We start from the raw sequence: 144,179 nt of genomic DNA on the forward strand, positions 1-144,179 counted from the left end.
TCTTTTGATTTGGCAATCCTTGACCGATTGAAACTTTCAGATAATGAACAAAATGCAGAAAACAAATAATTTTTTTTGAAGCTTCATGTCTCCAACACATATACAATATGACCATGATTTCGGGTATCTCAAATCGTTCTACATTGTATCTATGGGAGATGAATCTGGGTATTCTTTTGATTGACTGATATGATTTTGGAGAATAGATTGGTGATGATTGGTGTTCATAGCTCAGTTGGTTGGAGATGCAGCTTTCTGAAGTTGGTTGGAGAAGAAGGATAATATAAGAAACAAGGGTAAAACCCACCACTAGGGTCAAAACTTTCTTGCACCGGATAAAATGATACCCAACTTTCAAAAGTGATCAAAATGATACCTAAAGTTTTAAAAACAAATCAATTTGATACCTCAGTTTATTTTTTTTTAACTTCTTTTGTTAAATCAAATGCAAAATCAAGCTCAATCTTCTGTTTGATTTGTTTGGGGTTGGTTTGTCAAAGAAACAAACTGGTAAAAGAAGATTTCTTTTTGAAAGTTTCTGGGTAAAGGAAGACAAGTGCGGGGACGTTATTAAACAGGCCTGGGAGCGGCAATCTAATGGCAATCTTTTATCTCGGATCAATTCATGTGTTTTGGATCTGCAAAAATGGAATAAGGAAGTGATAGGCCATGTGCCTAGGAAGATTGCAGAGCTTAAATCTTCCCTTCAAAAGTTTACAAGTTGAGTGTGATGATTTAAGTCTGGAAAGACACCTTCTAGATGAAGTTAAACTTTTAGTTGAGTCTTTTGAGTTTTGTAGTAGCCATTTTGTCAAGAGGGAAGGCAACAATGTTTCTCAGCGTTTAGCAAAAGAGGCTTTGAAAGTTAGTCAACCTTTTCTTTGTTTAGAGTCAGGGCCTCCTTGGCTCCTCCAGTGTGTCAGTATAGACTTTGTGTCTGAAGTCTAAGTGGGCAAGATTCAATCATCCTTGTAGGATCTTGTACCCTATCTCATTGTACTGTAGTTCATTATGAATGAAGTTCTTTTTCGATAAAAAAAAAGCTAAAAAATTGAAGTAATTTGTGGTCAGAGGGTCATCAATCATCTATAACCCAATCTTCTTCCTCTATAAAATTAAAAAAAAATCTTCCATTCAATTTCAATTCTACCATCGATCGTAGAAACAAATAAAGTTTGGATGTTTCCCAACTTCTAAAGAAACAAAGAAAAATGGGAAGAGAGAGAAAGAGGTAGAGATAGAAGAAGAAGAAGAAGAAGAAGAGAATTAACAAATAAAATAAAAAATAATTGAAAAATAGTTTTTTGTGTAAAATATTATTATAACCCCATAAAATACTGCACCACACGTGATCAATTTTAACAAAAAGTTACAAAAAATTAAACCGAGGTATCAAATTGATTTGTTTTTAAAACTTTAGGTATCATTTTGGGAAAATTCTACAATGTGTTAACGTATGACAAGCATACAATTGCCTTAAAAGTGGTAAAATGAGTCCTCAAAATAGTAATATTAATCCTCAAAGTAGTAACATTAGTCCTTAAAGTGGTAAATTTTCTTAGTTACCATATGAGTCCTCAAAATAGTAAGGGTTTTTGTCCATTTACACCATTTTTAGAGATTTTTTTCCCACTTACCCCACTAAGTTTTTTTAATTCCCTCTTATCCAAAACACTCTAAGGAGGTCTTCCCTAATACCCCATTAAGATTTTTTTTTTGTTTTTATTATTTTTTTAATACCATTTTACCCTCACCTTTGTTACTTAGAGAGAGAGAGAGAATGGAAGAGAGAGAAACCATAGGGGACTTCGCCGGAATCCGGTCACCGGTCGCCGGATTCCGATCACCGGCTACCACCCATCGGAAAGTTTTTTTGCCCCCAATAGACATCTATTGCCTCTTAATAGACATCTATTGCCCCCCAATAGATGACTATCATCCATGTATTGCCCCCCAATAGACAACTATCAGTCATGTATTGCCCCCAATAGATGACTATTAGCCAAGTATTGGCCCCCAATAGACGTCTATTGCCCCTCAATAGGACTTTCAGTCGCCAAAATGGGAACTAATTTCCCTAAATTTAGACAAATAAAGCTTTGAATACATAAAAAAAAAAAAAGATTACATCAATTCAAAACGTCTATTGCCCCCCAATAGGCGCATATTGGCCCCCAATATACTTTTAACACACTTCTACTGCCCCAATAGAACTTTTTTTTCCTTCATTTTTTCTTCTATTCTAGGCTTTCTGCAGTACTGACCCTATTTTACCACCAAAAAAAGAAAAAAGAAAAAAGAAAAAATTGATTTGGGCACCCAAAGAAAAGCTCTGGGCACCCAGTCATCTTTCTCCTCTGCCACAAGAATTGAATGGGATTGAGAGATTCACGGTGTCGTCTTTGTCCAGGTTGGCGACCCCTACTCCGACCACAACTGTTGGGAGAGGCAGTTGTACGCGCCGAGGACCTGATGCAGCAGACCATGTTCCGGCTGGAGGACGAGTTCAGGACCTTGGTCTAGCGCAGCAATGAGTCGCTCGAGCTCAGCAGAGCGTTTCGGAGCGAGTCAAATGGTAACCTGTCGTTTGACTCGGGGGCTGAAGATGAGGAGGGGGTGATCGGCGATGGCAAGGAGCACCAGATCCCTACGGCGCAGCCGATCAGGGATTACGACATCGTCATCGGATGCGTTGCTTTCTGGGACCATCAACGATCTTCACGAAATCGCGTAGTGGTGGTGGAGTTCTGCATTTGAGGATCTCGTTGCCGTTGTTGTTGGCAACTTCGCCGGTGACAACGTCATCGATAGTAGAGCGACGCGGAGAGAGACAGGAATCCGGCATCTGGAGAGAGAGAGAGAGAGAGAGAGAGAGAGAGAGAGAGAGAGAGAGAGAGAGAGAGAGAGAGAGAGAGAGAGAGAGAGAGAGAGAGAGAGAGAGAGAGAGAGATGCCGGCATCGTGCTGGAGTGAAGAGAGAGAGAGGAGAGAGGACAGTGGCATCATGTAGTTTTTTAATTAGGTGAAGGGTAAAGTTGTCATTTCTCTTTAAATTGGGTTAGTGGGAATAAAAATATGTTGCTGGGGTAAGTGGGATCATTTTGGTTCATTTTGGGGCTTTTGGTCATGGACCCAAATAGTAATATTAGTCCTCAAAGTGGTAACATGAGTCCTTAAAGTGGTAAATTTTCTTAGTTTACCATATGAGTCCTGAAAATAGTAATATTAGTCCTCAAAGTGATAACATGAGTCCTTAGAGGGGTAAAAATAGTTTATGTATGAGAAATGTTAACATACCATAGCTTTACCCATCATTTTGATCACTTTTGAAAGTTGGGTATCAAGTTAATTTGTTTTTAAAAATTTAGGTATCATTTTGATCACTTTTGAAAGTTGGGTATCATTTTGTCCGGTGCAGGAAAGTTTTGACCCTAATGGTGGGTTTTGCTCAAGAAACAAATAGAAGAGGACACCAGAAAATATTAAAAAATTAGAAAGGGAGTGCAAAATGTAAATTGGGGAGTGTAAATTTCACTCTCCATTACAATTTACATATAATAAATAGAACCGGGCATGGGACTGAACCTCCCAGCCAGCTAGGCTGAGTTCCCTACCCCTTTTAAAAAAAAAAAAAAAACAAGCATTACATAAAAGATTATAATTTGTCCCCAAGCATAAATGCCTTGTGTGTAACTGATCTAACCAGACTGACTATGCCCACCCCAAGCTCTTTGAAGCACTTTAATCACGTCTTCAGGCAACAAATTGACACCCTGGTCTTTAGCTGTAGTGACTGCAGAGGCAGACCTCATCATCCTCACAATTCCTTTGGTATTTCAAGATTATTGCCTCACCTTCGTGACCCAAACACACACTCTCAAATGGACTTGCCCTATAACCCTCCCATGCGTGCACTTCGTCTTCAGGTCCAAAAACGGTAGACAATTTTTGTGTAAACGCTTCATTACAATAACAAAGTCAGGGCTTACGACCATGCTGTTGTTGCACCAAACATCAATTATGCCGGCCTCCTGGTTAACGCAGAAGCCGTTTGATAAGCGAGTAGAACCGTGGGAGATCAAACCAGTGAGTAGAACTGTGGGAGATCAAACCAGTGAACAACAGAAGCCTGGGTAACCAAATCAACTGAATTCATGACCGCCACCTATTAAGTTAACCATTTCATCATCTGATATTGATGCTGGAGTATAAAAGTATCGAACTGGAGGGTGTTAGATGGCATGTCACAATTGTGCTTCACTTATGTCACTTTCAACTACTTGGTCGTAATGCTCTAAAAGCTGTATATAGTGAAATGAAGTTTAGCGGTTTGCATACAAAGTGCTAACAGAGTATTTCATTTTGGGAAAGAACATAAAGAAAGTCCCTAGATATAAATAATGAACAAAATTGTATATGATTTTCAAAAATTATAACTGCATAGACCCCCTTTTCACCAAACTACCCTTAATCTACAGATTCCACAACAACAGTATGTTTATTAAAAATTGCCTGTAATAAACTTACACTGACAGTAGCTTGGCAAACTATAGATACCATCAGCACATCCAAAACTTGACAACCATCAGTACAGAGACTTATCAGAAGTGTTCATAGATTCCAAAACTTGACAACTTCATAAAAATATACTTTTGAATATGGGGCTTTCAAATTAAAACTCAAATGAAGCTCCAGTAACCAACACTTCACCAAATCAATAGGTAGAATACGAAAAAAACCAATGTGGCCTGAAATGATAATCTCAACTCCTAACTAGAAGTAAAAACTAGACTTTGAACAAACTAGATTTTGCTTGTGTCACAGGTACAATCATAAACACAGACTTTCTTTGTCATTACTAATTAATATGGGCCTCATGAATTAAACAAAGTAAATAAAACCAAATATTAACAAACAAACATGATATTCATGTAATCCTATCAATGAGGCTATGAAGACTGAAATTGTCTTTTTTACAAATTCTATTGTCATTGCATATGTTATAACAAAAACCAGCCTCATTCCCGGTATTATTAAAATTTTATACAATCACAATACTGAAGAATCATCTCAAACAATTCAAAGAGCAATAACACCCATAATGCAATTACGAGTTGCAGAATTGATTTTGAAAAATCAGATGCTGAGTGAGCCAGATCACAAGAACCATACAAGCAAGTACAGAAATTAAATCATTGGGGAAATAAACCCCCATAATTCAGTGTATTCTGCATAAACATACCTGCCTCTATGTTTCTTTCTTCAATTCCCTAATTTCTCATTCTGTTGTGATCATCAGTCACCCTTTTCCTCTCAACTGCAATGGCAACTGGTTCTGAATCTGCTCAGCTCATCGTGTACTCCACTTTGGTTTCTGCATGTTCTCCTCTCTTTTGTATTCCTGTTTTTATTTCTTGTTTGTGTTTTCCCATACCAACCCTGTTACATATATTCTATGCAAGTTATTTTTGTTCCACTTATGGATATTTTAAAGCATTTCATTTTTGGTGAAGCATGTGACCAAAACAGACTTCCATTTCTAATAGTAGAGGTGATAGGGTGCTTCCAAACCTATGATGAAGTGATTTTCAAAGAACTGAAAATGGAATCGATGAAAGGTTGGATCACAAACATGATTATAATGGATAGTTCTTAACTCACAGAACAATAAAAAAGGGAGACACAGTAGATACAGGCTACATTTCTTTGAATTTTGTGCCAAAATTTCAACTTGCAATTCAAAATCATCACAGTAACCAACAAAGATGTATGAAAGTGACAGTAAAACAGAGCATAAGGGGAGAATCTAACTAACCAAAAACTTTTTCAACAGAAAAGACCAAAATAGCTGGTTGCTAGGACATAGAATCCAGCAATAAGAGGAGCTGCCCAAGAGAACTACATGCTAATATCTAATGCTGCAAGGTAGCACTTTAAATAAGCACTCACCCTCCTATTGTTCCTAAATGCTGAGGTCCCAACATTGCGCACAACAGAGAAGTTAAGAAATTCATTGCTACTCTTCCATTGATATTTAGGCTGTCAAGCACTCAGTTCTGCATGGCTTGCAGAGACTATGAAGATCATGAAGCCACAGAAACTTGTTTCTTTCCTTTTTTACTCCGACTGGCTTTCTCCTCCCCTTCCTTAATCATTCTAGAGAGGACGTCAGCTTGTTTTGTGTTACCCTCTAGAGTCTAGATTGAGGCTCTTGATCAGATCATCAGTGCAATGCCACTCAGTAACCCCTCCATTCTCCATTATTTTACACAAAATTGAGTATGCATTTAGAGTCTTTCCTGATGCTAAGAGACCATCTAACACCTTATCATAGCTTGAAAAATCTACCATGCAATCTCTCTCAAGGCAAAAATCTAATAGCTTAACAGCTGCAATGGTCTTTCCTTTTTCAGCATAGAGTCTTTCCTGATGCTAAGAGACCATCTAACACCTTATCATAGCTTGAAAAATCTACCATGCAATCTCTCTCAAGGCAAAAATCTAATAGCTTAACAGCTGCAATGGTCTTTCCTTTTTCAGCAAGCAGAGATAAGAGGCTATCAAACTCAGGTGCACACCCACTTTGCATAAGTAGATCAACCCGTCCAAGTGCTTCCTCAACATGACCTCTGATAAAGAGGGCTTCCAAAACCTTGGCGACTAAATCCATGTTCTCATTCACTCCCTTCTCTACCATACTCTTCATTACGCGGCTTGCCATTTGAACTCTACCATCTTCAAATAGACTCTCCATTACTCACCTGAATAGTGATGATTCTGGAACATGCCCATTTTCAATCATACTGTCCAAAGCTGTTTTAGCATCAGCTGGTTCACCTTTACTTATGTAGCTCTTAATGAGCAGCTTGTAGGAATCTGCTTCTCTAGGAACCCCTCTTCTACCCATAATCTTTAAAATCTCAAAAGCAGAATCAGAATTTCCTTCCTTAGCATGCCCACGGATCAAATTATTGAAAGCAACTGAATCCTGAACTCCCTTTTTCATCAACTGCCTGAAAAGGACTTCAGCTTTACCTGTCTGCCCATGGTTGCATGGATACTCAATCATTGGGTTGTAAGCACTAGCCTCCAATTCCATAGAACTCTGGGGCCTCATAATAATTTCTTTCTCAATGAGCTTATCAAGCAAGTGAACTGCTCGATCATACACCCCAGCCTTGCAGAAGTTCTCAATAAGGATACCGTAATGACCAGCCTCTGTCGGAATGTGCAGCCTAATCATTGCCTTGAGCACATTGGCAGCCGCATCCAAATCCCCAGACTTACACTGACAATATCACAGTTTCTCGAAGATTGAATTATCCTTGGGAGCAATATGCCTCTCAACCATCTCATTCAATATATTCTGAGCTTCATCCTTTTTCTCCGCATCGCAAAGCCCTGGCAACAAAGTCGAAAATGTGACATCATTAGGCTTAATACCAAAAGACTTCATCTCTTGAAACAGCCTGAATCCATCATCCACTCTCCCAACAGAAACATACCCTTTAATCATGGTAGTATAACTTATAACATTGGGCTGTATATTCTTTCCCTTCAAAGCCACAAACAACCGCTCGGCCTCATCCATCAGCTTAAACCGATTGTACCCATTAATCATCGTGTTATAGGTGACAACATCAGGATTAATTCCTCTACTTTTCATGTCCTCGAAAAAACCGTTTTGCAGTCTCCAACCTCAAGGACAAGAAGAAACCCCTAATCATAATGTTATAAGTATGCCTAGTGGGCTCTATTCCCTCAGCCAACATGTCATATACCGCCCCCTCCGCAAAATGCTCTTAAACAGAGCCTCATACGACTTGAGACTTCGCTCCACACCCAATTCCTTCATCTGATTGAAAAGCTTAACCGACTCCTGAACAATGCCAGCCTTTCCATAACTATCGATAAGATGAATGAAGCTGTCCTCATCCCATTGCACCGGGCATGGTTGAGCTTCGAAGCTCGGCGCAGAATCTCAATAATCTTCAAATGGGTGTGTCCCTATCATGCAGCATGATAGGGACACAACCTAGTGGTTTTGGTTTAACAATAACACACAGAAATTTACCAGCATTGAAATGAAATGAAAACAAAGCATTGTAAAAAAATTGATATGAAAGTAAAGTTGAAGACTTTTGAGGCTATAGGGTACCTGGAACGCTCGACCCACCGGAAGAATTGGAGGGCTTGGTCGGAGGTGTTAGCTGCGTGAAGGACATTCCAGACGAGATTGTGATCGAATTCGGGTACCAAATCGAGGATGGAGTTCTGCAACCGGGTCGTCCAGGCCCGATTGGCCATCATTCTGCAGATGATGTCCTCGGGCTTTTCCGACGCAGCTGCCTGGGTCTTGGGGTTTGCGGGTCGGGTGGGGATCCGGTTGGGGTTTCGGTGGAGCAGAACAGGCGGAGGAGGATGAGGGATTGGGGGTTTGAGGGCCATTGGGAGGGTTAGAGAGAGAAATCATGGTGAACCAGGTCTGGGTTTCTTGGTGAGGGAGAGTGAATAGTTAAGACTGAAGAGTGAGGTCTGGGTTTTCTGGGTTCAGAATTCAGGGGTTTAGGCTAAATTTTGACCCCTAACTTTGGCATAAATGATCATTTTGCACTACGGTCAATTTTGCTAATGGTCGGTTCTTTACTTCTTCTCAGGTATTTGAGATATTCATCATTTCTTCAAGTCTTGGTGTGTTAACTTGATACGTTTTGGTCTCAAAGCACAACATGAGTAAGTTTTATCCTATATATAGAATTAAGGAAATGAGATCCACTTATTTGCATCCTAAATACCTCGTGCATCTTATTGCCTAGTTCTTCAAAGTTCAAACTCCTACTTAAGTTATGCTCATTGATTTGTTTGAATGTTCATTGGTCCTGTATTTTCACACTCTGAGTTGTAAAATCTCATATTGAACTAGCTCATTGATTTGTTTGAATGTTCATTGGTCTGTATTTTCATATTTTTAGTTGTAAAATCTCATATTGAACTAGTAATCTGAAACTGTGAGCAGCAGTTGTTCTTTCAGAGCAGAGTATGGAATCGGAGAAAGGCGGGATTAGCGGTGAACAAGAAAGGATTGACATTGAAAGTACTTCTTCAACAAGCATCTCCCAATTCTAGAGTTTGATGATATGCTCCTTGGTTTGAAAAGTTTAAGAAGTAAAGTTTAAAAAGTTTAACAATACAAAATCCCAAATTTGATATCAAATATCGCACATGAACTTTGTAAACCTAGCCTTCAATCGAACCTTCCCCAACGCACTACAATATCAAGTGTTTTCTTTATTCACTAAACTGAAGGACAAAACCGGCATTCACAAAATCAAGCACTGTTTTTATCAATTCCCTTCGAGGGCAACACCGCCATTTACCTGTTCGGATGAATAGTGTAGGAACTTCAGTATATAAAATAAATAAATAAATAATAATAATTTCTCTAATTAAAAAAAAAAATTAAAAAAAATTCCCAGCTCCCAGCTTTCAAATTCCTCCCTTTGATGAAGAAGATCAGAGGCACCCATCAACACCATGCACGAAGCTATATATTGAAACTTTACTGCCATATCTTTGCCTCTGCAAAAGGAAACAGAAGCTAATTAATTTAATTCCCTTAGTTTCACCGGCCTCCAGGAAACGTACCCAAGCCTATTCGTAGCCTCAAATCAATTTTGACTTAAGGTACGAATAGGCTTGGGTACGTTTAGCCATAAACTCCGGTGCTCAGGTTTAGCCATAAACTCCGGTGCTATTGTATTCAAGGCCTTCAAGACTTTGTTGAAACTTTTGCTAACAGTGAAATGAGATCGCTCAAATATCAGCCGAGCTTCACTGTATCGATTGTTTTGGCCGACAACAAGTAGAAAGGTTGCGAGCATTTCTTCAACACAAATGTGTCTTGTATCTCGCAAAGGTGTTTTCACTTTTAGGATGCTACATAATTTTCGAAAAACGTCAGGATACATTCTATACACCTCTCTAAAGATTTGAGGGTCTCTGTCTAATATTTTGTGCATATATATGTATCCACTTGATGTCACTGGTCGCCGAGTCAGTGGACGTCTAATACGTTCACCACGTATGCTGAATACAAGGTCGTATAACACATAAACCACTGCTTGTATTGCCATTAATAATATCTTAACAGCCTCGTAAAACTGTTCTTCCTCTTCATCAGCTCCATACATGTCCATTTCAGACATTGCTAATAGAGAAAGCACCTAAACATAAAAATGTCACTATTCATATTAACATTCATTCAAAAGCAAATCAAATATCATAAATATTCAAACAAAAAAAATAAGTTGTAATCCATCACACACAAGTTTAAAATCATTCAAAACAAGCTGCAATCGAAACAAAATAAAATCAAACTCCATAACTTAAAATTAATAACAGAACATAGCCTATTGCTTATTAGGTGTCGCTAGTGGAGATTCACCCAAACCTATTGCATTTGTTTATAGGTGATCCAATTAAGTCGCTGTTCAGGAGTCATCTTCAAGAAGAAATCTTGCTTTGCTTTAGTATTAAGCAAATCAAGAGCCATAAAGCAAGCTTCATCAGTTAATCCTGGACTCTCTTTCATAGCATCCAAAAGGTCACTCTCTCTTGATTCTCTCTTCTCCATTAAGCCACAAATTTTATCAAAACTTGTGACAATTTTACCAATGCCACTTGATAAGTTTTCTAGAACCTCAGCCTGACCAGTAGCCCCTTTTGAGCCACTATTATTTTCATAGTCAGTTCTACTCCGTTTTCCTTGAGTCCTGCTATGTGGTGGAGCTGGAGCATCTATACTGGTACCTTGGGAAGGTTGTTGTGATGACTCATTTTCACTTTGTACGAACATGTTAGTATTTCGATCAAAAACTAATCCATCTATGCCACCAATTCCCCAAGATTCATTTTCCTCCGCTCCAAATGTTGTTGCATCTGTATCATCACCTAGACTAATTGAGCCCATTCCAGTTGCAGTTCCATTTCCAACTGCAATTTTCAAGTCCTCATAGTCTGGAAAAGTTTCTGACCGAAAGTGCCCATGCGTTGGATGTGACTAGTAGGAAAAAAAAAAAACACAATTGTCAATATGATGATAAACATTTGAAGTAATTATAAATCCAAATTAGAATAAACGAAAAGGCAATAAGCTCACCTTCAAATAATCTGCCCATACTTCATCATCAGCAGTGAATCTTTTTGTGATGGGATCCCACCCAAATCCAGAACTATGGCGCATAAGCTGAGAATAATTGGTGTATTGTTTCTTAAACCATTTCACTCTGCTTTGGTAATGACTAAAAGTTATTTCATAACCAAGTTTTTCCTTAAGTTTAGGAAGTAGCTTCGCCTCTACTGTTTGTTTGCTTATCACACCATTAATATCACGAAATCCAAGTTTGGCGCCTTCAACCATAAGTTGAAGCAAAACGTTGCTTTCTTCAGTGTTCCAAGTTTTGTAATCCTTTCTTTTACCATTCCCTTGTGAATCTCCCATCTATACGATTGTGTAGAAGTAATCATACATGCAACTTTTATCAATCAAAACATTATAATTCAAAGCAATGTATGTACAACTTTGAAGTACCAGAAGCCATGAGAAAATGAGTCTTCAATAATAATATATATAAAAAAAAGAGAAGTATAGACCGGAAAAAAATTACAAGACCACTTCTGTGTCCTCTGTTTGTATCAATAAATTGTTGTTTCTTATGAATTAAGAAAAATATATGTAGTTATATGTTGCTATAGTCCGATCTAAAAAATAAGAATGAAAACAAACTAGAGATTAGTTTAGAGTGGACACTGCAACTTATTTATCTTAGACTTGTCAAGCAAGGCTAGCATGTTTTATATTGAAATTTACTGCAACCTTGTCTAAGCTTATCTGATTAAGTTTATCTTTATGCCTTAAATTGCATGGTTTAGTTGGATTTGGGTGCAGCCCCAATTATGAGTTACATGATCAATATCAAAAGTCTATCAGTAGCTTTGCCACCTAGTGATGAGCTCTGTCCACCATTTGTGTATGTGGTAATGGGCTTTGGGCCTCAAAGACAATCTTTTTTTCTACTATCAGGATCTGTCAATTGCTTAACTAGGAGATATTAAAAAAAAAAAAAAGCTTGTATGATCTGAATATCGGTTGCAGATTGCTATGTCCATTCTTGACAGAAAAATTATTATTTCTTGATCTAAACTGTGCAGTTTGTAGATCAGAAATTTGATTAAATCCATGGAATCACATGAAACCTTTCAAGGATACCCATGCCAACTATGTGAGTTGAACCAGAAGGAGATTTTGCACATTGACTGCTGTTTCACTTTTTTATAAAGGAATGAGACTAGTCGAGAAAAACCATGAACATATCCTTTTGAACATGGGTTTATGCAATTATGCATAAGATTTCGTTCAGTGAGCCAATAATGCAGAATTTGAATATGTTGACAGATATTTTTGTGCAGACATCCACCTCCAATAAAATGATTGGGAATTGCTTTCTGATAGGAGACAATGCTCAAGTTTGTCTAGTTGACATTAGTAGTGAAGGTGGTACTGATCTAGTTCTATACAATCGGATATATAATGGTACTCGATCATCAGTGAAAAAGTGTACTAACTCCATCATAGAATAGATATTATATAGGACTCTATATTCCTTTCTCCTGTGTTTCCTAGCTTTTAGAAGTTTCCTAGTCTAACATATAAGAGCGTGACTATTCTTCCTGGACAATTCCAAAAGCAGTCTGGAGTTTCCAGGAAAATAATGGAGACAACCACCCTTCGGCTACACAATGACTTTAGCTCCAAACAGCATGACCAAGACTTCTTCTACTTTCTATAATATGGCCCAGGCAAGGATTGGGAGAGCCTGCAAATGTTTAGTTTCTTGTGGACTAAGCTTTATTTTCAATGGACAAGTCTCAAGATACAATTTCAAATCCCTACCCAAACCACACACACACACACAAATACCATTCGGCTTATCTACCCAAACAGTCGTTGCGGGTGAAAAAGGCAATGATGTCATGTTGGGAAAGAGACCTGCTAATGGTTACTTAGAAGAAACATCAGATGGATCCATCTTGTTCAAATCGGAGAATTCATGTTTTCAAAGAATTTTGACAAAGCATTCAAAATATCACATTGGGTTTCCAAAAGAACTCGGTGTAGCTAAAGGTCTTATGAATGAGAAGACCATGAAGCTTGAAAATCCAACTGGGAGATCATGGCCTGTTAGTTTGCGTGCTTCATTCGCCAAAAAAAAATAAATAAAAGAAAAAGACGCAGCTACCAACAGAAGAAAAGGGACTTCTTTCAGAATAGTCTAATAAGGATGACAATTGCAATAACAACAATAGTGCAAGACGCAGGACTATGATCAAACCGTAAAAGCATTAAGCATATACGTATAGACGACAAATTTGGGTTTAGGGTTTTAGGAGTAGATGATAATATTTGGGTTATTAGGGTTCCAAGCATCACAATTGAAAAACAAAAAAATCAAATTCAACAACAACAATGAACATGTTAGGTATTAGAAGTTGATACCACAAAACTAGAGAAAAGACAACAAAAAATTTAAGAAAGAGAGATGATGGAGGACCAACCTTTTTGCGCGCAGAGAGCAGAACTTTGATTGACTTTTCCACGCTCAAAATCTTTGCTCTGATGGCTGGACAAATATTGGAGTTTGGTATTTATACTAAACACTATAAAGTCCATGATTTTCCATGATTTTCTAATTCCGTATGTATGAATGATATTTTGAATACCCCTAAACTTCTATTCATTTTTAAAAGTCCTAATTGAATACCCCTAGACTTTGGTGGAATTCATAAAGATTTTTTAAAATCCTGATTGAATACACCTAGACTTTTATGGATTGTTAAAAGTCAGTATTGAATACACCCGGACTTTTAAATTCCATAGACTTCTTTAAAAATGCCAGTAATTCCATATACAATACACCCCCCTAAGACAGCATCCGCCGTCAAATCCAAGCCTCCTCTACCGGGCAACGAACTCGACGTCGTAAATCGTAACAGTCCCAGCGGGTCGAACCGAATTGGACCGGACGTCGGTTTGAGGTCGGTATTCACAAAAGGTGGCTGAATTTTTGACAATTAACAACCCGTCAACCCGGCCGCCTCTTATTTTGACTAAGATGATGTGTAAGCATTCCATTCCATAAACTTGAGATAGCTTAACAGAGTGTAATTTACTAATTTAGGTATGCATGCACATTGACAAGTCTTGTGGGTAGAAAATTGAAAACATCTTACCGACATCTACGTGACGCTGGGGCTGGTAAGGAGACTTATCACTGGTAGAAAATTAAGCCCGCGTTATATTTCAACAGAAGGTATCAGACTATCAGCAATAGCAATTTCATTTCAACAAATTCAATGACCAGAGTCTTGTTCTTGACCACATATTCGTGGATTTGAACCAGACCATCATTGCAGTTCTTCTGTGAGCTTTCAGATCTTATCAAAAAGATCCATCAACACTTGGTACGTCGTTCTACATCTACTATCATTTCATTATAAATTGCATTATTTCAATATCAGTTTAGTCTTTTGGGAAATATTTACTATCATTACTCGGTTTAGTTTTGGTAATACTTGAACTTTCTCTCTTCATTACAGAGAGATCCAGTATATTAACTCGGGGCTAATATGGCCTTGTCTGTAACGGACCTCTTAATTGGAAAACTTGCGACAATTCTTGAGAACGAAGGAACAACTATAGCAGGTGTTCGTCATGAAGTTGATAAGATTAAGGAGGAGTTTCTAAGCATGAAAGCTTTCCTACTGGATGCGGAGGCCAACAAACCAAAAACTGAAGGACAGAAATTGTGGGTTGCAAGAATCAGAGACTTGGCCTATGATGTTGAAGATATCATTGATGAATTCATGTATCACATGTATGAGAAGCAAAGTGGGGGTCGACTTTCAAGGGGGCTACACAATTCCATTCGCGCTCCATGCAACCTTTGGTTCAGGCATAAAATTGCAAAGAAGTTGCGGAAAATTACTGACATGATCAAAGCCATTCCAGAGAGGAATCAAAGATACGGTGTTGGCCTTGTAGGAGGAGCAACTACATCCGAAGATATTCAGAAATTGGTGCAGAACCAAGCGGAGTCTTCGTTTTACATTATGGAAGACGAACTGGTTGGGATTGAAGGCAAGAAGCAAATACTAATGGGATGGCTAATGGATGATGAGCAACACCAAACTGTTATATCTGTGGTGGGCATGGGAGGTTCTGGAAAGACAACTCTAGTTGCCAAGACCTTCACCAATGAATTGGTAAAGAGACATTTTGATTGTTATGCATGGATTACTGTTTCCCAAACTTATGATGTGGTACACTTGTTTAGAAGCTTGATCAGGGAACTCTACAAATCAAGGAAGGAAAATTTCCCTGCAATTCTGAATGCCATGAGCCGCATAGAATTGCTAGAGTTACTAGTTAACTACTTGGAGTCCAAAAAATACCTAGTTGTTCTAGATGACGTGTGGGATATAAAAGTATGGAGAGAAATAAAGGTATCACTTCAAGATAGACAACTTGGAAGTCGAGTCGTACTTACAACTCGAAATGAAGAAGTAGCATCCAACTCTTTTGGAGTTGAAATCTATATTTACCATATTCAGCCCCTGCAAAAGAAGGAGGCTTGGGAACTCTTCAACAGGAAAGCATTCTCAACTAAGCAACACAAAACTTGTCCAACTGAGCTGAAGTCTTTAGCTTGCCAACTTGTGGAGAGGTGTGAAGGCCTTCCTCTCGGTATTGTGGCTTTAGCTGGTCTTATGTCATCTAAGAAGTCGCTGGATCAATGGCAACAAGTCTGCAACAACTTGAATTGGTATCTACATAACAATTCATCTCTAGACACAATGAGAAACATTTTGTTGTTGAGTTTCACTGATTTGCCATCTCAACTGAAGCATTGCTTCCTCTATTGTTCCCTTTTTCCAGAAGATTATCTATTTAATACAAAAAGGCTGACTAGATTGTGGATAGCAGAAGGATTTGTTGAAAATGTGAAAGGGGTCACTCCTGAAGAAGTTGCAGGTGCCTATCTTCGGGAACTCTGCTTCCGTAGCATGTTACAATTTGCAGATGGCTTTGTTTCCGGATCACCTTTGGGAAGGCTGAGAAAACTTAAGATGCATGATCTGATGCGAGAGCTTGCTTTGTCGACTGCCGAAAAAGAAAAGTTTGGTTATGTATACGACGGGAGAGAAGTAATGGAAGAGATCTCAACCCGTCGCTTATCAATTCATAGAATGAAAGGAGAAATCAAATCATGGAGGGGTATGTCAAAGATTCGTTCTCTTCTTGTATTTGACACTGACATGTTCTCATTGTCTTTCTTAAATACACTGGTTTCTCGATTCAAATTGTTGAGGACTCTAGACTTGGAGGATGTCCAAATTGATAAACTGCCGGCTGCAATTGTTTACATGTTCAACTTGAGATATTTAAATTTGAAGGGCACTTTAATCGAGGAACTTCCGGAGTCCATAAGGCGTCTCCGCAACCTTCAATTTCTGAACATCAGAGATACTAAGATAGAGTCACTTCCACAAGGAATTAAGAGGTTGCTGAACCTGCGGAATCTAATTATGTATCGCTACACTAGGGACCTGTACTTCAAAGCTGCTAGTGGGACAGAAGCGCCATCAAATATTTGTAAGTTGCAGAAATTGCAAAATTTATCAATAATTGAATCAGAAGGGGACACTTGCAGACTTATCGGCAACATGACTCAACTTAAGTACATCGGCATATCCAATGTAAAAGAAAGAGATGAGATTGACCTTTGGGTCTCAATTAAGAAGTTCACTCTGCTTCAATCTCTAGGTTTACTGGCAAGTAATGAAGAGGAAATCCTTCCGGTGAAAGCACAATGTCCACCTCTTCCTCACCTTCGGAAGCTTAATTTGGTTGGCAGACTGCAAAACGTAATACCTTGGTTTTCTTCACTGCATAGCCTCACATCTCTGGTTCTGCATTGGTCAAGACTTGAAGATGATTTACTACCTCAAATTGAAGCACTGTGCAATCTGACAAGGCTTTATCTTTGTAATGCATATGTTGGGGAAGAGTTGTGTTTCCGTAGAGGCTTTGTAAAGCTGATGAGGTTGGAGTTGTTGAATTTTGCCTCGGTGAAAAAGATAACTATAGAAAATGGGGTGATGCCAAATCTCCAGTACTTATGCGTTAACAGTTTCATGGAGTTAAAGACGGTGCCACTGGGCTTTGAATACCTTTCTACTCTACAATATTTGGGCCTGAAAGATGTTCCCATGGAAGTTATTAGGTCCATTCAGAAAGGAGGTGTGGATCACTATAAAGTACAACACATTCCTGAGATCATACATGTTTTTGAACAGTCATCCAAGTGGATCCACGAAAACTTGGCCTAGTATTTATTTCTCCTAAAAGGTACATATATTTAGCCTTTTATCATCTATACAAGATATGGTACGCAGCTATGAAAACTAAATGTGTCCAATTTACTGTTTCAAGCCACATAATATATGCAATAAAAGAAAGATTTACCAAATATTTGTTTTTTTCTCTTGTTTTGCAGAATCAATCAAGTCCAAGAAGTATAATCTATTGAAGAAGATTTGACGCAGTTTGATGAAGAATCCTTTCTGTACATGTGGGAAGATGCAAGGACTGATCTCGGTTTGTCATTTGCCTCTTCAAGACAGTTTCTGATATTGTACTTATTATTGTTGGTTTGCATTGGCATGTAATAATGTTGGATCGAATGCCACTTTAGTAGTATGAGTTGTGAAAAAGATTTGGGATCCATATCGAGCACTTTGCAAATCTTTTTCTGTTAGAATTTATTTTGGAATTATTAGAGCAAACAGCAGGTCTGTGTTCACCTAATTTGCTTCACATAAGTATGACTAATCCCTTCTTTAGCATACTCGTGTGTGTGTGTGTGTGTATTCATTTGATAAGCACAATATCAAGTAACAATACTGATCCAAACTGATGTACTAAAACTTAAGACCCTGGTAGAATTCTTGCTTGAGGCCTTGATCTACAAAGGCAATGGCTGCATAGAAAATGACACCCGAAACGGGCAGCTCTTGAAGGCTCCCCATGGCTGGAAGTGATGAATTTTGGTTAATACAGTAATAATACTTGTGTTTGTTGCGGTTATCAGAGTATCTAATTTGAGACGTTTGCTATATATGCCTGGAAATTGAATAGCGTGTGGGTGTTCGCTATATTGTATGTTACAGTGTGTGCTGTTGAGCTTCTTGTATAGTAGACTGAAGCATGTTGGCCATAAGAAGCATACAATGGTACAGTCTACTATAAAAGCATGTTTGCCAACAAAGGGATTCTGGACTGAAGCATGTTTGCCATGAGGTTTAAAGGGATTCTAGATGTACCAACATTTGGGCCCAGATACTTCTCGCGAAAGTCATCTAATGGTACATCTAGAATCCATTTTACCTTATTCTTCACCTCTTCAGATACATTGGGCCCAAATGACAGTGCAAACTTTTGGAAGTTATACGGTGACCTGCTGCACACTCATAGAGGAGAAGACATTATTTCAGCGCAACACATTCTTGTACCGTTGCATGAACAAACAGAAGACTATTGTCTGCAAACAACAAATGTGAAACTGGGGGTGTTGTAGGAGCCACTTTAACTCCATTAATAGGTGTCATAGAATCAGCATGATGAAGAAGCCCAAACAACCCTTCAGAAACACAAAAGGAAGAGATATGGGGATATTGGGTCACCTTGTCGTATCCCTCGAGTTGGCTTGAAACACCCTACCGGTTGTCCTCTTCACAACACTGAAAAAGATACAGAATTTACACATTTCATTATCAAATTCACCCAATCCTCCTCAAACCAGTTTCGGCATTACATCCTTCAGAAAACCCCATTCCACATGATCATATGCTTTACTGATGTCCAATTTAAGGACCATTTTGGGAGTCACCATATTCTTCTGTAGTCAAATAGTATGAACTGTTTCAAATGCGGCAATCACATTGTCTTAGATGTTTCTTCCTAGAACAAATGCACTTTGAGTACAAGAAATGATCTCAGGTAAAAACTTTTTGAGCCGGTGAGCAAGTGTCTTCGATATCAACTTGTAGACAATGGAACAAAGGCTAATCGGTCTGAACTTCATCACATGCTTGGGACTTGAGCACTTTGGGATTAGGGAAATCAAAGTATGATTGAAATCACCAAACTCCTTCCCATCATTTAACACCCCTAAACAAAAATCACAAACCGAGTCTCCCATGCACTATAGGCCAGTAGGTCTTGAAGAATAAAGCGAGCATTCCGTCAAAACCCGGAGATTTCTGTGCTGCCGTATGCCTTCAAGAGACTTCAATCTCCCATCTTTCAAACCTTCTCATTAGCTTAACATTAACCTCATCCAATACCCTTCGCTGGATCTTGTCTAGAACTAGCTCAAGATTAGCGCAACCCTTTGTAGAATATAACTTTGTGAAATAAGAGATAAAAGCATTTTACACATCATGTAACTCCTCACACCAGTTACCGTTTTCATCTGAAATCCCTTCCACTTTGTTTTGCTACCCACGACCTTTTGCATATGCATGGAAGAGCTTGGTATTTTTATCTCCCTTATAAGAATTTAATAAAATAAGTTTGTTGTCTTTCCCTTAAAAAAAAATAAAATAAACTAAAAATTAAAAAAAAAAATTGAAGGAAATAAAAATAAAGGCTCGTAAATAAGTAATTATGTGAGTCCGTATGTGTGTGTGGGGTTTGATGGATACGTGGGTGGTAAGAAAAAAATTTTCTACAAAAATTACGTATATTTAACCAAGAAATATAGAAATGTTGAAGGAAAATCAAGTTTAGTGTGCCTTATCAAACTAGGAATAGGAATAGGAGAGAAGGTTCTAGATTTCCCAATCCTACACGGATTGGTATTCCTTGTAACATTAGATTATGCACTTTGTAATCCCTATATATAGGGCTCCTATTCTCTATAATGAAACACACTTCTCTCATCAATCTCTCTCAATACCAATATACTTAAACACGTTATCAGCACGAGCCCTAAACCACAAAAGCTAAAACCCAAAAACCCGAAAAGAATTTCTTCTCCTCAAAAATCTGCGCAAGCTCCTAGCCCTCGATAGCCGCGCTGCGCACCTGCCCCTGCAGCGCACCTCCGCAGCCCCTGCTGCCCCGCAGCCTCGCTGCGCACCTGCCCCTGCAGCGCACCTCCGCAGCCCCTGCTGCCCCGCAGCCCCTGCAGCGCATCTGCTCCTACCGCGCACACCTGCGCACGCTGCTGCCCCTGCAGCGCTACTGCCTCTGCAGCTCCTCTTTTTCTTCTGCTGCAACTCGCTGCAACTGCAGCATCTCTGCAGCCCCTGCTACCCCACGTCGCTGCAAACTTCTACACAACTTGCTTCGCTCCATCACGCCTGCATCGACACGCGCGTGATCCAAATACAAGTAGGTATTCAAAGAGTAAGTTTTAAAGTTCCTATAATTCGAAGTTAAATATTTCTTCTTTTTCTCGGGGACTTAAAAACCTCCCTTCTTCTTCATCCCACCTTTCATAGAACGTGGGTTCGATTCAATGCGGAATCGTGGGGATTCACGCAATTAACGAACTAAGAGCGTTCGTAAGACTTCGGACTAAGAGCGTCCGCAAGCATCGATTTATGACCTTATAAACATCATTGTTTCGGTCTAATCCAATTTTCTTGGAAATCGATTTCTTGGTAGCATAGCTCGGAAATCTTAAATATTTAGTTGTCGTGGAAGTTTTAACTCCGAAACTAATATATTTCTTCTTCTTATTTCAGGATGTCGAAACTTGACTTCCCTGCACTTACCTCAACTGGCTCGGAATATCATAGTTGGGCCACGGATGTTGAGCACCATCTCACTTCAAAAGGGATCCTACCCTTAATTCAAGCTCCTAATCCTACTCTCATATTTGAGCGTACGGCTACGAACAATGCCACCGCCCTCATCTTGATGAGGCGCCACATGGATAAATCACTCCGACTGGAGTACATGGCAATCAAGGATGCTAGAGAATTATGGGTCGCGCTAGAAGAGCGATTTGGTAATATCAAGGATACCCTCCTCCCTGACTTGAAAGTTCAATGGGGCAATCTACGATTCGCCGACTTCAAGTCTGTAGCTGAATATAATTCAGAAGTTCTACGCCTCAAAACCATGTTGGGGTTCTGTGGACAACCTGTCACAGAGCAAGAACTAATTGAGAAAACTCTCTCCACCTTCCCCGTCTCAGCAATTTTGCTCTCAAAACAATATCGAACGGAATTCGATACTAGACGGATCACGAGATTTCATCAGCTCATTACTATTATGTCTGTAGCTGAAAAGCATGATAATATCCTCGTGAAGAATTATAATTCAAGGCCTATCGGAACTAAGAGCGTTCAGGAGGCGAATTATAATCATGCACCCAAAGGAGGGCGCAAGGAGCGGAACCCTAACAATAAGGGACATAACGGACGTTTTGGTCCATATAACCGCCCTACAAAGGAAGGAAACCGCCACAATGGAGCGGGAACACGTGGCAACAAAAGCCAACGTGGGAGAGGGGGACACAAGGCCGCCGGCCATAGGGGTGGCGCCAATGTCCAACACGGACGCCAATCTCGTCCTCATGCACAAGATGCATCTCAATTCAAGGGAGGAAATCGTAATGATGCATGCCATAGATGTGGATCTATTGAACATTGGTTCAAGCAATGCAATGCAAGCAAACAATTAGCTGCACATTACAAGGCATATAGGGAATTTCGAGAACATGAGACCTATCTTGCCGAAGATGTAGAAGAAGAAGGTGATGATGCACACGCCAATCTCACCATAGCGGACTTTAAATCTGACAAAGAATTGCACAAGGATGCTGCAGATTTTGATTAGTATAGTCCTTTATTTTTTCCAAGAATCATGTAATGGCAATTATGCCTTAAATCAATAACATGACTTATTGTATTAACTTTTTCCCTCTAGGCGTACTCAAGAGTACTTGTGATGTCTAGGCAAGGTTTGATCTGAGAGAACGGTTTTAAAAGTGAGCAACGCTCCACCAAAATCTCACCTTACCTTACCTGGTCACAACAAAATTGAAATTACCGAACGGATTAAGTGACTACGATTTGTCTACTATTTGATTTTATATTGGATTAGATTTTAGTCAAGAAACTTTGATGTAATCATTGGCTATCATTAATAAAGTATCGACTTATTTTATTCAAATGTCTTGGACATATTCTAAATTCGAACTTTATTATTTTTCAGTATGTTTCCCTGAGAGCTCGAATGCCTCGTGGATAGTGCCACTACACATACCATCCTTCGAAACAGGCAGCTATTCCTATGGATGGCGCCTACTCGATCTTCTGTGACTACGATGGCTGGACCATCTCAATTGATTCATGGTCGAGGACCAGCTCAATTTATGTTGCCTAATGGCACTACTTTGAATGTCACCGAAGCTCTTTATGCTCCTAGGGCAGGAAGAACCCTATTGAGCTTCAAAGATATAAGAGCCAATGGTTTTCATGTGGAAACACATTGTGAGAATGGACAAGAGTTCCTTTGCATCACCTCTAATGACTACGGACATAAACGAGTCTTAGAGAAACTTATGTGTCGCTCTAGTGGGTTGTATGCAACCACTATTCGAGTCATTGAATCCAACCATGTCATGAGAGATGATTTATGGGATTCCGACACATATAGGCTTTGGCACGACCGTTTGGGACACCCAGGTCGTGACATGATGATCCGTATATTAAAGACTTCACACGGACATCCCTTTTTCAGAACGAAAGGAAGTAAAACTCGAAATTTGGATCAAGGAGGAGCACCTACGCCTCACGGCGCCTTCCCCCTTCAAGTCCGGCCACCACTAGCCGGCGCCGCCATCCCCCTGCGGCTCCAGGGTGGCTTTGACGCCACCCCTGCTCCCCTGACTCCAATTTCTGCTTCTAAAGTCAAAAGTGACTTCATGGCTCAACCAAAATCCTCATTGGTTATTTCTAAAGCCCATTATTCGTTCTGCAAAGCCTGCTCTTTAGCAAAGTTAGGATCGAGACCATCCTATGCAAAGGACACCAAAGAAAATATACCATTCTTGCAAAGAATCCAAGGTGATATTTGTGGACCTATTCAACCACCATGCGGACCATTTAGATATTTTATGGTGTTGGTTGATGCATCGACACGCTGGTCACATGTCATGCTATTGTCCACAAGGAACGCTGCATTTGCTAAACTCCTAGCACAAATAATTAAGTTACGGGCTCACCACCCTGATCATCCCATTAAGTCTATAAGATTAGACAATGCTGGGGAGTTTACATCAAAGACTTTTGATGATTATTGCATGTCCATTGGGATTGATGTTGAACATCCTGTTCCTCATGTTCATACCCAAAATGGTCTCGCAGAAGCCACCATTAAACGACTACAAATGGTTGCTCGAGCATTGGTGATGCGCACCAATCTCCCTATTTCTGCTTGGGGCTATGCAATATTGCATGCAGCTGTGCTTATTCGTCTGAGGCCCACTGCCACCCAACCCTTCTCTGCGTCCCAGATGGTTACTGGGTATGAGCCTGATGTCTCACACTTACGCATATTTGGGTGTGCAGTCTATGTGCCTATTGCGCCGCCACAGCGCACCAAAATGGGTCCTCAAAGACGATTAGGCCTTTATGTTGGATATGATTCTCCAACGATTATCCGCTACATAGAACCCTTGACAGGCGATCTCTTTACCGCTAGATTTGCGGATTGTCACTTCGATGAGACAGTCTTCCCATCGTTAGGGGGAGATAAGAACATCAATGTTCAACAGGAACGACCGGAATTGTCGTGGTCTGTCCCCACTCTGTCTCATCTTGATCCCCGAACCGCACAGTCTGAAATTGAAGTGCGGAGAATTCTCGATCTTCAGAACGTAGCAGAATCGATGCCTGATGCGTTTTCTGATATCGCTAAAGTGACGAGATCACACATACCTGCTGCAAACGTGCCTGCAAGGATTGATGTCCCTAAAACTAGAGGACATGACGCTAACTCAAGAGGATTTGAGCATGGCGCCAACGTCCCCTCTCACAGTGATGGTGACGTTGTGGCTAGGCCCATGGCTCCTGCCAGGAAGCGCGGGAGGCCTATAGGTTCGATGGATTCTCGCCCAAGAAAGAAAGCGAGTTTGGCACAGAATAATCCATTAATCATCGATATAAATAATCCATCTCATGAGAATATTCCGGATTATGGTTATGTCCAAGAGACATCATTGGGGGACGCTCCAATGTCAGAACCAACTCCAGAGAATAGAGAGATCTCCATAAATTACACTAGTGTACATGAGATGATGGATAGAAATTCTATGGCGATTGATGATGCATTTGCATATCATATTGCAAAAGGAATTATAGAATATGATGATATCGAACCTCGCTCTGTTGAAGAATGTCAACGAAGAGCAGATTGGCCTAAATGGAAAGATGCGATCCAGGTTGAATTGGATTCACTAACAAAGAGACAGGTATTTGGGCCTGTAACGCAGACACCCCCAAGTGTAAAGCCTGTTGGCCATAAATGGGTCTTTGTTAGAAAGCGTAATGAGAAAAATGAGGTGGTAAGATATAAAGCCCGCCTTGTGGCGCAAGGTTTCTCACAACGTCCTGGAATCGACTACGAGGAGACATATTCTCCCGTAATGGACGTTATAACGTTCCGCTACCTTGTCAGTTTGGTAGTTTCCGAAAAACTTGACATGCAGCTTATGGATGTGGTTACAGCATATCTCTATGGGGATCTAGATTCAGAGATATATATGAAGGTTCCAGATGGACTTCAATTACCCAAATCAAGTGGCTCTAAACCACGGAGCGCGTTTTCAATAAGATTAAAACGCTCACTATATGGATTAAAACAATCCGGACGGATGTGGTATAATCGTCTAAGTGACTACTTGATTGGGAAGGGATATATTAACAATGAAATATGCCCATGCGTGTTCATTAAAAGGACAAGTTCCGGATTTGCAATCGTAGCAGTTTATGTCGATGACATGAACCTAATTGGAACTCTAGATGAGTTGAAGGAAACTGCTAAATACTTGAAATCCGAATTCGAGATGAAAGATCTTGGGAAAACACGGTTTTGTCTCGGTTTAGAACTCGAGCACCGTAGTGATGGAATCTTGATCCATCAGTCTGCATATACTCAGAAAATCCTAAGGCGCTTTAATGAAGATAAAGCAAAGCCTGCAAGTACTCCCATGATCGGCCGTAGTCTTGAGCCCGGAAAAGATCCGTTTCGTCCAAGGGATGAGGACGAAGAACCCCTAGAGGCCGAAGTGCCCTATTTAAGTGCAATAGGCGCATTATTGTACTTAGCTCAATGCACAAGACCGGATATCTCATTCGCAGTGAACTTGTTAGCTCGACACAGCTCTGCGCCAACACGCCGCCATTGGATTGGTGTAAAGACCATCTTTCGATACCTAAGAGGTACGATTGATATGGGCCTATTCTATCCCTACAGAGAGAAAAGGAATGACGGAAAATTGGGATCGGACCCAAAAAGGCAAAACGCCCCCGTCCATGGAATGGCCGCCGGCCATGTTGCCGGCGCCGGCGCCGGCGCCGCTCATGGTGGCCGGCGTCCTCCTATCTCCCTCCATCAAAACGACAATGATGTCTTGATGGGCTTTGCTGATGCAGGGTACCTCTCTGACCCTCACAAAGGTCGCTCCCAAACAGGTTATGTCTTTACCATGGGAAGCACTGCGATATCTTGGAGGTCTACGAAACAGACCCTTGTTGCTACTTCCTCAAATCATGCAGAGATTATTGCTCTACATGAAGCTGTACGTGAATGTGTATGGTTAAGGTCTGTAATTCGACACATTCAAGGAAGTTGTGGTTTGAAGTCTACCACAGATGACCCTACATGCATTTATGAGGATAATGCAGCTTGTATTGAACAAATGAAGTTAGGTTTCATCAAGGGCGACAACACCAAGCATATATCGCCTAAGTTCTTTTATAATCAGCAACAACAATCACTTCTAAAGATTGAAGTGAATCAAATCCGATCAGAGGATAATGTAGCGGACTTATTCACTAAGTCGTTACCTAAATCCACCTTCGAGAAACATGTGAAGAGCATCGGATTGAGAAAGTTATCCGAACTCCCACGATTGTAGCAATCAGGGGGAGATATCGACATCAGGGGGAGTTATGATGTCTACATGTTCGATCTCGAAGAGTGAAGGACGTGTTGTGCTCTTTTTGTCCTTCGACCAGGATTATTTTTGTCCCACAGGGTTTTTGTTACCTGGCAAGGTTTTTAACGAGGCAACGGATGAAGCGTCACTACCAAGTTTGAGCGGCACAAGGGGGAGTGTTGAAGGAAAATCAAGTTTAGTGTGCCTTATCAAACTAGGAATAGGAATAGGAGAGAAGGTTCTAGATTTCCCAATCCTACACGGATTGGTATTCCTTGTAACATTAGATTATGCACTTTGTAATCCCTATATATAGGGCTCCTATTCTCTATAATGAAACACACTTCTCTCATCAATCTCTCTCAATACCAATATACTTAAACAAGAAATGCGTAATGGTGGCTTAATTTGCACATTGACATTTGACGTGTTCTTATTCAGACTCAATAAAACAAGTTCATGCTTAATTATCTAGGAAGTCTTATTTTGATTAATGTTATAAAAAAATGAGTCAAATTTGATTATAGTCAAGCCACTTTCCAATTAGCCAAGTGGTGAGGAAGTGAATATATAATTAATACTTTGATAAAATATTAGGTTCTGATTTAGTTTATGGAAGATGTGGAAAAAGAAACTCATTCATTTCCTGTATTTAGTAAGCACAAGAAAAGAAAAAAGTTTCACAATGAAAGGGAAAAAAAATGAAAGAGTGAATCCTCCAGTACCTTTAGGCCTTGTTTGATTCGCGGAATCAGGACCTTGGGAAAAGAAAATCATTCATTTCCCATTTTCGGATGACAAAAGAAAGGAAAATGATTCCCCCGACCTACTCTAGGATTCACTTTCCCTCCCAATTTCTTGCATTTATTACGAAAATATATGACCATATTCCTAACCTTTAAACACTGGAAATGAAAATTAATGGGAATCGCAATTTCCCATGCCCATAAAAAGAGCAAAGAATTGATTTTCTCTCTTTTCCTTTCCGCAAATCAAACGAGGCCTTAAGATATTCATTTTCCCTCATCATTTTTTGCATTAGTCACTCATTTTGTATTATTTTCTTGTATTAATTACAGACTATCCAGGCAACTATTCCAAATTACCAAATACCGGAATAGAAACTTCTTAAGAACATTGAAAATTTCATACGTTTTCTACACAGTTCCTACTCCTGCCAGAGTATTAAATAAGTAAAATGGCAAAAGTCACGAGACTCGAGGAGTATCATCTAACAATGTAAATGCAAATTTCATTCTTGTCCAAGCAATGAAGGACCTTAAGCACCTGCTTAAGCAGACCTACTTTGCCGCAGTAACTCTTCATCCGCGTTCCTGAAAAACTGGTCCCAGCCACACCCAGAGCTAGTGTCCACATAATCGTAGGGCACTGCTGTCTTCAAACCTGGCCTAACACCACACTAGCTCTCCACAATTCTGAAGTCCACACCATCCCCCTGTTCATTATCACTCTGTTCCAGTTTCTCCCATGTAAACATCAGAGGCAGTGTAAATGCACCCCAAGGGTTGAAATCCATAACCTTAACTCGCTCGTCCTTCATCACGTATACATCAAAGGCGTAGCTACCTACAGGCTCCGGTGGGCTATAGCCCACCCCAAATTTTGAAATAAAACATTAATTTGTAGCTTAATTTTAGTTTAACAAATTAAATATTAAAAATCAGCCCAACCCAAATTTTTTAAACTTAGCCCATATGTGGTTTTTTTTTTTTGTCAGATATATGCTATTTCTTTTGAGAAGCAAGTTGATTATTTATGAGTCTCATGTACCTCATCATGATGTGCAAATACTACTCTTTCTGAGTTATGTTGAGAATTTTTTGAAACAAAAAAATCACAGAGATATCAAATGATTGATCAGTTGATCCATTTTGTTTTGACTTTGCTGGTTTCTACAACAACTATAGAAAAAACATTTTCAATTATGAAACATATCAAAATAACATTGCGCAATAAGATGGAGAATGACTTTTTGGCAAGTAACATGATTGTCCACATTGAAAAAGAGTTGGCTGAAAATTATGATACAGATTTAATAATTAAAGATTTCGCTTCTATTCAAGAGCGCAATGTACAATTTGAGTATATGTTCTTTTGTCTTAGGCTTATGTAATCGAATTTTTATCTTATCAGTTAGCTATATGATTATTTGATATGTGTTCAATTTATGATGTAGTTTAACAAGTTACTTGTAAAACTGAAAAAAAAAAAAAAAAAAAAAGATTAGTGAACTTTTGAAAAAAATATTTTTAGCCCACCCCAATCTAAAATCCTAGCTCCGCCATTGGTATACATCAAAGGTATAATTTTCCGACTCGAATCTTTACCTTAAATTTTCCATAAAGAACTCTTCAATCAACTCTCCCAGATGCTCTTTGCTTTCAAGCAGAGAAGGGTAGAAGGTTGTGGCCTCGCGCTGGGAAATTCCAACTAAATTCTGATTCCTCACAAAGCAGCAGAATTCCATCTCTGGCTGAAGGGATTGGGTCCATTTACGGAGTGCAAGGAAGAAGCTCTTGGGCCGTGAGGAGGTCTTGTCATTGCAGGAATCATAAGCATGACACAAATCATGCACCAGTGAGTCAGATGATCGTAGCAACAGTACAATCTCACTGATGGAAGAGCATCTAAGAGTCCCAGTTGTGCTAATCCAAGCAGAATCTTTTGGTGCACTCCAGTTTAGCTTCGGGAACACAGCACCTCCAAGCGATGCAATGGATTCCTTAATCTCCAACTCAAGTTTAGGAAAAGAAGGGGGCAAAGAAGGCTGCTCTGACTCATCATTAGATCCTTCTACTACTTGATAGTCATCTTCCTCCTCTGGATTATGAATTCTGTTGGGTAAGGCATCTTCATTTGAGATGGAAACTGGAAGAAGGAAGGGCCTGGAATCATCAAGAAGATATTGGACAAAGGATTCTGGAAGTTCATGAATCCGTGTTTTGATAGACACGGATTTAAACTTACGGTACCATTCCTGTATCTGGCATCGATTCACTTCGTCTTCCTTCATTTCTTGGCTCAGTGTATGGATCAAAGGCTGTTTACTATATGTTATTGTTTGCTATCTGCTAAACCAAAAGATACGATCAGTACAGTGTATCAAAAATTGATATAAATGAAACCATCAGAAATGTGCCCGCGCTTTGCTGTGGGCTTCATTTTTATTAACGAATTCGAAGCATGTAATGTGGAAAACTAATGATTACAGATTTGATTTGATTTGAACTCTTTGATTTTGATGGAGGAATTGGGGGTTAGGGGGAAGTTGGTCAGTTGTACTTGACCAAAGAATGTTGAATGCCTTATTCAAATGACCGTAGTCTATATGCATGGCATAAAGAAATTTAGTGCAGCTTTTGTAGTGGTGCTGAAATCAATCATAAATGAGGCAAACCATAAAAAGTCTCAATCTTTCAGTTATGATTTAGAAAGCATTAACCCAATAAGTTAAACAGAAATAAGGGAAAGCATCAATTGGGGATGCAACAGTGATAAGTAAACATGAAATTCTTTGGACAATAAATTCAAGCATTAACCCAGTTAAATATCCAATTGGGGGACATATCCCCAAAATCGAAACATAAACCCAATCAAATGACATACCCACTAAATTGTGAGATCACACATTTGCATAACAAAATTTCAGTGATTAAATCCTTTCCACAGCAATCAAACACAAATATTGTTCCAATTAACAACATAAACAGACCCAATCACACTAAAAATAAAAAAAATAAAAAAGCCAGCCCTATAAACCTACCTCAGAGAAAAGCCGATTCTCTGGAAGTACACTTCCGGAGGAAGAACCACACGCCTGTATTACAAACACAGTTCATGCTCTTAGCAAAAAAAAAAAAAAAAAAAAAATAGTTCACTGCACCAATGACTAATGATAAATGGATAGCCTTTATTTTTGGATATGATAATAAAGTGCAACAGGGGTCTGAATTGTCTGGTTTCCTTCCTAAAGTTCCCAAATTTAAAGGGATATCTTTTATTCTCACAACGGAAAAACCACATCAAATCAATTATTAGCATTCTCACAAAATATATATCAAAAATAAATAAATAAGTACCAGCATACATGGTAAGAGCTCATGTTAACAACCACACAGCCTCTCTCTAATTCTAGTTTCACCTATTGCTTTCCCAACTCTTCAAACCCTAACCTGCAGGTTTTCTCTTATATCTGGAAGTTAGTTGTCAGTTCTCACAAACCGAAAAACCAGAGGAAATTTGGATAAAATCACAGGCCGAAAGTTGGGCAATTTCTTGCTCCACATCCATTTAACTCCCCCATCAACTTAACTTATCAACTTGCAGCTGTGGGTTCCCACTCAATCCTTCTCTTTATACCCAATCGTAATGCCATACTCCTTCATACCCTTTACCAACCTTCAATAATTTCAAAGCAGAAATAGTAGTACTCCCTCTTCTTCATACTTCATTACACCTTTATTGCAATTACTGCTCTGATTTTCTAGCAAGTGCCAACGGCAAGAAGAATAGAAGATGCTATATAGTGATTTAGATATTCTATTGCTAACACAGTTCTATTTTCGTTGTTGGTCTGTAGGAAGTTCCTAAGAATAGCCCCCAACTATCGCCGATACATCTAATTCAAAAGCACCAACAGCAGCAGTCAATCCTTAGTCTTCTGAATCAAAGGGTGCAAGCAAAGCAGCCATTGATAAGGTAAAGGATTCTAAAGAAAGTGATGATGAATCTATGAGATCAATTTAGGACATGTTAGAATATCAATTCTTGATCAAAATTCAAAACCCAGTATTGGAAACTAAGCAATTAGCACCATTTTGATTCATAACCAATAAGCAAGCATAAGGATACAAAAATTGAACCTTGATCGATTCCGTGAAGAGGAGCAGAAGGCCAGCTGAATTTTAAACAAAACTCAAATAAAAAAAAAACCCACACCTAGTTGATCTAGCACGATTATTTTCAAAACCCAAGCACGATTGGTTTAGTTGCAGCAGATCACCTACCCAAACACAATTATTATCCTGAAACCAAAGATAAACCAAACTGCTAAAAACTCATTCTCAATAATGTGCACATAATCTTTATAATAAAGAAGGAATGGAAACGAATAAACGAAGATGGTTCAGAGCACACTTACAGTCACAGTCTGTCTGTCTTCTCCTACCCTGAGTCGCTTAGAGCTGCTTCTTCCTCTGTCACAATTGGGACTGGACAATACTTATTTCTGTCACTGGAATTTGTATTAATCACAAATTCCTCACTCTGACCAGTTTCATTAAACACACCCCAAAACAAACCCAGACCAATTCCTCTAAATCACACTACGCAAATTTATACAAATCCAAGTCTCAAATATCTTCCTAAATGATAACATCAGTGAATTAAAAAAATAAGCAAACCTAGAAAAAATAAAAATCAAACCCAAATTTGCTTAGCAACCAATTCAATTCAAAACTACAAACCAAAATTCATCGACATAAACAACAAAACGAAACCAAACAAAAACCTTCATAATTAGGTTACAGAACTCCGCCTATGCTTATTAAAACCAGAAAGACGATGACCCATTTGGGTGTTTTTTACTTGGGCATTTTCACAAACACATGTAGTGCAGGTTGTAAGAGCGAGCAAAGAAACAGAGGTAAAAGGTGAAAAGCTACTGTGAAAGAACATGGGTAATTTTTTTTTTTTTGAGATGAAAAGAACATGGGTAATTAGGAAATGGAAGAAATGAAGGAAACCCAGTAAACACCTTACGTCTGGAGCTTGACGGCGGCGATTGCTGTGGGAAACGTCTGCGTCTCCACTGTCTCAATCGTGATCATACAACTGCAGGGGAGAAAAAAAAACACATGTCAGTGGCAGAGCCGTAAAAGAAAAATTCAAATGAGGGGAAACTCGTCTTTTCATATCACATGAACATCAACAACTCAACTCAACTCAACTCAACTCCTATATATAGTATAATTCATAGTTTCCCTGCTCCCAGCTTTCAACTTCCTCTCCTGTGATCTTCATCACAGGCATCCACCAACACCATGCACAAAGCTATTGAAACTTCACTACCATATCTTTGCCTCTGCAAAAGGAAAACTCAAGCTAATAATTAATTTTCTCACTTTTCACCTCCAGGAAACTCAAGCCTTGTCAACTACGTCCGTCTTAATTCGTTGCCTCAAATCAATTTTGACCAAGACACCATCGTCACACGGCCGCCATCAAGTCGAAGCCTCTACCGGGCAACGAAGTCGACGTCGTAACACTCTCTTATTTTTAGCCCTTTTCCCACCGTTGATGACTTAGATGATGTGTAATTCTTGTGTAATTGAAAATATCTTACCGACATCTACTTGATGCTGGGACCAGGTAAGCAGGCTGATCACTGACGCAAATTACGCCTGCAAAAGGTATCAGACTATCAGCAATAGCAATTTCATTTCAACAAAGACAGTGATCGACCAGAGTCTTGTTCTTGACCAGATCTTCATCGATTCGAACCAGACCACCATTGCAGTTCTTCTGTGAGCTTTCAGATGTTATCAAAAAGATCCATCAACACTTGGTACGTCGTTCTACATCTACTATCATTTCTTTGAAAATTGCATTATTTCAATATCAGTTTAGTCTTTTGGGAAATACTTATTATCATTACTACTCATGAGTTTAGTTTTGCAAAATACTTGAACCGTCTCTCTTCATTACAGAGAGATCGAGTATACTAACTCGAGGCTAATATGGCCTTGTCTGTAACGGACCTCTTAATTGGAAAACTTGCGACCATTCTTGAGTACGAAGGAACAACCATAGCAGGTGTTCGTCATGAAGTTGATAAGATTAAGGAGGAGTTTTTAAGCATGAAAGCTTTCCTAGCGGATGCGGAGGCCAACAAACCAAAAACTGAAGGACAGAAATTGTGGGTTGCAAGAATCAGAGACTTAGCCTATGATGTTGAAGATATCATTGATGAATTCATGTATCACATGTATGCGAAGCAGACTGGGGGTCGACTTTCAAGGGGGCTACACAAAACCATTCGCGCTCCATGTAATCTTTGGTTCAGCCATAAAATTGCAAAGAAGTTGCAGAAAATTACTGACGTGATCAAAGCCATTCCAGAGAGGAATCAAAGATACGGTGTTGGCCTTGTAGGAGGAGGAGGAGGAGCAACTACATCCGACGATATTCAGAAATTGGTGCAGAACCAAGCGGAGTCTTCGTTTTTCATTATGGAAGACGAACTGGTTGGGATTGAAGGCAAGAAGCAAATACTAATGGGATGGCTAATGGATGATGAGCAACACCAAACTGTTATATCTGTGGTGGGCATGGGAGGTTCTGGAAAGACAACTCTAGTTGCCAAGACCTTCACCAATGAACTGGTAAAGAGACATTTTGATTGTTATGCATGGATTACTGTTTCCCAAACTTATGATGCGGTACACTTGTTTCGAAGCTTGATCAGGGAACTCTACAAATCAAGGAAGGAAAATTTCCCTACAATTTTGAATGCCATGAGCCGCATAGAATTGCTAGAGTTACTAGTTAACTACTTGGAGTCCAGAAAATACCTAGTTGTTCTAGATGACGTGTGGGATATAAAAGTATGGAGAGAAATAAAGGTACCACTTCAAGATAGACACCTTGGAAGTCGGGTCGTACTCACAACTCGAAATGAAGAAGTAGCATCCAACTCTTTTGGAGTTGAAAGCTATGTTTACCGTATTCAGCCCCTGCAAAAGAATGAGGCGTGGGAACTATTCAGTAGGAAAGCATTCTCAACTAAGCAACACAAAACTTGTCCAACTGAGCTGAAGTCATTAGCCTGCCAACTTGTGGAGAAGTGTGAAGGCCTTCCTCTCGGTATTGTGGCTTTAGGTGGTTTTATGTCTTCTAAGAAGTCGCTGGATCAATGGCAACAAGTCTGCAACAACTTGAATTGGTATCTGCATAACAATTCATCGCTAGATCCTGTGAGAAACATTTTGTTGCTCAGTTTCAATGATTTGCCATCTCAACTGAAGCATTGCTTCCTCTATTGTTCCCTTTTCCCTGAAGATTATCTATTTAAAAGCAAAAGGCTGACTAGATTGTGGATAGCGGAAGGATTTGTTGAAAATATGAAAGGGGTCACGCCCGAAGAAGTTGCAGATGGCTATCTTCGGGAACTCTGCTTCCTTAGCATGTTACAGGTTGCAGATGACTTTGTTTCTGTAACATCTTCAGGAACATCTTCGGGAAGGCCGAAAAAATTTAAGATGCATGATCTGATGCGAGAGTTTTCTTTGTCGACAGCCGAAAAAGAAAAGTTTGGTTATGTATACAACGGGAGAGAAGTAATGGAAGAGATCTCAACCCGTCGCTTGTCAATTCACAGAATGGAAGGAGAAATTAAATCATGGCGGGGTATGTCCAAAATTCGTTCTCTTCTTGTATTTGACACTGACATGTCCTCATTATCTTTCTTAAATACACTGGTTTCTCGATTCAAATTGTTGAGGACTCTAGACTTGGAGGATGTCCAAATTGATAATCTGCCGGGTGCAGTTGTTTACTTGTTCAACTTGAGATATTTAAATTTGAAGGGCACTTTAATTGAGGAACTTCCAGAGTCCATAAGGTGTCTCCGCAACCTTCAATTTTTGAACATCAGGGATACTAAGATAGAGTCACTTCCACAAGGAATTATGAGGTTGCTGAACCTGCGCAATCTAAGTATGTTTCGCTACACTTGGAACCTGTACTTCAATGTTGTGCGTGGGACAAAAGCGCCATCAAATATTTGTAAGTTGCAGAAATTGCAAAGTTTATCAATAATTGAATCAGAAGGGGACACTTGTAGACTTATCGCCAACATGACTCAACTTAAGAGCATCTGCATTTCGAATGTGAAAGAAAGAGATGAGATTGACCTTTGGGTCTCAATTAAGAAGTTCACTCTGCTTCAATCTCTAGGTTTAATGGCAAGTAATGAAGAGGAAATCCTTCCGGTGAAAGCACAATGTCCTCCTCTTCCGCACCTTCGAAAGCTTACTTTGTTTGGCAGACTGCAAAACGTAACACCTTGGTTTTCTTCACTGCATAGCCTCACAGCTCTGTTTCTGCATTGGTCAAGACTTGAAGAGGATTTACTACCTCAAATTGAAGCACTGCTCAATCTGACAAGGCTTTGTCTTTGTAATGCGTATGTTGGGGATGAGTTGTGTTTCCATAGAGGCTTTGTAAAGCTTATGAGGTTGGAGTTGTTGAATTTTGCTTCGGTGAAAAAGATAACTATAGAAAATGGGGTGATGCCAAATCTCCGGTACTTATGCGTTGACAGCTTCATGGAGTTGAAGACAGTGCCATTGGGCCTTGAGTATCTTTCTACTCTACAATATTTGGGCCTAAAAGATGTTCCCATAGAAGTTATAAGGCCCATTCAGAAAGGAGGTGTGGATCGCTCTAAGGTACAACACATTCCTGAGATCATACATGTTTTTGAACAGTCATCCAACTGGATCCACGAAAACTTGGCCTAGTGTTTCTTTCTCTTGAAAGGTACATATATTTGGCCTTTTATCATACTATACAAGAAATTGTTGAAAACTAAATGTGTCCAAATTAGTGTTTCAAGCCACATAATATATGCAATAAAAGAGAGATTTACCAAATATTTGTTTTCTCTTGTTTTGCAGAATCAATCAAGTCCGACAAGTATATATTGTAGAGGATTTGATGCAGCTTGATGAAGAATCGTTTATGTTCATGTGGGAAATGCAAGGACTGATCTCGGTTTGTCATTTGCCCCTTCAAGACTGTTTCTGATGTTGTACTTATTATCGTTTGTTTGCATTGGCATGTAATAATGTTGGATCGAATACCACTTTGGCAGTATGAATTGTGATAAAGATTGGGGATCCATATTGAGCACTTTGCAAATCTTTTTATGTTACTTGCAATATATTTTGGAATTATTGGAGTAAGCAGCAGGTCTGGGTTCACTTAATTTGCTTCAAATAGGTATGACTGTGTGTGTGTGTAAGCAGAGGTGGGAAATGCTTACATGATTGCATCAATATCAGATAACAATGGTGATCCAAATTGATGTACTATAACTTAAAGCCCTGGTAGAGTTCTAGCTTGGGGCCTTGATCTACATAGGCAATGGCTGCATAGAAAATGACACCCGAAACGGGCAGCTCCGAAGGGCTCCCTGTGGCAGGAAGTGATGAATTTTGTGTCTATTTCATGCAATTGGTGGATTTTGGTTAATTAACATAGTAATAATACTTGTATTTTTGTTGTGGTTATCTGAACACCTGATTTAAGACATGCTATATATGCCTGGAAATTGAATGTTTACCATATTGTATGTTAATATGACAGGCCTGGACTTGAAATTTTAAAGGCCTGAGACGAATTAAAAGTATGAGCCCCATGGGTTGTGGTTAGAAAGCAAAAAAAAAAAAAAAAAAAACTTTAGTTACTGAAAATTATATTCTTTTTGTTTTCTCTTTCTCTTTTTTTTTTCTTACTTTGGAGTTTTTCCATATCTGAAAATTGTTTTAGGAATCAGAAATTGAGAAAAAATCGTTGTGTATTCTCATTGATAATAAAAGCCTCTTTATATAGAGGATTACAATACATAGAGTCTGAATCATACAAGGAAAGATAATCTATAGATTCTTCTAATTAAACCCTATTACCACTAAGTCAAGTAATTAGAGATTTACTTGAACACTCCCACTTGTGTTGCCCAAACGCGGTGCTTTTCTCGTTGCCTCGCTGAAAATCTTGCCGAGTAACAAAAACCCAGTGGGACAAAAATAAGCTCGGTCGAACGGGAAAAAGAGCACAACACACCCTTCACACTTCTAAACCAACATGTAGACATCTCCCCCTAATGTCTGCGCCTCCCCCTGATGACTACGATCATGTTAGTTCAGATAATTTCCGCAAGCCAATTCTTGCCACATGTTTCTCGAACGTGGATTTGGGCAATGACTTAGTAAACAAGTCTGCCACATTGTCCTCACGTCAAACCTGGTTTACTTTGATCTTGAGGAGCTTTTGTTGTTGCTGATTGTAAAAGAATTTGGGCGATATATGCTTGGTGTTGTCGCCTTTGATGTAGCCTTGCTTCATTTGTTCAATGCAAGCAGCATTATCCTCATAAATGATCGTTGGCTCATTTTTGGTAGACTTCAGACCACAATTGCTTCGAAAATGCGTAACTGTGGATCGAAGCCATATACATTCACGAACTGTTTCGTGAAGAGCAATAATCTCTGCATGATTCGAAAAGGTTGCTACTAAGGTCTGCTTTGTAGACCTCCAAGATATCGCGGTCTTTCCCATGGTGAAAACATAGCCAATTTAGGAGCGACCTTTGTGTGGGTCAGAGAGGTACCCAACATCAGCAAAACCTTCCAAAACACTTATATCGTCTTGGGATGGGGAGAGGGAATGCAGTCCACCATGTGTGGCGTCCCTGGCACTTGATGGGTCCGAATCCATCTTCTCTCTGTAGGGATAGAACAAGCCCATATCAATTGTACCACCTAGGTATCGAAAGATATCTTTAACACCAGTCCAATGGCGTTGTGTTGGCGTAGAGCTATATCTAGCTAGCAAGTTCACAGCAAATGAGATGTCCGGTCTTGTGCATTGTGCTAAGTACTATAATGCGCCTATTGCACTTAGGTAGGACACTTCTGCCTCTAACACTTCTTCATCATCATCTTTTGGATGAAATGGATCCTTCTTTGGATCAAGACTACAGACGACCATTGGGATGCTTGAAGGCTTAATCTTGTCAGTGTTGAAACGCCTAAGCATCTTTTGGGTATAAGCTGATTGATGAATCAGGATACGATCTGTATGGTGCTCAAGTTCCAAACCGAAGCAAAACCGTGTTTTCCAAAGATCTTTCATCCCAATTTCGGATTTCAAGCGTTCAGCGGTTTCCCTTAACTCTTTTAGGGTGCCAATTATATTCATATTATCGACATAAACCGCTACTATTGCAAATCCGGAACTTGTCCTTTTTATGAACACACATGGGCATAGTTCATTATTGACATATCACTTACCAATCAAGTAGTCACTTAGACAGTTATACCACATCCGTCCGATTGTTTTAATCTATATAGTGATCATTTCAACCTTATAGCAAACGCGCTTCGTGGTTTAGAGCCACTTGATTTGGGTAACTGAAGTCCATCTGGAACCTTCATGTATATTTCTGTATCTAGATCCCCATATAGATACGCAGTAACCACATCCATAAGCTGCATGTTTAGTTTTTCGGAAACTACCAAACTGACAAGGTGGCGGAACGTTATAACATCCATTACGGGAGAATAGGTCTCCTCGTAGTCGATTCCAGGGCATTGTGAGAAGCCTTGAGCCACAAGGCGAGCTTTGTATCTTACAATCTCGTTTTTCTCATTACGCTTTCTAACGAATACCCATTTGTGTCCAATTAGTTTGGTGTTGGGTGGTATTGGTACAACTTTGCCAAATACCTTTCTTTTCGCTAGAGAATCAAGTTCTGCCTGGATCGCATCTTTTCATTTTGGCCAATCAGCTCAACGTTGGCATTCATCAACAGAGCGTGATTCGATGTCATCGGTCTCGATAATCTCACGCGTCACTGAATACGCGAATACATCATCAATGATGATGGAGCTTCTTTCCCAATTCCCATGTACACTAGTGTAATTTACAGAGATCTCAACGTTCTCAGGGATAGGTTCTAGCATTGAGGCGTCCCCCAATGATGTATCTTGGACATAATCATAATCCGGAACATTCTCATGGGACGGATTTTGAGTATCGATGATCAAAAGATTTGTTTGTGCCTCATTCGCTCTCTTTCTAGGGCGAGTATCCTTCGAACCAGTCGGTTTACCGTGCTTCTTTGCGGGACCTGCAGCCATAGACGCCACATCATTGCCATTCTGGGCAATGGCGCTATCTCCTGGTGTCACATGAGTGGCGTTATGTCTAGTATTTGGGACATCGATCCTTGCAACCACGTTTGCAGCAAGTATGTGTGATCTCGTCACTTTGGCAACATCCGAAAATGCTTCAGGCAGGGTGTCTGCTATGTTCTGGAGCTCGATTATTCTTCGCATTTCAAGTTCGGACTGTGCGGTACGGGGATCGAGATGAGACATGGTGATGATAGACCACGACAATTCATGTCATTCCTGTTGAACATCTGTGTTCTTATCTCCCCCTTACAATGGGAAGACTGTCTCATCAAAGTGACAATCCGCAAATCTAGCAGTAAAGAGATCGCCTATCAAGGGTTCAAGGTAGTGGACGATAGTTGGAGATTCATATCCAACATAAATGCCCATTCATCGTTGTGGACCTATCTTAGTACGCTGTGGCGGAGTAATAGGCACATAAATGGCACACCCAAAATGCTTAAGTGCAAGATATCAAGCTCGTACCCAGTCACTAGCTGTAACGCAGAGTGAGATTGGGTTACAGTGAGTCGTAAACGAATTAGCATCGCTGCATGCAAGATTGCATATCCCCAAGCAGAAACAGGGAGATTGGTGCACATAACCAATGTCCGTGCTATCATCTGTAGTCGTTTGATAGCGGCTTCTGCGAGACCATTTTGGGTATGAACATGGAGAACTGGATGCTCTACATCAATCCCCAGTGACATGCAATAGTCATCGAATGTTTTCGATGTAAACTCCCCAGCATTATCAAGTCGAATTGACTTAATAGGATGGTCAAGGTAGTGAGCCCGTAGACTGATAATCTAGGCGAGGAGTTTAGCATAAGCAGCATTTCGAGTGGACAACAGCGCGACATGTTACCTGAGTGTCGACGCATCAACTAATACCATAAAATATTTAAAAGGTCCGCATGATGGTTGAATTGGTCCACAGATATCCCCTTGGATTCTCTGTAAGAACGGAATGAGTATTTTGGGATCCTTTGCATAGGACTGTCTCGGTCCTAATTTCCCGAAGGAACATGCTTTGGAAAATGAGCAAGGGGTCTTAGAAGCAACCAATGAGGATTTTGGTTAGGCTTGAGCGTCTATAGCCTATTAGAAGCAAAATGTGTGACTACATCACTCATCATGGCGTTGGAACCATGGAAAGTGGCATCCATGGCGTCTTGGCCATGGGAAGGGACATCCATGGGGTCATGGCCATGGGTAGAGCCATTTATGGCATTGTCACAATGGACTTGGGCGGCCCTATGGGGTCCCAAGACAGCTACAGCGCCAGATGCTGCGGCGGCTACTGTTTTACTAAGTCCTGGAATCAATTTTCGATTCTTGCTTCTTCTCACTCGGAAGAATGGATGTCTTTGTGAAGTCTTTAGTATACGGAACATCATATCATGACTAGGGTGTCCTACTCGGTCATGCCAAAGCCAGTATGTGTTGGAATCCAAAAGATCTTCTCTTATGACATTATTGGATTCAATTGGTCGAATTGTAGTGACATAAAGTCCACTAGACTAACACATATGCTTCTCTAAGATATGCTTCCGTCCGCAATCATTAGAGGTAATGCAAAGGAACTCCTTTCCGTTCTCAGTATGCGTTTCTGCATGGAATCCGTTGGCTCTTATATCTTTAAAGCTTAATAAGGTTTGATTTGCCTTAGGAGCATAGAGAGCTTCTGCGACTTTAATCAAGGTACCATTTGGCAATAGGAATTGGGTCATCCCATGTCCTTGAACTAAACCTGATGGCCCAGCCATCGTAGTCACAGAGGAATATGTAGGCAACATCTCTAAGAATAATTGCCTATGGCGTAGAATGGTGTGCGTAGTCACACTATCCGTACGACATAGTAGTTCTCCAAAATCCATTCCTAAAAGAAAAGCTCGTAATTAAAAATGAGTCATAAAGAAAATAACTCAACTTTTGTTAATAAGCCAACGGGATTACATCATTGTCTCTTTTACCAGAGAAAATCTAATCCAAAAACTAGCTAATGCAAAACAATGGGAGTCGTCTAACTTCTTTTGGTAATTCCAACGCAAATGTGACCAGGTGAGTAGAGAGATGTCGGTGGAGCAAGGCTCGCTTAAGTACCATTTATCTCAAAACCTTCCTAGACATCACATTTACATTGAGTACGCCTACTTTGAAGAAAGACTAATACCATTGGCATCTACTACAAAATAATATGGCAATTGCCTACATCTCTTGGAAAATAAAAAGACTTAATCAAAATCGCCAGTTTCTGGGTCTTGATCAGTGTAGTCTTCCACCCTTAGATCAAGATCGCCATCTTGATCTTCTTGTTCCATGTAATTTGCCTCCCTTGCTTCATGATACATCTTGTGCGTTTGCAACATTCTGGGATGCTTTACACGCCCTTGCCCAATGTCCTAGTAGTCCACACCTAAGACAAGCATTATTATGGTCAGGTTCCCTTGATTGAGGTGCTTTAGAAGGGCTTTGGGGACGGTTCTTTCCTTTGGTGGCGTCACCACCATAACCGAAGACTTGGTCTCTCTCTCTCTCTCTCGCTTCACACGTTTACCACCACGGTTCTGTGCACGCCTATCTTGGCGGTTTCCTTCCTCTTTAGGGCGAGAATATGGACCAGAACATCTAGAATTATCCTTTTCCTTAGGGTTTCGCTCCTTGCGCCCTCTCTTAGGGGCACGACTATAATTAGACTCTGGAATTTGCTTGGCTCCCACGGGTCTAGAATTATAGTTCTTCACAAGTATGTTGTCGTGCTTTTCAGCTATGTTCATGGCACCAATAAGCTCATGAATTCTTGTGATGCATCCTACATTGACATTAATCCTATATTTCTTGGCTACCATTAATGCAGAGACGGGAAGGTCGAGAGAGTCTTCTCGATCAACATCGTATCAGTGATTTTCTGTCCACAGAATTCTATCAAAGACTTGATACGAAGTGCTTCTGAATTATAGTCAAGTACAGACTTGAAATCACAGAAGCGGAGGCTATGCCATCTTACTTCTAAGTCTAGAAGCAGGGAGTCACGAACATTGCCAAAACGCTGCTCGAGTTCTACCCACAGTTTTCTTGGGTCTTCCTCATTGAGGTGCTTATTTTGGAGCACATCATTCATGTGCCTAGGATCATGTGCGACAACTGAAATTTTCTCGTATTTGTCAAGTTTTTGTGATGAATTTTGGGTTGACACAATGAAATTCCTCGCTTTTGCTATTTTTTCTTGTAATGATACGTCAAATGGGCAAGAGTTTCAAAAGATCATAAGACCATCTAATAGGATCTGCCCCAGATTTCACTGTGAAACCCGAGTTGGCCATGCATTGTCCACATTATGAAAAACTGTACCAAAAATTCGGCAGCGGCACCCCTAAAAATGGACGACCCAAAACCTGAAGAAAAAACATTTATACTTCTAAACAATACATCCTTATTCTCTTGGACAATGGCGGAGCTAGGATTTTAGAATGGGGTGGGCTAAAAAAAAAAAATTTAATAAAAGTTTACTAATTCTTTTAGTTTTTTTTTTTTTTTTTTTTAAGTTTTTCTTTTAATAGAGGCTACGGCTTCTTCCTGGGGTAGGAATTTCGTGAGCTATGATGAGGGGATAGTATGGAGGTGAGGTTTCTGATTTAGGGAAGAAGATGGAGTGTATGTGGTGTAGAAAAACGTGGAAGGAGGCCATTTATATAGGAGTTACAAGTTCAAGGCTTCCTCTTGAAGTTAGGTTAAGTTTTTCCTTCTCCAATTGGAATTCCTCTTCTTGGGCCGAATCCTTGGACTTCTAGATCCTTCACAGCTCATATAGGATGTGTACAACTCAGCAAAGAATCCCCAAGAGGCCTCAAAACAATCTGCCAAGAGATACGAAAGGTAACTGCACGAAACTTCCTTTTCCTGCCTCAATTAGGATAGCCGCTTTAGCCCATCTTTTGAATAGGTTCCACCACAACTTTGAAAGTGATTTTTAGGCAGGTAAAAGTATTGATTTTGATATTCAAAACCGTGCAAAAACCTTCTAGAAAGCTTCTCAAATCGTTGCCCATAAATAGCCTTGAAAAGTCTTCGAAATAAAGTATGTCAGAAATTTCCAGATTTTCCTTATTTTCTTGTCAATCTGACTGGCTTTTAAAATGACATTGCAGTAATCTTTCTGAAAATTTATTGATCCTACAATTCCCTATGAAATCATATATTTAATTCCAAGCTATAAAATTCCAGAAGACTCTCCAATAACATCTCCAACAGATGCCTAAAAAATGCTTCGCAGATAAGACTGTTGGAGAGAACTGCTCGAGATGCCTCCTTTGTCCAACGTTTCTGACTTCATCCTTGATTCTTCTGACCACTGCTTTCTCTCCAGTTGTAGTACAACATATGACATTCAAATGTAGCCAAGAATTCCTGCCACAAGATATCTTCAAAATGGCTCCCAAATACAGAAGAAAATAAGGCAGATTCCAGTTTCCAGATTTTGCTTTTCGGCAACTGTATTGCACCAATTTTTCCAAGCGCTTTCCTTCTTTTTTCTGACCATGTAAATGGTGTTCTTCATGTTTTACATCACTACTATACATCAGAACCTTAACTTGCCCCAATTGAGCTCCTATTTCTCCACGGTTGCTCCACAAAACTGCTATGAGAATAACAAAGTTAGTTTGATCTTTTTAACGAAATAAGTAAGCAAGTGGAAAGGGTTAAACTATAAATTCGTCACATTTTACGCTCCTATCAAATTCCCCCACACTTAGCTTTTGCTAGTCCCTTAGCAAAAATCAAAACTAACAAGATTCAATAAAAACAAAACAAAAGACTCTAGACTCAAAACAAACTAGCCCTTCAACATTGTTGTCTCAGAAATCTCTTACTTTTATGGCACCAAGTTAAACACAAAATCAAGAATCAATCCAAGATCATTCTAGGGCTAATAAAGATCGATGATTAAACATATACACAAGTAGGACTTGGGGGCTACAATAGTGAGGTCAATGGCGCTATGCATGCTTCAGACATGTTATGATTCACATCCTCACAAGGCATCCACTCTTTCTTCTCTCAGATTCAAAGGTCATGCTTAAAAGCTTTCATTCGCTCAAGTTTATGTGAGAGATGATATATCAAAACAAACAAATAGCTCACATATAGAAAAGAAGGCTTCAAAAAACATGAATATATTTTTAAAGATCTCATGAAGGATATCAATGCATGCACAAATGAACCCAAACCATATGCTCAACTCTTGTAACATCTCCACATATCAAAGGCTGACCATCTTAAGGATCAAAGAGGTCTTAATTCAAGGTTGTAATGAGGGCCAAGGGTTAGAGGTTTAAAGAAACAAAAGGGTAAGGAAAATTATAAAGTGTTCTAAAGACCTAGTGGAGCTTTCATTGAAGCATTGAGACGTCTTCTCTTAGTCACCAAGGCATCTTGCAATGTTGACCTTCATATGTTTCTTTATTGAGGGCTGGATGTCATTGTGTTTGGCCCTTGCTTCATTCTAATCTTCCTTTGAACACTTGTGAAATAGGACAAAGACCAAATTCATCGTATTTAGGTCTTCACTTCAAAACAAACTCCTTGTCCACAATGAGGGGACTAAAATCCATAAATACCATTTTTTTTTCATTGGCGCACACATTTTTTCATTCTTTTTTTTTTTTGGCATATATATATATATATATATATATTTTTTTTTTTTCATGGACAAGTCTTACCCCCACACTTATTCTTTCTCATCATCTCTTTTGTTGTGCCTTCAAAATCTTGTATGTCTCGTAAATTAGCTCCACTAAATCCTTAGAACAAAGGGTTGGGCAAACTATACTAAGGTTTAAAGGTTAGGATTTTGAGGGTGATGAAAGAAAAGGTTCAAATGCAGGTTCAAGGGGTTGAACTAAGGGGGTGCACATCTTGTGTACACAAATGGGGCCACAGGCTATTTTTGGCTATGGTGGAAGTTCCTATGTTCCTTTATCCTTTCCGAAATCAGGGACATGTATTGACTATAAGCTTTAACTAGTACACGAGCAAGTTCTAGTAAATTCTCTAGTCCATTAAAATATATGGCATGCAATTGATCCAAATGAAGGAATAATGAGATCAACAAAATAAGAGTTATGTATGCACATATATGCATGTATTAACACTCGAAAAAGAGGGGACGTAGGCTCAAAATTCTCACATAGGTTTCATGAATCAATGACTCATCTAGCATGCTAAAATCTGTACTATGTAAGCGAGGCCATATCCACTACAGATGCATATGATCAATCATAAATTCTTATTAACAATAGAATAACATCGAATTTTCATCTTTAATCTCATGCTAAACTCTTAGCCATAATTTTGGAGATATAAGCTCATCCTAAACAGTTGAAAGGCATCCTAATACTCAAAGAAAACAAACGACTCAAAAACAATTTTTTTTTTTTCAAATATATGACTCAAAGACAATTGACAAACTTGTATTTCCATCCCCCACACTTAAATTACACATTGTCCTCAATGTATGGGAATATAACTCACAATGCACAAGAAAAGCAGAGAGAGAAAATCCAAAAGAAGGCAAGTAGAAAGATAAGAAAGGTTAGAGAAAAGCTCCCCCTTGAAGACCTCCCAATGCTCACGACCTTTGGAGGAGACCGAAGTTAGACACCAACTTCAAGGAACAAGGCCTTGACTTCCCAAAACATAAGCTCCATGCTATATGGACTCCAAATGAAGTGATGATGGGGTGAAAACGAGAGAAAGACAGAAAATTGCACTTTCTAACTTCACAATTTTGGGTCATGAGGCCAACTTCCAGCCCTTAAAAATTCCGCGGGGACAGCCTTATGGATGATCTGCTACTGGGAGCTAAAAACTGGTGTTACAAGCTATCCGTGCATATGTGGCACGTATCCAAACAGATTGAATATGGTACCCCTGCAAAGTTAGAAGAAAAACAGAATTTTGCACAGAGAAGATGAGAAAAGGACCTTTACCCATTCAAACCTCAATTCCGAAGGGTTACGGTGCTCCAATGGAGATGATGCTCTACATCACTTTTGAAGTACACATCTCAAGATTTCAGTGCATATAAGGTTTGACCTCATTGGACCCCTAGAAGTATTCCCTGTTTTGCCTTTATATGCCCCAACTGCATAGGACTCTGTATTCCTAGGCTGACCTTGCTGTACTCAAAGTTGAACTGGGAATGCAAATGAACTCCGAATCAAGTTCTGTAAAAACTTAAAAACACTAGACTCAGAGACCTTTCTATCCATATATGGTAAGTGTGCTGGTTCCATATGAGCTCAAAACTACAGCCAGCCAAAATTGACTGACTGCATGACTGTCACCTGTTTCCGAGCAAAAAAGTGTAGATTTCCTTGCCCTTCTTAATGTTTGCACCTGGACATTCACAAAACACATTAAAACAAACTAACAAGAATAAGATTAAAAACGAAAAAGTTTGGGTTGCCTCTCAACGAGTGCTTGTTTTAACGTTTGTTCAGTCTAACGAGTACCGCCAATTAAACCTCAAAAGGTAGTGCATCTTGGAGGGGTACTTCCTCCACCTTTTTGCCCACCAAAGCTTCATAATAGGGTTTGAACCTATGTCCATTCACCTTGAACTCATTCTTTGTTACTTCACTCTTTATTTGAACTGCACCATGGGGAAAAACGTGAGTAACAACCAAGGTTTAAAAAATCGCTAAGCGCTAGTCGAGCGGGGGGCTAGGGAGGAGCGCCTAGGCGGGTGTCGCTAGGCAGCGCCTAGGGGGTTTTGTATTTTTTTAATTTTAATTTTAATTTTATAACTTTTATTTATATAATTAAAAATATATAAACTTATAAAGACTTAAAGAGTAATAAACTAAATATTTATCTTCCTCAAAAGAAAAAATAAACTAAATATTTATGTAATTAACTATTTATTTAATTAAATAGAGGTAAGAGAGAGAGGTAGAACTAAAGTTGAATTGTCCAACAAAATTCAACCGACTAAAAACATCCACAATTATATTCTCACTGACACAGTTAACCACCCCACTCACTTCACTCCCTTCTCTCTCTCACTTCCACTCCCTTCTCTTTCTCTCTCCTTTGCGAAACCAGTACCCACTATCACCACCTTCTCTCTTCTTCGATTTTTCAGTAACAGAATACATTTCATAGTGGCAGAATGCATTAATCATTACCAAGAATAAAGGCGCGGAGGAGGTGTGGAGCTGTGGTGGCTAGGAGGGGGGAGAGAGCTACGGTGGCTCTGGGGAGCTCCGGTGGACGTGTGGAGCAGAGGCGTGGTGGCTTGGTGGGCAGAGCAAATAAAAACTGCGGTCTATTTTTCCAGTTTTGGGGTTGAATGGGTTTTATGTTTCTCTGACGTTGAGTTTAGGTTTTGGGGAAAAAAAAAAAAAAAAAAGGGAGGAAACCGCCTAGCCGCCCAGAGCGCCCAAGCGGATGCCCAGGCCACCTAGGCGGCCGCCCAAATTCTATCCGCCTAAGGCTTCCGATTTGCAGTTGCTCTCCTCGGTCTGCTGCCTGGGCGACCGAGTTTTAGAACACTGGTAACAACAAAAGGTCCAACCCATCTAGATCGTAACTTACCTGGGAAGAGTTTGAGGCGAAAGTGGAACAACAAGACTTTTTGACCAACCACAGGATTTCCCTCGAATCATCTTATCATGAAAAGCTTTCGTCTTCTCTTTGTAGATGAGTGCACTCTCATAAGCATCATTCAGTATCTCTTCTAACTCATTGATTTGCAACTTTCTATGCAAACCAGCATCATCCAAGTCCATATTGAAGGCCTTGACCTCCCACCATGCCCTATGCTCTAATTCCATGGGTAGATGGCATGCTTTCCCGTACACCAACCTAAAGGGAGACATCCCTATAGGTATCTTATATGCTGTCCTATACGCCCACAATGCATCATCAAGTCTTTGGCTCCAATCCTTCCTAGATGGTCCAACAGTTTTGTGATGACCTGGATTTTCGTTATGTAATTTTGGTAATTAATAATGGACCAGTTGTACGGATATTTGGTATTGTGCTTTATTTTTAAGTTGTATGTGAGATGGAATGATTGTCGTACGTATAATTATTCGAATTTCACAGTTTAGGGGGTTGTGTGAAGTTTGACTTTTTATACTTTGGGATTCTCAGAAAACTTCCTTCATGAAAGTTGTAGAGCGCGTTATTACGAGTTCGTGGACATGTGGAACGCTAGAATCGGAGTTCGTATGTGAAAGTTATGAGCAATTGAAGTTTTGGGAAAGTTCTATAAATAGGAGTTTCCATTTTCGGAAACTTACTATTTACATTTCACACTTACCATTTCCAAAAATATCATAAACGCTCCATTCTCTCTCCTCGCCCGTGACTGACCCGACCCGAACCCGGCGATCCGACACGGCTTTTCCGGCGAACTGCGGCAGTCTCCGGAGACGAAACTTTCCAGATAGGATCGTCTCCTCCGTCTGGTCGTCCCTCTGGTGTCCTCTAGGGCCAATTCTCCTCCACGGAGGTGCTGCAATGCGGCGTAGTTAAGTGTTTTCGGACCCGACCGGTTCTCCGATCTCCGACGTCGGTGGGGCTTCAAGTTGAGCTTGGGGAGCTCAGAGCAGCCTCCTTGATCGATCCTTGGTGGTTGTTTGGATCGATTCACGTAAAACTTGGTTCAACTCAGTTTGGATTACTGTTCACGGCTTGTGAGGTAGTTTTCGACCCTTTATGCTTGTTTTCTGACTTCGAGCTAGTTATGAAAATTCACAAGCATGCTTAGATGAAGCTTTTTTATGTTGGAAGTTTTGTGAAATATTGAATTTTGGCCGGCGGCAGTGCGCCACCGCCTGTGGTGGCGTTCCGGCAGTGGTCCGGCCATGTAAGGGACTGTTTTTGGTATTATATATGTTCTAGTCGTTGATACGAGTGATTCGATCGTATGAAATTGTTATGATTTTTACAGTTTCATACCGATCGATTTATTCGATCCTTGAGGATTCGAGCGTCCGATCGACTTGTGGTTTGGTCACATCGATCGTGGATGTATTCCAGAGACTTTGGGAGGTTTCGGATGTGGTTTTGCCTCAATTGGGACCACTTTGGGGATTTTAGTTCAAAACAAGGGTTTCGAACTTAAATCAAATGTGAATCGTCACTAAGTTGGTACCGTATGTGATTAGGTACTTGATGAAGTATTCTGGACGGTTATTTTGTGGATTGGCTACTTTGTTCTTTGTTGAAGACGCAGCGGGAGTTTCGAGGTGAGTAATCTCACAAGGTTCAATATGAACGGAATTACCATTATCGTTTTGGCGTTAATTAATTAACTGCAAACTATAGTTGGTATTAGTAGGCATTCCTGAGCGAATGACTACGTATATATATATTTACGTGAAATATATATATTCTTGTGGATGATGTGTGATGAATAATATGCATGATGATGTTCATATTATTGTGAATGCGACTTTTTATAGAAACAATATTGTGGAAAAAGATGTTTTCTATTGTTTGAAAAGTATTGAATTTGATGTTACATTTTTGAGTCAAGCGTGACTCATTTTAAATGTATTGGTCCTTGTACCAAGGGTCACAGATGGTGAGCGGGGATGGAGAAAGTCGAACTAGATGGTTGTAACGTTTTTAGGTCAAGTGTGACTTACGTAACGTTTGACTTGAGACCAGATGGGGTCTGAAAAGTATAGGTCTCAGATGGTGACCAACGGTTTGTTCTAAGACCAGATGGGGTCTGAAGAACAAGAGTCACAGATGGTGACCAAAGGTTGATTCCGAGACCAGACGGGGTCTGAATGTTTATAGGTCACAGATGGTGACAGGTCGCAGATAGTGACCAATACATGAAATAGGGAATCACGCAATTAGCTGGGCAAGTAGGTATGATCAGCTAGAGCGCTAGTCGGTCTGCTACTATAATTATGGGGGTAACGGTCGAGGTTGATGGAGACTCATAAGTATGTAGTTAAAGGAGAGTTCCGAGAGTATTCTTCTTTTATTGTCTAGATGAGACTTGATTTGCTTCTTGATGGTTAAGTTAGCAAATAGAACATTATCACAGCGGTGATTTATGTTGTCATTTCTGTGGGAAGGATATGGAATGTTAGAAGGAATCATGTCTGCATGTTTTCCTTATACTGATTTGTGTGAGTTGTTGATTGATATTCATGAGTTACTCATACGGGCTTGCAAAAGCTTACCGGGTTTGTTGTGTGGCAACCTGGTGCACCATTCAAACAGTGTAGGGGTTAATCCTGCAGGTCAGGGTAATCGTGGCTGAAGCTGAGGTAGCTTGTTGGCAGCAGAACGGGTAGGAAGCAAATTTTGTTGGCTTTTCCAGTGTATGACTTCCACTATGTAGTAGGCTCTGAGGAGCATTTACGTTTTATTTTGTGATGACAATTTAATCCGTAAGTTTTGTAATATATGACTCTGTGGAGCGGGTCAATATTTGACATTGTGGGTTCAGGGCATCAATATGTACTTGCTGTAAAGGGAAGATGTCTCCATGTACCTTGTATTGATGGCTGAATGTTCGCGCATATATAATTATGGGATTATATATCGATTTTCATGTGTGTAAAATCAGGGGCGTGACAAGTTATCTCCAAAATCTGCTTGATCTGTCTGTTGGATACTTCAGCTTGCCCACTCTTCTGAGGGTGGTAAGGTGTGGAAACCTTTTGAGTAACATTATACTTCTTGAGCAAAGCATCAGTTGTCTTATTGCAAATGTGAGATCCTCCATCACTTATAATTGCTCTTGGCATGCCAAACCTAGCAAAGATATTAGGCCGAAGAAATTATGCAATAACTCGAGAATCATTAGTCCGGGTTGCTTTTGCTTCCACCCATTTTGAGACATAATCCACAGCAAGTAGGATATAAAGGAAACCATTAGAGCTTGGGAAGGGCCCCATAAAATCAATGCCCCAAATATCAAAAATTTCAACAATGAGTATTCCAGTTAAAGGCATTTGATTTCTAGGTCCTAGATTTCCGATTCTTTGGCATATGTCACAATTCATACAAAAAGCATAGGCATCTTTAAATAATGAAGGCCAATAAAAACCAGATTCCAACACTTTAGCAGCAGTTTTTTTGAACCAAAATGTCCGCCATAACGTTCAGAATGGCAAAATGGTAATATGTCATTAAACTCATATTCATTCACACAACGTCATATCAAACCATCAGAACAATGTTTCCACAAGTAAGGATCATCCCACACATATTGCTTAGCACTACTTTTGAGTTTTTCTTGATGAGCAAGAGTTAAAGTGTTTGGGATTTGCCGAGTTACTAGATAATTCACAATATCAGCATATCAAGGCATACTTACCTCAATTCCAAAGAATTGTTCATCCGGAAACTTCTCCTTTAATGGCAAAATGTCTTCCTCATGCACAAGCCTACTCAAATGGTTAGCTACTACGTTTTCACTCCCTTTCTTGTCCTTGATTTCAATATCAAACTCTTAAAGCAAGAGAATCCATCTAATCAACCTAGGTTTCGCCTCATTCTTTGACAACAAAAACTTCAAAGCAGCATGGTCAGTGTAAACAATAATTTTAGTTTGAAGTAAGTATGAACGAAACTTATCTAGGGCAAAAACCATGGCAAGGAGTTCTTTCTCAATTGTTGAGTAGTTGAGTTGAGCATCATTCAGTGTCCTTGAGGCATAGTATATGGCATAAGGCTTCTTTCCTTCCTTTGTCCAAGAACAGCTCCAACCGTGTAGTCTGACGCATCACACATGATTTGAAAGGGAAGAGTCCAGTCTGGAGGCATTATGATGGGAGCAGATGTCAAGGCTGCTTTCAATGTATCAAAGGCCTCTTGACACTCCTTTGTCCACTTGAACGCCACATCCTTTTACAAAAGTGTGCACAAGGGTCTTGAGATCTTTGAGAAATCCTTGATAAAACGCCTGTAGAACCCTGCATGTCCTAGAAAAGAACAAACCTCTCTCACAAAAGTGGGAGAGGGTAAGTAGCGCACAAGATCCACTTTTGCTTTATCAACCTCTATTCCCCTAGCAGAGACAATGTGACCTAACACTATACCTTGCGTCACCATGAAGTGACACTTTTCCCAATTCAAAACAAGGTTTGTCTCAATGCATCGTTTCAAAATCAAATCCAATTTATGCAAGCAATCATCAAAGCTTTTTCCAAAAACATTAAAATCATCCACAAAAACTTCAATGATTTTTTCGATGTAATCAGAGAAAATAGCAAGCATGCAACGTTGGAAAGTACCAGGGGCATTACAAAGACCAAAGGGCATTCTACGATATGCAAAGGTGCCAAAAGGGCAAGTAAAAGTTGTTTTCTCTTGATCTTCATGAGCAATTCCAATTTGATTATAACCAGAATAACCATCAAGAAAACAATAGAATGAATGACCGGCTAACCTCTTAAGCATTTGGTTTTTGAATGGCAAGGGGAAGTGATCTTTCCTTGTGGTGGCGTTGAGCTTCCTTTAATCGATGCAGACTCTATGGCCAGTCACGGTTCTTTGGGGCACAAGTTCATTGTCTTCATTCTTCACAACCGTGATTCCACTCTTCTTAGGCACCACTTGGACGGTGACACCTATTTGGAGTCTGAGATGGGATATATGACGCCACAGTCTAGCAATTTGATGACTTCTTTTTTTACAACTTCCATCATGGGAGGGTTGAGACGACGTTGAGCCTCTCTAGTTGGTTTGGTCCCCTCCTCAAGGAGAATTCTATGAACACAAGTTGAGGGGCTTATTCCCTTGATGTCAGCCAATGTCCAACCAATAGCAGTCTTATGCTTCTTCAAAACATCCACAAGTCTCTTCTCTTGCTCCTTTGATAACGTAGAGGACACAATCACAGGCAAGGTCTCGTCATCTCCTAAATAAACGTACTTCAGGTGATCCGGAAGCGGCTTAAGCTTAAGTATAGGGGCCTGAATCACAGAAGGCGAGGGTTTATTAGTAGATAACTGAATGGACTCAAAGTTAGAATACCTTAAGCGTGGCATAGCCTCAACTAACATTTTCAAGCTCCTTTGGTGCAACTTTCTTTAGTTCACCTCTCTTTCCATCCCAATTGCCGCTCCATCCTATTCCTTGTTCAATGGTAGTTTGCAACACATCTTCATTCAATGCATCAAGGAATTTCTGCGCAAGTGAATCTAACACATCAATAGAAAAAAATGAATGAGAAGTATCTAAAGGGTACCTCATAGCTTCAAAAATATTGAAGCCTATAACATCACCATCAAACTCCATTGTTAATGATCCGGCGTAGACATCAATCTTTGTCCTAGCAGTTCTCATAAATGGACGTCCAAGCAATAATGGAGTAGAATTTAAAGAAGGCTCATCCATGTCAAGCACATAAAAGTCAGTAGGGAATATAAGATGATTTACTTAAACAAGAACATCCTCTACTAAACCTTTAGGGTATGCTTTAGACCTATCTGCTAGCTGAATGATAACATTATCAGTTTTGAGCTCTCCTAGATCTAATGATGCATAAACATAATAAGGTATGACATTTATCGCTGCACCTAAATCTAGCATAGCATTCTCAAACCTGTTGTTACCAATTACGCATGGAATGGTGAAGCTTCCGGGGTCCTTGCACTTTGGAGGGAGTTTTCTTTGGATCACAGATGAGACATTCTCACTGACCTTCACTACCTCTTTCTCACGCTGCCTCCTTCTTGTAGTACATAGCTCTTTCAAGAACTTAGCGTACTTTGAAACTTGCTTGATGGCCTTAAGAAGAGGTATGTTTACTTGGACCTTCTTGAATGTCTCCAAGATTACTTTCTCACTTTCATCCTTCTTAGATTGAGCAAATCTATTTGGAAAAGGCATGGGAGTAGAGTAGTTAGCAATAACTAAATTTGACAAGTTAGAATCATTACCTTTTGGTTTCAGTTGTTGCTCAGAATTAGGTGACGCCTTCAACTCCTTTTTGGATTTGGCTGGGTCCTTTTCTTCTTCCTCAACGTCCATGTGGACATTCTTTTGGGCTTTTGGGGCATCTCCAAGGGTCTTTCCACTTCTAGTGGTGATAGCTTGGGCAGTTTTGAATCCTCCCTTTGGATTTGGAATAGTCTGACTTGGGAGCTTTCCTTGCTCATGGAATTTGTTCATGGTACCTATCATTTGACTCATCTGCTTCTTTAACTCCTCCACATCCTTGCTTATGGTGTTCACCTGGATCAAAGTATTCTGTTGAGTTTGCAATAAGGATTGAGTAGAAGTAGTCAAAGTTTTAACAATCTCATCATAATTAGTAGCATTATTGGAACTTTGAGAATTATTAAAAGGAGCAGAGTTAGGAAAAGCCTGAGGCTTTTCATTAAAGCCTGGTGGTCCACGGTTGAAGTTCTGACTTGAGGAAGTCCTTGCACATTGTCATTATTCCTCCACCTAAACTTAGGATGATCCCTAAGTCTAGCATTATAGGTGTTGGAAAATGGATCGTATTTTTGACCTCCTTGAAAGCCTATGGCGTTGGCTTGCTCCCATTCTTCACCTCCCATGAGTTGTGGGCATTTATCAGTTGGATGTCCTTGCATGGAGCATACTCCACATGTCATGGCCATTCCTTGTCCCTTTGTTGTCAAGACCTGAGACACAAGTGAAGTAAACTTATTAATTTTATCTTCAAGATGACTATTAGCACTTACCTCATTGACTCTTGCACGTGTGGTGGATCTTGTTCCTCTATATTGTTGTTGGTTTGAGGCTCTACTTTGAATTAGAGCCATCCCAGCAGCTGGAAACTTGTCCATAAAGGAACCTCCAAAAGCATCATCAAGCATATCTATCTCCAAGTTGGTAAGTCCCTCATAAAAACAAGTAAGCAAAGTCTCATCCTTTATTCCATGTTGAGGGCATTGAGCAAGAAGAGACTTAAACCTCTCATGGTAATCAGCATATGACTCATCAACTCCTTGTTGAATTCCACTGATCTTCTTCCTAAGCATGATGATACGAGATGTGGGGAAATACTTAACCAAAAATGCCTTCATCATGTCATCCCAAGATGTAATGTGTCCACTTGGCAACTCATAAAGCCATTGCTTTGCTTTGTCAGCCAATGAGAAAGGAAATGCCTTCAGCTTCAAAATGTTCTCATCTGCTAAATGTGGCTTCATTCTTGAGCAAATGAACTGAAACTCCATTAGATGCTGGTTGGGATCTTCCACAGAAAGTCCATGGAAAGTAGGAAGACGATGGAGCAATCCAGACTTCAATTCAAAATCAGATGTTAGTCATTCAGCTGGATCAGGGTAAGTGATGCAAGTGGGAATGCCACCTGGAACAACAGAGGACGAAAGTTGTCTAATGGTGAGAGCCATTGGTTGAGGTGGTGGCGTTGAAGGTTGCTCTTGGAAGAGTGGTGAGATGTCGTACACCTCTTCTTCTTCTTTTAGTGAAGACAAGGTTGCTTCCTTAAGTTTTTTGTTGTTTCAAATTTTTTTGTGTAGCCCAGGATCAAAATGAACAAGCTTGCATTGTGGGTTTCTCCTTGTGTGCATATACGAGTTCCTGAAATAGAAAAACATAAGATGAAGTTAGTAAGACGTAATGGAATGAAACACAATTGTAATAAGACAATGAATTTTGAGAAAAGCACTATCTTAAGTTAAATTACACGTTAGTTTTAATGAAGAGAAATAGTTCAAAATTAAGTTTGAATCAAGGTTTGCACGTGCAGCCCAAGATGTTTCAAATGTTAATAATTGTCGCCCTCAACCCAAAGCATTCGATAACTCTTTTGGGATTTAGATATAGAATATAGATAAAGGTTCATGGTGAACTTTACCCAAGTCAAGTTGCTCTAGACGACGGAGCGCGTTTGCAATGAGTTTGAAACGCTAGTGACTACTTGATTAGGAAGGGATATGTGAATGTCCCTGCATCACTAAGACAAGTTCTGGATTTTATCGTGGTTTATGTTAGACATGATTTTCATTGAAAACCCTTAAATAGTTAACAAAAACCGTTGAACACTAGAAATCTGAGTTTGAAATGAAGGTTCTTGGAAGAATACGATTATGTCTCGGTTTGAAACTTGAGTATCGTGTTGATAGATGTTTAGGTGTTTTGACAATGTCAAGCCTTCAAGCATCCCCATGATTGTCTGTAGTCTTGATCCTCAAAAGGATCCTCTTCGTCTAAAGGATCATGATGATGAAGATGTGCTAGAGGTAAAGCTGCCCTACTTGAGTACAATAGGAGCATTGTTGTACTTAGCTCAATGCACAAGACTGAACATCTCATTTGTAGTGAACTTGTTAGCTAGATATAGCTTTGCGGCAACATGACGCCATTGGGCTGCTGTAAAAAGATACTGATTGATATGGGCATGTTCTATCCCTACAGAGAGATGATGGATTCGGACCCATCACATACTAGAAATGCCTCCAACACTGGCCTGCATCCTCTATTCCCATCCCAAACCAACATTAGTGTTTTGGAAGGTTTTTGCTGATTCTGGGTATCTCTTTGACCCACACAAACGTGGTTCCCAAACTGATTATGTGTTCACCATATGCAAGACCGCGATATCTTGGATGGAGGTCTACTGAACAGACCCTAGTCACTATATCTTTGAACCCTGCAGAGATTATTACTCGTCACGAAGTAGTTCGTGAATGTATGTGGATTGGATCCATAATTATGCATGTTCGAAGTAACTGTGGTTTGAAGTCTACTATAGATGAGCCTACGAGCATTTATGAGGATAATGCTGCTTGTATTGAACAAATGAAGCAAGACTACATCAAAGGCGACAACACCAAGCATCATCAGCAATAACAGACTCTCCTCAAAATCAAAGTGAAATAGGTTCAATCTGAAGACAATGTGGCAGACTTGTTCATTAAGTCATTGCCTAAATTTCATTTTCGAGAAACATGTTGATAACATCATTTACGGAAGTTCCGAACTCCCATGACCCTTGTCATAAGGGGGAGATGCAGACATCAGGGGGAGATGTCTACATGTATGATGTCGAAACGTGAAGGGTGTGTTGTACTCTTTTTCTTCTTCGACCGAGGTTATTTTTGTTCCACTGGGTTTTTGTTACTCGTCAAGGTTTTTGACGAGGCAACGAGAGGAGCACCACGTTCTGGTGGCACAAGGGGGAGTGTTCAAGTAAATTCAGAATATGTGTCTGGCCCAAACTCTAGGTTACTTGTGCAAGTTGTAATAGGGTTACTCTTACAGATAATCTCGAAGAATCTTAGTAGATATTCAATCAATGTACAATCATATTTCCATGTACAACTCTGATTTTATGTTTGTAATCCTCTATATAAAGAGGCCCATATTATCATTGAAAGCACGACTCAATTCTCTCCCATTTCAATTTTCCTAAAATAGAATTAAAGTAATAAAAAAGTAAATAGGGTGTGTGAATAGAGAAAAATAGTGTATGAATATTACCACTCTTATAATAATGTACGCAATGGGAAGAGCTTGTGAGAATTTTTGAGAAATTTTTCAGACACTCATATATTTATTACCATTTATAGAAGTCGCAGAATTTATAGAATTATTAATTAGAAAATATTTTGGAAGTGATGCGATCAAGACCGTCAATTTCTCCACCTCTTTATCTGAAGCGTTGGTCGAAATTATACATGGCCCTATGTATACCCATTCGGATCCCAATTTCAACCCATTTCGTCGACCCGGCGACCCGCGATCGCGACCAGACCTTAACTCCGGCGTCCGGAGACTTCACGCCGGCGCACTGGTGCTGTTCAACTCGCCTTTCAATGGCGGACCTTCCTATTGTCCAGTATCCGAGCGAGGAAGGAGAATCGAAGCTCAAAAGCTTCGGGCTTTCCAGCGATTCTCAAGAATTTTCCGGCGACAGTTAGCGATGCATGAGACATGGAACTTGGTCTTCTCATGGAGCTCTACATCGCGGTATAGTAAGTTTTCAATTTCAGTTATTTTTGAAGATTTGGGTGTTTGGGAATTTTCGGCCACCGCCGAGACCGGCGGTTTTGCTTGTTGTTAAAACCACAAAAGACGATCAAGTATGCCATTGAATCAATAACGTAATTGCCCATTGTTTGGAATGGTTTCAAGTTCGATCTGGTTTCAAATTCTAATGGAGAAAGTTTTGGTCTTATGATATATGGGTACAATGGTTGGTTTAGCAGAGTTGGTCTGAAGGTTGGTTGAAGGATGAAGGAGGAAAGAAGACGAGGACAGATTTGGTCGAACGTTTGCTAACCAAGGCTGCTGACCATTCTGGTTGGCGTGTTGCTCACGCGCCATATTTGACTCCGGTCAATGTTTTACCGCAGCCGCTCTTGGAATTTTCGTTTATTTTCATAGTTTCCTTTCTCTAATTAAAAATCGATCCCATCTCCCAGCTTTCAACTTGCTCTCTCTGATGAAGATCACAGGCACCCATCAACACCATGCATGAAGCTATTGAATTTCACTACCATCAACACCATATGTTATCAAAAAGATCCATCAACACTTGGTACGTACGTCGTTCTATACATCTACTATCATTTCTTTGAAAATTGCATTATTTCAATATCAGTTTAGTCTTTTGGGAAATACTTATTATCATTACTACTCATGAGTTTAGTTTTGCAAAATACTTGAACCTTCTCTCTTCATTACAGAGAGATTGAGTGTACTAACTGGAGGCTTATATGGCCTTGTCTGTAACGGACCTCTTAATTGGAAAACTTGCGACCATTCTTGAGTATGAAGGAACAACCATAGCAGGTGTTCGTCATGAAGTTGATAAGATTAAGGAGGAGTTTCTAAGCATGAAAGCTTTCCTAGTGGATGCGGAGGCCAACAAACCAAAAACTGAAGGACAGAAATTGTGGGTTGCAAGAATCAGAGACTTAGCCTATGATGTTGAAGATATCATTGATGAATTCATGTATCACATGTATGAGAAGCAAACTGGGGGTCGACTTTCAAGGAGGCTACACAAAACCATTCGCACTCCATGTAATCTTTGGTTCAGGCATAAAATTGCAAAGAAGTTGCGGAAAATTACTGACATGATCAAAGCCATTTCAGAGAGGAATAAAAGATACGGTGTTGGCCTTGTAGGAGGAGCAACTACATCCGAAGATATTCTGAAATTGGTGCAGAGCCAAGCGGAGTCTTCGTTTTTCATTATGGAAGACGAACTGGTTGGGATTGAAGGCAAGAAGCAAATACTAATGGGATGGCTAATGGATGACGAGCAACACCAAACTGTTATATCTGTGGTGGGAATGGGAGGTGCTGGAAAGACAACTCTAGTTGCCAAGACCTTCACCAATGAACTGGTAAAGAGACATTTTGATTGTTATGCATGGATTACTGTTTCCCAAACTTATGATGTGGTACACTTGTTTCGAAGCTTGATCAGGGAACTCTACAAATCAAGGAAGGAAGATTTCCCTGCAAATTTGAATGCCATGAGCCGCATAGAATTGCTAGAATTACTAGTTAACTACTTGGAGTCCAAAAAATACCTAGTGGTTCTAGATGACGTGTGGGATATAAAAATATGGAGAGAAATAAAGGTATCACTTCAAGATAGACAACTTGGAAGTCGAGTCGTACTTACAACTCGAAATGAAGAAGTAGCATCCAACTCTTTTGGAGTTGAAAGCTATGTTCACCGTATTCAGCCCCTGCAAAAGAATGAGGTTTGGGAACTCTTCAGCAGGAAAGCATTCTCAACTAAGCAACACAAAACTTGTCCAACTGAGCTGAAGTCATTAGCTTGCCAACTTGTAGAGAAGTGTGAAGGCCTTCCTCTCGGTATTGTGGCTTTAGGTGGTCTTATGTCTTCTAAGAAGTCGCTGGATCAATGGCAACAAGTCTGCAACAACTTGAATTGGTATCTACATAACAATTCATCGCTAGACCCCGTGAGAAACATTTTGTTGCTGAGTTATAATGATTTGCCATCTCAACTGAAGCATTGCTTCCTCTATTGTTCCCTTTTTCCTGAAGATTATCTATTTAAAAGAAAAAAGCTGACTAGATTGTGGATAGCAGAAGGATTTGTTGAAAATGTGAAAGGGGTCATGCCCGAAGAAGTTGCAGATGGCTATGTTCAGGAACTCTGCTTCCTTAGCATGTTACAGGTTGCAGATGACTTTGTTTCTGCAACATCTTCGGGAAGGCTGAAAAAATTTAAGATGCATGATCTGATGCGAGAGCTTGCTTTGTCAACAGCTGAAAAAGAAAAGTTTGGTTATGTATACGACGGGAGAGAAGTAATGGAGGAGATCTCAACCCGTCGCTTATCAATTCACAGAATGGAAGGAGAAATTAAATCATGGCGGGGTATGTCAAAGATTCGTTCTCTTCTTGTATTTGCCACTGACATGTCCTCATTGTCTTTCTTAAATACACTGGTTTCTCGATTCAAATTGTTGAGGACTCTAGACTTGGAGGATGTCCAAATTGATAATCTGCCGGGTGCAGTTGTTTACTTGTTCAACTTGAGATATTTAAATTTGAAGGGCACTTTAATTAAGGAACTTCCAGAGTCCATAAGGTGTCTCCGCAACCTTCAATTTCTGAACATCAGGGATACTGAGATACAGTCACTTCCCGAAGGAGTTACGAGGTTGCTGAGCTTGCGCAATCTAATTATGTATCGCTACACTGGGAAGCTGTACTTCAAAGTTGTGAGTGGGACAAAAGCGCCATCAAATATTTGTAAGTTGCAGAAATTGCAAAGTTTATCACTAATTGAATCAGAAGGGGACACTTGTAGACTTATCGGCAACATGACTCAACTTAAGAGCATCGGCATATCAAATGTGAAAGAAAGAGATGAGATTGACCTTTGGCTCTCAATTAAGAAGTTCACTCTGCTTCAACGTCTAGCTTTAACGGCAAGTAATGAAGAGGAAATCCTTCCGGTGAAAGCACAATGTCCGCCTCTTCCGCACCTTCGAAAGCTTATTTTGGTTGGCAGACTGCAAAACGTAATATCTTGGTTTTCTTCACTGCATAGCCTCACAACTCTGTTTCTGCATTGGTCAAGACTTGAAGAGGATTTACTACCTCAAATTGAAGCACTGCTCAATTTGAAAAGGCTTTATCTTTGTAATGCATATGTTGGGGAAGAGTTGTGTTTCCGTAGAGGCTTTGTAAAGCTGGTGAGGTTGGAGTTGTTGAATTTTGCCTCGGTGAAAAAGATAACTATAGAAAATGGGGTGATGCCAAATCTTCGGTACTTATTCGTTGACAGCTTCATGGAGTTGAAGAAAGTGCCATTAGGACTTGAATATCTTTCTACTCTACAATATTTGGGCCTAAAAGATGTTCCCATGGAAGTTGTAAGGCCCATTCAGAAAGGAGGTGTGGATCGCTCTAAGGTACAACACATTTTTGAGATCATACATGTTTTCGAACAGTCATCCAAGTGGGTCCACGAAAACTTGGCCTAGTATTTATTTCTCCTGAAAGGTATGATATTTAGCTTTTTATCATCTATACAAGAAATGGTACACAACTATGAAAACTAAATGTGTCCAATTTAGTGTTTCAAGCCACATAATATATTCAATAAAAGAAAGATTTACCAAATATTTGTTTTTTCTCTTGTTTCGCAGAATCAATCAAGTTTGACAAGTATAATATATTGAAGAAGATTTGACGCAGTTTGATGAAGAATCCTTTCTGTACATGTGGGAAGATGCAAGGACCAATCTCGGTTTGTCATTTGCCTCTTCAAGACAGTTTCTGATGTTGTACTTATTATTGTTTGTTTGCATTGGCATGTAATAATGCTGGATTGAATGCTACTTTAGCAGTATGAGTTGTGATAAAGATTGGGGATCCAAATCGAGCACTTTGCAAATCTTCTTCTGTTACTTACAATTTATTTTTGGAATTATTAGAGTAAGCAGCAGGTCTGTGTTCACCTAATTTGCTTCACGTAAGTATTGACTAATCGCTTATTTAGCATGCACGAGCGCGCGTATTCATTTGATAAACATAGAAGCAGAGGTGAGAAATGTTTGCATCAATATCAGATAACAATAGTGATCCAAACTGATGTACTATAACTTAAAGCCCTGGTAGAGTTCTAGCTTGAGGCCTTGATCTACATGGGCAATGGCTGCATAGAAAATGACACCCGAAACGGGCAGCTCTGGAAGGCTCCCCATGGTGGGAAGTGATGAATTTTGGTTAATACAGTAATAATACTTGTGTTTGCTGTGGTTATCAGAGTATCTAATTTGAGATATAGCTATGCCTGGAAATTGAATGACGTGTGGATGTTTGCTATATTGTATGTTACAGTGTGCTATTGAGCTTCTTGTATGGTAGACTGAAGCATGTTTGCCATAAGAATTTAACGGCTTATATGAATTTCAGTGAAAGCAAGCCATCATCGAATTAAGTTTCCCATCATAATATGACTATTTTGGAACTATGCATTCAAAGCTTATGGCCTTGTAGGATTCTAGATTTCGAGCGCTTGAGCTTCGTGTATGCCAAATTGAAACTTTCGTTCCCAACGCATATTGCTTTTGCTCTGCTCTGCTAGAAGAATCTACCCGCGTATTGCTCACTTGCATATATGTGTCTTCCTTGGTGGTAGGAAAAATTGGAAAAAAAAAAAAAAAATCCATTTATGAGTTCTTCGTGACATTGGGTCTCCAATGCCAATCATATCTGATCAATCATATGAGCAAATTATCATGATATCAAATATTGTGGGTTAGGATAAACTCTTAACAGAGGAATCAGTTTCTCAAACAGTTTTTATAATTCTAGTTTAACTCATGGGTAAAATAGAGTTAATATGGGAAAATATTCCTATAAATTAAACAGAAGGGTGTATGTAGCTTCACCCTATATCCAATTGATTCGCCATTGGTGCTGATGTGCCCTGCGGTTTTAGGCCAAACTCTCAGTCAAAACACCGAATACGTCCGTATTGGAAAGGGATTGCCACTGGGTGCGATTGGTTTCTGAAATTGGCAGCAATTTAGTATTGACGAAAGAAGAGAAGATGTGAGGTTGGATTGTTTTCCTGGAATTTGGATGAAGCTTGGATTGTTCTCCGGGTTCTTTGCTTAACTTCTCCTTGTTCTAGTTTTTGAGAAGAACCACGACAAGCAATAAATAGTCTTTTTTTTATTTACAATAATTAGGTTTTTTTTTTTTTTTTCCAGAAGATAATCAAGTGTTGTATTAATTAATTCTCTGTCAGTGAGAATCTTTCTCAATATTCTGTTGCAAGATACAAAAGAAGTTAATTAGTTGAAAGAAAAAAGAAATAAACTTTTTTTTTGGTCTGAGAAAAAAGAAACAAACTGAAATATGAATTGTAGCTAAAAAAAAAATTCTGAATAAACTTATTTATTTATTTATTGGTATTTCAGCATGATGTCCCTTTTGGTAATTACAAATAGCTTTTTGCTCTCACAACACTTGCAAAAAGAGTTTACCAAACACTTGCAAAAAGAGTTTACCAAACACTTGACTGCTTTCTGTCACAGCAACACATCAGAAGTGCTTCCTCTCACAGCAACATTAGAAGTGCTTCCCCTCACAGCACAGTAATCCCAAACTAAGCCTTAATTGCAGATGACGTGATCTTAAAGAAAGGAAATATGGGATGAAGTACTCTAAAAGGAGGATGATTCTATCGCCCTGCCCACAAAAATATCCCCATTCTATCCTCCTCATTCCTTCCCCCCACGGCCCCCCCCCCCCCCCCCCCCCCTCTCTCTCTCTCTCTCTCTCTCTCTCAGGTTTTCTATTTTACTCAACACAGCTATTGGGATATAGACAAGCCAAAAATATCAGCCTCAAGGCAAGGGAGAATAGAGGGAGGGGGAATAACAAGTTAACAACAATGAACTTGCAGCAAAAGGATCAATATCGTAATCAGACTCAGTAATCCAATATTTTATTCAGGACGAAAACAGTACATAGTAAATTTTTACCACGACTGACTTTATTTCAAGGGTTTTTGTCCATTTACCCCATTTCTAGGGATTTTTTCCCTACTAACCCCATTAAGTTTTTTAAATTCCCTTTTACCCAATACACTCTAAGTACCCCATTAAGATTTTTTTTTGTTTTTAATTTTTTTTAATACAATTTTACCCATCACCCTTTTATTACTTAGAGAGAGAGAGAGAGAGAGAGAGAGAGAGAGAATGGATGAGAGAGAAACCATAGGAGACTTCGCCGGAGCCCGGTCACTGGTCGCCGGATTCCGGCCAACTTTCGCCGGATTCCGGTCACCAGTCGCAGGATTCCAGTCATCGGAATTTGTTGAAAATCTCACCGGAAAAGTTTTTTTTGCCCCCAATAGACATCTATTGCCCCCCAATAGACGTCTATTGCCCCGATAGTCTATTGCCCCCTAATAGACGTCTATTGCCCCCAATAGATGACTATCAGCCATGTATTGCCCCCCAATAGACGTCTATTGCCCCCCAATAGAACTTTCAGTAGCCGAAATAGGAACTAATCTTCCTAAAATTAGACAGATAAAACTTTGATTAAAGAAAAAAACGAATAAATTATATCAATTTTAAAATGTCTATTGCCCACCAATAGACGTCTATTGCCCCCCAATAGACGTTTCGATTACCGAAATGAGAACTAATTTTTCTAAAATTACACAAATATAACTTTGATTAAAGAAAAAAAAGGAGATTACATTAATTCAAAACGTCTATTGCCCTCCAATAGACGTCTATTGTCCCCCAATAGACCTGTATTGCCCTTGACATAACACATTTTGTATCTTGTTACTCCAAATAACACATTTTGAGAAACCCTCCCAGGCACAAACCTCAAGGAGCTCGCGAACTTCAAGCCGTCCCTCACAACCGTCCTGAAGACCAAAGTCATGGAACACCGCCGGAAGTTTAGAAAGACTTGGAATTCGTCGATGCTATACGCAAGGTAAAGAATCGAGACCCTATCTTGAAAAACAAAGAGGTCGAGTTATTTAAATCTGATGAAACTAAGGTTGAAGATGCTGGTAATGAAACTGAAGATACTAGTCTAGTGAAAGAGGAGGATAGCAAAACTAAGAAGAAGAAGAAGGTCTACTTGAAGGATGACGCAGTCTGATTGCAGAAACACCGCCGGAAGTTTAGAAACTTCGGGCCTCCGATTCTCTCTAGAGCAATTCATAGACGATTCGAGGAAGAAAAGCGGATCGAGATTTTCCGGGAACGGGCTGAGAGAGAGAGAGAGAGAGAGAGGCGTTTCGAGGAAGGAATGCCGAAAATTTCACCGGCGAGATCCCGGCGACTCGACTCCAAGCCCAGCCACGACTCCTGCTCTCTTGTCTGCAAGTAGTGGCTGAGACTCGAGCGGCTAGGCTGCACCACCTCCGAATCGGCGCCTCCGGTCCGTCTGTGAGAGAGAGAGAATTGATCTGGGCACCCATGTCTCTTCCCACACGGCCACGATCTCTTCCTTCATCTCCCTTCCGTTGCCAATGCTCTCCTCCATCTCCGGCCACGCCTCCGCCGCCGGTTGGCAGAGTTCGATCATCTCATGTCTCGCCGGAAAATTTATCTGAAAGGGGAGGAGAGAGAAAGGAAGGAAAACGTTTTCTGATGTAGATAGATTTGTAATTCTATAATTTTTCGAAGGTTAAAATTGACATTTTACTATTAAATGGGTTGGTGGGAATCTTAATTAGTTGGTGGGGTAAGTGAGAATGTTTTATGTAGAATCTGTGCTATGGGTAAATGACCCTTATTTCAAAGACCTAAACTGCATGTAGACAAGACTCAGAAGCTGACAAAACTCTTTTCCTTTAAGCTTTCAATTGTTTCCTTGAGGCTAATGTCTAATGGAATAAACTCAATACCCAAGCTCTTTGCCTTTTCTTTGGACACCTGATATGTTGGCACAAAAGGTTTGTCATCCGAACATCTGTCAATGCCATTTGAAAGGGAGAATGTTAGGATAGAGGAAACTAACATAAAGCACCATATTTATACAACAGTGGCAGCGATCAGGATCCAACCCCCTCAGTGAAAAGATATTAGCACAAAAGTCCTGCTAGATTTTTTTTAATTAATCTGAAGGAAAATCAAATAAGTCCACCAACAAAGAATATTCTAGAATTCTACATTATTTTGTTGTATTGTAAGTTTTACGTCTTCTAAACCCTTAAAATGGTGCAACTCAGCTACAAATGCACTTGCCAATAATAGAGATCATCAATGACATAAGCTATCCTGCACTTAACAAAGTACATCCATACGCAGACAAAGTATAGCAAGACCAACTTGACCATGACACTAAATTCTGAGCAAGTCAAACCATTTACATGGAATGATACTATAACAAATCCTACTCAATAATACAAGATTTGATAGATAATGCTTTTTTTATAAACCCTTTTAAACTCTGGTCTGTGTCCGCAGGTTAAAAAATACATGAAATGCGAAACTGCTTAAATATGTTTTGACAACAGATGTAGTTCCAGAAGCAACAGATAAAGATCAAGAAAAGACTAGCTCTAACGAATTTTTGCATTAACTGATAAACCATATTCACAACAATATATATATATATATATATATATATATATATTATAAGGGAGGATCAAGAGATGATGTTCTTAAACTCTTAAAGTGAGGATGTTTTTGTTTAAGGAAAAGGGTCCTTGACCCAAAGCACCAAAATCAGCTAAAATTGTCTCACTTACTCCAACAACAAATTTTTATTCACACTAGCCCAATTTAAGGCAAAATAACAATTTTACCCTTAACCTAAATAAATAACTATTATCATGCCACTCTCTCTCATCCCTCCAATCTGCACTCTCTCTCTCTCTCTCACTCTCCCTCTCCCTCTCCCTCTCTCTCTCCCTCTCTCTCTCTCTCTCTCTCTCTCATTCTCTGATCTGCACTCTCTCTCTCTGCCATGGCAGCACCGGAACTGGAGGACGACGCCCACATCTCCTTCCTCCCCTTCCCTTCAGATCTGCCCCTCCTATCTTTCTCTCCCTCTGAAACTGTTCGATCTTTAGTATAGAAGAAGCCATGGCGGAGCCAGAAGAGATACCAGGGGCGTTGCTTATGGAGAAGATCTACTCCCAACACCGCTCATCGTCGTCATCTTCCCACGATGACAAGCTGTAACATCCCGAACCTAAATTTACCAGTTTACAAGTCTTTCGATGGGTAAACGACATTTACTTTTACTTTTTGGCTCCGTTTCGACATTTTAGGGGGCCCTAAAAGTTGACTTTTTGTTCGGGTCAAAATTTGAGAAAATTTCCTTCATGAAAGTTGTAGTGGACGTTAAACCGAGCGCGTGCATATGTGGTACGTAAAAATCGGAGCTCATATGAGAAAGTTATACTCGAAAATGTGAAAGTTACTGTTGACGGTAAGTAGTATATATTTGAAATTTTTACTGTTAGGCCGGGTAACTTTCTTTTCTCCTTCTCTCTCCTCCTGCACGCTCTCTCTTTCTCCTCTGTGCGTTTTCTCTCTCTCCTCTGCAACTCCGGTTGCTTTCTCTTTCCGACCACCAAAAAGCGTGAAACCGGTGGCTACGGACTCGTCTTGACCTCCTCTTGGCCCCTACTGTGGTGGCTCACGGCGGCTTGGCCGGAAAACGACGTATCGGGTCCTTGAAGTTTACTGTAGCAAGTGACCGTTGACCTGAATTCCGGCCACCTCTGGCGACAAAGCCAGGCTTTTTAGAAGCGCCTTGAGGCGTACTTGAAGCTTCCCAAATACCTTGAAGTGATTTGCAGCGTGGAGGAAGAAAGCATAATTAGAAAATTTTACTCTTCTTCGGTTTACTTAATTGTTCGGCCACTTAGAGGTATTTTCTGACTTGGCCACAGTTATGAAAGACGCTTGGAATGTTGAGTTGTTGATGCTGGTAAAATTTGGTAGCCAGATATGGTGGTTGACCGGTGGCTCGTGGGGTCCAGGCGCAGCTGCCTGTGGCGGCGCGTGTGGGCGCGTCCGGCCGTTCCTGGTGAGTTGTTTTGGTTTATTGGGTAGTATATATTGTTACGAATTTATGGATAGGTGTTTGGTGGAAATTGGAGGAGGTTTGGATATTAATCGGAATTTCCGAAGTTCAATAGTTTGGTTATTGATTTATGAGAATTCCACTATCGGATTTCTCTCAGCTTTGCCCTAGAAACCTTCAATTAAAGAATAGGTGCAAATGATAAAGTTTTGGTTTAATCAGAGAAGAAATAGGAATGTTGATTTATGAGAATAGGATATTGGAATCGTATTTAATTCCGGATTGTTATTCACGAATTATAATTGTGTACAGGGCGATATACCGAGCTATTGCTCGATGAAGGAACTCATATGCGTGATCGCCTAAATAGTATTGTGAGTGGACATTTATTTAAATTAATTGTGCATGCAGTATATTAGCATTTTCCGATTGAGATTTAATTTATAATTTGAATTATTGAGTTTTATGGTTTTATGAGATTTAATTTATTGAGCTTTATTTATGAATTACGAGGTTAGTATTGAAATTCCTTCTCGAGGGCTTTTAGTAGATTTTCGAAATAGTTATCTATGAGTTATTGAGTTGGGAAATGATTTTCGGAAAGTGACTGATTCAGAAAATATTATGAGAATTATTGATTTCGAATATCAGTTTTTATGAAGATATACAAGTACAAAGGATTTAGCAAATATTTGAGCATGATTGATTTATCGAGATTTATTGAGTTTTGAGCTCCGCACTTATCAGACTTAAGTTAGATTGAGATTTCTTTCCGAAAACATTTATTGATTTACAGAGTATTTGATTTATGCTTTCGAGGATTTATTGAGATATTGAGGTTTAGTTAGCGAGATAATTCTGAGTTATGCTTTCGGTGAATTATTGATGATTTATTGAAGTAATATCGAGTTTCTTTCCGAAAGCAAGTAATTGAAAGAGGTTGTTTCCAGTTTATTGAGGAGGCTATCAGTCAGCGCATGCATGCATTACCTAGGGACTATGTAATAGTCAGGTTGGCAGTCCCTTCCAGACTACAACCCAGTTGGCAGTCCCATCCGATGTGTCATTTACCTGGCAGTCTCTTCCAGATGACATGAGGTAGTTAGTTGGCAGTCCCTTCTATCCCCCGCCTCCTGTTCCGGTTGGCAGTCCCTTCTGATGTGTCTACTGGGTGGCAGTCCCTCCCAGATGGCATGAGATGACTAGACAGCAGTCCTTTCTAGTCATCAAATGAACCTCTTGAAAATGATGTTTTAAATAGGATTGAGGATGAGATTTTAAGAGATTGCAGTAACGATGATGATTAAAAGTATTTTCAAGATTGTTACTGTATGCGAGTTTTTAGAGAATAACTTGGGAAAGCATTAAGTTTTACTTATTCATTCGAAATTACTTATTTTTTGTCCACTCACTCTAACGGTTTTTAAATGTTTTCCCCTGGGCCCTTCGGTTTTAAATGCCCAGTTTGCAGGCCAGTTTAGCTTGAGGTCGAGCGTACTTGGGGTTGAGGCATAGCTGTCATAGCTTCCGCATTATAAAAGTATTAGTCATTTATCTTGTATTCTACCTTCTTGTACGCCTAAGAAATAGATTACTCTGATAACTCTTGAGGTTAATATTCTTAAGTTCAGAATTGTTTGTGAAATGGGAGATGTTGTGATATAAGGAGCAGGGTGGCTCCAGGAGAATAAGGATGGATAATTTAGAAGTGTAAATGTTTTTCTACAGGTTTTGGGTTGTCCAGTTTTAGGAGAAGTTCTGTCAAATTTTTGGTAGAATTTCTTCTAAGGTGGGCCCCGCAGGGCCTCTTCGGTCTTCGGATTTCAGGGTGAAATCCGGGGCGGGTCCTGTCATAAGCCGTCGAAGAAGGCCGATGATGTCAAGCACAAGGCTGACATGTAGAATCTGGAGGTTTTCTTTTCACGATCTAATTAAGGAGAATATGCATGAGAATTTTGAATATATTGTATCAGAAAGATCTCATATTGTTTTAATTTTGATGTATTAGCCTTGTTTTGATTATTTTGTTGGCTATTATGAGCTTGTTAGGTTGTATTGATCCGGGGATTGGATTAGCACATTCTATGGATTTTCAAGGTTTCAGTAAGCCATTGCAGTGTTTTTTTTTTTAGAATGGTAGGCCACTAAAGGTCGAGCACGTCTTGGCCCTCTCTATCTTCCTTTTTTTTTTCTTTTTTTTGGGTAAAATGTGGGTACAAGGCCTAGAAGGAAAGGGGGATTGGGAGGGTAATAAAGGTCTATTGGGAGGCAATACAGGTTTATTGAAGGTCTATTGGGGGGCAATAGACGTCTATCTATTGGGGGGCAATACATCAACAGTCGTTTGTGAATTGATGTAATTTCCTTGTTTATTTTTCTGTAATCAAAGTTTTATTTGTTTAAATTTAGGGAGATTAGTTCCCATTCTGGCGATTGAAAGTCCTACTGGGGGGCAGTAGACATCTATTGGAGGACAATACATGGCTTATAGTCGTCTATTCAGGGGCAATAGAAGTCTATTGGAGGGCAGTACATGGCTGATAATCGTCTATTGGGGGGCAATAGAGATCTACTGCCCCTCTATTGGGGGGCAATAGATGTCTATTGAGGGCAATAAACATTTTCGGTGAGTTTTTCAGAAAATTCCGGTGGGCGGCAGCCGGTGACAGGAATCTGGCGAAACTTGACCGGATTCCGGAATCCGGCGAAAGTTGGTCGGATTCCGGCTGCCTGTGACAGGAATCCGGCTTCCTGACTCCGGCAAAGTCTCCTATGGTTTCTCTCTCTTCCATTTTCTCTCTCTGACGCAGTCAAAAGTAACCTGGGTTTACAAGCAATAAACCCTAAAAAGATAAATCTGGAGTCCACCAGAGAATTTGAGAAAAATCTCTCATTTTATTAAATTTGATATCATAAACTGATTCTAATACAAAACATGATGGTGCTTATATAGGCATCCAAGACCTAAAATCATAATCTAACAAGAAATCCTAAAAAATCCAAATTTAAAAGGAAACTAAAAACCTAAAATAACATAATTCTAAAAACATATTAAATCCCGAATCGGATGATTAAAACGACATATTTTGGCTTAAATCCGTTAGGGCTCACTAAAGTGAGTTTTGAAAATCTTGTCGTTCCCATTCTGAAAAGGTATCATGCGTCTCAAACGGACATTCTGGCCAAAAGTTGATCAAATCTGATTCTCAATCAAAACCTGACTTTTTGTACGAGTAACTCGAAATGTCTAAAACCAAATCTTCTTGAATATTCCAGCAGCTAATAATCTCATTACGCGTGAGTTACCTATTTTCTTGATTCTACGCCGCTTCTTTGTTTTTATGATTTTATGGCGAAACCAGGCCCATTCTCGTCCTACATCATTTTGGCTTAAATCCGTTAGGGCTCACTAAAGTGAGTCTTGAAGTGTGATGCCCTGGAAATTCGTATTTATTGTCCGAAACTTAATTTAGTGATTATCGGACGATTTCGGGGCTCGTGGATGGAGCAGAAGTGTTTCGGGCGAATAATTATTCAAGAAGCGTCATTTTAGGGGGGGGGGGGGCACAGGGGTTGACTTTTTATTCGTTGAGTATATCTGAAAACTTTCTTCACCAAAGTCGTAGAGCGTGTCGATACGAGGTCGTGGACATGTGGAACGCGAAAATCGGAGTTCGTATGAGAAAGTTATGAGTGATTGAAGTTTGGGGAAATTTCTATAAATATAAGAAAATAAGAGATTTTTTCATAAATCCCAAAACTTCAGAAATTTCCATTTTCTTCCCCAGATTCTCTCTGTTCTCTCTCCTCACTCCGTGCGACCCGACAGTGACCCGACCTGAACCCATCTCCGTTTTCCGGTCACTAGCAGCGGTGGACCCGGCTTGGACAGACGCGCCTCAGCCTCCGTCGTCGACCCCTGGTGTTGTTTTCACCGTAGAACACCTAAGAGGGAGATCGAAGGCCCTCAGTTGTACGATCGGGACCCGACCGGTTTCCGATCTCCGGCGACTTCCCGACCGATTTTTTCACGATTCTAGGATCGTCTCTTCCTCCTGATCATCCTCATACTTACCTTGTTGGACAATTTTGCGTGAGAAGTGAAGGATCAAGGTTTCAAAATCAGCAGTTCTGGTTGGATCTGGAATCTGATCAGACGGTCGAGATTAATCCAACTTCCAAGTTTGATATAGGATGATCTAGACCAAATCTCACTTAGCTCCAGGTATGGAAGTTGCTCATCCCTTAAATTTGAACAAGTTTGTAGTTGACGACTTTTGCAACGGAGGTGGTTGACCTGGCGTTGACGGCCACCGTTGACCACACGCTGACCCTCCGCTTGTGGTGGCGCGTGGCGGAGAGTCCAGCGTCCTTTTTGTGTTCTGTTTTCAGTTTATTCATCTACGCATCGATACAGTCGTTTTGATATATTATAAGGTTATTTTGGAGAAAGTTGATGCATGCTAGGGTTTCAGTTTTACTCATTTTCTTCGGTTTGCAATCCGCGAAGATCTGACTGTTGGATCTTCGTATAATTTTGATAGGATGATCCCAAGGGCGATCCGTGAGAATCCGATCATTGGATCGTTGTTTAAGTGTGTTATGAATCAATTGCTAAGTTAGAATCGTATTTTGAGTAGGTGATTGACGGTTTTGGTTGGGTTGATGGTTGTGATTGTGATTTTGGGCTGTATTGAAGACGCAGCTGGATTTGAGGTGAGTAAATCTCATGTGGTTCATTTACGAATGGATTATTTATTACTCGGAATTACTTGTTTAATTGTTAAATCATTTTCGAAACTAATTATTTGTTTTAAAATACATGAACTTGATCGACAACGGTTCATGGGTAGGTTAAAACAACGTTTTGTTATAAAATGATTTTCAAGTAGTTAATTTGTAAAACTATAGTTGGTATTAGTGGCATCCCTAAGTGGGTGACTACGTATATATATATATATATTTACATGATATATATATCTGGATGGTGTGGCATTGTGATATGTAGACTTTTGATGATTTATATTGATAAAAGAGTGATTTGGAGTTGTGGTGTGACAATTGTGAGTCGGAAGGTTTCAGTGGTAAACCTGGGTTTGTTCTGAGGGCCGAATGGTCTGAAGTCTGAAGGTTGCAGTGGTAAACCTGGGTTATGTTCTGAGGGCCGAAAGGTCTGAAGTCCGAAGGTTACAGTGGTAAACTTGGGTGTAATGATATCGTAAGGCTGAACCTCGGCCGAGGTGAGGGGCTGCGATTCAGTTAGAGCTCTAGTCTGTCTGCAGTTGTACTTCTTGGGGGATAACTTTGTGTGATGGCACTCAAGAGTACATGTTTTTAAAAGAGAGTTTCGAGTGTTTGAAGTTGATGGGTGATCATTAATTTTAGTGTGAGTTGTTTGACTTCCTTATTGATTTTCCTTCTCATTCTATATGTTGATTTAATTGTAATCTCCTGAACTAAAATACACGCAGGGATTACTATGATGTTGAGTTGTGTGATTTTAAGTGATCTCTTATGAACTAATTTTCTATGCAGGGATTACTAAATTTTACCTAGTGTGATTGTATGTTTGGTTGTGTTTTGTGGAGTTAAATGTTTTTACTTTAATTTATCTCACGAATCGAGAAATTATAAGCATGAATGACGTGAGTCATTTTAATTGAGTTTACTCATACGAGCTTAAAAAGCTTACCGGGTTTGTTGTTTGCAATCCCGGTGCACTATTCTATGGTGTAGCGGTTATTCCTGCAGGTGAGAACCACCAGGGCTGAGTACGAGGGCGTGGAGTGCAGCAGTGTTAGGCTCATAACCTATTTTGTTAGCGTACTGCTGTTTTTGGTATGCTCCTTGTGAGCGTGTACATTTGTATATTAGATCTCTCGAGTTTTGTTTACACTTGTTGATGTGATATTCGACTTAAGTGATCGAGTCTTTATTAACTTGTAGTTATTACTCTGAATTATCTGAAAATTTTCTTGTAATTTTAAGAGTTGGTTTAATTATTGAGTTTCGGATTCGAATATCTTTATTCGAAATTCGGGGCATGACATGAAGATCTCGTCGTTCCCATTCTGAAAAGGTAACATGCGTCTCAAACGGACATTCTGGCCAAAAGTTGATCAAATCTGGTTCTCAATCAAAACCTGACTATTTGTACGAGTAGCTCGAAATGTCCAAAACCAAATCTTCTTGAATATTCCAGCAGCTAATAATCTCATTACGAGTGAGTTACCTATTTTCCAATCACTCTTCTTGATTCTACGCCGCTTCTTTTGTTTTATGGTTTTCTGGCCAAACTAGGCGCATTCTCATCCTACATCACTCTCTCTCTCTAAGTAACAAAGGGGTGAGGGTAAAATGGTATTAAAAGAATTAAAAAAAAAAAAAAAAAATCTTAATAGGGTATTAGGGAATACTTCCTTAGAGTGTTTTGGGTAAGAGGGAATTAAAAAAACTTAATGGGGTAAGTGGAAAAAAAATCTCTAACAATTGTGTAAATGGACAAAATCCCTAAGGAAAATATGATTTGTAGAGAGATTGATGAGAGAATTGTGTGTGTTCTATTATTGATAATAGGAGCCCTTTATATAGGGATTTAAAAAGTACATAATCTTGTCATACAAGGAAATAGAATCCGAATATAATTAGGAAATTCAGAACCTTCTCTTCTATTACAGCTCTAGAACTAAATCCTAGTTTGAAGAGGCACACTCAATGTCGATATCCTTAAACACTCCCCCTTGCGCCGCTCAAACTTGGTGATGACGCATTGATCGTTGCCTCACTAAAAACTTTGCCAGGTAACAAAAACCATGTGGGACAAAAATAACCCTGGTCGAAGGACAAAGAGAGCACAACATGTCCTTCACTCTTCGAGATCGAACATGTAGACATCATACCTCCCCCTGATTGCTACAATCATGGGAGTTCGGATAACTTTCTCAATCTGATGCTCTTCACATGTTTCTCGAAGATCGATTTAGGTAACGACTTAGTAAATAAGTCCGCTACATTATCCTCAGATCGGATTTGATTCACTTCAATATTTAGAAGTGCTTGTTGTTGCTGATTGTAAAAGAACTTAGGTGATATATGCTTGGTGTTGTCGCCCTTGATGAAACCTAACTTCATTTGCTCAATACAAGCTGCATTATCCTCATAAATGCATGTAGGTTCATCTATGGTAGACTTCAAACCACATGTTTCCTGAATATGTCTAATTACAAACCTTAGCCATATGCATTCACGCTCAGCTTCATGTAGAGCAATAGTCTCTGCATGATTCGAGGAAGTAGCAACATTGTAGACCTCCAAGATATCGCGGTGCTTCTCATAGTAAAGATATAACCCATTTGAGAGTGACCTTTGTGAAGGTCAGAGAGATACCCTGCATCAGCAAACATCACCATTGTTTTGGTGTAAGGGAGGAGGATGACGCCGCCGCGTAAGGGAAGAGGATGACGCCGGCCACCCTTGGCGGTGGCAGCTTTGCTGATCATAGCGTCTTGGATGGCGCCTCTTGGGCTAATGAGATCCGTTCTCATTCTTCCGTCATTCTTTTCTCTCTGTAGGGATAGAACAAGCCCATATCTATCATACATTTTAAGTAATGAAAGATTGTCTTTATAGCAGTCCAATGTCGTTGCGTTAGCGTGGGGCTATAGCCAACAAGTTCGTAACAATTGAGATGTCCGGTCTTGTATTGTGATAAGTACAAAAATTCACATATTGTACTCGGGTAAGCACTTTTGCTATTAACACGTTTTCGTCATCATCCCTGGGACGAAACGGATCCCTCTTAGGGCCAAGACTATGGACGACCATGGAAGTGCATCTTTGACTTTATAAAAATTCCTAAGCATTTATTAACACAGTATGCAAGTTCTGAATCTAGACAAAACCGTGTTCTCCCAAGGTCCTTCCTCTCAAACTCAGATTTCAGGCGTTCAGCGGTTTCCCTTAACTCTCATAGGTTCCAATTATGGTTATCAACATAAACCGCGACAATTGCAAATCTGGAACTTGTCATGGAAACATGTGGGCATAGTTCATCATATCCCTTCCCAATCAAGCAGTCACTCGTTTCAACCTCGTTGCAAACGTGCTCCATGGTCTAGAGCCACTTGACTTGGGTAAATGAAGTTCACAAGAACCTTCATTATATTCCTTATCTAGATCCTTATAAAGATACGTAGTGACCACATTCGTAAGCTACATGTTCAGTTATTCAGAAACTACCAAACTGACAAGGTAGTGGAGTGCAATGACATCCATGACGAGAGAATATGTCTTCTCGTAGTCGATTCCAGGGCATTTTGTGAGAAGCTTTGCACCATAAGGCGAGATTACCGTATCTTTTCTCATCACTCTATCTAACGAAGACCTATTAATGTCAACAGGTTTTATGTTAGGAGGTGTTGGCATCTCAGGCTCGAAATCCTTCATCTTCGTTAGTGAATCCAATTCAACCTGGATCGCTTTTTTCCATTTAGGCCAATTTTCTCTACGTTGGCATTCTTCAACGGAGTAAGGTTCGATGTCATTGGTCTCAATAATTCCACTTCTTCATGTACACTAGTGTAATTCGTAGAGATCTCTATATTCTCAAGAATTGGTTCTAACATTGAGGCGTCCCCCAACGATGTCTCTTAGACATAACCACAATCCAGAATATTCTCATAAGATGGATTTTGAGTATCAATGATCAATGGATCAAGTTGTGCCAAACTCGCTATCTTCTTAGGGCGAGAATCCATCGAACCTATGGGTCTCCTATGCTCTCTAGCAGAACCCATGGCCTATGACGCCATTATGCCACCTTTGTGGCGTCGCCATACCACCATCCATGGTAGTGGTGCCGTACCCATCTCCTCTAGGTGGCACCATGTCCTCTTGTGGGGACATCAATCCTTGCAGACATGTTTGCAACAAGTATATGTGATCTCGTCACTTTTAGGAGATCAAGATGAGATATAGTGGGGATAGACCACGACAATTCCTATCTTTCCTGTTGAACATTGACATTCTAATCTGCCCCTAACGACGGGAAGACTGTCTCATCAAAGTGACAATTTGCAAATCCAGCGAAAAAGAGATCGCCTGTCAATGGTTCTACATAGCGGACTTATGGTTGAGACTTATGTCCAACACAAATATATATATATATATGCATTCGTTGCAATGACTCATGTTGATGCACTATGGCGGCGCAACTGGCACATAAACCGCACACTCAAATATGCATAAGTACTAGATATTAGACTCGAACCCAGTCACTAGCTGTAACGCAAATAAACGTTGAGTGGCTGCTATGAGTCGTAGACGAATTAGCATAGCTGCATGTGATATTGCATACGCCAAGCGGAAATATTGGTGTGCATTACCAAAGTCTAGGCTACCATTGTAGTCTTTTAATGGTGGCTTTTTCGCTAGACCAATTGGGTGTGTACATGGGAATATGATACTTGATATCAATACCCAATGACATGCAATAGTCATCAAAAATTTTTGATGTAAACTCTCTAGCATTATCAAGTCAAATTGACTTAATGAGATGATCTGGGTAGTGAGCCCGTAGCCATATGTTCTGGGCTAGGAGTTCATCATAAGCAGCATTACGAGTGGATGATAGCACGACACGTGACCAGTGTGTCCCCACATTAACCAACACCATAAAACATCTAAGCAGTCCGCAAGTTGGTTGAATCGATCCACAAAATCCCCTGGGATTCTATGTTAGAATGGAATTATTTCTATAGTGTCCTTTGCATAGGATGGTCTTGATCCTAAAAAAAAAACAGGCTTTACAGAACGAAAGATTGGCCTTATAATCAACCAATGAAGGTTCTGGTTGAGCCACAATGTCACAATTTACTTTGAGAAGTAGAGACAGGAGCCAAGTCTCCATACATGGCGTCAAAGCCATGATTTTTCCGCAGGGGGATCACGGCGCCGGCGTTGGCTGGCCGGTGGTGTCCGCCGGTGGCTCCCCAAGGCGCGGCGGAGGTGCAAGCTCTCTCTGAATCGACTTTTGATTCTCACTTCTCTTTGTTGTGAAGAAGAGATGTCCATGTGAAGTCTTTAGTATCACAGATCATCATATCATGACCTGGGTGTCCCAAACGGTCGTGCCAAAACCTATATGTGTCAGAATCCCATAAGTCATCTCTCATGACATGGTTGGATTCAATGACTCTAATAGTGGTTGCATACAACCCACTAGAGCAACACATAAGATTCTCTAATACTGGTTTATGTCCGTAATCATTAGAGATGATGCAAAAGAACTCTTGTCCATTCTCACAATGTGTTTCCACATGAAAACCATTGGCTTTTATATCTTTCAAATAAAGTTTGAATTAAGGTATGTCCAAGACATTAAGTAAAAGAATCGACACTTTATTAATAGCCAATGATTACATCAAAGTTTCTTAACCAAAGTCTAATCCAAAATAAAAATCAAACTTAGACAAATCGTAGTCACTCAATCCATTTGGTAACTCGAATCAAATATGACCAGGGAAGTAGAGAGAGATGTCGGTGGAGCGAGGCTCTCTTAAGTACCACTAATCTCAATCACTTTCTTAGACATCATACTTCATTGGATGCACCACTTGAGAAAGAGTTAATACAAAATTGTCATTTATTGATTAAGGCATAATTGCCATTACATAATTCTAGGGAAAAAAAAAAAGAAAAAAAAAAGACTATTCGAAATAAAAATCTACCGCATTGTGTCTTCATTGCCAGATTTAAAGTCTTTTTGAACTCGATGTCTTGATCACCATTGATCAAGTACTCCATAAAACATAATGTAGAGGATGCTCTCTTGATTGAGGCATATTGACGCAATATAAACGGTCCCTAGGACCATTGGCATTGGAATAGTGTTACCATGACCAAAAGTTGCGCCATGGTGTCCAACCCCTAATCCTCAACATCATGACTCCTTTGGTCATGTATTTGCCAACTTTGGCGATTACCTTCATGAACATGTTGATCATATCATCCATGGCGACTTCTTCTAGCCATTGAACGGTGCTCATGGTAGCCATCTTGAGGCCTACCATATTTTCCATTCACAAAGTTCGTGGCTGTGCCTTTCAACACATGCCATAGCTCCAATTAGCTTATGGAAATTTGTGATCCGTCTTGCGTTTACATGAATTCGGAATAAATCAGAAGACCTCATAGCATAGACAGGGAACGTATTGAGGGTTTTATCAATCAATTGTTCTTCTGTGATAGTTTTTCACAGGCATGCATCAATGTCTGATGCGGAGAGCTTCCGAACAATATTCCATAACTTTGTCAAAGTTAGAGAGAAGCAGAGATAATTCCATCATGCTTCTAAGTTCGGAAAATTGTGAATAGAGGTGGCAAACGGGCCGTCCCGGCCCAGCCCATTTTTAGCGAGCCTAGTCGTGCTTCGTGCCGTGCTTGGGCCGGCCCATTTATTATCTTGCCGGGCTCGTGTCGGCCCATTTACTTAAACATCAAGCCTGGTCCGGCCTTAGCCCATATCGTGCTAGGTCAATAAACGGGCAATGCTCGTGCCTATCCACTATATAGCACGATTTTAATATCTTAATTTGAATAAATAAAAATTAATTTTATTTAACTATTTAGAAAATTAAAATAAATTAAGTTCTACAATGTTTTTCTTAATCTTAGCTTTTTAAGATTAGTTTTCTAATAATTTTTTATATTCCTACAAGAAAGAAAGAAGAAAAAAATAACTCAAAATATATTGCTTTTAGTATATTATTGTGAGATTAATCTTTATTAATATAATGAAGATTTAGTATCATATTATTCTTTCCTTCATTCTATAGTTGTATTATTATGAGATTAGTCTTTATTAATAAACATATATTTAATATTTAGAAAAAATACTTTATGTCAAAACAAGGATATAATGTTTTTATTCACTATTTTGACAACATAAAAGAAATAAAATTGTTGGAATTGTGATGAAATTTTAAATATAAAGGTCTAATATTCAAATCTCATCATTGTGGTTTTTTTATATTTTTAAAAACAAAATGAAAATTTTTATTTGTAATGGGCTGGCCCACAATATGTGGTGCTCAGGCCGGGCGGGGCCAGTGGGTCAATATTCCTAGGCCCAACCCGACCCGTTATTCTAACATGCTCGGATCGTGCCGGGCTACTAACTGGCTTGGGTCGTGCCAGACCTCTTTTAAGCATGCCGGGCCCATGCTGTGCTCGTGCTTAGCAACCCGTTTGCCACCTCTAATTGTGAATGTTGTTAAAACATTCACGAAGTGCTACCCAAAAGTTTCTAGCACTAGCCTCATTCATGTACTCAAACTGGAGTGCCATTTCCATGTGGCAGTACTTCATCAGGGTAAGTGCCCTGGAATTATCTATCTCAGTTTGTGAGTCTTGAGCGGTTCCTTTAGAACAGGGCTCTTAGATTGTAGGCAATAAATATCCCGTGCCCGTAGAATCCAATGGAGTAAAATCGAGCTCGTTCAAGTTTGATATCCAAAAAGGAGAAACAAGAATGGATTAGTTTTGGAGTCAATGCTTCCACGAAAACTAATATTAAGATTTCCGAGCCTTAATGCTTCCAAGAAATCGATTTCTAAGAAATTTGGTTAGACAGAAACAATGATGTTTTAATATGGTCACAATTTGATGCTTGCGGACGCTCTTAGTCTGAATATTATGAACACTCTTAGTTCATTGATTACGAACGCTCTTAGTTCGTTTAGCCTGAATCCCCACAATTCCGCTTATTAAATAATCGAACTCATATTCGTATTATACAAATCTTGTAGAAAATAAAGGAATTTAAAAGACAAAAAGCAGGAACTTTAATTACAAAAGCTTACTTAATGATTCAGGGCTTGTGAACACGCTCGTGTTGGAGCAGGCGTGTTAGGGCAGCAGCAGCAGGCTCAGCGTAGGCAGCAGCGGGACTTGCGGAAGTGGGCTGCAGTGCTTGCGGTAGGAGGCTGCGGGGCTTGAAACCTTGAAAGGATTGCAGTGGTTGTTCGATCCTAAGCTAGGATTGCAGTGGCTGTTCGATTCTAATATAGGATTGAAGTGACTGTTCGATCCTAATCTGGGATTGTAACTTGTTTACAGTCCTGGTTGTGGCTAATGGCTCGGTGATGATGCAGGAAGCAGTTTGCGGCTGCTGCCGGTTAGTGGCTTTGCTAGTTGGAACGCAGGAGATTGTGGCAGGAGGCTGCAAGTGCGCGCGGGGTGTAGGCTGCAGGGCTACAGGTCGCAGGAGGCTCGGCAGCAGGCGAGCGGGGCAGACTGCAAGGTGAGGGACGCTGGCGGGCTGGTGCAGGGACTTGCGACTAGGGTTGAAAGCTGCGGCAATTTAGGGTTTTGTTTCTCTTTTCTTTTTCTTTTTCTTTTAGGCTAGGGTTTGGGCTCGTGCTGATAATGTGCTTAAGGAAAATATGATTTGCAGAGAGATTGATGAGAGAATTGTGTGTGTTCTATTATTGATAATAGGAGCCCTTTATATAGGGATTTAGAATGTACATAATCTTGTCATACAAGGAAATAGAATCCAAATATAATTAGGAAATCTAGAACCTTCTCTTCTATTACAACTCTAGAACTAAATCCTAGTTTGAAGAGGCACACTTAATGTCGATATCCTTCAACAGTTTTTATTTTTAGCATGTATTTTATTTTAATAATCACACCATTCATTCTCTAGTAACCTACACACATATGAATCCTACAAAAAATTAGCCAAATCGGAAAATGTTTAACCATTTGATTAGCACAATGTTCAGTTTATCTAACGGACTACATTTGTTAAACACTTGCGTCACCTCCCTTCCCCCACCAGAACTTACTCACCTTAGATTGAAATTTCTCGCACACTCAAATGGGCAAATGAAAAACACTCATTGAATAAGTGGGAATAGCTTGGGTAACAACTTTATTTAACACAAGCTTACCCACTTTTGAGATGAACTTTCCTTGCCAACCTTAGAGATGAATATCTAACCTTTCATTCAACTTCTTGAAGACATCCTTTTTGTTTCTTCCAATTGTCATTGGTAAACCCAGGTACTTCTCGTGAAAGTCAACTAATGGTACATCTAGAATCCCTTTGACCTCATTCTTCACCTCTTCAAATACATTGGGCCCAAATGACAGTGCAGACTTTTGGAAGTTTATATGCTCACCTGCTGCACACTCATAGAGGAGAAAACATTGTTTCAGCGCAACACATTCTTGTATCGCTGCATTACCAAATAGAAGACTATTGTCCGCAAACAACAAGTGTGAAACTGAGTAAAAAAAAAAATTCTATTTGAAAGGTCATGTATTCGAGTAAAAAAAAAAATACAAATATTTGACCAAGAAATATAGAAATGCATAATGGTAGCTTTGTTGCATCAGTGCATTGACATTTGACGTGTTCTTATTCTTATTCAGACCCAATAAAACAAGTTCATGTTTTTTTTTCTTTTTAAAAAGATGATCAAAAGATTTCACTCCTATCCCTAAACCCTAAACCCTATCCCCATGGTGACTCGAACCCATGACCTCAATCTTAGGTAGTGAGTGCTCCAACCACTGAGCTAACACCCTCTAGAAAGACTTATATTGATTAATGTTATAAAAAAAATGAGTCAAATTTGATTATAGTAAAGCACTTTTCAATTAGCCAAATGGTGAGGAAGTGCGTATATAATTACTACTTTGATAAAAATATCAGGTTCTGATTTGGTTTGCGGAAGATGTGGAAAAAGAAACTCATTTGTTTCCTATAGTTAGTAAGCACAAGAAAAGAAAAAAGTTTCACAATGAAAGGGGCAAAAAAATGAAAGAGTGAATCCTCCAATACCTTTAGACCTTGTTGGGTTCGCAGAATCAGAAATTCGGTGAAAAATCATTCATTTCCTCTGTTTCGGATGACAAAAGAAAGGAAAATGATTCCCCCGACCTATCCTAGGATTCACTTTCCCTTCCAATTTCCTACATTTATTACAAAAATATATGACCATGTTCCTGGCCTTTAAACAATGGAAAGGAAAATTGATGGGACTCGCAATTTCCCATGCTCGTGGATAGAGGAAAGAATTGATTTTCTCTGATTTCCTTTCCGCTAACCAAATGAGGCCTTAAGAGATTCATTTTCTCTCACCCTTTTTTGAATTAGTCATCATTTTGTATTATTTTCTTCTATTAATTACAGACTATCCAAGTAACTTTTCCAAAATTACCAAATACCGGAATGAAAATTTCATTCGTTGCTTTCTACACCTATGGGTTGAACTGTCCTACTCCTGCCAGAGTATTAAATAAGCAAGATGGCGACAGTCACAAGACTCAAGGAGTGTCATCTAACAATGTAAATGCAAATTTCATTCTTTTCCAAGCAATGAAGGACCTTAAGCACCTGCTTAAGGAGACCTACTTTGCCGCTGTAACTCTTTATCGGCGTTCCTGAAAAACTGGTCCCAGCCACTCCCAGAGCTAAGAACTCATGTTAACGACCAAACAGCCTCTCTCTAATTCTAGTTTCACCTCTTGCTTTCCCAACCCATCAAACCCTAAGCTGCAGGTTTCATCTTATATCTGGAAGTTAGTTTTCAGTTCTCACAAACCGAAAAACCAGAGGAAATTTGGATAAAATCACAGGCCGATAGTTGGGCAATTTCTTGCTCCACATCCATTCCCTCACAGTAAACTTTTGTCTCTATGCTTAACTCCCCCATCAAAACTTATCAACTTGCAGCTGTGGGTTCCCACTCAATCCTTCTCTTTATACCCAACCGTAATGCCATACTCCTTCATACCCTTCCAACCTTCAATAATTTCATAGCAGAAATAGTAGTACTCCCTCTTCTTCATACTTCATTACACTTTCATTGCAATTACTGCTCTGTTTTTCTAGCAAATGCCAACTGCAAGACGAATAGAATCTGCTATATACTGATTTAGATATTCTATTGCTAACACACAGTTCTATTTTCATTGTTGGTCTGTAGGAAGTTCCTAAGAATAGCCCCCCAATTATCGCTAATACATCTAATTCAAATGCACCAACAGCAGCAGTCACTCCTGAATCTTCTAAATCAAAGGGTGCAAGCAAAGCAGCCATCGATAAGGTAAAGGATTCTAAAGAAAGTGATGATGAATCTAAGAGATCAATTTAGGACATGTTAGAATATCAATTCTTGATCAAAATTCAAAACCCAGTACTGGAAACTAAGCAATTAGCACCATTTTGATACATAACCAATAAGCATAAGGATACAGAAATTGAACCTTGATCAATTATGTGAAGAGGAGCAGAAGGCCAGCTGAATTTTAAACAAAACTCAAATAAAAAAAATCGCTCACCTAGTTGATCTAGCACGATTATTTTCAAAACCCAAGCACAATTGGTTTAGTTACAGCAGATCACCTACCCAAACACAATTATTATCCTGAAACCAAAGATAAACCAAACTGCTAAAAACTCATTCTCAATCATGTGCACATAATCATTAAAATAAAGAAGGAATGGAAACGAATAAATGAAGATGGTTCAGAGCCCACTTACAGTCACAGTCTGTCTTCTTCTCCTACCCTGAGTCGCTTAGTACTGCTTCTTCCTCTGTCACAATTGGGACTGGACAATACTTATTTCTGTCGCTGGAATTGATATTAATCACAAATTCAGAAGCAGAAAGACCTAACAACTCAGAAATTATAAGGCAAATCGGGTCAAAAAGAACTCGTGCTCGTATTTGTTTAAAATAGTAATGCAACTCCAAAACTCACCAAATTTTGTATGCTGGAGCCCTTATGTGTTTAGTGCATCACTGTAAATTTTCGTATTTTTCTGGGTTGGTTTGATTGGATTTTTGGTTTGTTTTTCAACTGCTATTCAATAGAAGCTGCAATCATGTTTTTGTGATTTTTGTTGAAGCATTATGGACTTAATTTTTTGGTTACACAAATTTGAATTATGCCATTATAATTCCTTATGCTAGAAGCATTATGGGCTTAATTATTATGCGATTATTACATAAAACGTTATGCCAGAAGCATTTGCCCAATTTATTACCTATACGAAATGTCAGAAGCATTAATGGGATTTGAACCCAATTCCTTAGGTACATAACCCCTGCATTAATTTGTTTCCGTTATGATGTAATAAATTATATTGAAATTTTTTTTTTTTTTTGAAAGGATTTGATTTTATTAGATATCAAAGCCATAAGAAACAGGCCAGAGTCTAACAGAACTTACATAAGAAAACCCGAGACAAACCAGATAATCTATCTAAGCCACTCTAAACTCATTAAGATCTAAAAGGACGCTCGCTGAACAACAAGCCTAAACTAAGCAAGAGTAGTCTCGCTCTCTAAGGAAAAAAATATTCATCTAGTCTAATTTGCCAGTCACGCAATTGTGGTACAAATATCAACTAGAAACGTCTTAGAAAAACCTATAGAAATTACCCCTACTTCAAAAGACTTGAGTCCAGAATGTCTAGAAGCTTGTGGGACTTAAGCAAGCGCAGGTCCCTTCCCCGCAGGGTTGGAACCAATACCCTCTACAGCCTCCTTTGTTGCCAACAACCTCGGCATCAGGTTGCTCCTCGGGCCGTTATGGAGATTCTGCAATATAAAGCCCAAATGGAGTCCCCTATACACAGGCCCAATCAGTGGCCCATGCAGATCAGACCCAAATCCAGCCACAACCTCAGGTCCAATCAAAGTCAGCGGCCCAGTATCCAGCCCGGTCAAACCAGTGGTCAACCCTAGGTCAAACCTAAAGTTCCCCTCCAGTTCTTCCAATCTCTCTTCTTGCTCACAGTCCTCCATTGCAGTCACCTCCAGGACCGGTAAAACAATCCTAGCCAACTCTAGATCTTGTCCAATCACCGCCGGCGTCACGGCAAACCCTCCTGCAGCCTTCATCCGCCCAGATCTGACATCGACCAACCAACGCCGACACCACGACACAGGGTAGGATCGCCAACACCAAAGCCGCAGTTCTGATTCGATCCGCCGACCCACGGCCAAAAAAAACCCTCAGTTGAGAAACACATCAACAGGAGCCTTCGAGAATCTTGGTCGAGATCCCGACGTCGTTTCAGAAGAGACCACAGACTCTTCAAACCCACGCCGCTGTCATCTCGCCTCTGCCTGGACTGGAGAGCACGAGGCTCGCCGCCGCCATCAAGAAAACTAATTTTCGCTATACCGGGTCGCTCCGCAGGTTTCAGAGACCCCTTTGCCATCTTTTTATAACATATATTGAATTTGGTTATGCTATAATTGTGAATATTAAATGTGGTTGAGTCAGAAGCTCAAATCAAGCCCAAAGTCACAACAACAAACCCGAGCCTGAAGCTCAGGACCAAGCTACAAGGCTAGAAAAGAAGCTCGCCATGTGTTGCCATGACAATGGTTATGAATCTTCTCAAACTAAGCCCATCCAGTTAGATGCGATGTCTAGGTAAGGTTCAGATGAGGCTGTGTACTTAAGTGAGCCTCGCTCCACCTAAACCTCATCCTTCCTTACCTGGTAGTATTCAATTGGAGTTACCAAAAGGGTCGACTAATAACATTTCATTCCTTGGCAGACCAGTTCGAGCCCAGCAAGGATCCATTGAATTAAATAAATGAATAGGCATATTATGTGGGGAAGTTTGTTGTCTGGCTAACAGTGCTGTTATGCACAACATACTCCCATATCGGAGATATTTTCAAACTTATTACCTATTCATATCCCTGTGACAACTGCATCAGGCCAATCCAACCTGATAGAGGGCCATGGCAAAACCCAATTTATGTTGTCCGACTCCAATGGTACTGAATTTACCATTAATAAAGCCTTATATTCTCCACGTTCCAGAAGAACGTTATTGAGTTTTAAGGATATTCGAGCCAACAGTTATCATGTTGAAACCACTGAGAAAAATGAGTGTAATATCTTTGCATAACCTCTGAATATGCGGCCAGAAGCATATATTCGAGAAATTGAAATCTATTAGCTAGAAGCTAACTTATTCGAGCAACTACTTGCTATGACATGACCATTTGGGACACCCAAGTCAAAGTATGATGCACCGTATCCTCAACTTATCACACGGGCATCCCCTTCTGAATAAGGGTCTGGTGTTTAGTAACACATCATGCCAACTTGCTCGATCGTTAGGAATGTTAAACTCTAGACCATCATGTGCGAAGACTAGTATATATACACACCATTTTTCTGCACAGAATGGAAGGAAAATTTGTGGACCTATCTAACCACCATGCAGACCATTTAAATATTTCATGGTTTTGGTTGATGTATCGACAAAATGATCACATGTTACATTATTTTCCACGAGAAAATGCTGCTTTTGCTAAACTGGCGCAGATCATGAAATTGTGCCTCACCACTCAGATTACTCCATAAAGTGGATAAGACTTGATAATGCCGGAGAGTTTACATCAAAGTCTTTTGATGATTATTGCATATCCCTTGGGATTGATGTTGAACATACAGTTCCCTATGTTCACACCCAAGATGGTCTCGTAAATAGAATCTTGGTAATGCGCACCAAGCTTCTAGTTTTTGCGTGGGGCTATGCAATCTTGCATGCAGCCATGTTGGTCCTGTTGAGGCCCACTACTACCAAACCTTACTTAGCATTATAGCTGGTGATTAGGTACGAACCTGACGTTTCGCATTTACGCGCATTTGGGTATGTAGTCCTTGTGCCAATTGTGCCGCCACAAGGTACAAAATTGGGTCCTCAACAAAGGATGGGTATGTATGTCGATCATGAATCCCATTCATTATATGCTCTTTAGAGCCCTTCACAGGCAACCTTTTTTCTACTAGACTTGTAAATTGTCACTTTGATGAGACAGTCTTCCGACCGTTAAGGGGAGATAAGAACGTTACCGTTCTTGATGAACGACGTGAATTGACGTGGAATGTCCCCGCTATGTTTCATCTCGATCCCCAAACCTCACAATGCGATAATGAAGTGTGGAGAATTCTAGATCTATAGAGTATAGCCCAAAATATGCCAAACTCTTTCTCTGATCTAGCTAAAGTGATGAGATCACATATACCTGTTGCAAATGTGCCTGTAAGGATAGACGTCCCTGTAGGACATGTCGTCCCAGATGGACGAGGTACGACCATGGCGACTAACTAGTCATATTTCCCTGCCCAGAAGCGAGGTAGACCATTAGGTTCGAAAGATTCTTATCCCTAGAAGAGGGTAAACTCTGCACAAATTAATCTTCTTGACATCGCAATCTCAAACTGATTCATCTCACGAGATAAATCCAGATTATGGGGTTGTTCTAGAAGAGACGACGTTGGGGGACGCTCCAACATTTAAACCCACTCCCGAGAATAAAGAAATCTCGGTAAATTTTGTGAGATTTGGAATCAGAATGAGAATATCATTGATGATGCATGTGTTTGTATTTACGGTGGCCACCGAAACTAAAACAAGTGATGAAATCGAACCTTGCTCCATTGATAAATGTCAACAAAGCAACGACTGGCCAAAAAGGAAATAAGGAATCCAGGTCAAATTAGATTCCTAAACAAAGAGAAAGGTGTTTTGGGCCTGTTGTTCCTACACCTCTCCATGTTAAACCTGTAGAATTTAAATAGGTATTTATAAGGAAGCGTAATGAGAAAAACGAGATTGTGATACACAAGGCTAGTCTAGTGGCACAAGAATTTTCTCAACGCCCTGTGATTGATTACGAGGAGGCATATTCTCCCATAATGGACGTCATAACGTTCCACTACCTTATCAGTTTGGTAGTTTCCAAAAAATTGAATATGCAGCTTATGAATGTGGTCATAACTTATCTCTATGGGGATAATAATACAGAGATATACACGAAAGTTCTTGAAGGACATAAGGTACTCGATGCAAATTGTTCTAGACCACGGAACGTGTTCTCCATTAGTTTTGAGGTGTTCACTTTATGGATTTAAACAATCTAGACGGAAGTGGTATAACTGTCTAAGTGAATATTTGATCGGGAGGGGATATGTGAATAATAAACTATGCCCATGCATGTTTATTAAGGAAACAAGTTTCGGGTTTGCAATTATGGCGGTCTTGTCAAAGACATGAATTTGATTGATATTCATGAAGAGATCAAGGAAACCACAAAGCACCTGAAGTCGGAATTTGAGATGAAAGACCTTGGGAGAACAAATTATTGTCTCAACCTGGAGTCCGAGCACAGTGCAGATGAAAATTTGGTCCATCAACCAAATTACATCCAGAAGATGTTAAGACGCTTTAATGAGGATAAAAGTAAGTACACCAATGGTCGTCTGAAGTCTAGAGAGAACCGTATCGCCCTGCAGATGATAACGAAGAGATATTGGTGCCAGGAGTCCCATATCTAAGTGCAATAGAAGCATTATTGTACTTGGCTCAATGCCCTAGACAGGACATCTCATTCGATGTGAACCTGTTAGTTAGATATAGCTCTACGCCAACATGTTGCCACTGGAATGGCATAAAAGACATTTTTCGCTACCGTAGAGGTACAACGGATATGGGCTTATTCTATCCCTATGCATCAAGGAATGGATCAAACCCACTTGATCCTCAGAATGATGCTCGCCTTGTTGGATATGCTGATACAGACTATCTATCAGACCCGCACAAGGCTCGTTCCCAAACTGGTTGTCTTTACCATTGGGAATACTACAATTTCTTGGAGGTCTAGGAAACAGACTCTTGTTGCTACCTCTTTGAATCATGCTAAGATTCTAGCCCTTCACAAAGCAGTACGTGAATGCATATGGTTAAGAGCCATCACAAAGCATGTTCAAAGCACATGTGGGCTGCATTCCACCATTGATGAACCAACCACTATCCACGAGGATAATGCTGGTGTATCGAGCAAATAAAGACAGGTTTCATCAAAGGAGACAACACCAAACGTATTGCACCAAAATTCTTCTTCAATCAGCAACAACAGGAGCATCAGAAGATTGAGGTCAAGCATATTCGATCTGAAGACAATCGTGCAGACCTCTTCACCAAGTCACTACCAAGGTCTACATTCCAGAAGCATGTACAAAATATTGGTCTACGTAAATTATCTTAATTACATAACATGTAATTTTCAGGGGGAGTTGAAATCAGGGGGAGTATCCCGAAGCATACCCACTTGACCATCGTGTACTCTTTTTGTCCTTCGTGTAGGGTTATTTTGTCCCACTGGGTTTTGTTACCTAGCAAGATTTTAACAAGGCACATCTTTAGCATGGTCGTCCCACTTATATTACATCCTGAAGATGATTTGATTCGACATATATGCATTTCCTCATCTTTTCTCATCAACCCGGGTTTTTCCATTGGGTTTACTGGGCAAGGTTTTGGTGTAGCAACTCTAATGCATCCCTTCCGTAGACATACTACCAACTTATGATGCTGATAAGAAGACTCCGGATCGACTTATCACCGAAGCTGTGATATTACTACTCCACACTCACGCGCGTTGTGCTCTTTTTCTCCTTCGACTAAGATTATTTTTTCCCACAGGGTTTTTATTACTTGGCAAGGTTTTTGACGAGGCAACTTAGAAGCGCACAGCCTAGGCAACACTATTGACATGAAATATCCAAGGGGGAGTGTTGTAAACTATTGTGGCTATATCAAGTAAATAGATATAGGGTAATATATATTGACTTGTGTGTCATGAAGCCATGTGAAGTAGCAACAAGTAGAGCAGCAGAAACCATGTGAAGTTGCAGCAAGATCTTGACATTCTTGCTGCATAATCCTTTGTAATTAATGCAGCCATAACAATGGACTTATTGTTATGGCTTTCACACAAGTTTGTACTCCTACATTGTCACACCCCTGATTTTATCACAAATAAAAATCGATATATAATCCCATAATTATACATGCGCGATCGTTCAGCCATCAGTACAAAATACATGGAGACATCTTCCCTTTACAGCAATTAAGTACATATTGATGCCCTGAACCACAATTTCAAATATTGACCCGCTCCACAGAGTCATATATTACAAAACTTACAAATTAAATTGTCATAAAAAAATAAAACGTAAATGCTCCTCAGAGCTTACTACATAGCGGAAGTCATAACAATGGCAAAGCCAACAAAATTTGCTTCCTACCCATTCAGTTGCCAACAAGCTACCTCAGCTTCAGCCACGATTACCCTGACCTGCAGGATTAACCCCTACACCAAAAGAATGGTGCACCGGGTTTCCACACAACAAAACCCGATAAGCTTATGCAAGCTCGTATAAGTAACTCATGAACATTAATCAACAACTCACACACATCAGCTAAAGGAAACCATGCAACCATGATTCCTTCTAACACTCCATAACCTTTCCATCTAAAGGACAACATAAATCACCGCTGTGACAATGTTCTATTTGCTAACTTAACCATCAAGAAGCAATTCAAGTCTCATCTCGACAATAAAAGAAGAAAACTCAAGGAATTCTCCTTTAACTACATACTTATGAGTCTCCAGCAACCTCGACCGTTACCCCCATAATCTATAATGGCAGATAGACTATAGCTCTATTGAAATCGTAACCACTCGTCTGGCTACGGACGTGATTACCTATTTCCTGCCTTGGTCACCATCTGCTACTTGTCACCATCTGTGACATGTGGTTTTCATACCCCGTCTGGTCTCATAATCAATATTAAGGTCACCATCTGCAACCTGTCACCCTCTGTGCCCTGTCACCATCTGTAACACATGATCTTCAGACCCCATCTGGTCATGAAATCAAACATCAAGGTCACCGTCTGCAACCTGTCACCATCTGTGACATGTAATCTTCTTAGACCCTATCTGGTCTTAAAGTCAAACGTTAAGGAAGTTGCACCTGACCTAAAAACGTTACAAACATCTAGTTTCGGCTTTCCTAATCCCTGCTCACCATCTGTGACTCTTGGTACAAAGACCAATACATCTAAAATGAGTCACGCTTGACTCAAAAATGTAATATCAAGCTCAATACTTTTGAAACAACAGAAAACATCTTTTTCCACAATATTGTTTCCTGAAAAGTCACATTCAACAATAATATGAACATCATCATGCATATTATTCATCACAATCATCCGCAAGGATATATGTATATATATATATATATTCCATGTAAATATATATATATATGTAGCCATTCGCTCAGGAATGCCTACTAATACCAGCTATAGTTTGTAGTTAAATGATTAACGCCAAAACAATAATGGTAATTATGTTCATAAAGAACCTTGTGAGATTACTCACCTCGAACTCCCGCTGCGTCTTCAATAAAGCACAAAGCCGCCAATCCACAAAATAATCATCCAATGTACTTCATCAAGTACCTAACATACGGTTCCAACTTAGTAACGATTCACATTTGATTTTAGTCCGAAAACCCTGTTTTGAACTAAAATCCCCAAAGTGGAGCCAATCGAGGCAAAACTACATCCGAGACCTCCCAAAGTCTCTGGAATACGTCCACGATCGATATGACCAAACCACAAGTCGATCGGACGCTCGAATCCTCACGGATCGAATAAATCAACCGGTATGAAATGGTAAAAATCATAACAATTCCATACGAACTCCAAAATTTGCATATTATATATCGAAACGCTCGTATCAACGACTAGAACATATATAATACCAAAAACAGTTCCCTACATGACCGGAAAGCCACCAGAAAGCCGCCACAGATGGTGGTGCACCGCCGCCAGTCAAAACTCAATATTTCACAAAACTCCCAACATCAAAGTTCTTCATCTAAGCATGCTTGTGAACTTTCATAACTAGCTCGAAGTCAGAAAATAAGCATAAAGGGTCGAAAACTACCTCACAAGCCGTGAACAGTAATCCAATCTGAGTTGAACCAAGTTTTACGTGAATCGATCCAAACAACCACCAAGGATCGATCAAGGAGGCTGCTCTGAGCTCCCTAAGCTCAACTTGAAGCCCCGCCGACGTCGGAGATCGGAGAACCGATCGGGTCCTAAAACACTCAACTGCGCCGCCTTGCAGCGTCGCCGTGGAGGAGAATTGGGCCCTATAGGACACCAGAGGGACGACCAGACGGAGGAGACGATCCTATCTGGAAAGTTTCGTCGCCGGAGACCGCAGCAGTTCGCCGGAAAAGTCGGGTCGGGTCAGTCACGGGCGAGGAGAGAGAACGGAGCGTTTCTGATTTTTCCGGAAATGGTAAATGTGAAATGTAAATAGTAAGTTTCCGAAAATGGAAACTCCTATTTATAGAACTTTCCCAAAACTTCAAATGCTCATAACTTTCACATACGAACTCCGATTGACGTGTTCCGCATGTCCACGAACTCGTATCGACGGGCTCTACAACTTTCAAGAAGGAAGTTTTCTGAGAATCCCAACGTATAAAAAGTCAAACATCACACAACCCCCTAAACTGTGAAATTCGAATAATTATACGTACGAAAACCATTCCACTTCACAAACAACCAACGAATAAAGCAAAATAACAATTATTTGTACAACTGGTCCATTATTAATTACCAAAATTACATAACAGAAATCCAGGTCATCACAGTCTACCCTCCTTAAAGGAGTTGCATCCCGAAATTCACGCTTGTTCATCAACAAACAACTGTGGGTACTTCGCTCTCATATCCGACTCCAACTCCCAAGAAGCATCACCCTCGTCATGGTGACTCCACAATACCTTGACCAAGTCAACTTCCTTCCTTCGAAGTTGCTTTGTTGACCTATCCAAAATACGAACAGGTTCAATAACAAAGGTCGTATCCGCATGCACCTTAATCGCACCATAATCGATCACATGTGACTCATCCTGGACATACTTCCTCAACATAGACACAGGGAACACATCATGCACACCAGACATACTAGGAGGTAAGGCAAGCCTATAAGCCAAATCTCCTACCCTTTATAGAATTTCAAAAGGTCCGACAAACCTTGGTGATAACTTCCCTTTCTTGCCAAATCTCACCACACCCTTCATGGGTGAGACCTTCAAGAACACATGATCACCCTCTTTAAACTCAACCTGCCTCCTTTTCAAATCTGCATAACTCTTCTGTCTACTCTGGCTGTTCGAATTCTGTCCCTGATAATTGAAATCTTGTCAGTGGTCTCCTGCACAATCTCAGGACCCAATAACATCTTATCTCCCGCTTCTGCCCAACAGATCGGAGATCTACATGGCCTACCATACAGGGCCTCATATGGTGTCATGCCAATACTGGAGTGATAACTGTTGTTGTAGGAGAATTCAATCAACGGCAGATGATCCTCCCAACTTCCCTTGAAGTCCAACACACAGGCTCTCAACATATCCTCCAACACCTGATTCACCCGCTCAGTCTGCCCATCAGTTTGAGGGTGAAATGTTGTACTCATATCTAAATTAGTTCCCATGGCCTTTTGGAAACCGCTCCAAAATTTTGAAGTAAACCGAGCATCAAGATCAGAAACAATTAACACAGGCACTCCATGAAGTTTCACAATCACCTCAATATAAAGCTCGCACAACATGTCAACCGAATACGTCATTGACACCGGAAGAAAGTGCACCGATTTCGTCGAACGATCCACGATCACCCACACTGCATCGTGACTTCGTTTAGACCTAGGCAGTCCGGTGACAAAATCCATTGAGATCTGCTCCCACTTCCATACGGGAATAGGTAATGGCTTCAACATATCTGCAGGCCTCTGATGCTCAGCCTTCACTCTCTGGCAAGTAAGACACTTGGAAATATACTCTGCCACATCCCTTTTCATTCTATTCCACCAGAACTGCCTTCGCAAATCTTGATACATCTTAGTGCTTCCAGGGTGCACAGTATACCGCGATCGATGTCCCTCACGAAGAATTTCTCCCTTGAGGTCAACACGATCTGGAACATACAACCTATGGTTCATCCGCAAACCACCATCCTTTGCCACCGACCACTTCGATGGAACGCCAATGGATGAATCCGCAGCCAACTCTGCCAACTTCGCACGTGAGAACTCATCCTCTGTTTAACCTTGAATGATCTTGGAAATCAGGGTAGGCTGTACCGTGATACTTCCAAGGAAACTCCCATTCTCAACTCTTGCTTGTACAAGGTTAAACTCAGATGCAGTCTCCAACATAAGCCACTCCTGAACCATAACAAAAGCAACAATACCTCTGGGCTTCCTACTCAAAGCATCCGCCACCACATTGGCCTTTCCTGGATGATACTCCAAGGTGAAATCATAGTCCTTAATGAGCTCCATCCACCTTCTTTGTCTCATGTTCAACTCCTTCTGAGAGAATAGATACTTCAAACTCTTATGATCCGAAAAGAGTTCGAACTTCTCCCCATACAAGTAATGCCTCCAAATTTTCAAGGCAAACACAACTACAGCCAACTCCAAATCATGAATAGTCAACACTGGGGCTGTGGTGAATCTAGCCTTCAACTCATTGAATGCTCGCTCACATTCCTCAGTCCACACAAACTGGACATCCTTCCTGGTCAACTTGGTCAGAGCCGAAGCAATGCTAGCAAATCCCTCAATGAATCTCCTATAATAACCTGCCAAACCCAGAAAACTACGTACCTCCGTAACAGTAGTGGGTTGGCCCCAGTTCATCACTGCTTCCACCTTAGAAGGATCCACAGAGACCCCATCCTTCGAAACTACATGACCGAGGAACTTGACCTTCCTTTGACAAAATTCACACTTCTCGAATTTTGCAAACAACTTCTTTTCTCTCAAAATCTGTAGCACCATCCGCAGATGCTTAACATGATCCTCCAACGTCTTGGAATAAATAGAGATATCATCCACGAACACCACCCCGAACTTATCCAAGTACGGACTGAACATACGGTTCATCAAGTCCATAAAGGCAGCAGGTGCATTGGTTAGACCAAAAGGCATGACAACAAACTCAAAGTGTCCGTACCTAGTCCTAAAAGCAGTTTTAGGAACATCATCATCCTTCACCCTCAAATGGTGATATCCAGATCTCAAATCAATCTTCGAGAATACAATAGCTTCCTTAAGTTGGTCAAACAAGTCATCAATCCTAGGTAAAGGGTACCTATTCTTGATCGTCACCTTGTTCAATTGCCGATAATCCACACACAATCGTAGTGAACCATCCTTCTTCTTCGCAAACACCACAGGTGCACCCCAAGGAGAAGTACTAGGTCTAATGAACCCTTGTTCAAGTAAACCATCAGTTTGCTCCTTCAACTCTTTAAGTTCAGTTGGTGCCATCCGAAATGGTGCCATTGATACAGGTGCAGTACCTGGTATCACATCGATAGCAAAATCCACTACCCTCCTTGGAGGTAACCCCGGTATTTCCTGAAATACATCACTATACTTGGAAACCACAGCAATCTCTGTCATAACCACAGCACAACTCACTGACTCCACATGAGCTAAGAATCCTGCCCTCAAAGCAGTATCTGACCTAAGACACCGACAACGAAACACCGGCTGTCCAGGTATATGAAATGACACTACCATTTCAAAGCAATCAATCATAGCATGATTTGGCCTCAGCCAATCAATACCCAAAATAACATCATACGTATGATCTGCTAACACAATCAAAGTTGCAGAAAGCTCCCTACCACCGATCACAATCGGACATGCATCACAAAACATATCAAGCTCAAGGGAAACACCAAGTGGGGAAATAACACACAAAGGTCTAGCAAGAGGCCTAGGAGTCAAACCTAACATATCAACCACAGAGCTAGATATGAAAGAGTGGGACACTCCCGTATCAAACAACACTCTAGCAAAGAAATCAAATAAGGATAAGGTACCTTCCACTCCAGTATTCTGCTGACCAATAGCAAACACCCTAGCCTGCCCCTGAGGCTGTTGCCTCTGCTGGTTCCCTTGTCCCCTACCCTGTTGGGTACAATCCCTTGAGAAGTGCCCTGTCTGGCCACATGTGAAGCACGCCAAGTTCTTCGGTTTTGTGCAAGCTCGAGCAACATGGCCCATCTCATTGTAATTGAAACACTTCGGGTTCGCCACCGGCCTATTAGGTGCAACCCTAGTAGGTGCGGCTGCAGCCCTAGCTGCCGCCTGCTAATTAGTTCTCTGTCTCTTCCAGAATCCACCTCGATTCCCAAATGTTTTACTGCTCCCCGCAGTTGCCTTTCCCTTTCTTTGGAAATCCCTCTCAGCCGATTCTTGCTCCTGGAAAGTCAAGTTCTCCTGCTCAATGGCCATTGCCTTAACGAAAATGAGCTCCAGCGTCTTCAGTTCCAGAACAGCGACATCACGCTGGATCGAAGCATTCAGTCCCCACTGAAACTTCATAGCTAAGCTCTCAACATCCATCTGCCTCACAAAGCGATACAACCTTGAGAACTCAGCCTCATACTCCCTCACACTCTTAGTCCCTTAGACTAACGAGACAAATTCCCTTTCCAATTGCTCCCTCACAGAAGGCGGAAAGTACTTCTTCCTGAACAGTTCCACAAAACTGTCCCAGGTCATGGTGGACACATCCATCACTCTCTATGTGCCGCTCCACCACACCCGTGCATCGCCTTGGAGCATAAATGTGGCAATCTTCCTCTTCTCAATGTCGTCGCAAACGACCATCTCGAAGTAGGTCTTCATGTTCTCGATCCACTGATCTGCCAACATGTGATCCGTACCTCCCTGAAATGGGACTCCTCCCAATCTCGAAATTTCCTTTGCCAACTTTGACAAACGAGTGAGATCTACAACATTTGCAACCTCCACAACAGGTGGAACAGGTAGCTCTTTGATGCCTCCACATCATTCTCGAACATCTCCTCAACAGGAGGAGGAATCCTGCCCCTACCTCGGGCTCTACCCCTACCTCTGGGCCTACCTCGACCCCTAGCTCTGCCTCCTTAAGAATCCATCACCTAAGGAGCATAACAACATGTGTTTAATACATGTATAACTTTCAAACACAAGTATAAGTCAACGCTATGACTCGATCAACCACAACACTACGTCAGAGGATACAATTCCATCCCCTACTTCAATCTTGAGTTAAAACTAAAGGACATCATTCCTCAAAAGTCTTTAACTCATAGAAGCTACATCTAGCCTACACTTCATCTCCTGAGCCGACACTACCCCGACGACTCACATCCGAACGCTCACTACACACTCAATGACTATATTCATACCGAAGAGCATCTGATGGGGATCCTCTGCAGACATGCCATCACTCGAGGAGTATTGATTGTCACCAAATATGTACCTTACGCTCTAATACTAATCTCTCACGCCCCTGATTTTATCACAAATAAAAATCGATATATAATCCCATAATTATACATGAGCGATCGTTCAGCCATCAGTACAAAATACATGGAGACATCTTCCCTTTACAGCAAGTACATATTGATGCCCTGAATCACAATTTCAAATATTGACCTGCTCCACAGAGTCATATATTACAAAACTTACGAATTAAATTGTCATCACATAATAAAACGTAAATGCTCCTTAGAGCTTACTATATAGCAAAAGTCATAATAATGGCAAAGCCAACAAAATTTGCTTCCTACCCATTCAGTTGCCAACAAGCAACCTCAGCTTCAGCCACGATTACCTGACCTGCAGGATTAACCCCTACACCAAAAGAATGGTGCACCGGGTTTCCACACAACAAAACCCGGTAAGCTTATGAAAGCTCGTATGAGTAACTCATGAACATCAATCAACAACTCACACACATCAGCTAAAGGAAACCATGCAACCATGATTCCTTCTAACACTCCATAACCTTTCCATCTAAAGGACAACATAAATCACCGCTGTGACAATGTTCTATTTGCTAACTTAACCATCAAGAAGCAATTCAAGTCTCATCTAGACAATAAAAGAAGAATACTCAAGGAATTGTCCTTTAACTACATACTTATGAGTCTCCAGCAACCTCGACCGTTACCCCCATAATCTATAATGGCAGACAGACTATAGCTCTATTGAAATCGTAACCACTCGTCCGGCTACGGACGTGATTACCTATTTCCTGCCATGGTCACCATCTGCGACCTGTCACCATCTGTGACATGTGGTTTTCAGACCCCGTCTGGTCTCATAATCAACATTAAGGTCACCATCTGCAACCTGTCACCATCTGTGACACATGATCTTCAGACCCCATCTAGTCATGAAATCAAACATCAAGGCCACCATCTACAACCTGTCACCATCTGTGACATGTAATCTTCTTAGACCCTATCTGGTCTTAAAGTCAAACGTTAAGTAAGTCGCACCCGACCTAAAAACGTTACAAACATCTAGTTTCGGCTTTCCTAATCTCTGCTCACCATCTGTGACTCTTGGTACAAAGACCAATACATCTAAAATGAGTCACGCTTGACTAAAAAATGTAACATCAAGCTCAATACTTTTCAAACAATAGAAAACATCTTTTTCCACAATATTGTTTCTTGAAAAGTCACATTCAACAATAATATGAACATCATCATGCATATTATTCATCACAATCATCCACAAGGATAGATATATATATATATATATATATATTCCATGTAAATATATATATATATATATATATATGTAGCCATTCGCTCAGGAATGCCTACTAATACCAACTATAGTTTGCAGTTAAATGATTAACGCCAAAACAATAATGGTAATCCTGTTCATAAAGAACCTTGTGAGATTACTCACCTCGAACTCCCGTTGCGTCTTCAATAAAGCACAAAGCCGCCAATCTGCAAAATAATCGTCTAATGTACTTCGTCAAGTACCTAATCACATACGGTTCTAACTTAGTAACGATTCACATTTGATTTAAGTCCGAAACCCCTGTTTTAAACTAAAATCCCCAAAGTGGAGCCAATCGAGGCAAAACCACATCCGAGCCCTCCCAAAGTCTCCGGAATACGTCCACGATCGATATGACCAAACCACAAGTCGATCGGACGCTCAAATCCTCAAGGATAGAATAAATCAACCGGTATGAAATCGTAAAAATCATAACAATTCCATACGAACTCCAAAATTTGCATACTATATATCGAAACGCTCGTATCAACGATTAGAACATTTATAATACCAAAAACAGTTCCCTACATGACCGGAAGACCACCAAAAAGCCGCCACAGACGGTGGTGCACCGCCACCGGCCAAAACTCAATATTTCACAAAACTCCCAACATCAAAGTTCTTCATCTAAGCATGCTTGTGAACTTTCATAACTAGCTCGAAGTCAGAAAACAAGCATAAAGGGTCGAAAACTACCTTACAAGTCATGAACAGTAATCCAATCTGAGTTGAACCAAGTTTTACGTGAATCGATCCAAACAACCACCAAGGATCGATCAAGGAGGCTGCTCTGAGCTCCCCAAGCTCAACTTGAAGCCCCGCCGACGTCGGAGATCGGAGAACCGATCGGGTCCGAAAACACTCAACTGCGCCGCCTTGCAGCCCCGCCGTGGAGGAGAATCGGCGCTAGAGGACCCCAGAGGGACGACCAGACAGAGGAGATGAGCCTATCTGGAAAGTTTCGTCGCTGGAGACCGCCGCAGTTCGCTGGAAAAGTCGGGTCGAGTCAGTCGCGGGCGAGGAGAGAGAACAGAGAGTTTCTGATTTTTCCGGAAAAGGTAAATGTGAAATGTAAATAGTAAGTTTCTGAAAATGGAAACTCCTATTTATAGAACTTTCCCAAAACTTCAAATGCTCATAACTTTCACATACGAACTCCGATTGATGCATTCCACATGTCCACGAACTCGTATCGACGCGCTCGACAACTTTCAAGAAGGAAGTTGTCTGAGAATCCCAACGTATAAAAAGTCAAACATCACACAACCCCCTAAACTATGAAATTCGAATAATTATACGTACGAAAACCATTCCACTTCACAAACAACCTACGAATAAAGCATAATAACAATTATTCGTACAACTGGTCCATTACTAATTACCAAAATTACATAACAGAAATCCAGGTCATCACATATATAAACCCTTCTATTGCACTACTAGAATTTTGGTCTTTAACATCGGCCAGAAACCGATGTTAAAAAAAAAAAATCATCCGATGTCTTAGTGGGGGATGTTAAAGATCAAGAAATCCCAGACATCGGTTGTTAGCCGATGTTAAAAATGACTCTGGACATCAGTTTCTTGTAAGGTCCTGATGTATAAAATGACTATGGACATCGTTTGATTTATAAAAAACTGATTTGGAAATCCTACTATGACATCGTTTTACATAAGAAATTGATTTATATATCAGTATTAGACATATGTTCTATAGATAGAACTGATGTCCTGAGTCATTTATAACATCAGTTTGTTATTTCAAATTGTTGTGTCTTCATTCTTTTTGCTTCAATTTCTAGTTTAGAAGTGATTACTATAAATCAGTTTCTTCACTAGAAAAGTATCACAATGAGAATACCGGTGGTAAGCAAAAGAAAATTCTCATTAATATTATTGATAAAAACAGTACAAAGAGTATGGAGAAGGGGACATATGGCCTAAACTTCTCCATATACAATAGCAAAGAAAAGAACAAGATTGAAGTCTCCTAAATAAATCATATGAAGACAAAAACGGTTTGTAGATACAGTAAAAAGAAAAAGAGAAAAAAGTAGCAGTTTGTTATGAGATAAAAATACTTGTAACTTGAATTTCCAGTCCTTGGTGTAGCTGTGAATGAACCTAGCAAAAACATGTGCCAATGAGTTGAGAACTAGTTTCACAGATATCCACTTAAATTGCAACTTCAAATCACAAAAAGTAGTTAAAGTAGAGGGCAATGACTTAACAGTATCATTGATCTATAGCAAAAATATAAAGTACACAGGGGTGACATAGGCCAAAGTCCACACCTGCATTGTTTGAATGTGAATACATAGGCTGCGTAAAAGCCTAATCTTAGTGGCTTTGAATGATAATATTTGAAGTTCTGCATTACCATCCATGGAAACCATGGAATTATATCTTTCCTGAAGACAAAATCTAACTGTTAGTCATGAATAGCATAAATAATAATTATGATGATGGTTACTAATGATTGGTGAAGCATTAGTAAACTGAGAGTTTTATCTGATAAGAACCAGAACTAGAAATTTGTTTTACCAATAGGGGAACTTTGGTGAGATCTCTTACTGATGATATCAAAGGGACAATGAAATAAATGCATTGAGAAAGAGAAGAGTGAGCACATGAACACTCTCGAGGAAAACAAATAAACTTTTGCATGTCCATGTGTTATTCCTCAATCCTTTCTTTGCTTCAAGATTGATCATGAACCAGAACTAGTGACTTGTCTTTTAATTAAGGGAACTTTGGTGAGATCTCTCATTGATGATAATGAAATAACCTCACCAATGCTCAAAAACAACAATCTAGAATATGACAGTGCAATCAAAGTAGAAAAAGGGTAGAAGAAGCATAAACTGCAAATAAACAAACTTTGGAAAAAAATGTGTCAATTGGAAGAGCATAAATGATACCTTGAAAGTGTTGTAGGAGAATAGAATTGTGTGTTTATTATTGATAATAGGAACCCTTATATAGGGAGTTACAAGGTATACAAAAGGTAAGAGAATCCGAATACAATTGAATACCTATAACACTTTCCTATTACAATCCTAAACCCTAGTTTGTAGAGGCACACTATGTCGACATCCTTCAACACTCCCCCTTGTGCCGCTCAAACTTGGTGATGACGCTTTGATCGTTGCCTCGTTAAAAACCTTGTCAGGTAACAAAAACCCTGTGGGACAAAAATAACCATGGTCGAAGGACAAAAAGAGCACAACACGTCCTTCACTCTTTGAGATCGAACATGTAGACATCATGCCTCCCCCTGATGTCAATATCTCCCCCTGATCGCTACAATCATGGGGGTTCTGATAACTTTCTCAATCCGATGCGCTTCACATGTTTCTTGAAGGTGGATTTTGGTAATGACTTAGTAAATAAGTCCGCTACATTATCCTTTGATTGGATTTGGTCCACTTCAATATTTTGAAGTGCTTGTTGTCATTTTGATGGAGGAGAGGAGGAGCACGGAAGGTGGCATTTTGCCTTGTGGGGTCCGATCCCACACTTCCGTCATTTCTTTTCTCTCTGTTGGGATAAAACAAGCCCATATCAATCGTACCTCTCAAATATCGAAAGATTGTCTTTATACCAATCTAATGGAGTTGCGTTGGCGCGGGGCTATATCTAGCCAACAAGTTCATAATAATTGAGGTGTCCGGTCTTGTATTGTGCTAAGTACAATAATGCGCCTATTGTACATAAGTAAGCACTTCTGCTATTAACACGTCTTCGTCATCATCCCTGGGACAAAACGGATCCCTTTTAGGGCCAAGACTACGGACGACCATGGTGCATCTTTGACTTTATCAAAAATGTCTCTTGACACGGTATACAAGTTCTGAATTTAGACAAAACCGTGTTCTCCCAAGGTCTTTCCTCTCAAACTCGGATTTCAAGTGTTCAGCCGTTTCCCTTAACTCTCAAGGGTTCCAATTATGTTTATCAACATAAACCGCGACAATTGCAAATCCAGAACTTGTCATAGAAACGCGTGGGCATAGTTCATCATATCCCTTCCCAATCAAGTAGTCATTTCAGTGAGCATTTCAACCTCGTTGCAAATGCGCTCCGTAGTCTAGAGCCACTTGACTTGGGTAAATAAAGTCCACAAGAACCTTCATTATATTCCGTATCTAGATCCCCATAGAGATACGTAGTGACCACATTAATAAGCTCCATGTTCAGTTATTTGGAAACTACCAAACTGACAAGGTAGTGGAGTGCAATGACATCCATTACGAGAGAATATGTCTTCTCGTAGTCGATTCCAGGGCGTTGTGAGAAACCTTGCGCCATAAGGCAAGATTATCATCTCTTTTTCTCATCACGCTATCTAACGAAGACCTATTAATGTCAATAGGTTTTATGTTAGGAGGTGTTGGCATCTCAGGCCCAAAATCCTCCTCTTCATTAGTGAATCCAATTCAACCTGGATCGCATCTTTCCATTTAAGCCAATTTTCTCTATGTTGGCATTTTCAACAGAGTAAGGTTCGATGTCATTGGTTTCAATAATCCCACATCCTCATGTACACTAGTGTAGTTTGTAGAGATCTCTATATTATCGAGAATTGGTTCTAACATTGAGGCGTCCCCCAATGTTGTCTCTTGGACATAACCACAATCCAAAATATTCTCATGAGACAGATTTTGAGTATCAATGATCAATGGATCAAGTTGTGCCAAACTCGCTCTCTTCTTAGGGCGAGAATCCATCGAACCTATGGGTCTCCTACTCTCTCTAGCGGAACCCATAGCCTATGACGCCATTATGCCACATTTGTGGCGTCACCATACCACCATCCATGGTAGTGGTGCAGTACCCATCTTCTCTGGGTGGCACCATGTCCTCTTGTGGGGACATCAATCCTTGCAGGCTTGTTTGCAGCAGGTATATGTGATCTCGTCACTTTTAGGGGATCAAGTTGAGACATAGTGGGGATAGACCACGACAATTCCTGTCGTTCCTGTTGAACATTGACTTTCTAATCTCCCCCTAACGACGGGAAGACTGTCTCATCAAAGTGACAATTCGCAAATCCAGCGAAATAGAGATCGCCTGTCAAGGGTTATACATAGCGGACTTATAGTTGGAGACTCATGTCCAATAAATATATATATGTATTCGTTGCAATGACTCATGTTGATGCGCTGTGGCGGAGCAATTGGCACATGAACCGCACACTCAAATATGCATAAATACAAGATATTAGACTCGAACCCAGTCACTAGCTGTAACGCAAATAAAAGTTGAGTGGCTGCTATGAGTCGTAGACGAATTAGCATAGCTGCATGCGATATTGCATAACCCAAGTGGAAATATTGGTGCGCATTACCAATGTCCGGCCTACTATCGTAGTCGTTTAATGGTGGCTTTTCCGCAAGACCAATTGGGTGTGTACATGGGAATATGATACTTGATATCAATACCCAATGATATGCAATAGTCATCGAAAATTGTCGATGTAAACTCTCTAGCATTATCAAGTCAAAATGACTGAATGAGATGATCTGGGTAGTGAGCCTGTAGCCATATGTTATGTGCTAGGAGTGTAGTATAAGCAGCATTACGAGTGGATAATGGCACAACACGTGACCAGCGTGTTTGCGTATCAACCAACACCATAAAACATCTATATGGTTCGCAAGTTGGTTGATCAAATCCATAGAATTCCCTTAGATTCTTTGTAAGAATGGAATTATTTCCTCAATGTCCTTTGCATAGGATGGTCTCAATCCTAAATAACAGGCTTTACAGAACGAAACATGGGCTTTATAATCAACCAATGAAGGTTTTGGTTAAGCCATAATGTCACAATAGACTTGAGAAGTAGAGAGAGGAGTTTATGGCGTCAATGCCATGTATTTGCTGTAGGGGGTAGGCGGCGCCGGCCATGTATGGCCTGTCTTTGCACAATCATGGCGCCATGAGGCGCATGTGCAGCTCCTCGAACCAATTCTTGGTTCTTACTTTTCTTCGTTCTGAAAATGGATGTTCGTGTAAAGTCTTTAATACACCGATCATCATGTCAAAGCCTATATGTGCCAAAATCCCATAAGTCGTCTCTCATGACATAGTTGGATTCAATAACTCAAATAGTGGTTGCATACAACCCACTAGAGCGACACATAAGTTTCTCTAATACTCGTTTATGTCCATAGTCATTAGAGGTGATGCAAAGGAACTCTGTCCATTCTCATAATGTGTTTCCACATGAAAACCATTGGTTCTTATATAATAAAGTTCAAATTAAGGTATGTCCAAGACATTAAGTAAAAGAATTGACACTTTATTAATAGCCAATGATTACATCAAAGTTTCCAAAATCTAATCCAAAATAAAATCAAAGTAAGACACATTGTAGTCACTCTATCCGTTTGGTAACTCCAATCAAATATGACCAGGAAAGTAGAGAGAGATGTTGGTGGAGCGAGGCTCTCTTAAGTACCAATAATCTCAATGACTTTCCTAGACATCACATTTTATTGGGTTCGTCGCATAAGAAAGAGTTAATACAATTGTCATTTATTGACTAAGGCAAATTGCCATTACAAAAGTTCTTGGAAAAATAAAAGGACTAATCTAATCAAAGTCTGCTGCATCCTTGTGCACTTCATCTTCAGCTTTGAAGTCCTCTATGGTGAGATTGACATCTCCACCATCTTCTTCTTCTTCTGCAAGGTACACTTCTTGCTCTCTCAGGTCCCTATATGCCCTGTATCTTGCAGCTAGTTCCTCGCTTGCCTTGCATTGCTTGAACCAATGCTCAATTGATCCACATCGATGACACTCATCATTGTGGTTGCCTCCCTTTAATTGAGGTGCACATTGTACACGTTGCGGGCGTTCCTTAGGAGGGTTGGTGCCACCACCACGACCCATTGAGCCACTATTACGGCTAGGGATACCACGACCCCCTCTCCCACGTGTGGCATTACCACCACGTGTATCCACACCAAACTTGCGGTTTCCTTCCTGGTTAGGGCGGTTATATGGGCTCATACATCCCTCATGTCCCCCATTCTTAGGGTACCGCTCCTTGCGCCCTCCTTTGGGTGCATTATAATTCGCCTCATGAACGCTCTTAGTTCCAATGGGCCTTGAATTATAATTCCTCACGAGTATGTTATCATGTTTCTCAGCTACAGATATAACATTGATAAGCTAATGAAACTTCGTGATCCGTCCAGCATTGACTTCAGTACGATATTGTTTTGATACCACAATGGCTGAAACAGGGAAGGTGGAGAGAGTTTTCTCAATTAGCTCTTGCTCTGTGACAGGTTGTCCACAAAACCTCAACATGGACTGTATGCGAAGAGTTTCTGAATTATATTCAGCTACAGACTTGAAATCAGCAAAGCGCAGGTTGCTCCATTGAACCTTCAAGTCAGGGAGGAGGGAATCTTGGACATTGCCAAAGCGCTCTTCTAGCGCTACCCATAGCTCTCTTGCATTCTTGATTGACATATACTCCAATCTGAGTGCCTTGTCCATATGGCGTCGCATCAAGATAACTGCTTGAGCATGCTTTGTACGTGTTCTCACAAACACAAGATCCGGGTTAGGTGCCTGGATTATGGGTAATATTCCCTTTGAAGTGAGATGGTTCTCAACATCGGTTACCCAACTGTGGTAATCCGAGCCTGTTGAGTCAAGCATGGAAAAGTCGAGTCTAGTTCATTCGACATCCTGAAAATAAGAAGAGAAGATATATTAGTTTCGGAGTTAAACTTCCATGAAAACTAAAACAATTAGATTTCCGAGCTATGCTACCAAGAAATCAATTTCCAAGAATCTCTTTTGGATTATACCAAACAATAATGTTTTAATATGGTCACAATTTGATGCTTACGGACGCTCTTAGTCCAAGCATTGTGAACGCTCTTAGTTCACACGAACACTCTTAGTTCGTTTAATTATGAACACTCTTAGTTCATACGAACACTCTTAGTTCGTTAAGCGTGAATCCCCACAATTCCGCTTTGTTAAATATCAAAATCATTTGGCAACATATATTCCAATATTTGCATAAAATAAAAGAATGTAAAATACATGAAAACAACAACTTTAATTCACAAAAACTTACGTGATGGTTCTTGAGGACACGCGCGTGTTGGAGCAGGCGTGTTTTTTTTGTCCCTTTCTAGGCTGTCTGTTCTTTGGGCTTTCCTCTTTCTTTCTTTTTCTTTCTTTCTTTTTCTTTCTTTCTCCTTTTTCTGGGCCGGCCGGGTCCCTTCTCTTTCTTCTTTTCTTTCTTTTTTTCTTCTGGGGCCCACTTTTCCTTTTCTTATTCTCTTTCTTCTTCTTCCACGTTTTCTTCTCTTTCTTCTTCTGGGGCCCACTTCTCCTTTTCTTCTTCTCTTCCTTTTTCTTCCACGTTTTCTTTTCTTTCTTCTTCTGGGTTTTTTTTCTTTCGACAGCAGGAGTTGCTGCTGCAGGGGCAAACTGCGGGGGCATGGGCTGCAAGTACTTGGCGGGGGGCTGCTGTGCAAAGGCAGCAGTAGTGGCTAGCTGCTGCGGGGGCGTCGTGCTAGGATGGCAGGCGCACTAGCGCGCTGGGCAAGGCTGCAGGACTGTGGGCTGCAGCGCGGGGGGCAGCAACCAGGCTGGGCAGGGTGGTGAGGCTTGCGGCAGAAGTCGAGCAGCAGCAGGGACTTGGCGCTGTGGTGTGGCTGCGGTGAAGTTGTAGGACTGCAGCAGGTTGTAGGTGGATGCATGCGGAGGCTGCAGCAGAGGCAGGCAGCAGCAGGGCGTAGGGCTTGAGCTTTCGGCAGGGAGCAGTAGAGCGTGCGGCTAGGAACTGCAGGGCTTGTGTCAGGAGGGCTACAGGCTTGCGGCTGTTTTGGTGATTGGGTTTTTTTCCTTTTTTTTCCGGCTAGGGTTAGGGCTCGTGCTGATAACGTGTTGTAGGAGAATAGAATTGTGTGTTTATTATTGATAATAGGAACCCTTATATAGGGAGTTACAAGGTATACAAAAGGTAAGAGAATCCGAATACAATTGAATACCTATAACACTTTCCTATTACAATCCTAAACCCTAGTTTGTAGAGGCACACTATGTCGACATCCTTCAACAGAAAGTAAATACTTTGAAGTAAATGTGTCAACTGGAAGTAAATACTTTTGCATACATCGGGACAACGGAGGAGTAATCCGAACAATGTTGTTATTAACAGAATCCACAACAAAGAGCTCGCCATCCTCTGAAATGCGGATCTTGAAAGGAACAACTCCAATGTCAGTTCCTTCCACAACAATCTCGACTAAGTACCCACTCTCAAACTGAACAACATTCCCATCTACAATTCCACAAAACCATATAACACACACCACTGAGTATACTTACACTTAACAAACCACTAATCTAAGAACAAAATTACCAAAATACACCGAAAACAGTAGTCACTTCATATTTACCTAATTGTGGTGCTTTGGCAGATGCCGCCCTCATCCACTTGACAAGGGAAGAGAAGTGCTTTATCAATGGCCCTGAGCAAACACAATCCAATCCAAATAACACTATTATCCAGCCAATAATAAGAAACAAAAACACCCAATATGTAAAAACAGATCGGTACGACCCAACTTAGAACAATTTACAGAAAAGATTACCAATTTAAGTACAATAAAGAGAAAGCAAAATTGGGTATCTGATTATCTACATAAAGCTGCACAGTAATACTAGACTAAACTCTTTACAAAAGTGAAGCATGCAATTGAAAAAAACAAAGCAAACCCAGTAACCAAACAGATCAAAACACAAAACCCAAATCAAAGCTACCTGCAGGAGCAGCATGAGCTTCAAATAGGGTGGATACACACCTTTAGCAGAAGTAGATCTGATGTTTTTTTTTTCATTGAAATAACCAATCGCATTATTGAAGAACTGGTACTACCATGAAGGAAAATAATATGAAAAACTTGCAACAATAGTTACTGACAATGCCTCTTAGGTGCATTAAAAATAATACCTTTGAAAATAGCACATCAAGGGTTCAACTTTTCAGTTTTCACAAGCGAAAGCAATATTGCTCCATGGGCAGATGGATACCTTCACATATGTAAGTGTAACTAACGAACAAAGTAAAATAATTGTCAAAGGAAGTGCATCTGTGATTGTGCAGAGTCATCAAGGAAGGGATTAAGCTCCTCTGCAGTCAATATATCTCTAAAGTTATGAATTTCATAAAATCAACAGCAGTACTTTTCTGGGTATACCATTTTTGGCGATAGTTCAATTTTCTGTTCCATCCTCAATCAAAAAAAAGCCTAGAGGATCTATCTTCATATGACTATCATGCCAATAATCCAATCCATTCAATAAATTAAAGAAGGAATCGCACAAAAGTGAAGAAACTTAAGAAACCCACTCACAGATACTTCAAAGACACAAAACCAAATCCATAAACTAAAAAGATTTAAATTACCCAGACTTCTTTCGGAGTTGCTCCAATTCGTCTATGAAACGGAGGCCTTGAACTCTGGAACATCCACCATCTTTGAGCCCTAACCCCTCGCACCCGACCTCTCTCTCCTCTTCGTTCTTAGACGGGTTCTGGTCCGAGGCGGAGAAGGAAGAAGAGGACGGTTCAGTGCCGTTCGGAGATGGAGGAGGAGGTTGGGTGCTGAACAGAAAGTAAACAAGAACTCCACGAGACAAAGTGGGTCTGGAGGACACTCTCTCCTCCGTCACGATCTCCAACGACCGGAGTGGGCTCACTGTAGCCACCATCTTCTTCGCCATCCTCCGACGAGTCAACGCCTAATGGGGAAAAGGTATTGAACACAGGCCTCCAACAGTCACTCAACATACACCAGAAATAAGGAGTAGCAAACTCTTAAAGAAGGGCAAATCCATGCCGCAAATAAACTGATATTATTCATAAACTATAAGCTATCTAACAACAATTATATTACCCATATTTATAGGGTTTACAATACTTGGAGAATAAGTAGACTTGGGCTAAAATGGAAAGCTAATTAAATGTAAATCCTAAATTAAGTGTAAAAAGATACCCTAAAAATATCTAAACAATGAAATATCAAATATTACAAATCTATAATAAAACAACAAAATAATGCATTTGATGTTGCCCCATATGCACCCGCATCAACGCCAGGCTGCACCTCTAAGATGAGCCACAAAGAAATCTCTTCGAATTCGTTTTCTAGGAGGGGGATAGGTTTAGGGGAAGGGCGAGAGAGAGTGAGTGAAGTAAAGTGGGAAAATTTTGTTCCCCGCGTGTACGAAATTGTTTAACTTAGTCTTTCTGCGTTTTCAAAAATTTTGGAATCAAAATATAGACATTAGTCAACAGTAAAAAAAGATGTCAGTTATATACATATAAATCAGAATTTGAGGAATCGATGTTAATAATAATTTTTTACATCGCGTGAATTTCTCACCGAAGTAATTGTCGTGATGTCTAAGAGCAAAATTCTAATAGTGTTGGGAGAAGAAAAAACACAACATCACCCCATCTATATGAATCAAAGCTCTCTCTATTTTCTGAAACACTTTCACTTTCATTTTACAACATTTCTCTCACTTTTCACCTCCAGGAAACTCAAGCCTCGTCAACGACGTCCGTCTTAATTCGTTGCCACAAATCAATTTTGACCAAGACAGCACCGTCACTTGAAGCCTCTACCGGGCAACGAAGTCGACGTCGTAACAGTTGCAGCGGGTCGAACCGAATTGAACCGGACGGTGACCTCACGTCCATGTAAAACGGGTGGGACCCAAGATGCTGTCTAAACGTTGACCCCTTCAAGATTCGCAAAAGGTAGTTGGATTTTTTGACAATTAACAACCCCCTCTTAATTGGTTTCTCTTTTATGAGACTTAGATGTGTAAGCATTCCATAAATTAAAGATAGCTTAACAGTGTAATTTACGGATGCATGCACATTGAGAAGTACTGTGGGTAGAAAATTGAAAATATCTTATCAACATCTACTTGATGCTGGGACCGGGCAAGGAAACTCATCACTGATAGCAAATTACGGCTGCATTATATTTCAACAAAGGTATCAGACTATCAGTAATAGCAATTTCATTTCAACAAAGAGAGTGATCGACCAGAGTCTTGTTCTTGACCAGATCTTCATGGATTTGAACCAGACCGTCATTGCATTTCTTCTCTGAGCTTTCAGATCTTATCAAAAAGATCCATCAACACTTGGTACGTCGTTCTACATCTACTATCATTTCTTTATAAATTGCATTATTTCAATATCAGTTTAGTCTTTTTGGGAAATACATACTATCATTAGTTCATTACTCGGTTTACTTTTGGGAATACTTGAACCTTCTCTTTTCATTACAGAGAGATCGAGTATACTAACTCGGGGCTAATATGGCCTTGTCTGTTACGGACCTCTTAATTGGAAAACTTGCGACAATTCTTGAGAACGAAGGAACAACCATAGCAGGTGTTCGTCATGAAGTTGATAAGATTAAGGAGGAGTTTTTAAGCATGAAAGCTTTCCTAGTGGATGCGGAGGCCAACAAACCAAAAACTGAAGGACAGAAATTGTGGGTCGCAAGAATCAGAGACTTAGCCTATGATGTTGAAGATATCATTGATGAATTCATGTTTCACATGTATGCGAAGCAAACTGGGGGTCGACTTTCAAGGGGGCTACACAAAACCATTCGCGCTCCATGTAATCTTTGGTTCAGGCATAAAATTGCAAAGAAGTTGCAGAAAATTACTGACATGATCAAAGCCATTCCAGAGAGGAATCAAAGATACGTTGTTGGCCTTGTAGGAGGAGCAACTACATCCGAAGATATTCAGAATTTGGTGCAGAACCAAGCGGAGTCTTCGTTTTTCATTATGGAAGACGAACTGGTTGGGATTGAAGGCAAGAAGCAGATACTAATGGGATGGCTAATGGATGACGAGCAACACCAAACTGTTATATCTGTGGTGGGCATGGGAGGTTCTGGAAAGACAACTCTAGTTGCCAAGACCTTCACCAATGAACTGCTAAAGAGAAATTTTGATTGTTATGCATGGATTACTGTTTCCCAAACTTATGATGTGGTACACTTGTTTCGAAGCTTGATAAGGGAACTCTACAAATCAAGGAAGGAAAATTTCCCTGCAATTTTGAATGCCATGAGCCGCATAGAATTGCTAGAGTTACTAGTTAACTACTTGGAGTCCAAAAAATACCTAGTTGTTCTAGATGACGTGTGGGATGTAAAAGTATGGAGAGAAACAAAGGTATCACTTCAAGATAGACAACTTGGAAGTCGAGTCGTACTTACAACTCGAAATGAAGAAGTAGCATCCAACTCTTTTGGAGTTGAAAGCTATGTTTACCGTATTCAGCCCCTGCAACAGAATGAGGCTTGGGAACTCTTCAGCAGGAAAGCATTCTCAACTAAGCCACAAAAAACTTGTCCAACTGAGCTGAAGTCATTAGCTTGCCAACTTGTGGAGAAGTGTGAAGGCCTTCCTCTCGGCATTGTGGCTTTAGGTGGACTTATGTCTTCTAAGAAGTCGCTGGATCAATGGCAGCAAGTCTGCAACAACTTGAATTGGTATCTACATAACAATTCATCCCTAGACCCTGTGAGAAACATTTTGTTGCTGAGTTTCAATGATTTTCCATCTCAACTGAAGCATTGCTTCCTCTATTGTTCCCTTTTTCCAGAAGATTATCTATTTAAAAGAAAAAGGATGACTAGATTGTGGATAGCGGAAGGATTTGTTGAAAATGTGAAAGGGGTCATGCCCGAAGAAGTTGCAGATGGCTATCTTCGAGAACTCTGTTCCCGTAGCATGTTACAAGTTGCAGACGGCTTTGTTTCAGGAGAACCTTTGGGAAGGCCGAAAAAATTTAAGATGCATGATCTGATGCGTGAGCTTGCTTTGTCGATAGCCGAAAAAGAAAAGTTTGGTTATGTATACGACGGGAGAGAAGTAATGGAAGAGATCTCAACCCGTCGCTTGTCAATTCACAGAATGAAAGGAGAAATTAAATCATGGCGGGGTATGTCAAAGATTCGTTCTCTTCTTGTATTTGACACCGTCATGTCCTCATTGTCCTTCTTAAATACACTGGTTTCTCAATTCAAATTGTTGAGGACTCTAGACTTGGAGGATGTCCAAATTGATAAACTGCCGGGTGCAGTTGTTTACTTGTTCAACTTGAGATATTTAAATTTGAAGGGCACTTTAATCAAGGAACTTCCAGAGTCCATAAGGCGTCTCTGCAACCTTCAATTTCTAAACATCAGGGATACTAAGATAGAGTCACTTCCACAAGGAATTACGAGGTTGCTGAACCTGCGGAATCTAATTATGTTTCGCTACACTAGGAACCTGTACTTCAAAGTTGCGAGTGGGACAAAAGCGCCATCAAATATTTGTAAGTTGCAGAAATTGCAAAGTTTATTAGTAATTGAATCGGAAGGGGACACTTGTAGACTTATCGGCAACATGACCCAACTTAAGAGGATCGGCTTATCGAATGTGAAAGAAAGAGATGAGATTGACCTTTGGGTCTCAATTCAAAAGTTGACTCTGCTTCAAAGTCTGGGATTAATGGCAAGTAATGAAGAGGAAATTCTTCCGGTGAAAGTAGAATGTCCACCTCTTCCACACCTTCGAAAGCTTGGATTGCTTGGCAGACTGCAAAACGTAATACCTTGGTTTTCTTCACTGCATAGCCTCACAACTCTGGTTCTGCATTGGTCAAGACTTGAAGAGGATTTACTACCTCAAATTGAAGCACTGCTCAATCTGACAAGGCTTAGTCTTTGTAATGCATATGTTGGAGAAGAGTTGCGTTTCTGCAGAGGCTTTGTAAAGCTTATGAGGTTGGAGTTGTTGAATTTTGCCTCAGTGAAAAAGATAACTATAGAAAATGGGGTGATGCCAAATCTCCAGTACTTATGCGTTGACAGCTTCATGGAGTTGAAGACAGTGCCACTAGGCCTTGAATACCTTTCTACTCTACAATATTTGGCCCTGAAAGATGTTCCCATGGAAGTTATAAGGTCCATTCGGAAAAGAGGTGTGGATCGCTCTAAAGTACAACACATTCCTGAGATCATACATGTTTTCAAACAGTCATCCAAGTTGGTCCACGAAAACTTGGCCTAGTATTTCTTTCTACTGAAAGGTACATATATTTAGCATTTTATCATGCTATACAAGAAATGGTACACAGCTATGAAAACTAAATGTGTCCAATTTAGTCTTTCAAGCCACATAATATATGCAATAAAAGAAAGATTTACCAAGTATTTGGTTTTCTCTTGTTTCGCAGAATCAATCAAGTCCGGCAAGTATATATTGAAGTAGATTTGACTCAGTTTGATGAAGAATCCTTTCTGTACATGTGGGAAGATGCAAGGACCAATCTCGGTTTGTCTTTTGCCTCTTCAAGAAAGTTTCTGTTGTTGTACTTATTATTGTTTGTTTGCATTGGCATGTAATAATGTTGGATCGAATGCCACTTTAGCAGTATGAGTTGTGAACTTGTGATAAAGATTTGGGATCCATATCGAGCACTTTGCAAATCTTTTTCTGTTACAGTTTATTTTGGAATTATTAGAGTAAGTAGCAGGTCTGTGTTCACCCAATTTGCTTCACATAAGTATCACTAATCCCTTCTTTAGCATGCGCGCGTGTATAAGTGTATCCATTTGATAAACATAGAAGCAGAGGTGAGAAATGTTTGCATCAATATCAGATAACAATGGTGATCCAAACTGATGTACTAAAACTTAAAGCCCTGGTAGAGTTCTAGCTTGAGGCCTTGATCTACATAGGCAATGGCTGCGTAGAAAATGACATCCGAAACGGGCAGCTCCGGAAGGCTCCCCATGGCGGAAGTGATGAATTTTGGTTAATACAGTAATAATACTTGTGTTTGTTGTGGTTATCAGAGTATCTAATTTGAGACGTATGCTATACATGCCTGGAAATTGAATAACGCATGGGTGTTTGCTATATTGTATGTTACAGTGTGTGCTATTGAGCTTCTTGTATGGTAGACTGAAGCATGTTTGCCGTAAGAATTTGACGGCTTATATGTATTTCAGTGAAAGCAAGCCATCACCGAATTAAGTTTCCCACCATAATATGACTATTTTGGGACTATGCATTCAAAGCTTATGGCCTCGTAGGATTCTAGATTTCGTGCGCTTGACCTTCGTGTATGCCAAATTGAAACTTTCGTTGCCAATGCATATTGCTTTTCCTCCGCTTTGCTAGAATACTTGCGTATTGCTCACTTGCATTTATGTGTCTTCCTTGGTGGTAGGAAAAATTGGAAAAAAAATAAAAAATTGTTGATGGTCCATTTATGAGTTCTTCGTGACATTGGGTCTCCAATATGGATTGCTCATATCTGATCAGTCATATGAGCAAATTATCATGATATCAAATATTGTGGGTTAGGATAAACTCTTAAGAACAGAGGAAACAGTTTTTATAATTTTAGTTTAACTCATGGGTAAAATATGTTGTAAAACAAAATAATTTCTGAGAGAGAGAGAGAGAGAGAGTTTGGACACAGAGAATCAGATTGTGTGTCTTATTCATCTTACCATGAGGAGCCTTATATAGGACTACATGGTATGCACAAAAGGGTAATGCTTAATTACAATCCAATCACTCCTACAATTACAACCTATCAATCACCAATCTATAGGGATAGGCACCTATTACTCATCATCTATTTACATGATTATCCACAAATATTTACAACACTCCCCCTTGGATATTCCATGTCAATAGTGTTGCATAGGCTGAGCGCTTCTAAGTTGCCTCGTCAAAAACCTTGCCAAGTAATAAAAACCCTGTGGGAAAAAAAACAATCTTGGTCGAAGGAAAAAAAAGAGCACAACGCGCTTGAGTGTGGAGTAGCAGTATCACAGCTTTAGAGATAGGTGAAGTCTTCTTATCAACACCATAAGTAGGTAGTATGTCTACGAGAGGGATGCATTAGAGTTGCTACACCAAAACCTTGCCCGGTAAACCCAGTGGGAGAAACCCGTGGTCGAAGGGAAAAGATGAGCAAATGCATGTATATGTCGAATCAAAGCATCTTCAGGATGTAGTATAAGTGGGGTGACCATGCTAAAGATGTGCCTCGTTAAAACCTTGCCAGGTAACAAAACCCAGTGGGACAAAATAACCCTGGACGAAGGACAAAAAGAGTACACGATGGTCAAGTGGGTATGCTTCAAGATACTCCCCCTGATTTCGACTCCCCCTGAAAATTACATGTTAGGTAATTCAGATAGTTTACGTAGACCAATACCTTGAACATGCTTCTGGAATGCAGACTTTGGTAGTGACTTGGTAAAGAGGTCTGCACAATTGTCTTCAAATCAAATATGCTTAACTTCAATCTTCTGATGCTCCTGTTGTTGCTAATTGAAGGAGAACTTCGATACAATATGTTTGGTGTTGTCTCCTTTGATGAAACTCAACTTTATCTGCTCTATGTAAGCAGCATTATCCTCGTAGATAATGGTTGGTTCATCAGTGGTGGAATGCAGTCCACATGTGCTTTGAACATGCTTTGTAACGACTTTTAGCCATGTACATTCACATACTGCTTCGTGAAGAGCTAGTATCTCAGCATGATTCTAAGAGGTAGCAACAACTGTCTATTTCGTAGACCTCCAAGAAATTGCAGTATTCCCAATGGTAAAGACATAACCAATCTGGGAACATGCCTTGTGCGAGTCTGATAGATAGTCTATATCAGCATATCCAACAAGGCGAGCATCATTCTGAGGATCAAGGGGGTTTGATCCATTCCTTGATGCATAGGGATAGAATAAGCCTATATCCGCTGTACCTCTAAGGTAGCGAAAAATGTCTTTTATGCCATTCCAGTGGCAGCGTGTTGGCGCAGAGCTATATCTAGCTAACAAGTTCACATCAAATGAGATGTCCTGTCTAGGGCATTAAGCCAAGTACAATAATGCGCCTATTGGACTTAGATATGGGACTTCTGGCACCAATATCTCTTCGTTATCATCTGCAGGACGATACGGTTCTCTCTAGACTTTAGACGACCATGGGTGTGCTTACTTTTATCCTCATTAAAGCATCTTAACATCTTCTGGATGTAATTTGGTTGATGGACCAAAATTTCATCTGCACTGTGCTCGGGCTCCAGGTCGAGACAATAATTTGTTCTCCCAAGGCCTTTCATCTCAAATTCCAACTTCAGGTGCTTTGCGGTTTCCTTGATCTCTTTAGGAGTATCGATCAAATTCATGTCATTGACATAGACCACCACAATACCAAACTAGGAACTTGTTTCCTTAATAAACACGCATGGGCATAGTTTATTATTCACATATCCCATCCCGATCAAATATTCACTTAGACGGTTATACCACCTCCGTCTAGATTGTTTCAATCCATAAAGTGAACGCCTCAAAACTAATGAAGAGCGTGTTCCGTGGTCTAGAACTATTTGCATCGGGTATATTAAGTCCTTCTGGAACTTTTATGTATATCTCTGTGTCGTGATCCCCATAGAGATAAGCTGTGACCACATTCATAAGCTGCATATTCAGTTTTTCGGAAACTACCAAACGGAAAAGGTAGTGGAACGTTATGACGTCCATTAAGGGAGAATACGCCTCCTCGTAATCAATCACAGGGCGTTGAGAAAATTCTTGCGCCACTAGACGAGCCTTGTGTATCACAATCTCTTTTTTCTCATTACGCTTCCTCACAAATACCCATTTAAATTCTACGGGTTTAACATGGGCAGGTGTAGGAACAACAGGTCCAAACACCTTTCTCTTTATCGAGGAATCTAATTTGACCTGGATTGCTTCTTTCCATTTTGGCCAGTCGTCTCTTCGTTGAATTTGATCAACAAAGCAAAGTTCGAGGTCATCGCATATTATAGTTTCGGTGGCCACCGCAAATACTAATATATCATCGATGATGATCTCATTCCAATTCCAAATCTCACTAAATTTACCGAGATTTCTCTATTCTTGGGAGTGGGTTCAAATGTTGGAGCGTCCCCCAACATCGTCTCTTCTAGGACAGACCCATAATCCGGATTTATCTCATGAGATGGATCGGTTTGAGATTGCGATGTTAAGAGGATTCGTTTGTGCCAAGTTTACCCTCTTCTGGGGATAAGAATCCTTCGAACCTAATGGTCTACCTCACTTCTGGGCAGGGACATATGACTGGTTAGCCGCCATGGTCGTACCTCGTCCATCTGGGACGACACATCCTACATGGACGTCTATCCTTGCAGGCACATTTGCAACAGGTATATATGATCTCGTCACTTTAGCTAGATCAGAGAAAACGTCTGGCATATTTTGGGCTACACTCTGCAGATCTAGAATTCTCCGCACTTCATTATCACATTGTGCGGTTCGGGGATCAAGATGAGACATAGTGGGTACATTCCACATCAATTCACGTCGTTCATCAGGAACGGTAACGTTCTTATCTCCCCCTAACGGCGGGAAGACTGTCTCATCAAAGTGACAATCCGTAAATCTAGCGGTAAAGAGATCGCCTGTCAAGGGCTCTAAAGAGCACATAATGGATGGGATTCATAATCGACATGTATGCCCATCCTTTGTTGAGGACCCAATTTTGTACGTTGTGACGGCACAATTGGCACGAGGATTGCATACCCAAATCCGCGTAAGTGCGAAACAGCAGGTTCGTACCCAGTCACCAACTGTAACACGGAGTAAGGTTGGGTAGTAGTGGGCCTCAACGGGACCAACATAGCTGCATGCAAGATTGCATAGCCCCACATAAAAACTAGGAGCTTGGTGCGCATTACCAAGATTCTATTTGCGAGACCATCTTGGGTGTGAACATAGGGAACTATATGTTCAGCATCAATCCCAAGGGATATGCAATAATCATCGAAAGACTTCGATGTAAACTCTCCGGTATTATCAAGTCTTATGGACTTTATGGGATAATCCGAGTGGTGAACCCTCAATTTCATGATCTGGGTGAGAGTTTAGCAAAAGCAGCATTTTCTTGTGGACAATAGTGTAACATGTGATCACTTTGTCGATACATCAACCAAAACCATTAATATTTAACTGGTCCACATGGTGGTTGGATATGTCCACAAATTTCCCTTGCATTCTGTGCAGAAAAATGGTGGTGTATGTACTAGTCTTTGCATATGATGGTCTAGTATGGCATAGCGTGTCATTATATACAAGACCCTTATTCAGAAGGGGGTGCACCTGCGATGAATTGAGGATACGGTGCATCATACTTTGACCTGGGTGTCCCAAAAGATCATGCCATAGCAAGTAGTTGCTTGAATTAGTTAGCTTCTAACTAACAGATTTCAATTTCTCCAATGTACGCTTCTGGTCGCACACTCGGAGGTTATACAAAGATATTCCACTCATTTTTCTCAGTGGTTTCAACGTGGTAACTGTTGGTTCGAATATCCTTAACACTCAATAACGTTCTTCTGGAACGTGGAGATTATTAGGCCTCATTAATGGTAGGTTCAGTACCATTGGACAACATACTGTGGGTTTTGCCATAGCCCTCTATCAGGTTGGATTGCCCTGATATGGTTGTCACAGAGGTATGAATAGACAATAAGTTTGAAAAATATCTCCGATCTGGGAGTATGGTGTGCGTAATAGCACTTTTAACCAGACAACAAACTTCCCCACAAGACATGCCTATTCATAAATTTAATTCAATGGATCACATGTATGAATAAGTTTATTGAATTAAATACATTCGAACATAACCACATTTTCATAATCCAAAATGATAAATCACCAAAAATAATCTGAAGATGTTTCATTCATTAAGATGAAATAGATATGACACAAGGGACCAATTATACCCATGTCTTCGAGTTCTAATTCTCGGTATGTTCAGTAACTGCCTGAAAATCCATGATCTCTAGTGTGGAATCGATAGAAAATTACCCTTCAATGTATTTCGAGTTACGCAACCAGCGTAATACTCATCTACTGCTTCGGCTATCGCACAACAGGTGCGGGACCAGCAGTCAATTCCTCCACATCGATAACAAAGATCATGCTGATTCTGGTGGCAGCGGGCCGGACCAGTGTTTCTTTCAACTCGGGCTTGCTGAGTTATGGCATCATGGTTCCTACCATGTGGAGCCTAATTACGTGGCCTCCCAAGTGGCAGACGGTCATATGGGTTAATTTCGTTCTGCCAATCATATCTTTCTTCAAGCAAGAAATGGTCATTTGATGGTGAAAGTGCTCTTGCAGAGCGACCCAAAGAGTCTGTATATCCTCTTTATCGGATATTCAACTTGGAGTGTTTACTCCATATGTTTCCTTTTTGAAAATTATGGCACTCATATTAAAAGCCTCAATGATGACATTGTTAGCATTGATTGTTGATCTTATCTTCTTTGCAGTCAGATGAATTTTCACATCTTGAGTTCACTTTAGATAGTTTCTTCTGGAGACCTCCAAAGCAACAATCTCAAACATGTTGAGATTTGACATTTCTTACAGGAAAGGAACAAATAATATTAGTGCTTTGGGTAATATCATCTATAAGCAAGTAATGAGAACTTCAGGTTCTATAACATGGTATGAAAAATCAGATTAGACATGTAAAATCTACTGGTTTTATCATGTGTGGTGAATTTATGAAGGAAACTTCAAGTTTCTTAAATGGCATTATCGAAACTACAAGTTCGATTTATGTATGAACTACTGGTTCATCAGATACCTGCATTTTCTACACATATATTCTAATGCGAAAATTTGGCAAGTAACAAAATGATACTGAATAGAGCAAATTGGAATAATATCTCACAAATTGGCTAAATGAAAATCACAAATCAATTGAGATATTAATTGTATGCTAGTAATATAACAGATTAATTATCACACAATTATGTGAATAAATGCTTCTGGCAATTAATTACACATATTAAATATGGTGAATCTATTTACAATATGAAATCATTTTTCCTTTTATTTTGATTCTGCTGGACCAAAGAAGGAGTGGGCTTGATAGTGAAGGCTATCGAGCTTAGTCTGCGGGCTCGTGACCTTGGCTTTCATGCGCTAGTCAAAGAGTATGTGAGGCCTGCTGGGCTGCTAGGTCCTGCAGAGGGAGAGTGGGCCTGCTGGGCTCAGGCTAGTCTGCCAAGGAATGAAAAGTTATTACTCAACCCTTTCGGTAACTCCAATTGAATACGACCAGGTAAGGAAAGATGAGGTTTAGGTGGAGCGAAGCTCGCTTAAGTACACGGCCTCATCTGAACCTTTCCTAGACATCGCATCCAACTGGATGAGCCTAGTTTGAGAAGATTCATAACTTTTGTCATGGTAATATTTAGTGAGCTTCTATTTTGGCCTTGCAACTTGGGTCTGAGCTTCTGGCTCGAATTTGTTGCTATGACTTTGGGCTTGATTTGAGCTTCTGACTCGGCCTCTATTAATATTCACAATTATAACATAACCAAATTAAATATATGTTATTAAATCGTAACATAAATATATTAATGCAGCGGTTATATACCTAAGGAAATGGGTTCAAATCCCATTAATGCTTCTAGCATTACGTACAGGTAATAAATTTGGCAAATGCTTCTAGCATAATGTTTATGTAATAATCACGTAATAATTTAGCCCATAATGCTTCTAGCATAAAGAATTATAATGGCATAATTCAAATTAGTGTAACCAAAATTTAAGCCCATAATTCTTCTATCATAATTCACGCAATAATTCAGAATTGTCACAATGTGATAATGAAGTGATTGTGGCAATGAGCATAAATTACAATGGTAATCTGCTTTGGATAAAATCAATCAAAATCAAATCACGGGTTGATCAATTACCAATTAATTGGCCTCAAATATGCTTCTGGCAGAATTAATACTAAATAGTGTTAACACATACTAACTTGCCATAGTGGTACAGCGGACAACATATTGAGTTGGTACCAATTTTAGCTGGGTTCGAATCCCAGCAACTGCATAATCTTTTTTTTCTTTCTTGTTGAATTGATGTTACTGATATTGATTTGGTACTACTGGACCAAGTACTACACATATATAGTTGCAGTCCATAAATTTTTCTCTTTTCTTTTCCAATCAAACAATCCCAAACACATGAACAAATATATACAAATACATATACCAAGTAAATAAATCATGTAGGATTTGCTAGGGTTCATGCATTATGGTGATTTTTCATATTCAATCAATAGGCTCAATAAGCAAGAAGCATGAATATAAAATTAGATTTTGGAAAACATTACTTGATGAAGAACGGATAAATCTTCAGCTTATGTGTGCAGAACTGAGAAGGTTGTCTTCTCAGCCAATCCAAGAGCTATTCGCCTCTTCTGGACAGCTCCCACTTCGAATGGTGTACAGGTCTCAAAACGACTCCAATAAGGCTGAAATTTGGAGAGCAGATAGAAGAGGCAGAGATGAACAACTTTGATGAAGGAAAGATTTTGATCTAAGGTCCCGATCAAGAGGTTTCGGGGCGTGCAAACAGGCTGCAGCAGGGGGGTTTTTTTTTCTTGGCTAGAGCTTTGGTTAGAGCTTCGTGATGATAACGTGTTGTAAAACAAAATAATTTCTGAGAGAGAGAGAGAGAGAGAGTTTGGACACAGAGAATCAGATTGTGTGTCTTATTCATCTTACCATGAGGAGCCTTATATAGGACTACATGGTATGCACAAAAGGGTAATGCTTAATTACAATCCAATCACTCCTACAATTACAACCTATCAATCACCAATCTATAGGGATAGGCACCTATTACTCATCATCTATTTACATGATTATCCACAAATATTTACAACAAAATAGAGTTTGTATCGGAAAATATTCCTATTAATTGAACTGTAGGGTGTATGTAGCCTCGCCCTATATCCAATTGATTCTCCTATCCTACCGATTTTACTGCGAGGGATTTAATTGCAGATGACATGATCTTAAGAAAGGAAATATATCAGACAAATTTTGACCTAGCCGTGCTAGGGTTACTCTCTAGGTTCTAGAGAGCGAGTTCTAATTTACCATGGATATGGAAATTCTTAGTTGGAATTGCAGAGGAATCTGTAATACTACGACTACAAGGGCGTTGAAGGATCTCATCGCTCAGAATCGCCCCCAAATTATCTTTCTTTGTGAGACAAAGATAAGTAATATTAAAGACTTTCAAACTCTGAGTCGTGCCCTAGGGTTTCCTCACTCAAAGGAATTTCTGAGTGAGGGCCAATCTGGGGGTCTCGGATTATTTTGGACTGATGAGGTTGATCTCCATGTTCGTACATCGTCAGCACATCATATTGATGCCGAGATAAGGGGAGCTCCAGGAGAACCAAGGTGGCGTTTAACTGGTTTCTATGGCTATTCACGAACTAATGATCGGGATCATTCATGGAAGCTACTGAGGGAGTTGAGTGATCTTGATTCGCTGCCATGGGTCATTATAGGGAATTTCAACGAGATTCTTGACAGTGGAGAAAAGATCAATGGGCCGATTAGAGCTGAGCGCCAGATGAGGGGATTCCGGGATGCATTAGGGTATGGGGATCTTTTGGATCTAGGGTTTCAAGGTACGAAATCCACATGGTGGAACTCAGATACTCAATTGCGCCTGGACAGAGCGGTCTGTACACCAACATGGTTTGACATCTATGGTTATGCGAAGGTAACTCACCTCCCTCTGAGTGACTCTGACCATATACCAATCTTGTTACACGCTAGCACCATTCCCGTTGCCAAACGTCCTAAGTACCATAGGTTCAAGTTTGAAGCCTATTGGTTACAACATGCTGATTGTGATCCCTTAGTCCATGAGGTGTGGCAACCTGATGTAGTTGGTACTCCTATGTACAAGGTTGTTAAGAAAATCTCTCTTACAAGAGTTGCCCTAGATAAATGGCAGAAACGCACGTTTAGGGTGTGACAACAACATATGCTAGGTATCCAGGCAAGGCTTGAAGAATTATTGGACATGGGGAACGCGGACTTGATACGGAATGAGAAGAAAGGATTGATGGATCGTTTGCAATCCCTTCTATCTCAGGAGGAAACGTTTTGGAAGCAGAGATCCAAAGTCACATGGTTGAAGGAGGGAGACAGGAATACTAGCTTTTTCCATCGTAAAGCCTCAAACCGAAAAAGGAAAAATGCAATCCAAGGCTTATATGATGTGGAGGGTGTTTGGCGTGAAGATGATTTGGGTATGGAACAAGTTGTTTCCTCTTACTTTCAATCCATGTTCACATCTTCTGAACTTGACTTAGAAGCCATGGAGACTACCTTACAGGCAATTCGACCATGTGTTACACGGGAGATGAATGAGCATCTTTGTGAACAGTATTCATCGGCAGAAGTCCGCTGTGCTCTATTCCAAATGTATCCTACCAAGTCCCCAGGACCTGACGGAATGCCACCTTTATTTTTTCAGCACTATTGGGATACGATAGGAGCTGATATCACCTAGGCGGTACACAGTTTTTTGCATACTGGTCACATGCTTAAGCAAATCAATTTTACTCATATCTGCCTAATTCCCAAAGTGTCTAATCCAGAACATATGTCAGATTTGAGACCAATTGCGTTATGCAATGTAATCTACAAGATATGCTCGAAAGTCATTGCTAATAGGTTGAAGGTCATTCTGCCTTCAATTATATCTCCTTTCCAAAGTGCTTTTGTTCCCGGTCGACTGATCACTGATAATATCCTTGTGGAAAATGAAGTTGCCCATTTTGTTCATAACAAAAGAGATGGTAATGAGGGTGTTATGGCTTTGAAGCTTGATTTAAGCAAGGCGTATGACAGAATGGAGTGGACCTTTCTAAGGAAGGTTTTAGACAGATTTGGTTTTGCACGGATGTGGTGTGACATGGTGATGCAATGTATCACGACAGTGAGGTATTCTTTTTTAGTAAGAGGGAAACCTCGAGGTTTTGTGATCCCAAGTAGAGGATTGAGACAAGGGGATCCTTTATCCCCATATCTATTCCTGTTGGGAGCTGAAGGCTTTTCTGCATTGCTACAAAGGAAACAAGAAGCAGGACTTTTATCAGGTATTGCGGTATGTCAGGATGCTCCTTTAGTAAATCATTTGTTATTTGCGGATGACAGTATGTTGTATGCTCAAGCTTCTTTGGAAGAGTGCTATCAGATCCAGGATGTGATTGAAACTTATGGCAGAGCTTCGGGGCAGTTGGTAAATTTTAATAAAAGCTCTGTTGTGTTTAGTAAGAATGTATCTGATGATATGCAGGAGGAAATTTCGAGTTTCTTGGGTGTGGAAGTGGTAGCCCCCCACGAAAGATACTTGGGACTTCCTACCTATGTTGGCCGTAAGAAAACAGAAACTTTCCAGTATATTAAGGACAATTTGGCGAAGAAGTTGAAGACCTGGCAAGGCACACTTTTAAGTGGAGCTGGGAAAGATATCTTGATCAGAGTGGTTGCTCAAGCACTTCCTACTTATGCTATGAGCGTGTTCCAACTCACAAAAATTTTTTGTGAGGATTTGGAGCAGATGTGTGCTAGATTTTGGTGGGGAAGTACGTTGGATAAACGCAAAATTCACTGGAAGTCATGGGATTTCTTATGTAATTCAAAGGAGGAAGGTGGGTTAGGGTTCCGGAGTCTATCAGAGTTTAATAATGCTATGCTTGCAAAGCAAGCTTGGAGAGTGGTGAACAAGCCGGATTCGCTAATTGCTCGTTTATATAAAGCTAGGTATTTTCCACAAGGTACCTTCTGGTCAGCTCTGCCGCATAGTTCTCCATCTTTTTCTTGGCGGAGTATTTTTTCCACGAGGAATTTAATTAGTCAAGGCTCGTATTGGCAGATTGGTGATGGGAATTCTGTGTCCGTATGGAGTGATCCGTGGATTCCTGGGGTTCCTGCTTTTAAACCTAGTTTAGGTACTGTGATGGTGGATGATAACTTGAAGGTTAATCATTTTATCTCAGATCCTGGTGTTTGGAATGAAACCGTGGTGCGGATCTATTTTGCTAATGGTGACGCTGAAGCAATCCTGGCTATACCTCTAAGTACTCGTCATTTGTCTGATAGGCTGGCTTGGAGATTGGAAAGTAATGGTAAGTTCACAGTAAAAACTGCTTACCGGTTTGCTTATAGCAGCTCTCCTTCTAGAGTTCCAATTACAAGTAATTTGGGACCGGTGTTCTGGAAAAAGCTTTGGAAGGCTTTGATTCCAAGTTCTGCTAAGTTACATATTTGGAAGATCTGTCATAATATAGTACCATCTCTGGAATGTCTGACCTCCAAGAGAGTGGAACTGGACTCTTTGATGTGTGTTCTTTGTGATGAAGAATTTGAGACTACTGTGCATCTCTGTAGGGATTGCTCTTTCACTCGATGAGTACTGCAGCCTAATGCAATGTTCAATCAGGCATGCTATTCACAAGCTGCTCTTTCACTCGATATTGTCAGCTGGCTGAGGTTCTGTATGGATAATTTAGCCAATTCAAGGTTGGAAGAATTGTTTTACTTGCTTTGGGGTGTGTGGAAGGAAAGAAACAATAGAATTTGGGAAAGCAAGCGAAGTCAGGCAGGCGATGTGATAATCAATTCTATGGCTAGACTGTCTGAGTATCGGTTTCACAATACTAAGGCTGGTCGTAGTCATAGTGTTAGGGCTCAGAAATGGGAGTGTCCTCCTATTGGTTTTCTTAAAATAAATTTTGATGGCTCTTTTAATCTAAGCACCAGGAAGGGTGGAATCGGATTTGTTGTTTGTGATTCTGAAGGGAGGATGTTGGCAAGAGGAGGACGTTCGGTTGCCAATTTGATTTCTCCTGAACATGCTGAGGTCCTAGCATGTAAGCTGGCTCTAAACTATATCGAGGAAAATTCTTGCTTTCCTGCCATTGTGGAAACTGATGCACTGATGGTTCAACGTCAACTTACTACTGCTGTAGAACCAAATGCTTTTGTTCTTGGCAGATTGTATGATGATCTGGTTGAGTTTCTTGAAGGCAGGGCTCTGAAGGTTGTCCATGTTAAGAGAAGTGCTAACAATGTTGCGCACTTGATAGCAAATCATGCTGCCAGTTCTAGTCAGGAATTGTTGTTTTTTTCTGCTCCTCCTTTTTTATCTGCTGCTGTTGCAGCTGAGTTGAGTATTGTGTAATTTCTCCTTTTATAATAAAGTTTCTGACCTCCTTATTATCAAAAAAAGAAAGGAAATATGGGATGAAGTACTCTAAAAGGAGGATGATTCTATCGCCCACAAAAAAGAGATCCCCATCCTATTCTCCTTTCCTTTTTTTTTCTCTCTCTGGTTTTTTCTCTCTCAGGTTTTCTATTTTACTCAACACAGCTATTGGCTTAGACAAGCCTAAAATATCTGCCTCAAGGCAAGGGAGAATAGAGGGAGGGGGAATAACAACAATGAACTTGCAGCAAAAGGATCAATATCGTAATCAGACTCAGTAATCCAATATTTTATTCAGGACGAAAACAGTACATAGTAAATTTTTAATTACGACTGACTTTATTTCAAAGACCTAAACTGCATGTAGACAAGACACAGAAGCTGACAAAACTCTTTTCCTTCAAGCTTTCAATTGTTTCCTTGAGGCTAATGTCTAATGGAATAAACTCAATACCCAAGCTCTTTGCCTTTTCTTTGGACACCTGATATGTTGGCACAAAAGATTTATCATCCGAACATCTGTCAATGCCATTTGAAAGGGAGAATGTTAGGATAGAGGAAACTAACATAAAGCACCATATTTATACAACAGTGGCAGCGATCAGGATCCAACCCCCTCAGTGAAAAGATATTAGCACAAAAGTCCTGCTAGATTTTTTTTAATTAATCTGAAGGAAAATCAAGTAAGTCCACCAACAAAGAATCATTCTAGAATTCTACATTATTTTCTTGTATTGTAATTTTTACGTCTTCTAAACCCTTAAAATGGTGCAACTCAGCTACAAATGCACTTGCCAATAATAGAGATCATCAATAACATAAGCTATCCTGCACTTAACAAAGTACATCCATACGCAGACAAAGTATAGCAAGACCAACTTGACCATGACACTAAATTCTGAGCAAGTCAAACCATTTACATGGAATAATACTATAACAAATCCTATTCAATAATACAAGATTTGATAGATAATGCTTTTTTTTATAAACCCTATTTGACTCCAAAACCAGCTGGTGTGCAAACAGTCTCTTTTGGGCGAGTGGTTGCGCAGGTGTGCCAGCACCGCGGGGTGCAGTCGTTGGGGTAGTCCCGTGACCTGACTTCTTCTTCAAGCGCTGTGGACGAGGAGAGCACCAACCTCGTCACAGGGTTCTTTTCTTGCCTTCCGGAAAAGGACTTCTTGCCTTACGCGGGTAAGGGCTTTGGTTGTGGTCTCTTTGCGTTCACTGAATCGATACTCAACTTGAAAGCTGAGCAGAGCGATCACTGGGAAGTTTGAGAGGAACACGGATTCGCTAAAGCATGACTTTAGCTTCGCTGGGTTGCGAGGGCGTTACCCTTGCTTCGCTGGAAGTAACAGTGGCGGTTGTGCTCGCAGTCGGCTCCTGGGGAGACTGGGACTGGAAGTACGGTCGCCGGGTTGATCTGGTGAGGCTGACAATCAGCTCGCAAGGAGACTAGGACTGGCGGGCGGTCACCGGGTTTCAACAAGGTTGAGGGTTTGCTCAGGGGAGGCTTTGTAATCGCTGGGATTGATTGATTAGAGAGAGGTCCTTTTCTGTATCGTCTTCAGCCCCTATATATAGGCTGCTGCAGATTCTCTTTCCAAATAGGAATGAAATACTATATTTTAGGCCACAGTTATTGGCCTTGAATCAAATCAAAACTCTTAACAATTCTGATATTATCATAGGCGATAATTAATATTATTAGACTCTGTCACCGCTAGAATATAGGCAGAGATTAATTGCCTCTTAGAGTCTCAGACGTAATCTTCCTCTTGGATGCAGTGGTAGGATATGCATTAATTATATGTATATATTCTCGCGAGCACTCTCAGTTCAACAATCATGCATATATATATTGGCAGCAAATATTTCCACGTCCACCGTAATTGCATAATTGTATGGGAGACTTGTCCTTAATTGCACCATGCATAAGCCATCACATCACATATATGTATATATATACACATATATATTCCTTCATTATTGACAATCAAGGATGATCACATGCTTCCTATCTCTCCCACGTCTAGCTACCATCAGTTGCATGGGAAAGCTTAGCTGGTGGCCCACCTTGACTCCTTCCTTGATTGATCAACCAAAGACCTTAATTGCATGGGAAGCTATATTATATTTCTCCCTTGATAATCGCTTGATATTCAAGGTGGCTGATTCCTTCCCAAACTTGTTCGCGTAGAGTCTTGACAATCAAGCAAACAAATTACCATTAATTAATAATAAATCAATGAATATCCAGATTTGCCTCAGGATTGCTTGGTCCCCAAGTAGGCTTTATTTAGCCTCTAAATAATATATTCCGAGCTTATCGAAAATAAATAGCTTGGGCCACGGATATTGGCCCGGTCTTCTTCGAGTTCCCTTCGTCGGGAAAAAATGTTATTTTGGGCTCAAACATTGCCCCCCAGACCTCGAAGTCAAAGTTCCTCGTCTTGATTGAAGAGGTCTTGAGTCAGCACTAGTATTGCAATAATGTCGTTTTAAAGCCACTTGCATTGGCTTCACTGAAATCACTGGATTGATCCTAGATAGGCCCCTAATTAGGCCATGAAGCTTGATTGTCACTGCCTTGACAAGCTGTTAGACGGATTAGAAAGAATGGCACATGGCATATAATTAACATGAGTACCTTGGACTTTAATCACAGATGCTCTATCTCTAATGAACTCTCGCTGTCTTGGGAAAAATGTTGCTCTTGACAATAATAACCATTTTTCTAGCAATCTACCATGAAGACTTGGTCATAGTTCCAATAAAGGCCTCCCCGAGCTTTGAAGGATCCATTTTCACGCTTTGAAATATCCAGAGCTTTGTCTATGTTCAAACTTTGATGGAAAGAATGCTTCTGAACTCTGATAATAAAAGCAAGGTAATGAAAACATGTTTCAGCATTTAGGCCACTGGCATTGGCCCTTACAGAACCTGAGACATCATAGTTTCTGGCACAAATCAAGCTAACCAACCATAGAATTGGTTTTGAGCCTCTGTTGCTCTTAACAGACAAGAACCCGCTGTAGCGATGTATGAATAGGTAGTGCTAGAAGCCCCTTATCAATACTTTGCTTCCAATATTCCTTCTTGACCAAGACAGTAGCCATTCTCAATTATAAGCTTAGGAAAGTTCCTCTGTACACCTCATATTTTCTTTGTTGTCTCCGGAAGATTGCAGAAGAATGATGGCCTAATCATACACTTCTTATAAAGCTGAAGCCACTCAGTAGGCATGCCAATAAATACGCAAGCGAAAAGCCACAAGTTGGCTCTGCAACTCTGAAACCTGCAAGAGGGTTAGAGCTACGCAGTGTCCTTCTCTGCAAATCAGTGCATACTGCCACTATAATTGGCATTAAATCATCTCACAAAGTAAATTCTTGGCAAAAATTCATGGCCACAAGTATTGGCCTGGGTGATACTAAAAGATGTAAACAAGTCTCATGCCACAGAATTTTGAAATCCCTCCCCCATATATACATACACAGGTGTATAATATATTTCCAGGAATTTAAAATTTCAGCAACATGATTGAAGAACATGACCTGTCTTCGTCCAAGCAGGACTTTGTGTTGTCCCCCCAGTCCGCAGCCTTGTGCATATCATTGCATAGTCCCCAAACTTTCAGGACTGCCAATAAGAGCTAGAGACCAAAGAACCATATATTCCTCTATAGGCACTTGATATTTATAACCGGACCAAAACGATACCATCGCTGCTAAATATTTTCCATCGCCTCGTTGCAATTCAGAATTCTGCCTTGGTGAGAAGAAACAATTAGCTGCTACCATGCTTAACTGCATTGAAAACGAGTGCCGCGTTCTAAAATTTTATCAACCCAACAACTCTGATGCACCTCCAGCTAGGCACTGCATCGCATACCCCGCAATCGTAGAAGCCCATGAAGCCGAATCTCTCTCAGGCATTCCATCAAACACTTTGTGGGCATATTTCAGATTCTCAGATTTTTGATGAATGCTCAAGAGAAATAGCCTCCAGAAGATCAATTAATCAGCAGACCGTTACCATCAATCAACTCTTGGATATGGAGTACCTTACAGTTCGATTTTGTCTTCTTCTCGTTGCCAGAGCAAATTCTTCCGGAATTCGCTTGAAAGCCTTCCGCTTGGTTCTACCTCAGCGTCTGCCACAGTGATTGGCAGAAGGTTGTCCGCTGAAGACCACTCGCTGGCCTTTAGATCGACTTCGCCAGACTGTGCATAGCTTGCAAAGTGCTTCGCCGGATCGAACCTCACTAGCGAGGCTTAGGCCAAGTGCACTCGGCGAGCTCTGCTTCTTGCGATAATGTTCCTTGCGAGCGTTCGCTTCACTTGATCAATGCGCGCTAGAAAAGCATTCTCGAAGTATTCTTCGCTAGAACTCGCTTCGCGGCCGCGAGCACTTGCTTATGCGGTCACTCACTCGCGGCCAGTCTTCGCGCCAATTTGCTCGCTTCGTGCCTTCTTCGCGGTCACTTGCTTGCTCGCGGGGTATTGGCTTCGCGGCCAGTCTCTGATGCGCCGTATAACTCTCTTTTTGTATTTTCATTTTTCTATTTATTTTTTATTTTTTTTATACTAACTAAAAGAAAGATGCAAACTGCAAATTAAAAGCAAAGAAAGAAGCTAGCAACAGTGCGTTTGGCTAACCTCTAGAAGGCCACGGGGGAGGCCATCTATGCTTCACTCCAAGCTCCGATGTGTCAAAATTTATAGCCTGAAAATCACTCTTGTGAGAGCTTGTAGGAAAATAACAAAGATACTTCGCGTTGAAAACTTGGACGAAATTTGGCTCGTAGAAAGAGTAATATTGCCCCCCAAGTATCTTCGTTGGTTGATGAAGCGAGATCTTCAATTGCACTTTTGGAGACGAAGCTGTCCTAAAATCGGCTTTGTCGCCAACTACCATGTCATAGAACATGGTGTCTTCAGAATAAGCCACAGATTGGCTATTGTATTTGCCCACTTGTTCAAGGGATTTGAACCGCTGCATATGATTTTTGGAACCAATAATTAAATTATAATTATCATCATATTCATTATAGATTGGCTCTGTGTCAAGACTGGACTTGGGGTCACCGAATCCTTCTTTACAAATTTCAAAGCCACTGACTGGCCTTGAAACATATATGAAGATCTTCAAATTGAATTGATTAATAAAGCCACAGATTGGCTTCTCAAGACCAAAACATAATTGATAATCAAGTGGCCCATGCCTTAATTGATAATTAAGGGGACCACACTCTTGACCTTCTTCATGATGAGGACGTCCAGCAACCATATAACAACTTAATTCATAATTAAGTTGATTGTGGCTTTGATTACCTTGGTCATGATGACGTCCAGTAGCATAACCATAATTAAATTGATCATACAGCTGCTTCTGGTTATTAAGGGGGTGAACCTGGACAATATCATGCCCCCCATGCATCTGATTAACAGCCACGTATTTGGCTTGATCAGTGGAGAAATCATATATTTGTTCTGAAACAATTATATTGTTAGAGGAACAATCTTGTTGACCATCTTCTCCATGCAAAGCCTCTATGTAAGGCCGTGACTCATCAACGAGGCATTTAGGTTTATTGCCACCTGTAGGCAATTCAACCTCAGAAACAACCTCTTCGCGTGAAGATTTTTGGCTTTCCAATTCGCCTTGCTGTGAACCGACTTGAGTAGTCAAGCTGGGACCTTCCTTGCGCGAGGTCACGAACTCCGATGAGGTATGCTTGTTTTGATCCTCTATAGCGTTCAAAATTGTCTTATGACGCTCATCTTGTTCGGCAGCGATGGTTATAGCTTGCGCCTTCAAGGCACCCTCTGTTCGTGTAACCTGCTGCCTGGTACTCTCCGCGTATAGAGTCATACGCTGCTCAAACTCGCGGCGGAGCCTTTCTGATTTTGCAGTTTCTCTGGCAAGATCCGCGTCCATCTTCTTGCGATGGTTCTCGACATTCTCCATAAGGATCGCGAGTGTCTCCTCGAAGGTCGCTCCTTCCGGAATAGGCTTCGAAACAAAAGCCTCTTCTGTTGTAATGTTGTCATAATTGGTGGCAACACTGGCCATCTTTTCACTTTAGGAATCTCCTTTGGTAAAGATTTTCCTCTGGCATCCCAATGATGGTGAATACAAAAGACTCTAGTTTGGTCCCACTGGGCGTGCCAAAATGTTTGGCTCCAAAACCAGCTGGTGTGCAAACAGTCTCTTTTGGGCGAGTGGTTGCGCAGGCGTGCCAGCACCGCGGGGTGCAGTCGTTGGGGTAGTCCCGTGACCTGACTTCTTCTTCAAGCGCTGTGGACGAGGAGAGCACCAACCTCGTCACAGGGTTCTTTTCTTGCCTTCCGGAAAAGGACTTCTTGCCTTACGCGGGTAAGGGCTTTGGTTGTGGTCTCTTTGCGTTCACTGAATCGATACTCAACTTGAAAGCTGAGCAGAGCAATCACTGGGAAGTTTGAGAGGAACACGGATTCGCTAAAGCGTGACTTTAGCTTCGCTGGGTTGCGAGGGCGTTACCCTTGCTTCGCTGGAAGTAACAGTGGCGGTTGTGCCGCAGTCGGCTCCTGGGGAGACTGGGACTGGAAGTACGGTCGCCGGGTTGATCTGGTGAGGCTGACAGTCGGCTCGCAAGGAGACTAGGACTGGCGGGCGGTCACCGGGTTTCAACAAGGTTGAGGGTTTGCTCAGGGGAGGCTTTGTAATCGCTGGGATTGATTGATTAGAGGGAGGTCCCTTTCTGTATCGTCTTTAGCCTCTATATATAGGCTACTGCAGATTCATTTTCCAAATAGGAATGAAATACTATATTTTAGGCCACAGTTATTGGCCTTGAATCAAATCAAAACTCTTAATAGTTTTGATATTATTGTGAGTGATAACTATTCGCTTCTGTCATCGCTAGAATATAGGTCAAGAGTAATTACCTCTTAGAATCCTAGATGTGATCGCTGGATGCGAGCAGTAGGATACGCACGTATTAATTGCAAATATATCTTCACGCCCTCACGAGCGCTCACATCTTCATGCAATTAAGGATGATATCTCCTTATGAAATACGGGATGAGCAGCGTCACAACCCAAGTCCATGTAGTCTCATTTTTGGGCCGCAAGTATCGGCCCACTGGCTCAGACCCACTAAAGGATTTCGCCAAACTTACTTTTGGGCTCAAACAAACCCTTTTAAACTCTGGTCTGTGTCCGCAGGTTGAAAAATACATGAAATGCCAAACTACTTAAATATGTTTTGACAACAGATGTAGTTCCAGAAGCAACAGATCAAGAAAAGACTAGCTCTAACGAATTTTTGCATTAACTGATAAACCATATTCACAACAATATATATATATATATATATATATATCCTATCCATAGCGGAGCTCCGCTTTGAAATTAACGTGTGAAGTTCGAGTTTTTGGTCACTTTTCGGTCTCATATCCATATCTCGACCATTCAGTTTTTAAGTGCTAGTGTATAGATCATCTCTGCAAATTTTCAGTCAAATTGATGATCGTTAAGGTATCTAACTCGCTTAAACCAATGGACGGACTGAATCTATCAACCTGAACCGTGCTAGCTTTAAGGCAATTATCAATGCCTTAATGATCATCATTTTGGCTGAAAATTTGCAGAGACGATCTATACACTAGTACCTAAAAAATGAACGGTCAAGATGTGGATATGCGACCGAAAAGTGACCCAAAACTAGAACTTCACACGTTAATTTTCAAAGCGGAGCTCTGCTCTGTATAGGATCTGTATATATATATATATATATATATATATATATATTATAAGGGAGGATCAAGAGAGGACGTTCTTAAACTCTTAAAGTGAGGATGTTTTTATTTAAGGTAAAGGGTCTTTGACCCAAAGCACCAAAATCAGCTAAAATTGTCCCACTTACCCCAGCAACAAATTTTTATTCCCACTAGCCCAATTTAAGGCAAAATAACAATTTACGCTTAACCTAATTAAATAACTATTATCATTCCACTCTCTCTCTCTCTCTCTCTCTCTCTCTCTCTCTCTCTCTCTCTCTCTCTCTCTCTCTCTCTCTCTCTCTCTCTCTCTCCCTCTCTCTCCCTCTCTCTCTCTCTCTCTCTCTCTCTCTCTCTCTCTCTCTCTCTCTCTCTCTCTCTCTCTCTCTCTCTCTCTCTCCCTCTCTCCTCTCTCTCTCTCTCTCTCTCTCTCTCTCTCTCTCTCTCTCTCTCTCTCTCTCATTCTCCGATCTGCACTCTCTCTCTCTCTGCCATGGTAGCTCCGGAACTGGAGGACGACACCCACATCTCCTTCCTCCCCTTCCCTTCAGATCTGCCCCTCCTATCTTTCTCTCCCTCTGAAACTGTTCGATCTTTAGTATAGAGGAAGCCATGGCGGAGCTAGAAGAGATACCAGAGGCTTCGCTTATGGAGAAGGTCTACTCCCAACGCCGCTCGTCGTCGTCGTCTTTCGACGATGACAAGCCGTCGAAGAAGGCCGATGATGTCAAGCACACGGCTGACATGTAGAATCTGGAGGTTTTCTTTTCGCGATCTAATTAAGGAGAATATGCATGAGAATTTTGAATATATTGTATCAGAAAGATCTCATATTGTTTTAATTTTGATGTATTAGCCTTGTTTTGATTATCTTGTTGGCTATTATGAGCCTGTTAGGTTGTATTGATCCTCATTGTTATGAAATTATGGGGATTGGATTAGCACATTCTATGGTTGCTTTTTTCCAAAAGATTTTTTGTGCTATATGAATTGAATTGAATCGGAATGGAATAATAGTTGTAGTTGTTGTCTTCTCTCGTTTCCTGCTTTGGTGATGTGTGTATTGCATTCTCTGTTGGAAGGTGGTTGTTTTGGTTGTGTGCATTTTTTTTTTTCGTCTAAGATCGAGCACGTCTTGACCCTCTCTCTCTTCCTTTTTTTGTCTTTTTTTTTTTTTGGGTAAAATGTGGGTACAAGGCCTAGGAGGAAAGGGGGATTTGGCGGGTAATAAAGCTCTATTGGGGGGCAATACATCAATAGACGTTTTTGAATTGATGTAATTTCCTTGTTTATTTTTCTGTAATCAAAGTTTTATTTGTTTAAATTTAGAGAGATTAGTTCCCATTCTAGCGATTGAAAGTCCTATTGGGGTGCAATAGACGTCTATTGGAGGGCAATATATGGCTGATAGTCGTCTATTGGGAGGCAATAGAAGTCTATTGGAGAGCAATACATGACTGATAATCGTCTATTGGGGGACAATAGAGGTCTACTGCCCTTCTATTAGGGGGCAATAGATGTCTATTGGGGGCAATAAACATTTCCAGTGAGTTTTTCAGAAAATTCTGGTTGGCGTCAATCGGTGACTTGAATCTGGCGAAAGTTGACCGGATTCCGGCTGCCGGTGATCGGAATCCGGCGAAAGTTGGTGACCGGGCTCCGGCAAAGTCTCCTATGGTTTCTCTCTCTTCCATTTTCTCTCTCTCTCTCTCTCTCTAAGTAACAAAGGGGTGAGGGTAAAATGGTATTAAAAAGAATTAAAAAACAAAAAAAAAATCTTAATGGGGTATTAGGGAAGACTTCCTTAGAGTGTTTTAGGTAAGAGGGAATTAAAAAAACTTAATGGGATAAGTGGAAAAAAAATCTCTGAAAATGGTGTAAATGGACAAAATCCCTAAGCGAAATATGATTTGCAGAGAGATTGATGAGAGAATTGCGAGTGTTCTATTATTGATAATAGGAGCCCTTTATATAGGGATTTACAAAGTACATAATCTTGTCATACAAGGAAATAGAATCCAAATATAATTAGGAAATCTAGAACCTTCTCTTCTATTACAACTCTAGAACTAAATCCTAGTTTGAAGAGGCACACTCAATGTCGATATCCTTCAACACTCCCCCTTGTGCAGCTCAAACTTGGTGATGACGCATTGATCGTTGCCTCACTAAAAACCTTGCTAGGTAATAAAAACCATGTGGGACAAAAATTAATAAGCCTAGTCGAAGGACAAAGAGAGCACAACACGTCTTTCACTCTTCGAGATCGAACATGTAGACATCATACCTCCCCTGATTGCTACAATCATGGGAGTGACTTTCTCAATCCGATGCTCTTTACATGTTTCTCGAAGGTGGATTTAGGTAACGACTTAGTAAATAAGTCCACTACATTATCCTCAGATCGGATTTGATTCACTTCAATATTTAGAAGTGCTTGTTGTTGCTGATTGTAAAAGAACTTAGGCGATATATGCTTGGTGTTGTCGCCCTTGATGAAACCTAATTTCATTTGCTCAATACAAGTTACATTATCCTCATAAATGCATGTAGGTTCATCTGTGGTAGACTCAAACCACAAGTTCCTTAAATATGTCCAATTACAAACCTTAGCCATATTCACGCACATCTTCATATAGAGCAATAGTCTCTGTATGATTCGAGGAAGTGGCAACATTGTAGACCTCCAAGATGTCGCAGTGCTTCCCATGGTAAAGACATAACCCATTTGGCAGCGACCTTTGTGAAGGTCAGAGAGATACCATGCATCAGCAAACATCACCATCATTTTGGTGTAAGGGAAGAGGATAACGCCGGCCACCCTTTGCAGTGGCAGCTTTGCCGATCATAGCGTCTTGGACTGCGCCTCTTGGGCTAATGAGATCCGTTCTCATTCTTCCGTCACTCTTTTCTCTCTGTAGGGATAAAACAAGCCCATATCTATCGTACATTTTAAGTAACGAAAGATTGTCTTTATACCAGTCCAATGTCGTTGCGTTAGCGCGGGGCTATATCTAGCCAACAAGTTCGTAACAATTGAGGTGTTCGGTCTTATATTGTGATAAGTACAATAATGCGCATATTGTACTCAGGTAAGCACTTTTGCTATTAACACGTTCTCGTCATCATCCCTGGGACGAAATGGATCCCTTTTAGGGCCAAGACTACGGACGACCATAGAAGTGCATCTTTGACTTTATAAAAATGCCTAAACATTTATTAACATGGTATGCAAGTTCTGAATCTAGACAAAACCGTGTTCTCCCAAGGCCCTTCCTCTCAAACTCAGATTTCAGGTGTTCAGCGGTTTCCCTTAACTCTCATAGGTTCCAATTATGTTTATCAACATAAACCGCGACAATTACAAATCCGAAACTTGTCATGGAAACATGTGGGCATAGTTCATCATATCCCTTCCCAATCAAGCAGTCACTTTAGTGAGCATTTCAACCTCATTGCAAACGCGCTCCATGGTCTAGAGCCACTTGACTTGGGTAAATGAAGTTCACAAGAACCTTCATTATATTCCGTATCTAGATCCCCATAAAGATACATAGTGACCACATTCGTAAGCTGCATGTTCAGTTATTCATAAACTATCAAATTGACAAGGTAGTGGAGTGCAATGACATCCATTACGAGAGAATATGTCTTCTCGTAGTCGATTCCAGGGTGTTTTGTGAGAAGCCTTGTGCCATAAAGTGAGATTACCATCTCTTTTTCTCATCACTCTATATAACGAAGACCTATTAATGTCAACATGTTTTATGTTAGGAGGTGTTGGCATCTCAGGCCCGAAATCCTTCATCTTCGTTAGTGAATCCAATTCAACCTGGATCGCATCTTTCCATTTAGGCTAATTTTCTCTACGTTGGCATTCTTCAACGGAGTAAGGTTCGATGTCATTGGTATCAATAATTCCACGTCTTCATGTACACTAGTGTAATTCGTAGAGATCTCTATATTCTCAAGAATTGGTTCTAACATTGAGGCGTCCCCCAATGATGTCTCTTAGACATAACCACAATCCATAATATTCTCATAAGACGGATTTTGAGTATCAATGATCAATGGATCAAGTTGTGCCAAACTCGCTATCTTCTGAGGGCGAGAATCCATCGAACCTATAGGTCTCCTAAGCTCTCTAGCGGAAACCATGGCCTATGACGCCATTATGACACCTTTGTGGCGTCACCATACCACCATCCATGGTAGTGGTGCCATACCCATCTCCTCTGGGTGGCACCATGTCCTCTTGTGGGGACATCAATCCTTGCAGACATGTTTGTAGCTGGTATATGTGATCTCGTCACTTTTAGGAGATCAAGATGAGATATAGTGGGGACAGACCACGACAATTCCTATCGTTCCTGTTAAACATTGACGTTCTAATCTCCCCCTAACGACGGGAAGACTGTCTCATCAAAGTGACAATTCATAAATCCAGCAAAAAAGGGATCGCCTGTCAAGGGTTCTACATAGCGGACTTAAGGTTGGAGACTTATGTCTAACACAAATATATATATATATATATATATATGCATTCGTTGCAATGACTCATGTTGATACACTGTGGTGGCACAATTGGCACATAAACCACACACTCAAATATGCATAAGTATGAGATATTAGACTCGAACCCAGTCACTAGCTGTAACACAAATAAACGTTGAGTGGCTGCTATGAGTCGTAGATGAATTAGCATAGTTGCATGTGATATTGTATAACCCAAGCGGAAAATATTGGTGCGTATTACCAAAGTTCGGGCTACCATCGTAGTCTTTTAATGGTGGCTTTTCCTCGAGACCAATTGGGTGTGTACATGGGAATATGATATTTGATATCAATACCCAATGCCATGCAATAGTCATCGAAAATTTTCGATGTAAACTCTCTAGCATTATCAAGTCAAATTGACTGAATGAGATGATCTGGGTAGTGAGTCCGTAGCCATATGTTCTGGGCTAGGAGTTCATCATAAGCAGCATTACGAGTGGATGATAGCGCGACACGTGACCAGTGTGTCTGCACATTAACCAACACCATAAAACATCTAAGCAGTCCGCAAGTTGGTTGAATCGATCCACAAAATCCCCTGGGATTCTATGTAAGAATGGAATTATTTCTTTAGTGTCCTTTGTATAGGATGGTCTTGATCCTAAAAACAAAACAGGCTTTACAGAACGAAAGATTGGCCTTATAATCAACCAATGAAGGTTTTGGTTGAGCCACAATGTCACAATTTACTTTGAGAAGTAGAGAGAGGAGCCAAGTCTCCATACATGGCATCAAAGCCATGATTTTGCAGCAGGGGGATCACGGCGCCGGCGTTGGCTGGCCGGTGGTGCATGGCGGCTGCTCCCCAAGGCGCAGCGGTGGTGCAATGCTCTCTTTGAATCGACTTTTGATTCTCACTTCTCTTCGTTCTAAAGAAGAGATGTCCGTGTGAAGTCTTTAGTATCACGGATCATCATATCATGACCTGGGTGTCCCAAAGGGTCGTGCCAAAGCCTATATGTGTCAGAATCCCATAAGTCATCTCTCATGACATGGTTGGATTCAATGACTCGAATAGTGGTTGCATACAACCCACTAAAGCAACACATAAGATTCTCTAATACTGGTTTATGTCCGTAGTTATTAGAGGTGATGCAAAGGAACTCTTGTCCATTCTCACAATGTGTTTCCACATGAAAACCATTGGCTTTTATATCTTTCAAATAAAGTTTGAATTAAGGTATGTCCAAGACATTAAGTAAAAGAATTGACACTTTATTAATAGCTAATGTTTACATCAAAGTTTCTTAACCAAAGTCTAATCCAAAATAAAAATCAAACTTAGACAAATCGTTGTCACTCAATCCGTTTGGTAACTCCAATGAAATATGACCAGGGAAGTAGAGAGAGATGTCGGTGGAGCGAGGCTCTCTTAAGTACCACTAGTCTCAATCACTTTCCTAGACATCATACTTCATTGGATGCGCCACTTGAGAAAGAGTTAATACAAAATTGTCATTTATTGATTAAGGCATAATTGTCATTACATAATTCTCGGAAAAAAATAAAAGACTATTCGAAATAAAAATCTATGGCATTTTGTCTTCATTGCCAGATTTAAAGTCTTTTTGAACTCGATGTCTTGATCACCATTGATCAAGTACTCCATAAAACATAATGTAGAGGATGCTCTCTTGATTGAGGCGTATTGACGCAATATAAATGGTCCCTAGGACCATTGGCGTTGGAATAGTGTTACCATGACCAAAAGTGGCGCCATGGTGTCCAACCCCCAACCCTCAACATCATGACTCCTTTTGTCATGTATTTGCCAATTTTGGCGATTACCTTTATGAGCATGTTGATCATATCATCCATGGCGACTTCTTCTAGCCATTGAACGGTGCTCATGGTAGCCATCTTGAGGCCTACCATATTTTCCATTCACAAAGTTCGTGGTTGTGCCTTTCAACACATGCCATAGTTCCAATTAGCTTATGGAAATTTGTGATCCGTCTTGCGTTTACATGAGTCCGGAATAAATCAGAGGACCTCATAGCATAGACAGGGAAGGTATTGAGGGTTTTCTCAATCAATTGTTCTTCTGTGACAGTTTTTCACAGGCATGCATCAATGTCTGATGCGGAGAGCTTCCGAACAATATTCCATAACTTTGTCAAAGTTAGAGAAGCAGAGATAATTCCATCATGCTTCTAAGTTCGGAAAATTGTGAATAGAGGTGGCAAACGGGCCGGCCCGGCCCGACCAGGCCCATTTTTAGCGGGCCTAGTCGTGCTTCGTGCCGTGCTTGGGCCAGTCCATTTATTATCGTGCCGAGCTCGTGCCGGCCCATTTACTTAAACATCAAGCCCGGTCCGGCCCATGGCCCGAGCCCATATCGTGCCGGGTCAATAAACGGGCAGTGCTCGTGCCTATCCACTATAAAGCAGGATTTTAAAATCTTAATTTGAATATAAAAAAATTAGGACTAAACACTGTTTAGTCCTTGAAATTTTGCCCTAAAAACACTTCAGTCCCTGGCCTTTTAATTTCACATGTTTAGTTCTTGTACTTTAAAATTTCGGATCAATAGGTCCTTGCCGTTACTCTCCATCCAAATATTCTGTTCAAGCGCTGACATGGCAATCTCTCCTCGATAAAATGACTATTATACCCTCACATCATTTTTTTTAATTAATTAATTATTTTTTTTCTCTCTGTTTTTTGTTTTTGTTTTTTCTTTATAATTTATTCTTCTTTTTTTTTTTTTTTACGGTTGACATTATAGCACCCTCTTCTCTCTCTTCCTCCAGCACTCGTCACCATGTTGCCGCGCCGAAATCTCTTACCAAACCCTTCTCTCAATCACCACAGTCCCCTTCTTTTCCTCCTCTCTCTCTCTCTTCCTCCATCACTCGTCACCATGCTCCACTCCTACTCCTCTGTCGCCGGAATCTTAACTTTGAATTGCTCTGCATTTCCAATCCCAGATGAAAATTGCCCATGGCTTCGGCGGCAAAGCCATCGTCTCGGTCGTCGACGCCTCACCTACCTAGAGACCCAGAGCCACCAAACCAACCCGACCCGACTCACCGCTGGTGCACCCATCACAACCCAACCCCTTCGCCGATCCCATCGATTTGCGCAGCTCCAATGACGACTTCTTCTTTGATGCCGCCTCCAATTCCCACTGTGAAGTCAGCTGCTTCGATTTGTAGTTCGAGATGGAAAGGCTGGGGCGCTTGGAGGCTAGGGTTTCTGATTTGGGGTTTGGTGAGGTTGAAGTAGGCGTTGAGGGAGTGGCAGTGGGAGCGGGCGCCGTCATGGGTTGTGGTGGTCTGAGCGGCTGCGGCAGCGTCGTGGTCGATGATGAGAAGGACGGCGGAGAACTGGTGGGGGAAGTTGGTGAGCTTTATTTTGCAAAAGTAGGGAGAGGAGGTTTTGAGTTTTTCAGATTTGAGTATTTGGGGGGGGGGGGGGGAGTGAGAGAGAGAAATCGCTGGTCACGAGGCTCGAGCCAAGGGAGGGCGAGCACCGCCGAGGGCTGAGCGACGGTGATGGCGTCGCAGAAAAGGAACCCAACTTGGGGTCATTTTGGTTGTAGAGAACAGTGTGTGTGAGAGAGAGAGAGAGAGCAGAGAAAGAGAGGCCCTTGGTGAAGATCGGGAAGAAGAGAGACAAATTTGCCTATTTCCCCGAAAAAAAAAGAAAAAGGAAAGAATTAATTAATTAATTAAAAAAAATGATGTGAGGGTATAATAATCATTTTATCACAGAGAGACTGCCATGTCAGCACTTTAACGGAATATTTGGACGAAGAGTAACGGCAAGGACCTATTGGTTCGAAATTTTAAAGTA

At 40.4% G+C, this 144,179-nt stretch overlaps 7 protein-coding genes and 1 pseudogene across 22 annotated transcripts; 4 read left to right on the forward strand and 4 right to left on the reverse strand.

The window, feature by feature from the left end:
- Nucleotides 1-3,479: 3,479 nt before the first annotated feature.
- Nucleotides 3,480-8,822, reverse strand: LOC112201669 (annotated as a pseudogene).
- Nucleotides 8,823-10,699: 1,877 nt separating this feature from the next.
- LOC112204023 (uncharacterized protein At2g29880) lies at nucleotides 10,700-11,642 on the reverse strand. The gene is made up of 3 exons (XM_040505903.1): nucleotides 11,158-11,642; nucleotides 10,809-11,058; nucleotides 10,700-10,704 (listed from the first exon to the last, which is right to left on the reverse strand). Exons 1-3 carry the CDS (start codon nucleotides 11,497-11,499, stop codon nucleotides 10,700-10,702), a joined length of 597 nt encoding a protein of 198 aa, XP_040361837.1. The 5' UTR covers nucleotides 11,500-11,642.
- Nucleotides 11,643-14,294: 2,652 nt separating this feature from the next.
- LOC112166672 (disease resistance protein RPM1) lies at nucleotides 14,295-115,395 on the forward strand. 15 transcript variants are annotated; one of them, XM_040506916.1, is made up of 6 exons: nucleotides 30,511-30,743; nucleotides 30,897-31,015; nucleotides 32,453-32,573; nucleotides 32,687-32,882; nucleotides 33,025-35,857; nucleotides 35,995-36,428. In XM_040506916.1, exon 5 carries the CDS (start codon nucleotides 33,055-33,057, stop codon nucleotides 35,836-35,838), a length of 2,784 nt encoding a protein of 927 aa, XP_040362850.1. In that variant the 5' UTR covers nucleotides 30,511-30,743; nucleotides 30,897-31,015; nucleotides 32,453-32,573; nucleotides 32,687-32,882; nucleotides 33,025-33,054; the 3' UTR covers nucleotides 35,839-35,857; nucleotides 35,995-36,428. The 15 variants fall into 15 exon arrangements, with proteins under 15 accessions (XP_040362853.1, XP_024159319.1, XP_024159318.1 ...); XM_040506917.1 differs by having other exon boundaries at nucleotides 32,453-32,567; XM_040506914.1 differs by having other exon boundaries at nucleotides 32,453-32,882.
- Nucleotides 27,390-32,054, reverse strand: LOC112166676 (cell division cycle protein 123 homolog). 2 transcript variants are annotated; one of them, XM_024303554.2, is made up of 5 exons: nucleotides 31,458-32,054; nucleotides 31,256-31,341; nucleotides 30,081-30,134; nucleotides 28,645-29,385; nucleotides 27,390-27,900 (listed from the first exon to the last, which is right to left on the reverse strand). In XM_024303554.2, exons 4-5 carry the CDS (start codon nucleotides 29,328-29,330, stop codon nucleotides 27,717-27,719), a joined length of 870 nt encoding a protein of 289 aa, XP_024159322.1. In that variant the 5' UTR covers nucleotides 29,331-29,385; nucleotides 30,081-30,134; nucleotides 31,256-31,341; nucleotides 31,458-32,054; the 3' UTR covers nucleotides 27,390-27,716. The 2 variants fall into 2 exon arrangements, with proteins under 2 accessions (XP_024159322.1, XP_040362854.1); XM_040506920.1 differs by having other exon boundaries at nucleotides 27,725-27,866; nucleotides 28,611-29,385; nucleotides 31,458-32,052.
- LOC112204025 lies at nucleotides 53,700-58,195 on the reverse strand. The gene is made up of 4 exons (XM_024344910.1): nucleotides 58,085-58,195; nucleotides 54,974-55,537; nucleotides 54,677-54,913; nucleotides 53,700-54,512 (listed from the first exon to the last, which is right to left on the reverse strand). Exons 1-4 carry the CDS (start codon nucleotides 58,193-58,195, stop codon nucleotides 53,700-53,702), a joined length of 1,725 nt encoding a protein of 574 aa, XP_024200678.1.
- LOC112166674 (disease resistance protein RPM1) lies at nucleotides 57,969-62,156 on the forward strand. The gene is made up of 3 exons (XM_024303552.2): nucleotides 57,969-58,800; nucleotides 58,949-61,760; nucleotides 61,907-62,156. The coding sequence occupies exon 2, from the start codon at nucleotides 58,979-58,981 to the stop codon at nucleotides 61,739-61,741; it is 2,763 nt and encodes a 920-aa protein (XP_024159320.1). The 5' UTR covers nucleotides 57,969-58,800; nucleotides 58,949-58,978; the 3' UTR covers nucleotides 61,742-61,760; nucleotides 61,907-62,156.
- Nucleotides 115,396-123,921: 8,526 nt separating the features above from the next.
- Nucleotides 123,922-124,815, forward strand: LOC112204026. The gene has a single exon (XM_024344911.1). It carries the CDS (start codon nucleotides 123,922-123,924, stop codon nucleotides 124,813-124,815), a length of 894 nt encoding a protein of 297 aa, XP_024200679.1.
- A 2,463-nt stretch (nucleotides 124,816-127,278) lies between these two features.
- LOC112204027 lies at nucleotides 127,279-128,031 on the forward strand. Its single transcript, XM_024344912.1, has one exon. It carries the CDS (start codon nucleotides 127,279-127,281, stop codon nucleotides 128,029-128,031), a length of 753 nt encoding a protein of 250 aa, XP_024200680.1.
- The last annotated feature ends 16,148 nt before the right edge of the window (nucleotides 128,032-144,179 follow it).

This window comes from Rosa chinensis, chromosome 5 (genome assembly GCF_002994745.2).
Source record: "Rosa chinensis cultivar Old Blush chromosome 5, RchiOBHm-V2, whole genome shotgun sequence".
Taxonomy (NCBI): Eukaryota; Viridiplantae; Streptophyta; class Magnoliopsida; order Rosales; family Rosaceae; genus Rosa; species Rosa chinensis.

Bases quoted from the DNA above. Each gene is read 5' to 3' on its own strand.
- LOC112204023 (XM_040505903.1), bottom strand. From the start codon at position 11,499: ATGGGAGATTCACAAGGGAATGGTAAAAGAAAGGATTACAAAACTTGG. The intron at 11,059-11,157 runs GTGAGCTTATTG...TTTTCCTACTAG, and splicing joins TATGGGCAGATTATTTGAAG to TCACATCCAACGCATGGGCA.
- LOC112204027 (XM_024344912.1), top strand. From the start codon at position 127,279: ATGTTCAATCAGGCATGCTATTCACAAGCTGCTCTTTCACTCGATATT.
- LOC112166674 (XM_024303552.2), top strand. From the start codon at position 58,979: ATGGCCTTGTCTGTAACGGACCTCTTAATTGGAAAACTTGCGACCATT.
- LOC112166672 (XM_024303547.2), top strand. From the start codon at position 33,055: ATGGCCTTGTCTGTAACGGACCTCTTAATTGGAAAACTTGCGACCATT.
- LOC112204026 (XM_024344911.1), top strand. From the start codon at position 123,922: ATGGATATGGAAATTCTTAGTTGGAATTGCAGAGGAATCTGTAATACT.
- LOC112204025 (XM_024344910.1), bottom strand. From the start codon at position 58,195: ATGTCTCATGCATCGCTAACTGTCGCCGGAAAATTCTTGAGAATCGCT. The intron at 54,914-54,973 runs GTAAGTGCTAAT...CTTGTGTCTCAG, and splicing joins CACGTGCAAGAGTCAATGAG to GTCTTGACAACAAAGGGACA. The intron at 54,513-54,676 runs GTCAGAACTTCA...CAAACTCAACAG, and splicing joins ATGTGCAAGGACTTCCTCAA to AATACTTTGATCCAGGTGAA.
- LOC112166676 (XM_024303554.2), bottom strand. From the start codon at position 29,330: ATGAAGGAAGACGAAGTGAATCGATGCCAGATACAGGAATGGTACCGT. The intron at 27,901-28,644 runs GTAAAGATTCGA...GGTGGGCTATAG, and splicing joins TTCTTTATGGAAAATTTAAG to CCCACCGGAGCCTGTAGGTA.